We start from the raw sequence: 106,380 nt of genomic DNA, 5'->3' as shown, positions 1-106,380 counted from the left end.
TGTTTCTGTACTAGAAGTATAGACTTTCCCTGCTCGGGTGTTGTTACCACATCACCCCACCCCCAAGACATGCATAGTTCTCCACCTTAGTCTATTGTGCTCTCTCTTAGCCTTGCTCTTGCCTCTCCCTTTCTCCCCATCTGATACCCTTAGTTCTTTGGGTAGATACCTACCCAAAGCTGTGTAGGGTTAGTTCTTAATTTAGCTCTATCTGATCCTCTGTTTTATTTCCCTGAATTTTACATGTAAGTGACAGTATCTAGTATTTGTCTTTCTCCTTCTGACATTTCTCTTAGCATTATCTCCTCCAGTTCTACTCACGTTGCTGCAAATGGCAAGAGTTTATTGTTTTGAGCTCAGCAGTATTCCATTGTGTGTATATATACCGCACTTTCCTGATGCATTTATCTGTACTGGAGACTTAGTTTGTTTCCAAAGCCTTGCAATTGTAAATAGTGCTCCTGCAAACATAAGAGTCCATGTTTCCCTTCAAATTAGTGTATTTGTATTCTTTGAGTAGATACCTAGGAGTGGAATTGCTGGGTTGTATGGCAGATGCATTTTTAATCTTTTGAGAACCCTCCATAATGTTTTCTGTAAGGGCTGGGCTAGTCTACATTCCCACCAACAATGTAAGAGGATTCTTTTTCCTTTGCACCCTTACCAGTACTTTTTTTTCTGGTCTTTTCAAAATTCTCATAGGAATAAGGTGGTATTTCATTGTGTTTTTGATTTGTACTTCTCTGATGATAAGTGAAGATAAACATATTTTCACATGGCTGTTGGCCATCTGTAGATCTTCTTTGAAGAAGTTCCTATTTAGTTTTTTTGCCCACTTTTAGATTGGGCTATTTGTTTTCTTTTTTTGAGTTGTATGAGTTCTTTTTAGATCTTTGACATCAGTCCTATGTCAGATGTATGGTGTACAAATATCTTCTCCCATTCAGTAGAGTGTCTTTTTGTTGTGGTGACAGTTTCTTTTACTGTGTGTAAACTTTTTGGTTTGATGTAGTCCCAATTACTTACATTGTTTTCCTTGCTGCTAGAGACAAAATCCACAGAGATATTTCTGAAGCTTATGTCCTGAAGAGGTTTTTCTCACTATAGTGTGTACTTTTGTCTAATTTGTCGTAGGTTAACTTCCATATAGGTGTAGGTTTATTTGTGGGTTCTTGATTTTATTCCAATGACCTGTGTGTTTGTTTTTGTTCCAGTACCATGATGTTTTGATTATTATAAATTTATAGTATAGTTTGAAGTCTGGAAGTGAGATGCTGCCATTCTTTCTCCTTTTTTGTCAGGATTGCTTTGGCTATTCAGAGTCTTTTGTGGTTCCACATGGATTTCAGTATTTTTTTTATTCTATTTCGTTGAAGAATGCTATTGAAATTTTGATTGGGATGGTGTTGAATCTGTACATTGCTTTGGGTAAGATTGCCATTTGATAATGTTTATTCTCCCAGTCCATGAGCAGAGGACATTTTCCATTTTTTTGTGTGTCTTCTATTTCTTTTAACAATGTTTTCTTTGTATAGGTCCTCCTTTGTTAACAACCCCACCATTTTAGTAGCCTCAGTTACCAATTGTGAAAGATGAAAATATTTCAGGCAAATTATTTTCAAATTTCCTTTCCACACTTTTCAGGAATGAGGAAAAACATGAGCCACCCTTAAGGAATTAGAGGTTAAAGTGTTGGTAAAAGTTAGGGAATGGCCTATTGTCATGGGCTATGATGACAGCCTGAGTAGATTTCTAGAACCTGAAACTAGCATGCTTAGCTATCCTCTGGAAAGTCTCATGCTGAGGTCATGATGTCATCATTAGTCGGATGAGGTGTGTTCATGAAATCATTGCTGGAAAAACCTGGGGGGGGGGGGTAAAAAATACGGAAACAAAAAGTTGTCAACTCTAGTCTCACACTGATGATCCAGGTTTATTTTACTAGCAAAGTTTCAATGATAAATTGTATGGAGAGGGAGGCCACAGAACAGCTCATTATGTGTCATTCACTAATAAAGTGGAGCACAGGACTAATACGTAGAGTATAAGGCATGTACTGTCTGAAATTACTTTTAAAGTTCAATATGTGTTCAATATTATAGTAAGTTTGGCTCCATGCATAATGCTATTAGAATGGTACATGTTTTTAAGAACTGAAATGGTGTGAATGTCATGGTTAGGTTTTCAAACAGGTTTCACCAACAACTCTGAGACAAACCAAGTGAAGTGGAACAGGTACATTTCTCCTTTGTGGTCAGACTTCCATGGTTTAAGTCGGTAATTGAAAAGAGGGCTAGAAGAATGAGTCAGAATGCCCTGTCATTGCTTTCTGAAGTGCTGAAAGCATACCACTTTCATATTTTAATCTTCCAGTTTGAGTGCTGCAATAAATCATCTAATTTAAGCACACTTCAAATCCAAAGGTAAATTTTATCCCATTCTTTTTCATTTCCCACCACAAACTCTGGTTTTGGGGACTAAGAAAGGAAGAGTGACATTCTCAGTAGATGTCCAAGAATTCAGTTCAGAAAATCAGTTATAAAAAAAGTCATGGTGGGCTAGAACTGTGACAGGGGAGGGCTTGGAGAACATCAGTAGCCCCCATTTAGCCAACTTCCTGTGGCTTCTGAGGTAATTTACCCTTGATTTTGTTTTAGTTCTGTAGTATGGATTCGCTTTTTATTTATTTATTTAGCTTAGTGATTTTCTTGTGTCATGGACATACTGGGCAAGAAAAAGGTACACACAAAATAAAAACCAAAGATCTCAAAGAAAGGTGTGCCCCAGATGGAATTCCTGTCTGAACCGCCCTTGGATATCTGCAGTAAATTCACTCCAGGAAAGAGTGTGGGAAATGTGCAAACTCCCCAGAGTCAGTCTTCTAACTGGTGGGCCTGAGGCGACTGTGACAAGAAGTCCATTTCTCCTACTCCTGTGCAGTCCAGGCGGCTCAGGCCTGACCCCCGGGGCAGGGCCCACCGCGGGCCAAGAGGTCAGAGCACAGGGCGGAGCGGAGCCTCCTGCGGCGGCGCGCTCGCTCCAGGGAATGAGTCTTTGTACAGTCAGGGCTTCTGCTGGGCAGGGCCAGCTGCTAATCCTCCAGGCGGACACCGGGGCGGGGGGAGATGGGGTGCAGAGGTGGAGTCCGCCACTGACAAACACCCTGCTCAGGTAAAAGGGTGGTGGCCAGAGGGAGTTCCCACCTGCAGCGTTCCGAAAGAAATGAACACTTAAGAAAATAGGAAGGAGGGGCCGCTCAGAGTTTTTCGGACGCGCCTGGGGCCCCACCCTCGGCCGGAGGAAAAGCCCCTTGGGTGAGAGGCAGACAGTTCAGAGAAACCGGGAAGAAAAGAGACTCTCCCCGCGCTCGCTTCCTCGCCTCGCACTCTCCGCGCGCCAGGCCCAGCCCAGGTCGCGGCCCTTCGCCCCGACTAGCGCTCCTGCCCCGGCCTCCGGGTGCCTCGGCCGGCGACCGCCCCCGAGTCCTCCCATGGCTGCAGCCCGACACACGCGCTCCTGGAGCGGAGCCCTCGGCCGGCAGCTGCTGCTGACCCTCGCGGTGAGTGACGGCCGGGCCGCCGGCCCCGGGAGCAGGTCCGGCCCGCTGGGGTTAAGGGGACAACTCTGGGAGCAGGGGCGCATGGGGTTGGCGGCCAGAGTGGGGGTTGCTGGGCTTCTGAATGCGTGGAAAGAGTGAAGTGGGTTGGCGCGCGGTGGGCGCACGGAAAGGATCGCGCTCCGGGTGCCGCGATCCCCCAGGGAGAAGGGTGGCTCCGCAGCTGGTAGATTTAATGGGCGCCGGTAGACGGAGACCGAGGCCACCGTTGCAAACGCCCTTCTAAAATCGTGGCCTCTGGGTACGAGCGGGGAGGTGCTGCTCCTCAGCGCCTGCTGAAATTCCTGGGGAGGGGTCCGACTGCTTCTGCTGCGGAAACGTCGTAGGGGCAGATCCCCTGCTGGGTCAGGCCAGGGACTTTGAGCTTTTAGGGGAATTGTTCTTTGTGTGTGTGAGTGTGTGAAGAGGCGTGGTGAACCTTGGCATAATTTCCATTGCTTGTCACCTTGCTTTCTGCTTTCTCTGGAATGTTTGGGGAAATGAGGTTTTAATATCTTGTTCTCAAAGGTGTCGGGATTTTTCTGCCCTCTCCACCCCCCACCCCCCAACCCCACCCCCCAACCCCAATCTCCAGCCCTCTGACTTTACAGAAGACAATAGCATAACTCTATCCACCCAGAGCTGGGAGGGGAAGGAGGTGACCTTATTTGGGGCTGGACTGTCCTCTCCACCTCCCACTGGCAGAAAAGACTGGGATAACATTGGGGGACCAGAAAACACAGGAATCCCAAGCGAGGGAGCAGCCCTTGGGAGAATTCGTGGGTTCCTGGAAGCAGAAAAGTTAAATAAACCAGAGGTGAAAAGCAGGTTCAGCTCCGTAGTTCTCCTTCACGTTAAACCTCAGGCTTTGGGAATCTAGTAAGCCCTGAAGGACAAGGTGACAAACCGGAAGACAGACAGCTAGAAGATTCCTTCTCGATGGGATGGAACTGGGGAGTTGAAGTATTTGGATAATTTTCCCTTCTCTGTTGCTATTATTTTACAGCAAATTCCTTAAATTAAAAAAAAAAAGAAATTGTCGTTGTTAGTATTACTAGAATGTCTTTCCTAAGGAACTCAATCGATGTCAAACCCTTAGCTGAATTCCTGGGGCATTCCTGGTTAACATTTTACAATTGAGGAAACCAAGAATGGAATAAATAACGGTTATGAGATATGTAGTAAATGACAAAAGAATAAATTTTGTTTAGATTTCCTATAAAATGGCCGCTTCTTTTTAATACCATTAGTCATTGTTCTTTGAAAGAAAGGACCTGATTAGGCCCCTGGAAATAATAGGTGTGGGCAATAAATAGCAATTCTCTACAATCTATACACAACTTTCTGTGTCATCTCAGATTCTTTATATAAGAGAACAGATCTAAGTGAATAAGATTCCTTGGCATTTCTTAATTTCAGAGCTTAAAAGTTCACAGGTTGGGTAGAGAAAACTAGTGCTAGCTTTGTCAGCATGTGTCACTCTGCTAAATTCTACCTGGAAGGTTCGAGTCGGTTTGATGCTTGTGTGCCTATCAATGCAAAACCCTGCCTGCCTCAAATGGATGTTGTGGTTGTGAGCTTTATGTGTGATAAGAGATATAAAGACTATTTGAGCAGAATATATTAAATAAGAATGACTTGGGCAATACCCTATGTGTTTCTTCCTCCCGAGACACCCAAGTCATCTGCCATTCCATGAATCAGCCTCTCCAAACTTCCTATTATTGCATCACCGCACAAGTTGTCTAAACCACTGTACTCTGTTTTTTGCCTAAACTGCTAATCAAACTCTGAGATCATCAGGGATTCTCATTGCTAAATTCAAATCTTTCCTTATACAATTCCACCTTGCAGACTGTGACTTTATTCTTATAAATCACTCCTTTTTTCTTTTGACCTTCCTAACCACTCAAATTCATACTTCCCATTCCATGTTCTGCCCCTAAAATACTATGTAGGTGCTAAATTTATATTGCTAGTAATTTTATACACATGCTAATTTTTTTATTGCTACTTAGGATGTCTTCATTGAACAATAGGTCTTTATATCTCTCTACCTGTTGTGACATGTGACAAAGCATTTATTATCTTCCTAAACAATGTTGCTTTTCTTTTAGTGCCTTACATTTCAATAAATGATACTACCATGTACTTTATTCCAGCAGACAGGAAATCTGAAAGCTGTTTTTCCTTCCTCATCACTCTCCTTTAATCCTTCGTTAAGTCCAATTAAATCTACACTTACAAATATTTCATAGATATCTTCTGTCATGTCTGCTATTTTTGCTATTACAAAAAATAGACACACACACATATATAATTTCATATATGGGTAGGTGAATCAATAAAACAGAAGTATTGATAAAATGTAAATAACTATAATTTTGGTAAATATTATACCAAAATATCTACCCTATTTTATTATTGATGGCATATCATATCATTGAGGATGTGTGTGTGTATACGTGTGTGTATGTGTATGTATAGTGAAACTAATTGATCTAGGCAGTCATTGGGAAAATATAGTTAAATCCATATCACATTCAAGACACCACAAAAAACTCCATAAAGATAAAAGTTTGAAATATATTGTATGATAGCATACAGAGTAGAAAAACACATGATGAATTCTTATTTAAATTTGGAACCAGGAGGCTCATTAATAGCTCAGATTTCAAAAGTTATTATGATTGAGAAAATCATTTATATTAAAATACACATACTTCTCCATGTCAAAAAAAGTAAATCAAACTAAGTAAAAATATGATTAGCAAAGTAAAAAAGGTAACTGATAAAGTAGAAAAGAATATTTGCAGGTCATATTTTAAAAGGCCAGTGTACAAATATGTAAAGAGCTCTTATAAATCAGGAAGAAAAAAATCCAACATGAACATGGACATGAAACGTATCTTTCTGTCTATTCATTTACTGGTCCTGCATTGTTTATTGAGACTTCATAGAATCTCTTAAGACTAACTCTTAAGGCTGATTTCTTGTTTACAGTTTTTCTGTCTATTCTGTTTTCTGTTTTTCTTTTTAACTTGGTATGATGAAAGTTTATGTCTTATCCATGTTTTAATATATTTTGCTCCTTTTGATCATACAGTGACTCAATTCTTCAGTCTAATGGCTCAGCAATCCAAATATAAGGTGATACAGGATGCTGAGAATTGTGTAGGTCTTCTTATTTATTCTTCCTTTTGACTATTTAGATAAGCTTATCTAATTCCACCCAAAACACTGCTAAAATCTGTATTGGAATTATAATATTTATAATTTAATTTAGTGAGAATTGATATATTTATGTTCTTGAATTTTCTTTTTATAAAAGTGAAACACCTTTGTTTTCGTACAAGTCTACTTTTGAGTCTTTCAGAAATTTTGTTTAGGTTTTCTATACATGTTTCTTGTTAGTTTACTCCTTGACATTCTAACTTTGTATTACTTTGGAAAATAATCTCTTCCATGATATTATTAATTTATGTGTATGAAGTTTTACTTTATGTGCATAAAGATGAATTTTGTGTGCATGTGTTTATGTTTGTGAAGACTAAATAATTTCTGTTTCTTAATAGTTATTTTTGCTCTTTTACTGAAATTTTCTTACTGTTTTACAATAATGTACTTGTTTATTTTGCTTGGGTTTTCAATCATATCAAATGCAAATAGAGATTTTTTTATCCTCTTCCTTTCTAATTCATATGTCATCTAATATCTTCCTCTTGCCAAGTGTACCTGAGTGTAATGTTTACTATAAGAGATGACCTTGAAAAATCTAGATTGCTTCTGAATTTAGGGGTGTTGCCTCTACCACCTTCCCATTGATACTGTGATTATAATATAAAAATCATATTTTTTTTAATAGAGGCATGCTTTATTTATTTGTTTTCTGGTTTGTTTGTTTGTTTTGTTTATACATGCAGTGGGTACAGTCAGAAGTGTGGGAAGGTGAGAGAATTCACCATAGCCAGAGCGGGGAGCAGAGCAGGCAGAAGGACCGAAGTATACTGCTGAGGGGAGCAGCGGGCGGCAGGAGAGGTCTGCACGCCATGTGGGACCCTCCTCCGGTGGCCGGGGAGCAGCTGGGGATCGAACCGGCGCCGCAGAGGCCGCGCGCAGTTTCGCAACCCAGCGCTCAACCGCTGCGCCACCCGGGAGGCCCTAAAAATCATATTGAAGAAGGACATTTCAGTTCCTATTTTTGAGGCTTTTAAAAATATATATGAATTGTTGCTTGATTTAGTCAAATGTCTTTGAGCATCTATGATGGTATCTAATGCCAAGCATTCTTAGACTAATGACTCCAAGACAAAACCTGTAATGTGAATGTGCCTTACATGAATTTTGCATTTGGGATCCTTAATTAATGTAGGGGACTCTTCTCTCAGAACTTAATCAAAGCATTTCTTAATCTCCCTCTATTGAGACAAAAAAAATCTTTTCATTTTGGAAGATGTTTCTGGTCTCTCTTCTAGTTTTATCCTTTTTTATCCTAGCAATTATGTGCTAGGTGCTTTAGGATCATTAAAAAAAGCAAACAAGATGTACAAATGTTGATTATCTACATGGATTCTACAGATGTTTACTCATCTATATATTTTTTTAAAGATTTATTTATTTATTTATTTATATAAGCACTGGGTACAGTCAGAAGCACAGGAGGGTGAGAGAATTAACCAGAGCCAGAGCAGTGAACAGAACAGGCAGACTGACGAAATACATTGCTGAGGGGAGCAGTGGGCAAGGCAGGAGAGGTCTGTCGCACCATGTGGGACCCTCACTGGTGGCTGGGGATCGAACCGGTGCTGCAGAGGCTGCGGACAGCTTTGCAGCCCAGTGCTCAACTGCTGCGCCACCAGGGGAGGCCCCATCTATATATTTTAAAGAAAGATTCTTCAACACTGACTATCAAGTAAACAGGAAAACAAATTGGAGCAGTAATAAAATCTTAACGCCCCTCCCCAAAAGCAAACAAACAAACAAACAAAACAAACAAAAAAAACCTTTTCATCATTATTGGTTTTGCCAAGGAGATTTGTCTGTATGACCTACCCACCATTATTAGAAATAAAAATTGTTTTTCTCTAATCCGTTCTTCAGGCTAGTGAGAATTACCTTCTTCAAATATAAAACTTCTTCTAAATGTATCTACTAAAGACAAATTTTTGGGTTCTCATTGTTTTTAGGGTTAAAGTCCATGGACATTGTTAATGCTGTTCAGAATCTGTCTCACACTCACTTTTCTAAATCCATGTTAATCTCTTCACTCTTGCATTATGTCCATCAGTCATTCCACATTTCATTTTCAGGTCTGTATCATCTCTGGTCCTTTCCATCTGTTCTTCCTATGTTTGGAATATATAAGCTCCACCACCTCTTGACATGGTAAACTTGTAGCCACTCTTCAGTTGACATCACCTGCCTCTTAGTTGAGCCTAGTAGCAAGTGCTCTGTTCTCCTCTATCATAGCTTTTATCCCACGTTACTGAACTTACAAATATGACTTGCCATTGAATTGAATATTTCAGAAAGAACTTGTTCTTTACTTTGTGTCTGGTATATAGTAGAGATTCAGTGACTATTTGTTAAATGAATGAATGAATGAATGAATGTCCAGAATAGAATTATGCAAATTATTTTCTTAATTCTGCTCTTTCTCACTTTCTCTATCATTACCTTAGTCCAAGTCACTAACCTTCTCTTAGATCTTTGCTGTAACCTCCCTTCTTGCTTCCATTCTTGTTTTGCTACAGTCTGTTCTTACATAGTCACCAGAATGGTTCTGTGTAAGTGCTGGCCACATTCTATTCTTTAGCTTGTAAGCCTCTTTTTTCATTCAGAATATAGTCTGCACTCCTTAGTGTGGCCTTTTACAGCCTATGTGCTGTGCCCTGATTGGACTTTGCTATCATCTGGTTTTACTCTTCCCTCACTGCGCTCTACTATTATGACCTTATTTTTGTTCCTCCAGTTCACCAAGAGAAGTCCTCTTCCAGGCCCCTTGTTCAGGTTTTTGCTCCATCAGAAGGTCCTTCCTGAGTTACTGAGCTGTTTACATCCTCATTTCCTCCAACCTTTAGATCTTCCCTCTTTCATCCACTCTCCCTGCTGTAATTTTGTCATAATGTTTATATCCCTCTCTGCCTTAGCATTGTGTCCTTTGTCCATGTGTGTATTCATTTATCTCTCCTTATAATACAATCTTCGTAAAGTCAAGGGCTTCGGTTTTTTCACTGCTGTAGCATTTAAAGACTACCTAGCACCTAGCAAGCAGTCAGTTAATATTGGTTGAATGAATAAGTGGACATATGACTTTAATCACCTGGAGCTGGAATTCTCAGTCATCTGATTCTACTCCTACTCTCTCTTGATTACACAATTAGTGAGAATTCTTCTCATCTTTTAATTTATAATTAGTTTCTACATTTGTGTTCATCCCCTATTTCTGAATTAAATATAATTTCTGCTTTACCTGATCATTTGCGATAGTTTAAATTACAGAATTAAAAGTTCTCTAATGTGTATGTAAAAAAAAAAATCCAAATTTTAATTTTTTTAATTTGTGTTTATTGACTTTGTAAATAATAGCATAAGTTATAATTATCTTGTTTTTAGATAACTACAGGGAATAGTTATAAATCTTTTAGAAACATCCACTGTAAAGTTTTAGAGAGAAAAGAAATTAAATTTCAATATATTCAAATATATATTGTACTGGAATAAGTTCATCATAAGTCACTAACACATTTTAAGAAATTCAAGTGAAATATTTTCTAAAATGACTTCAGTTTTCATTTATGAGGAGGTGTACCTTCACAAAAAGTTCATGTTTCAGAACTATGTGTTTTCAGTGGATGGTGGTAGGTGTACTGTGGTGACTATAGCTGAAGAGGGAGAGCCTTTATCTCCCAAATACTAACCAATGCAAACCAATGGTACATCAATAAAAATTTAAGTGTTTGTGTGGTGGCATTCATCAACTGATACTCTTCAGATCATTCCATGCCAGTGAGTTAATGCTTTTTAAAAGCATTGGGATTTTGTTTTGGATATTATAGCTCATAGGCAAATGAAAATTAATTCAAACAATTTGCTGCTCATTAAATTTGCTTTTGTTTCTCTTTGCATACCTTTGCTGCCGTCTTCCTAACCATGAACACTTTTAATGCTTGCTCTCTTACAAAGTTTGTCCTTGGTTCCTCAATCTTCTATTAACTATATTTTACAAAATAGGAAACAATGTGCAAGAGGGTAAGGAATTTTGAGTTCACATGCTTTGTGAAAAGTGAGTCGTGACTCATTAGTTTACTGCTATATTCTTGCCCTCAATACAATTTTTTTCTTATTTTTTCACTTCAGTATATATATATTTTTTATTTTGCTAATTATGAAAGTGATGTATGAATACACAAATTTTTAACTTTTGTAAACTATATATACATTTGAAGGATTTTTATGCATAATATTGATTTTATATTTTAGATCTTAACATTTGCCTGTGATGCCTGCAAAAGAGTGACACTACATATTCCATCTGAGCTAGGTGCTGAGAAATTTGTTGGTAGAGGTAAGAATCTTCCCAAATATATAATAAAACCTAATTTTGGGTGATCTTTTAAAATTAATGTAGTTTTTAGAAGAATAATGGTATTATCTAATAGTTAAAACTATCATCGTTTGTAATATATATGGTGTATGAAGCAAATAGTGTTTACTGAAAAACATGATTGCATGAAGTATATAAAAAGATTTAGTTTGAATAATAAAATAATCATTAGTACTTATATTAGATGAAGTATATGGTATATATTTCTGTGAAAAAAAGAAGAATATTAAAACTATTCCTTGAATGTAAGATGTTTTTGGATTTTTTTACCTTATTGACATTTTCTCCCACATATTAATTTTTATCAATTTTTTTCACAGAACTCAGATGTATAAGAAAAGATCAAACCAATGAGAACACAGAATAAAACTATTTAACAATAGATATAAAAAGCTCAATAATATTATAATAACTGCCTATATTAATCATCTAGATTCTGTTTAACTTCAAGTGATCTCTTGTACTACTCTATAGCTAATTTCAGTCAATAAGTAAAAATTTTTGCTGGCAGTTTAAATACCCAAAACACTTGAGTTAACATACCTTTATTTCAGGATAGATATCTCTTCTTTAAAAGATGTAAGGAATGTATGAGAAGTGATGTATGTGTTTAATTATAACTTAAGTAACAATACTGTTTCATATGTCCTTCTAAAAATGGAAAATTGATAAGTATCAGTGTAATTATTAATTTTTGGCTCCCCCTCTAAATGCATACTTTACTGTTAAAGCTATATATTGTTATGCTTTATGTTACAAATGATTGCCATGTATATTTTCTACAGTTAACCTGAAGGAGTGCTTTAAATCTGCAAATGTAATTCATTCAAGTGATCCTGATTTCCAAATCTTTGATGATGGTTCAGTGTATACAACAAAAACTATTCTGGCCTCAGAGAAGAGAGATTTTAACATACTGCTTTCCAACACCGAGAACCAAGAAGAGAGGGAAATACTTGTCCTGTTAGAGCATCAAACAGAGGTACACTGCACTATAAAAATCAAGTATAATGAAATATTTTCTTCAGGTGTAACTACAATTATCATAGAAGGTCCAGATTTTATGATTCTTGGTAGTGGAATCAGAAAGTATATGACATAGTTTAACTTGAAGAAGAAAGAAAAGACACAGCTCAACATTGTTCAGTCAGAAAAGGGTTATGCAACATAGGTTGCAGGTTGTTATTCCTTTCATTTGGGACATAAAATGAGAAATTAGGATCTGCTGCAACACGACAGCTTGAGAGTAAACACCAAGAACCAATACTTGATCTTGACTGCCGATTAGATTACCAAAAAGAAGTTTTGAAGCTCTATCTCTGCAGGTCTTAGCAGAATTTGTATTCCTAGTTTGAGACTATTTTAGGTTGAGGTTTGGACTCACACATGCTTATTATATTGTGACACTCAAAATAGAAAGGACTTCTACTCAGACACTGGCCACTACTCACTGCAGCAATGTGAGAGTTGTCACCATGTTTCTCTCTTCGTTCTGACACAGATCTCTCTGTTGGTCCCCTGACTCTTCCTAGTTGCTGGTGAGTTGAAGATACTTAAGCCAAATTTAGAAGGGCACATACTCTAGATATTTTCTTTGTATATCTCTCCTCCCATGTTTTTGCATGGCTATATGGAAATATTTTTTTTTTAACATTTTGCTTCCAGATTTCCATTTCCATTTTTCTTTCTTTGATTTTTCCATCAAGTTATTTTTTAAGAGGGTAACTGTGACAATGAGCAGCTATTTATTTATCTTTTGTAGAGTTCACATTTATTTTGGTTTTCAAGTACTACTTCTCCATTTAATCCTCATGAGAGAAGAAAGTTGTATCAAAGTCCTAATATTTGATAATAAAATAGTCATTAACTTTATTTTTTTTTAATTTCTTTCAATTGTGGTGCTGAAGATAAGTCATCCTAAAGAAAAAGTGCTAAGACGTGCCAAGAGAAGATGGGCTCCTATTCCCTGTTCAATACTGGAAAACTCCTTGGGTCCCTTCCCATTCTTTCTTCAACAGGTACAATTTACTTTCTTTCCAAAGAAAATCTATGGTTTCCATTCTTTTTAAATTTGGGTACTGGTATGCAAATATTTTTAAAACACTAGTATTAATATGCAAGTAATGTGTATTTTGTTTCAGTGGGTGGGTATATATATTTTTTATAACTGCATATATTTTTTCCAGTTTTAGTTATAAAAATACCATTTATAAAGCTGTTCAACCCTTTTAGTATTCTCAAACTCATGATTCCTTAATGAATTTTCATCTCAGTAAGTGTATCACATAGCATGGGCATCATCTAGAAAATTCCAAAACTACATCCAAATGAAGGATGAAGGGCAAAGACACAAATGTCATACCATCAAGTCCACTGTTTAATTCACACTGGGCCCATATTTTCTCTTTTAATATTTAGTGGGAATCACAGCAAATGTTCTTGACTTCTACTATCAGTGGTCACTGACACTTACTTTATGACCTGGGTTTCTTATAGCTTATCAATAAATCTAATGCAACTGAGAGAAGAACAGAGTGAAGACAAGAACGAAATTGTTAGAAAATAATCGTGGTTTTCATGCTAATATATAGTCAAGATCTTATTAAAAGGATGAAAACAACTAGGGAAAATTTTGCTTTTTGAATCAAGTACCAGAAAATCACACTTTCCAAGATATCATGCCACTTTCATTCTCACTCATTTCTTCCACTCAATTCCTATAATAAAGAAGATGCTGACAAATAACAAGAACTAATTAAAGAAAGCTGTTTCCCAGTTTCTGTTCTGTAGATACTACACTTTAACCCAGTTTCTCAAATACTATTTTTTTTTAAATCAGATAGTTAAAAATTTGACAAAGAATAATTTTGCATACTGAGAATGATTTGTTTACTAAGACAAGGAAGTCTTAGGGCCTCCCCTGTGGCACAGCAGTTGAGTGCTGGGTTGTGAAGCTGCCTGCAGCCTCTGCAGCTCCTGTTCAATCCCTGGCCACTGGGGGAGGGTCCCACATGGAGCGCAGACCTCTCCTGCCACCCGCTGCTCCCCTCAGCAGTGTACTTAGTCAGTCTGCCCATTCTGCTCACTGCTCTGGCTCTGGTGAATTCTCTCACCAGAGAAAAAAAAAAAAGAAAGTCTTAAATATTTTTCCATATTGATACCAGTTAGCCCTTAAAGTTAGTTATTTTGGAAACTGAGACACTACTACATTATTTTCCTCATCGCTTACCCTTGAAATTTCTTAATTATAAGCTTCTTTATTCTGTTGCTGCTTTTTATTTGTACATAATAATAATTATAGAGAGTATATACTGTAAGAAAAATGGAAAATTTCATAATTATATATATAAAAGTTTTGCTGAAATAAAAATTTGTCTATTAAGTATATAATATCTACTTTTTAGATTCAGTCTGATACAGCACAAAACTACACTATATACTATTCCATAAGTGGACCTGGAGTTGACCGAGAACCTAAAAACTTATTTTATGTAGAGAAACATACTGGAAACCTGTTTTGTACTGGTCGTGTAGATCGTGAGCAGTATGAGTCTTTTGAGGTAATGTCTAAAATTTATGCATTTTATTAATAATTATTAAGCTTGGATATTTTACTTCTCATCCTTTGTTCATTCACCCTTTTCTGTTTTCTAAGTTTGCTATCTAGGTTCTAGCTATATACGATAGCATATACTTGACTTGAAGGACAAATAATTCTCAGAATAAATGACAGTAGATCTGATTAAATGGCTTTTGATATTGTAGTTTCACTATTTCTTCAAAAGTAAAATGAGTACCACTGAGAAGAGCAGTTATTTCATTGGCAGAAAAGATACTGAGGAAACTGAAAATATCTATAATTGGATTAGATAATTTTAAACATAAAATGCTACTGTACACCATGAATTTGACCCTGTCTTTGGCATTAGGTTACAGTAAGAACAACAAAAACAATACCAAGTGAAGATCCTCCTACCTCACTGTTGAATAATCTCCAAATTAAAACCAAAGCAATTTTGAACCATCTCTTAATAGATTATTTCTGCTTCTGTCTTTATTTTGCTTTCTTTATAGATAACTGCCTTTGCAGTAACTCCTGATGGGTATACTCCAGAACGTCCATTGCCCCTACTAATCAAAGTTGAGGATGAAAATGATAACCCCCCAATTTTTACAGAAACATTGTATACTTTTTCAATTTGTGAAAGCTGCAAAGTTGGTAAGTACCTACCTTAATATGTAGAATCTTAATATTTCAGTTTATAAATAGAGTTTCACAGTGGCCATTGGGAGGCAGCATATTCCACTGGCAGGAACTCCAGACTTGTCAGTCAGGCTGCTCTGCATGGAATTTTACTCTGCCCTTCGCTAGCTGTGTGCTGTATCCTTGGGCAAGTTTCCTAATTTTGACAAGTCTCAGCTTCCTTATTTGTAAAATGGGATACTTACATGAAAGATTGTTGTAGAGATTAAGTGAGACATAATCCACGTGAAATACCAAGTACATTACCTGAAAAATAGGCATTACTCAATGAATGTTACTTTGCCTTCTTAAGTGAATACTTTAAAGATAATATACTCCAAAAAGAGAAAGTCTTTCACAACTGAAGTCTTAGCTTTAAGAGATATTTTGATGTTCTGCAATGATTAAATGGTTGACAAAATGTCAGGCACAATCATAAAGGTCATTGAGAATAAGAGATGTTCTCTCAACCTTGTGAAAAAGGACCATGTTATCTGTGAGTCAGAATGTAGTATTTGAGTCTTGTAGAGTGACCCAACTAAGGCAAGGATTTTCAGAGAAAACTGACTCATACGATCAATTTAACTGTAGACTTACAATTAGAAAAAATGTTAAAGAAAATTAGAATTCCTTGGCTATGGAGCTATATTAACAACACTTATAAAATTATCCATTATATAGAGTAACCATGGATATGGTCACGAAATTTCAAAGTAGAACATTGGGATACTTGAAAGGAAGCAAAATTTGCGAACATATAACACTTTTTACTGTGATATCTATTGGAGTCATTCAAAGCATTTTTGAATAGAGAAATAAAGTGAAGATGTAAACATTTTGAAAATTAAAGAGGAGTTTTCACTGTATAGGATCCGTCGTGGGACAAGTACAAGCAACTGACAGAGATGAACCTGACACGATGCATACACGTCTAAAATACACTATTATTGAGCAGATTCCAGCATCACCCACCCTGTTTTCTATGCATCCATCTACAGGTGTGATCACCTTGTCATCATCCCAGCTAGACAGAGAGGTAACATAAATGTATATATTTTTTAATTAAAAAATTTCTTTTTATTTATATATTTTGTACATCATTGTTCATTTTTAAACAATGTTTGCTTCCCCCTCCCCCAACCCCCTCATGTATAGTCTCCACAGAATTTCCTTCACCAATGCAACCATGCACCTTTTTAAAGATTCATTTATGCATACAAGAACTGGTGTACAGGCCAGAGATGTGGGGGGTGAGAGCATTCACCAGAGACAGAGTGGGGAACAGAAATGGCAAATTGACTGAAAATACACTGCTGAGGGGAGTAGAGGGCAACACAGGAGAGGTCTGCTGTGCCATGTGCGTAGCTCCCTGGCCAGCTCGGGATTGAACTCATGCTGCAGAGGCTGCAGATAGCTTCACAGTGCTGTACTTAACCCCTACTCCACCAGGGAGGCCTGTAACATAAATATTAATTAATAAACTTGGTTATCATATGACTATTTTATAGTACCTGTATATCTCCATATATCACCTGTACATGTGCTTTTGAAAAACATTTTGTGAATCAACTTTTCAGAAAAAATATTATTTTAAATATGTTAAGAAAGATCATTAAACATGCCTGTGCTTATTTTGAAAAACTAGTTCATTGTCTCTTGAATAGTATGTTTATAAAATTAGATTTTATAATATAAGCATATTTATAATATTAAAAACAAGAAATGTCAAGTATGAAAAGTGAAACTTTTGGAATTATACAGTCATTTTTTAATATGCAGATAACAATGCTTTTTCCCCCTTGTGTACATCATCATCTTTCTCAATAATCTCATGTACATTCTTGCCCTTAGATAGGTTAAATAAGTTTATGTATCTCTGATCACTGGTTTACCATTTTCAATTGATTTATAGAAATCTTTATTGAAATATTTCACAGGTATCTAAGATGCAGTGCTTATAAAATGGAATACTCTTTTCTTCTAGACATGCTTTCCTTTTCATGTTTCCCATGATTCCTATTACTAATTTTTCTGTCACCTTGGATTAATATTCCAAAAATTGTATATAATGTCTCCTCTTGCCCCCTAGATGAAATCACTTTCCAGAAAGCATGTTGAAATTACCTCCAAAATTGTCTTACATAGAAATATTGGCTACTAATCATCATAGACACTGACATTTAGTAGTTATTCTATCAGTTCCACTACCGCTATCTTAGGTTAGTAGTTCTACATATTATATAGATTCTTCATGGAGTTCATGTGCCCAGGAAAAGCAGATTATAAACCTAATCCTCTTTTATCAGCAACACTTGTATAGATCCTTCTATAAATCAGATGAAAACATTTGACTAGTGAAGGAATCTCGGGGTGCTTTGATTCAAGTGCTCTGCAGCCACTTTTTTTTTAAGATTGAGGTATTTTTTTTTAAGATTTATTTATTTTTATACAAGAGTTGGGGTACAGGCCAGGTGAGAGGATTCACCAGAGACAGAGCAGGGGGCAGAACAGGCAGATGACAGAAGTACACTGCTGAGGGGAGCAGCGGGTGCGACAGGGGAGGTCTGCCGCACCATGAGGGATTCTCTCTGGCCTGCCAGGATTGAACCCACACTGCTGAGGCTGCGGACAGCTTCACAGCGCAGTGCTCAACCCACTGCGCCAACAGGGAGGCCCAGCCACTTTTTTTTTTTTTTAAAGATTTATTTATTTATGCATACAAGAGCTGGGGTATAGGCCAGAGGTGTGGGGATCGGGTGAGAGGATTCACCAGAGACAGAGTGGGGAAAGAACAGGCAGATTGAGCAAAGTACACTGCTGAGGGGAGCAGCAGGCAAGTCAGGAGAGATCTGTTGGGCCATGTGGGTTGCTCCCTGGCTGGCCGGGGATCGAACTGGTGCTGCAGAGCCTGAGGACAGCTTCATGCGTTGTGTCTTAACCCCTTATGCTACCAGGGAGGCCTGCAGCCACTTGCTGATTACAAGATTCCGGGGTTTTTGTTGTTGTTGTTGTTGCCTTCAATCCCTGAAATACTTTCAATTCTAGAAGTAATCTTCTATTTGAAGATACAAGTTAATATTGAGAGCTATTAAACATCATTTCCTTGTTTCATCAGCCAGTTGATTATTTCCAATAAATCATAGTTCACTATAGTTCCTCTAGTATAGAAGGATGAGGTTTTAAAATTTTTTAAATAAAATAAGGTCAATATTTTTCAACTCTACATTTGTGATTGATTATGAGGGAAGAGTAAATTAGGAAAATTATGTTGCTAAAAACCTGAGAGATTGAGGGAAATTTCAGTTTTATTGAGGTAATACATGAGAACAAGAGAGTTTAAGAGGTGATGGAATAAAGGGAGAAGGTAACTTTGTAAAAGAATGGTGAACATCATAGGTAGAAATTTGGGATATTTTTTCATGTACTTTGTCTTATGATAAAAGGTGAATTATACTGAAAGATATTATTATCATTTTATAAAAAGGAAAGAGAATTTCCAAGCACTTGAGATTATATTTGTTAATTTGCAATTGGAAAAAGAACCCATCTCTATTAGTCCAGAAGGCACTATCATTAGGGTTGTTTTTAATTCTTCTATAATTGCTTTTGGCAAATAAAGCCATTATGAGAAGAATTGCATTGTTTTAGCTAGTGATGAGTCTTTTGTAATGTCTGATGAATGCAAAGCCCGAAGAGTCAGATTCTGCTTTACATGGAGAGAAAAATTACATAGCCCCAGCCTTTGTTTTCATGCTAATTTAATGATTTTCTTTTTTAGTAAATAAGAAGTAAATATTTAAGCCCTGTTACTTTACAGGAGGATATTTCATTTTATTGTTTCATTACAATACTGATGTCTTTTTTTTTTTTTTTTAGAGCATAAAGATGTGTTTTGGATAGGAGAAAGAACTTTTAATCAAAATTAATTACTCAGTAATTTTAAATCTACTATGGTTATAGCTTTTCTTTCTGTGAGTAAAGTTAAATTCAATCAATTCCATATTCTGTGATTGGCACTTTAAATTTTAGAAACTACTCTGTTTTTACATATCAATTGAAAATTGCTAATGTAAGTACTTTTAACCCACTACCTGAAATTTCACTGAAAGTTGTGAAATTTAATACTGTACCTCTTAAATTGTTAATGCAGGAAAAAATAAGGTGTAAATTAACTTTTCTTTTATAATGCTGCTTTCACTTATTAAATTCTTACTTTAATTTCAGTTAATTGATCGATACCAATTGAAAATAAAAGTACAAGACATGGATGGTCAGTATTTTGGTTTGTTTACCACTTCAAGCTGCGTCATTCAAATTGACGATGTGAATGACAACTTGCCAGTATTTACCCAGACTTCTGTAAGTACATGATATTAATAAAGAAAAATATACAACCTTCTGTTAACTGTTGAAGATGTACATGATTTCATATGAAATATTCTAGATCACGTGACAGTAGTTTGTATTTAAGATTTCAAATCATGTAAACATAGTACTTTGGAAACTAGATGAATCATGTTACTTCTTCCAGTGCATTTTTATGAAAGTTACTAATTAAACTCTTCTTTTTATTATTTTAGTATGTGACATCAGTGGAAGAAAATGCAGTTAATATAGAAATTTTACGTGTTACTGTTGAGGATAAGGATTTGATTAATACTGCTAATTGGAGAGCTAATTATACCATCTTAAAGGGTAATGAAAATGGAAATTTTAAAATTGTAACTGATCCCAACACTAATGAAGGAGTTCTGTGTGTGGTTAAGGTAAGCATAAATTAGTAAATTAGTTGTTTGTAGTTTATAATATTATAGATTGATATACTGAAGTTAGTGAAAAGGTCATTCTGGTAAAAGTAGATACAAAACATATATATAGGTAAATGTAAATATATATGCTATGTATGTATATATATATATAATGGGATGGGTACATTTATTTGAGGAGCCTTTTATAAAGACAGGACTTAAAAAATATCATGTATGTGTTTAGTTAATATGATACAGTATGCCTTTTGCAACCAACATCTCTTAATAGTTCAGAAACTAACACAACTTTGCTGCCAATGGAACAGTGCCAGTCATTCCTAACCTGTTCTTCCTGTAGCTGGGTCAAGAGTTCCCACTTATTTACTGATTATCCCAAATGATGGTCTTTTGGGTTAGACCCATAGGCACACTGTTACAGATCTGCTCATCTGTATCTAGTATACAGTATATCCTTAGCTTCTTGGTTCAGTATGGGAATCTCAACCACTCAACAATGTAAATATTTCTCAAACCTCTTTCTAATAGTATTCTGTAGCATCTTAGAACAACTCCCTGCCAATTCAGGAACCAACATCAGCCCATAAAATCATCTGAGCTTCTTTGATTTTGGACAAAGTCAGTCTTATTTCTGCTGCATATCTTACTACAACATGGTTCTGCCATGGGTGCATGGACTGTCCCTTTTGTACATATTCATTAGGAGCATGAATCAAAAATGGCAAATTCTTTTTTTTCATAAAGTGATGAAAATTAGCGCAGTTTGTAAGTTTAATCTCTGTTCCAAAATAGCAAAGAAATGTCCTTTAAATCCTATCTCTTCCCTTCACCGGCTTCTGCCCTAATCCTTGGTATTCTAAGTAGGACATTTATCTTTGGGAAGTCTAAAACCTGACCCAATTTCTGCTTTTAGAAAATAAATTCACCCATTCTTATTACAACTAATTATTGGAAAAAATAAAAAAAAAAAAGGTTCATTAAACTTGGTTCTAACCACTTTCCCAGAAAGTAGTGGGGATTAAAGAGTTTAAAAAGGAAGTGTAATGTTCACAAACTCTGTTCTTTTCCCCCCTTTTAAAAACATTTCATAAAGTTGAACTCATATTGTGTAACCCAAAGTAGATATAAATAATAATTTCATTCATTGCAAAAGGACAGGATACACTGTCCCCAAGTTAAAGTGGTAAATAACTGTTAGTTAGGGTATGAACCCCCTAAAGTAATAATTCAAGTGTTAACCTTGAAGGACTTTCATCAAATATTCTCTGAAATCTTATTAGAATCTATATTACTTATATTAAATTTGGAGTTGAGGAACAGTTTTTGTTTATTGCTGACTCCAGTCAAATATGGAACCAATTGAATGATTCCTAACAACCTTGTGTTTCTGGGTGTATGGTTAATATGCTCATGACTATTTCCAATGTAGCACTTACATAATTCCAAATTTAACTAGTTATATATGCTAATTAACAGTGCCAAATATTAAATATTTTGATCTGATTTTCGACATACTTGTTTTTGTAGCCACTGAATTATGAAGAAAAACAACAATTGACCCTGCAAATAGGTGTAGTTAATGAAGCTCCGTATTTTAAAGACCCTACCTCCAGATCAGCCATGAGCACAGTGACAGTTACTGTTAATGTAAAAAATGTGGATGAGGGCCCTGAGTGTAGTCCTTCAGTTCAAACCATTCGAATTAATGAAAATGTACCCGTGGGAACCCAGAGCAATGGGTATAAAGCATTTGACCCAGAAACAAAAAGTAGTAGTGGCATAAGGTATGTATAATTCTCATTTATTTAACTCCATATTTGCCATGTTTTTAAAATTTATAACTTATTTTGAAGCCAGTATGATAACTTGACTGGTGATGCATGTCACTTTTTTAATTCATCATTATTTACAGTTACAAGAAATTAACTGATCCAAAAGGATGGGTCACAGTTGATGAAAACACAGGGACAATCAGAGTTTTCAGAAGCCTGGATAGAGAGGCAGAGACTGTCAAAAATGGTATCTATAATGTTACAATCCTTGCATCAGACAAAGGTAAGAACTTTTTTTTTAAACCACTACATATGTCCACTATATACATCTTCAGTTCTTGAATCAGCAATATCCATTTTTTTAAAGATTTATTTATTTATGCATACAAGAGCTGGGGTACAGATCAGAGATGGGGTGGAGTGTGTGTGAGAGGATTCACCAGAGACAGAGTGGGGAACAGAATAGGCAGACTGACTGAAACACACTGCTGAAGGGAGCAGTGGGCAAGGCAGGAGAGGTCTGCTGCACCATGTGTGTACCTCCCTAGCTGGCTGGGGACTGAACTCGTACTGCAGAGGCTGCAGTAGCTTCATAGGGCATTGCTTAACCCCTTGCGCCACCAGGGAGGCCCTAGCAATATCCATTTTTAAACTAATTATATTCTCAGCTTTTATTTCTCTCCCAGAATGACACAATTGAGAGGTTTGCTATGGTTTCTTATGTCTGCTTCATTACATAACCCTCAGTTTGAGATGAAATTGTAAAATAATTTGGACATAGAAGTGTTTTAAGTCATGATTTATTGAGGTTAAAAAATTGGTCAGAACAGGGGAGGGCAGAACACAAGGGAATATGGTGACAGTTCACAGGTGATGTGGCATGAGAACTGTAAAGACTACACCTGAGGGGAGAAACCAGTTACTGTACAAAAATGACCAATGATGTAAGAACAATTAAAAAAATAATACAGAAAATGGAGAAAATTGTTTTAATAAAATTACCTTCAGTTTGTCTAGTCATGTCTCCAAATACTTAATTTTGGCAGGAAAATTGATTACAGAGGAAAATGATTAGTACCCTTAGCTTGTTCCTAGAAAACAAGTCTTTCTTTTCATAGGAAACTATATAAACTTGGAGATTAGATTTCTGATTAAGGACATTGAATAAAAATAAATCATTATACATTACACAATTAGAAAGACTAACTGAATTATAAAATTATGTAAGATGCAAAATTATGTTCCGTAAGCCCTATAAAATTGAGAGAAATATGAGAGTGAGAGCCATTTGGTGTAGAAAACATAATCTTTCCATAACATATATTTGTGTCTGTAAAAGAGACATGTAGCATTAGTACATATAAAATATTAATCTGTAGCTTGCAATATTAGAATTTAGAAGTACTTTTGGAAAATGTGTTAGATATTCTGATTCTCTAAATTATAGAAAAATTATTCATTATTTGAATTCATAAAGTTGTAATCATTGTTAATTTAACTCCAACCAATTAAAGATTGTCCTTCATGTCTTCAGTTTATCTTGTCGCTTAGTCAAAGCATGTTTTTTGGCCAAAGGCAAATGAAACGAAGAAAAATAATAGGAAAAATCCATTATTTTCACATTTTTAACAATACTTGGCAAGTGGTTTCTTGATAGATGAGATTAAAGTTACTGCCTGAAATTAGAGATTTCAGGCATAATTTTATCCTACATTCTCCTCTTTGTGGAGTTAAGTGACAGGCTCTGTTAATCATCATTGTGCTGCAGAATAGATGTGCAATGTGGCCTTCCCCACTCATTTCTTTTGATATCAGTAGTGGGTAAATAATTTCACATGTTCTGTTTCATGAACTGAGATCACACAAAAATGTGTTTTTTTGTTTATTTTTACTTTTTCCTTTTTTAGAAAACCTATACTGTGTCTAATTTCATTACATAGATTTCCTTAGACTATTCACCAGTCTGCAAGTGATTTCCCACTTCTGGAATCTTTCGTCTTTCAAACATTCCTGTGTTCTAATATTCTAGGTACATATCTGCCACTTTAAAATTTCCATACTCCAAACCCCTATGTATTTTCCATATATATATTAAACTCTAGGCTCTTTAGTATGGCTTTCAGAGACCCTTGGTTGGCTTTTCTGTATACTGTCAACATTCACCAATTTCTTTTCCCCTTCATTATGATCAGAAGATGAGTGTACACACTGTACTTTACCACTTCCATGAATTTCCTTGTGCTTTTGAATATGCAAGAATGTCCTCATTGACACTCTTTTCTCTTCTCCTTTTAAAAATCAGTCAGCACTCACCTCTATAAAGTTTCCATGTCATGTTGCAGATACTTAGTAATAAATGACATATCTAAATGGTAGTTATGGTCTGTACAATGGATATGAAAATTATGTTTTCCTTTTAACATCTCCAAAGGATAATAGCCTGTGACTGTTCTTGTCACTGTCATATATATGTTTCAAATGTTTAATAAATATTTAAAAATATTTTCAATGTATGATTGTCTAATGATTACTCAAAACATCAAATATTATATTTTTCCATCTATTTTTCTAGTCGGGAGATCATGTACTGGGACATTGGGAATTATACTTAAAGACGTGAATGATAATGGCCCATTCATACCTAAAAAGACAGTGGTGATCTGCAAACCCGTCATGTCCTCTGTGGAGATTGTTGCCTTTGACCCAGATGATCCTATAAATGGTCCACCTTTTGATTTCAACTTTGAGAGTTCTGCTAATTCAGAGGGCTCAAGAATGTGGAGACTGCAAAAAATTAATGGTATGTATTTCTAAACATTATTTTTTGTCCCTTCCAGCATCATTGTGTCTAAAATATATTTTTTTTCCCCTGAAGAATAATTTACTTAATGGGAACCACAAATGAAGGAAGGCAAGTTTCTCAGTTTTGATGTGGCAGGAAGTAGTTCTGTCTACTGCTTATCTCTAATCAATCCTGTGCCAGGATTCTTTTAAGTGTTGTATGGATTTTCATCATGCTTACCACCCCCCCCCCACATACACACACACACCTACCTGCTCAGACTAGGTCTAATACAATCACTTCCTGACTTATTTACCTCCCACCTACATAATTTTTTCCCATACAAATGGTTTCCTAGGCCATAAAGGAATATCCATTTGTCATAAGTCTCTTTCCCAGGATGCAGACAATTTCTTGGGCCAAATGTATAATAAAGAGTTTGCTTAGTGTCAATAACTGTGAAAGGATAAGAAATGAGTTGGCAAAAAAGAGAAGACAAGGTGCAACTCAGGCCAAAGAACAGCCAGCTAATCCAATGGGAGCCTGAGTTATATGGACCTTCATCGTTGCCCAGGATCAGCCATTGCTCAGTCAATAGAATAGGCTGCCTGAGGGGAGTAACCTTTGGCAGGAAGGTCCAATCCCAGAAGGTGCTGATAATCCTCTAAGCAGCCAGCTAAAGAGACATTGATTACAGAGTGATCTGGGTGTGCATCATAGTGTCCACCATACCATCCTTTCTTTCTATCAGCACATTAGATTCTCATGATTTATTGTCAGTTATTTTCTTGACATTCTCATGAGCTTACCCAGGATGAGATCTATGGTGACAAGAATAGCAAGAGAAAGAGATCTATCTCCATACCAGTGCCACATCACTCCCTGCAGCAGCACTTAGCTTTTCAGCATGTTCTGTGCTCCTGAACATACTAGTCTGAGTCTCCCTGTACTCCTGCTGTCATGACTCAAGATCCATAGTAAACACAATGGAGTTTACCTTTAAAGTACCCTTGATTAGTTTTCAACCCCAATTTCCTACTATGGCAAATTAAAAAAACAAAGGTTGTAAAAGAAGGGAAAGGGAGAAAGGAAAGGGGAAGAAAAGCAGGGACTTACAGATGTTATGGCAGCTAAGGCACAGTGTCCTGAATCCTGCTTTGTGAACTGAGAAAAATTCTCATTATTAAAAAAAAAATATTCCAGAATGTTGGGGTGTGTGTGTAGATGTGTGTAAGGTTTATCAACCATTATTTCTTGGCAAGAGCTGACCTTATTTTCTTAGAGTTTGTCCTTTTTAGTTATTTGATATTACTACATTTCTTTTTAAATAATCCTATTTTCCTAAATAGAAAAATAAAACATGGGCAGGACTATTCTATCAAAAAATTGTTATTTTAAAGGTTTACTATTCTGTGAAATAAGTCAAAATCCTCGGAAACATGAAATTAAGAAGAATGTATCCCAAAGAGCCTTTGAAATCAGATAGACTCAGTGATTTTAAGTTATGTAAATCTGATCATTCTATTTATACATTTTGGACATCATATTACTTGTATAAAATGGGATTCTTTGGGAAAGTAAAGGCAATAATGAAAGCAGTATACCATGGCACAGTATCAGTCATAAATTTTATTTTATAAGTCTGATTATTATCTTATATAATAGACTTAGAAATTTAACCATGTTTTCTTTTAAAATTAATTTAATTCAATGATTTTTTTTTACCCAGATATTTAAATTTATAGTTAAGAGTTTCAGATACTATAAAAAAAGAGCACATAACATCAGATCAGTTAAATAAGGAAGGATTTTTCTTGAGCATGGGCAAGCAGGCCTTATATTCAGAGTAGAATTATATCTTTGATTCTGAATCCAAGACTATGTTGGATTTTGGCTTAGATATGTTTTCACCCTTGATCAAATAAAGTATGTGAAAACTGAAAAATATAAAGTTAGTCTCAGTATCTTGTAGGACCATGTGATGAAGTTCTGGCATCATGACTAGGGTTATAATATGTTGAAGGTCAATGATGTTGTCAGGATTATTATCTGACGATAACCACAAGTATTTCTGTTGCTTTGGCACAAAAATGAAAATAAAGGGAAACATCTAGAATTTCTATCTATTAAACTCTGATGCTAATCATGATGTAATGTGTATAAAAATATATACACTGTATATTAAAAATTAAAGATGTGATAAAAATGAGTTATTGTTAATGGGAAGATAAATTATTACAAATATCAAAATACCTTCAATATAAAGGCAGCATAGACAAACTTCTATTTGCAATAGGTTTGCAAATACTTCTAGATTAGAGCTACTCAGTCCTTTCACATTTACTATCTTGTAGCAGTCATGAATTCCATTAACAAAGTGAATGGAGGCAGAATATGAGAAGTAGCCTACCAATAGTTTAATGCTCAGGTGAAATCAATGACATTCTATAATGCTTGGTTTAATTTTCTTTCAGATACAGCAGCACGTCTTTCCTGCCTGAGTGACCTTCCATTTGGAACATATGCAGTACCTATCAGAGTCACAGACAGACATGGCCTGTCACATGTCACTCCTGTAAATGTTATATTATGTGACTGTGTTACGGAAAATGACTGCATATCCCGAGTAGATCCAAGGACTGGCAATGGAGAAATAAAACTTGGAAAGTGGGCCATCCTTGCCATATTGTTGGGCATAGCATTGCTATTTTGTAAGTCATTTCATGAATTCAAATAATGGCCCTAAGAATAACTTTTAAGATATTCCTAGAATTAACACTTATCCATAGCTGTTCATTTGCATGTTCTATATTTATAATTTCACACAAATTCATTTGTCTATAGTTCTTGTAATGTCTCAGCATAAAGCTGAAAAGCAATGTAGAATTATAGCACCGAGCATGTGTCTGTGGCAACCCTGGCCAGGGCAGATTTTATGCCCTTCACTACTTTGACACAAACTATCATGTTTACCTTTTCTGGAGGCTGTCTTTGTGTTAATTATTTTAAGGTGATAACTTCACATTGCATTGTGATAAACTGAGTTAATCTTTCTCATCCTCCAGGTGTACTATTTACCATAGTTTGTGGGGTTACTAGGGCATCCGAAAAGCCAAAAGTATTTCCTGATGATATAGCTCAGCAGAACCTCATTGTGTCAAACACCGAAGCTCCTGGTGATGACAAAGTTGTAAGTAGTTTGTCTTTGTAAAATAAATAGAAAGACTAAATTGGCTTATCCAATGATGAATATCTTTTTCAGATAATTCTGAGTTCAGGTGACTTATGTATTAATATGTTTTCAGTCCTATGGAACAGATGACATGACATTGGTTCCCATGGCGATGCATAAAAATGTGCCCAAAATTTGGCCACATAGTGTAATTTAATAGTAAAAATCCTTCAACAGGTCATTGTTATTTTCTATTTCAAATATATCATGGTTTTAACTTTAGATACAGTCCTTTTTATACATTGAAACTGCTCTTTGTGCTACAAAAATGTTTCATTTAATTATTCACAGATCATCAGCATAATTGTTTTAAATATTTTCTGGCAACAGCAATAAAATGACTACAAGCTTTGATGAGTGTGGGAAGAACTTTAATGGAGTCTTTCTGGCTCATATATGGGTTAGAAAGAAGCCTGAGGTCAAATATATGGAATAGTAATGCTAACAAGTGACTTCATTTCCCTAACTTTGATTTCTGGCCCATGCGTAGATGAGGAACAGGTGAATACCCTATAAAAAGCATAATCGATGATCAGGGCAGCAAAGATTTAGAAAAACAAAAGGATGTTGGCATCTAAGAAGGAACTAGAAAACATAAAAACTAGTTTCCCTTAAAACTACAGCATAGAAAACTAGTGGTTAAAGTCTTGGTGTTCATATTTTCCCTACTTGATTTACTTTTATTTATTATATTGCAAGGATTTATTATTTCAGCTTAAGTTTTTATGCAATGCTATTTCTGCTGTTTTTTGTTTTTTATTTAGCTTTATTTACTTAGACACTGAATAAAACTACCAGTCTAATTCTATTCCTGCACTAGTCAAGTGAAGGGAATGAATTTAAACCAAGCAGAGTAAATATATGTGAGACAATGGTACTCAGATTCTGATTTTGAGATATCAGATGCTAGAAGAATTTAACAAATAAAATTGTTCAATATTCTAAGAAAGTTTTAAAGCTTAGTAATTTTAAATTAAGTTCTGATTTGATACAGACCACTTGATACACAATTTGTTTCTTACATTGGACTTCTCAACTTTAATAAGTATCACAGTTACATAGTTACTCATGATTGCCAAAATGCATTTAGTTCCTGCCCTCAGAGAGCTTACCACCTAGTCAGACAATTCACAGCACTAAATGCTTGGTGTTGTTCATTTTCTAATTTTTTTTTCATTCCTCTCTCATTGTCTCCAATGCAAACCGTTTCATTTCAGTATTCCACAAATGGCTTCACATGTGCAACCCACGGGGCTGGTGGTGGCTCTACTCACACAATTTGTGGCACTGTGGGAGCAGGAGTGAAAAATGGAGGGCAGGAAAGCATTGAAATGGTCGGAGGACACCAGACTTTGGAATGCCGCTACGTAGGCGGGCATCACCACACCTTGGATTCCTGCAGGGGAGGTGGACAGCAGACCTTGGATCCCTGCAGGGGGGTTGGACAGCAGACCCTGGATCCCTGCAGGGGAGGACACGTGGAGATGGACCACTGCAGACACACTTATTCCGAGTGGCAAACATATACTCAGCCCCGTCTCGGTGAAGTGAGTTTCCCTATGTGTCTTAAAGCTGTATTTGATTTTTTTCTCAACTTTCTAAATGATTACAAATTATTGAACTTATCTTTATTTTCAATTTTTATAAATTTACTCATTGGAAGCTTGCTTTGTCTTAATTTTGATTCAGTTATGTTCAAATATTAAGTAGGTGTTTACTTCTCATATTTTAATTGTTTTTAATTCTTATTGTAATGTGTGACATGTTTAAATATTTTTCATGACTTTGTATTGATATTTCCCATCTGACAAGTCATGTCTTAGAAGCCAAAAGGGTGGAACCAGGCAATTCCAGCCTGCACAATTACATTGCCTATCTGGAAAGATCTGAATCCCTATCAATTTGGGTTCAGTTTACTGGCTTCATCTCACTTTAGCCATAACTTGGAAAGGGAAAAGAATGATTACTTAAACACTTGTATACTTGCTGCCACATATGTGACTTTTAGAAACATGCTAAATAATTAATTTATAGTGTGATTTGTGATATAGACCAATCATGTACCATTTTTTATATGTAGGAATCCATTAGAGGACACACTCTGATTAAAAATTAAACAATGAAAGGTAAATCAAAGCCATTATTTTTATGTTGGTAAGTTCTGGTGCTTAAAATAGTAAGAATAAGCTATGTTGTATCTTTGCTTTCCACAGAAGGTGAAGCTTTGCAACCAGGATGTCAATCACCAACTCGCTCAAGACTACGTCCTTACCTATAACTATGAAGGGAGAGGATCGCAGGCTGGTTCCATAGGTTGCTGCAGTGAACGGCAGGAAGAAGATGGGCTTGAATTTTTGGATAATTTGGAACCTAAATTTAGGCCACTAGCAGAAACATGCATAAGGAGATGAGTGTGTTCCAATAAGCTACAAAAAACGGTGGCTTTTCCAACTTTTATTTTAATTATAAGCCAGGATTTTTAAAGTCTAGAAGATGCTATGTTTGGGGCTTCGTAGCCTTTCTTTTGATGGGGTCTCTTTTGCCAAATACACATTTACAGAGAGTGGCAGAATACATGCCCAAATTTCCTAAGTTTTACATAGTTTCCACTTGTCTTCTTCTTGAGAAGACCGACACATAAAAAATAGACGAAGTTTGCATTATTGTTTACATTTGGGAATATGACAATAGCCAATTATAGTGCAATAAACTATTGATATAATTAATTTAAGTTTAAATCACTACTTGAAGCACAACCTAATAGAACATTGTAGACACCTTGTGTTCACATTATCTCGAGTTACCTAATTGATTGATTGTGTGGTGCTTGAAATCTGTTCTCTTAATCTTTCTAAAGTTTATGTATTTTTTCATGTTGTTTTATTCTTATAACGTGACCTTTCTTCATCATAGAAAGGAAGAGTCCCAGCCAGCACTGACTATATTACAATTTTGGTAGAATTTATTTTGGTAGAGTTTATTTGGTAGATTTTATTTTCTAGTGTGTATTTTTTACGAAGTCCTGCACTGAATCTCCGTATCCTCTGTTACCTACTTTATCAGTGAAAGTTAAGGTTAAAAAATGCTTTGAGAATGTAATTTTTCCCTGAAAGGTTTTTGTTTTCAGCATCTCTCTCATCCTCTCTCTCTGCTTTTGTCCCTCCTCCCCTCCCCTTTGCATGTCCCTCTCCCTCTCTCTATTTCTATCCTCTTCATTCTTAACATTCCTATTTGGATTGAAAATCTAAATGTCTTCAGATTATCTTAGATTATAGAAATTAGAACTAGATATTTTAGATAATATTTAGTTGCCTCTCTTTTTTTCTCCCATAAATTGAGTTATTCTTCTTCTGTCTTATGTAAGTGTATGTATAGTTGGCTTTCCTTAAAATCCATATAATGTTCACTTTATTGCTTTAAATGTCTGGATGATGTTCATTATTGTCTCAACAAAGAACCTTAACATTTGCAATGGAAACTATAGAAATAAGTCATGCTTTTATTAGATACCATAGTCTATGTTAACAAAGGGAATAATAGTGTGATTAAAATTGGGATATAGACATTGAATACATTTAAAGACTATGTCTTTAAATGCAAGGATGCAGTTTATAAATGCAAAATAATGGTGGTTTTTGAAATAAGCTTCAAAATACAGGGATTATGGAAACTCACTGGGGAAAAAGTAATTTATAACTATCTAGGTGAGATGGCTAGTTATGTCTTTATTTGTGTTTTGAAGTTATTTTTTGATAGGTAACTGTTTTTTAAGATTGTAGTTTTTTAAGAAATGTAGAAGTGAGTCAAATTCTTTAAAATTTGAAATAATAAAAGATGAAATTAAACTTAATAGTAAACCCAATTCCAGATCATGTTTCACAACTTAATTCAATGAATGCTCTATGCTATGTATGCTAACCAGATGGACATTAAAATGTATTTCTCCATTTATGGTTGTCAAGTGTGCCTACCTTGAATTCATAGGTTGACTTTAAACAATTATTTTTAAGGATTAACATTAGGTTATTATTTAATAAACAGTTTTTTTATTAGTTTCATTACTGCTCAGTCAAAAATAGTATTTCTCAAAGTTCTTTGTCATTATGTGCAGATTTATTTTTTTAACAAGTTGTGATAAATCAAGTAATTTTAGAAGGATGATATTTGTAAATCATGTGCCTGATATGAACATTTGAGTTTGCATTTTTCTAGAGAAGTGAATCTCTTCTTTAGGTTCTTATTCTGCATTTTTTAGAATTTTAGAGCTTGATTTGGGGAGTATGTTGTTCCATTTGTTATCACAATTATATAATTTTACTATTCTACAGACTGATGCTATGAGATATTCATTAAATCACAGAATTTCTGTGTCTGTTTTTCCCCCTTAAAATGGGGGATATTAATAGAACATCTTTCCTAAGATGGCTCTAAGATGTTGAATAAAAAATGGTTTTTAAGCATAAAAGACATATAACGTAGTCCACATAAAATATAGTTCTAATTATATTGTGATTTTAATTAAATCACTTGTACAAACCCCCTTGATCCTGATGAAAATTACTTCAGAAAATAAGATATAGGAAGGTCGTGGTTGTTTGACTTTAGAATGTGTGTCAATTGAGAATAACGATGAGGTCTTCATAATGATGGGGTCTTCTATAATCAAGGTTGAAGAGCTTACATTGCAATGATTGCTGAAGCATTTACTGGCATTGCCTATGAAATGATATGAAAATTCTTGGTTCAAAGAAAATGGAAAGCAGGATAGCCACATCTTAAATGGGCACAGGTCCTAAAGTCCTATAAAAATATATGCTTATGATTCCTCCCTTCCTAAGCTTCTCTCTTACCTGTTTTGCTAGAGATTGCAGTCTTAGAAGCAAGCTGTCACTTGCCTGAAAGTTTAAGGCTTTTGCCCATCACCATGGTGACCCTAAATCCAGACTCCAGAGAGAGAGTGCCTTGATGTAAATCCCAGCTCCACCCATACTTTCAGGGGGTTGAGAAGTCACTTAAATGTTGAGTCTAGTTTCCTCACTCACATAACCTGTGTTTAGGGGATTGGAGGAGTATATTCATAGTTTTTATTGTCAGTTAAAATAGTTAATTCATGAAAAGAGTTGGCACTTAATATACATTAGTTGCTACTATTATCATATGAGAAGAGAATGCCTGAGTTGGAAATAATCACAGCTTCAGTCTTCATTCTGCTTTACAACTAACATCTCTCCATTCGTTTCCCCCAAAAGTCTTCCCTATGTTTTTACCTGGGATGACCTTTGGGAATTTCATGATTCAAAATAGTTTTCAGGTGGCTCTTTCTTGGTATTCAGGAGTTAGCCACAGCCCCCAAATCAGTGTGATAAATCTTGCAACTTAAGTGAAAGGCAGATAAATTTCTTCAGCCATTATCTTAGGGATTTCCTCTAAGAAATGGGAGGCACTTCAACAGGAGGTCAGTAATAGGGACCTGCTATTAGTTTAGTACATTTTGTATTTGGGATTTCTCTGTAACCATTTTCTGCTTTAACTTTTTTTACCCCCATCTAAAGACTGATTTTTCTCTTTGTTCCAAAATCTGTTGCACAAAATCTCACTTAAACTTCATTTTCTTCTTTAGTTTCTCCATCTCCAGCCTTTTCCTGGGCTCCAGATTGAAGTCTTTGACCCTAGATTTTGCCTTGGTTGGTATCTTAGGCATTTGCATTTCGAGAATAAAGTGACTTTCCTTCTTTGTTCTCAGAAGCAGCATATTTTCACCTTCTTAAATAAATAAAGCTCCAAAAGGTAAAAATAAATCTATGTAGAGCTATAGCTTTTATTGACTTTTCTGCAAAACTTCTGTTTTAGGAATTTAAGAAATGGTTTTTATGGCTTTCCCAAAGCCAAACTAATTATTTATGAATGGTTGAATAGCAAGTCTTCACTCAAGATATATACTGAGAAACCAGAGGAAAGGAAGATGATGCAGAGCTGAGAGCCTCCTTTGAGTTAGACTAGGAGAACATTTTCTGTAACAGGACACCACGAAGCTCAAGTGTGCACTGAGACCACAGAAAAGGAAAAGAAACGTACAGCTGTGAGTCCAGGAGGTGATGGCTATATTGTACTGTGAACAGAAAATTTCTCAGGAAGAGAACATATAAAATAAAATGGTCTCTGATCAACTTGCAAGGAAAAGATCTATCTAGGTAATGGAGGGGAAGGCTGAGTAAGTAAGAGGACACTGTGGTTCAGGTTTTTAATTTTTTATTTTTAAATCATTTGTATGTTTTCCTTTCCCCAAGGAAGAGGGTTTAAAGTCTGGGGATTTAAATCTTAAAAGGTAAGATTTTGATCTTTCTTCCTAGGGAGTGCTTCTCTCCCACCTTCATCCTGGCCTTTATTCCACCAATAGCTAAGAAGCAACTTAAATCACTTTTGCTCAGCATTTTTTAAATTAAGCATAGACATTACTTAGTTGCATTTTATATTAAACATGCAACCTGGGGTCTTCATGTAAAGCAAAAAACACAATGCTAAAAAACAGAACATAAAAAAATAATGGTATAGTATTGCTATTTAATGGTGTAAAGAGAGAATATTGATCTTATTTTTTAAAACCACTTCTTATTCTAGAGAGCAATGTTCCTGTGCTATGGCATTGGTGCTTGCTGAAATATTTGCTTGCATTATATTTAAGTATTTGGTTCAGAGATGATCTGCATGGAACCAACTATTGATAAGGATTAGTAATTGGGTTGATGTCATGATTTAAAATACATGGTCATGCATTTTAAGTTCCTTTTTTCATAGAAGGTACATTAATCAAATGTTAGAAATATATCAAAGAATTTAAACACATTGATAAGTAGAATTGCACAATTTCAGTAAATTAGTCATTTCAGAATATCAGCTGTACTCCATCGTTCCCACTTACCGGATAGAGTTGAACTGGGGACATAATCTTAAAATACGATCATGGGACTTGAACACTTAGTAAACACTCAAAAAAAAAAAAAATCACCTAACTTTGCCACATAAGTGCTACTAGCTAATAAGATGCATACAAATTATGTTGCGTATATTCCCAAAACAGATCAGGATTGTCTCCAGAGACAAATAAGATTAGGAAGGTCACCACCAGGTGCAATAAGTATCCATGTCCAGTGTTTAGCAACACCGTGTAGTTGGTAGAAGCCATGTTGGGTAGGGTGACAGGCATTGCTCTTTGGGTGACGATAGAGACCAAGCGTTTCAGAGGCGCTCATGGAACAGGGAAGGGAACTGGGGGAAGAATCAAAACTTTACAACTTAATTAGTTCCCTTGGGGAGGGAACCAACTGGGAAATTTATAGGAATAAAAGACATGAGAGGAACCCATAGGGAATGAGAAGTTTACAAAGTTGGAATTGAGAGCAGTGAAGGTAAGTACTAGAGGAGGGTTTTCAACATGCAGAGATTTAATACAGAATTGCCAATCAAATCAGTACAAGGAATTTATCACAAGGAGATAAGATAATGCTTACAAATTCCACACACATGGACTGTTTAACTCAGTGGCATTAAATATGGTGATAGTTGGAAATAAACTAAAATGCCCCATGACAGGAAAGCAATGAAATTATTTATAATACACAAGGTGATACAAGGTACCATAAATGAGGATAATAAATGTAATGATTGTGGGCCCTGACTTTGTAGTCTCAAAGACCTGAATACCAATTGCAGCTTTGTTCTTTTAGCAAATAAACTTGCTAAGTCATGGAAACCTCAGATTTCTTACATACAAAATAAGGACCAAATGGGAATAATGACATAATGCGTATAAAGATCTTAACTTAGTGCTTGACTCAGTAAATGGCAGCTGCTGCTATTGTGAGAATGATAATTCTCTAGTACTATTCAGTATTTTATTTTGAAGACTTTTTGTGAAGTAAGATTAATGAAAAAGTAAAATAATTTGCCAGATAAGTATAACCATAATTTACCTAAGTCTTATGAAATATACTAAAAAATAATGAATGACAATCTCTGGATGATAGAAATCTTTATTATTTCTGAGTTTCTATTCACTTTTATTATTATAAAATCTAGGGAAATTAACAAAGTGAAGTAAAGAGCAAGAAAACACTCAAAGGGTGTCACAGTTTTGTTATCAGTTAATTTTCTTGTCTAGATGAAGAATAATCAATTTACTGGAAATACCAAATGAAATGTTTCAAACAATATTTGCATGAGTGTAATGGTGAAGCAACTAAATTATTAGTTTTACTGTTCTTTGTTTCTTGTGTTATAGAAACAATCAAAGTTAATCTTTGCATTATGGGTATCATGCTGAGACTCCATTAGTTTCCACTTTAATCTTTGGAACATTGTGGTCTGTTTGGGAGCCTGTGCTATTTTTTTTAAAGAGAAAAAATGGCTGTCACTTTCTAATTGACTGTTTCCATTAGCTCATGAAGTTTTTATGTAAATATAAGTAAATTTAAATTATTTTTTGGCATAGTATGTAGGAATCTTATGAGAATAGGTATAATTTAAAAACCCTTCCACAAAATAAAAGTATTTCTAAAATTGTCTATGTGGTTCGTTGATTACTCACAATGAAAAAACTTGGATAGGATAATGAAAGAATTTGGATACTTACCTAGAAAACAGAACAGGATTTAACTTGCAGATGGCTTTGTTTTCTATGATTATAATTGGATGTGCTATTTCTTCCAATAATAATAATAATTTAAACCCTGCCAATAGATTTGAGGTTTAAGCAAGAAAGAAAACAACACTATTGGTTTCAATCATTTTGGTTTTGATTAACAGATTAATTTATAACACAATTTTTTTTAAAGGAAAGGAAAAAGGGGTGTAAATTATGTGGTTTTATCTCAGTCTTCTTAGGACTTATCTCTGGGTCTTTAGATAAATTGCAACCTCCTTTTCGAATATACATTTGTTTAAGAAAATGAGCAGTTTGGCCAGATTACAAAAATAGTTGCTTTCACTTATTATTTTGTGATTCCATTTTGCTTAAATTACAAATGAAATGGTGATTCAGGACTAGTAAACACTGACTTCCAATCTTTCTAAGTCAGAGAATATAGGTCAAAGTCTGCAGTGTGTGGGCTTCTGTAGCAAGGACCGGGCAAGGGTAGGTGGATTGGTTTGGTGTTAGCACTGAACGTGCAGGAAGTGCCCAACTTGTCCTGATAACATGCCTTGAAAAGAGGAAGGACAAAGAGCCTCAAAGACAGCACTTTTCTGGTGTTTCAATTTGTATCATTTGTCTAGATATTCACCTGAAACTTGATTACTTTGTAAGTTCCCTTTTTATATAGCTTATTTAAATTAAGGTAGAGTTGGTATACAACACTATATATAATTTAGAAATATAGAATCCCACTTCTTCAGATACATGGTATCATACCATACCCGCCACCCAGGCACCCATAATCCTCCACCTGAGTCCATTGTGCTCTCTCTACACTTATAGAGTTGACTGTGCTCAAAAAGAAGGAATAATTGGCTTTCCCAGCAGATCTCCTGATGTAATCCTGGAGCCCCTGAGATAAAAAATAGAACTACAGGGAAGAATGACCCACATTCAAGGCATACTTCAGACAGAGACGAGATTACCACGAATGCCTTAAATAAACAAAAATTCTTATCTAGCCTCTTTTATTCTGCTAACATCAACCAGCAAAGAGAAAAGAGCAACTATAATTCTAATACATGTCTATGAAACTTTCAATATGTTAAGACAAATCAATATTCAAATTGCTTACTATGTAGAGTAAGAAATGTATGAGATTACTAAACCACAGGTGGAAATGAAACCTACAGAATTGCCTCCCATAAAATACTGTGTGGATTTAAGGAAACACTTCACTACTTCAGAGTTGCCTAAGAGGCTGATCCAAGAAGGAATAACAACATATTACCCTAAACTTTCTAGGAGATCTTCAGCATAATCATGTGATGCTTTGCACTACCAAAGTCTAAACTTCCCAAAATAGCCATCATCTCTCCGGTAGAGTGATTATATAATTTTATCTTCCAAGGTAGAACATTTTTGAGAATAAAACAGGACCCTGCTTGGAAATAAACAACTTGAGAAAACGTTAACTAACCAGGTTTGTCCAGGATAAACTGAGAATGGGTCCAAATCTCTCCCACTCTTAGAGCCTCTTTTGGTGCCTGGAATTCATAGTCTGAATTAAAATATTACCAAGATCCTTAATCTCTTTTCTGAATATTTCACCAGGTTACTCTTGAGAAATAGACCCTCAGGCCATGCTCTGAATATTACTGCTCCCCAACACTGACAAGTTCTGGCTGATTTTTCTTTTTCTCTCACTTTAATATTAGTAGAAAGTGGCAACAAAATAGCCTTTCTTATACATTCCTTCATGCCTACTAGAAATATTACCTTCTCTGTTGGCTTGTTTTGAATGTTTGGGGAAGACATTTGTATTAGGGTATATAAATGTCTGCAAATTGACAATTAAGAGTTTATCAATTAGGAAAGTGTGTAGTTTATTATAACACTGAAAGGCAAGTACAAGCATGAAGCTTGAAACAATGCAGAAAAAGAACAAGGTATTGTTATGGTATCTGTACTTTCAATTGGTGTAAAGCCATTTCTCATCTAGGGTGAGAAAATGCAGAGGGGTGTGGGAAACTGGAGAGGCTGTAAACAAAAGATAAATCAAGATGAATAAATCTTGAGAAAATTAAATTCATGAGTAGCTCATTAATAACCAATACAATAATAAATCAACAATAAATTAAATGTTGAATTAAAAATTTACTGCCCCTGGCGAACTGGGAGGAAAAGTCATTCCTCTAGTCTTGAATTAGTTGATAGTCATTTGAGCTGAGGGATAGGCCACTTCCCCAACATGACACTGAAAGATGGTTCTTCTAAATTTCTGGGAAACAAGGTGGTTGATGGGGTGGTGAATCAGAGAATGACACTGGCTAAATGACACAGAACCTGGAAGCCAGCCCACTCACCCCTGTAACCTTCACCTTGAGCAATGCCTTTTGAACACACAGATGCACACAATGAGCTCCTGGGAACATGAGAACGTCCAGGAGAAACTATCACCTCGCTCAGTGGGAGGAAATAGAAGTGAAGGATTGTGGGAGGATTCCACAATTGTGGGACTAAAAGTACACTCTGTATCAGGGCTTTCTTACACTGCTTTTGTTACTGTAAGAAGTTATTGCTCACACCATGGGGTTTAGTTTTCCATGTGGAAATTACTATTCCTCCCAATTCTATATAAAGATAACGGGAGACCAATCTTCTATTCTTTAAAGGCCATTTTGCAAAAGGGATTTTCAAGGGCATCTGAAGATTTTAGTGAAGGAAAAGTAAGAGCATTGCAACAGTCCTTGAATCTTTAACAAAGAGACTGAAAAGCATCTTTCCTGAGAATATCATGGCCCATCTGGATCGGACTATTATCATGGCATTACTAAAACTGGATAATTCTGAATCTGAAAAATGCACACACATCCAAATTTTGTTTGGTTGTTGCCAAGGTAACAGAGAAAGGCAACGTGTCTGTGAACAGGGATGAAGGAAATGGATAGTCCTGCTATCAGTTATTCTGTGCAGAAATTAATAATAGGGTGAGAACAGAGTACTTGAGAGGCCCAGCACAGGATGGGTGGAGGGGAAATTTCTCTTCCTGGGAGGCCAGGTGTCATCTTGATCTAGACTTGAGGTTCTCTTTGTTGCCTGGAGCATTTCCATGAGAGTGGAAGGAGAGCTGGGAGTGGTGCTTGCCATGGAAGACTGGTGAGATGGGAGGCAGACAGAGATTCTGGAAATGATCTAGTCCTGGGCAGCAATAACATACTTCAGATTACTCTTGGATTCAATTGTTGATTGCTTCTGAATCTCCAGTAGTCTTTTTAAATAACCAAAAATCAAGTCTGTTCTGTGGGTGCTCTGGGAAATCAGAGGAGGAAAAGACAAGACAGGAGGGACAATGTCTCTCCTGGAGGCCTGCCGGGCAGAGACACAGTTGGTTACTCATGGAGAAAATGGCAGTTGGGGTAAGAAAATCCAGTCCCCTGTTCCCAAACAGGAGAGAAAAATCTCCAAAAGAACAAGTAGATACGTAAAGGGCAGCTAATTTCTAAAATTAAAGTCTTCAAGGGCTCCTGGTATTTTTGAATATAATTGTATGTAGTCCTCTCTGTTGCTTCAAGAAGTAATATATTCTATTATATCTATTACTGCCACTGTTTATCCTATATAATATTCTGAAAATGATTTTGAGCTAACATCTCATGGTAGAACTCACTTTGTGTCACAAGAAGGACTGCTTAAGTCTTATCTTTCACTTGGTTTTAATTTAAGCTTCTTTTCAGAAGAGTCTCTTTCCTTGCTAGCCTATTTGGCCCAAATGTCATGTAAGTACTCTAGGAGAATTTTATATGGATGTTTGTGGGGCCCACACTTGTCATCTCACTGCCCATATAAGCCACTGAGGTGTGCAAGACCAGCACCTGTTGGCTGAGTTGAGCAAGGCTGTCTTCTCAGTGGACAATGAGTCAGCTCCTGCCTCCGAGGTGATTCATTATTCCTTTTTGGCCAGAGTTTCCACCTAGGTATAGAGGGTACTCTTCTCAGTGATCTTAAATCTGTTTCCTACTGAAAATAAGGTGAATGATCTGGATTTCTGAAGTTTTGTACTTTAGTTTAAAATCACTTCTTATTTTGATCTTTTATTATTGCTATTCTCACCTTTCAAATTAAGAAAATGACAAGGGAAAATAATGTTTCATTCTCATTTTTGTATATTGTCTTTTTATTTGTGACATTTTAGTTGTGAATTTGCAGTATGGAAGAAAGGGTATTAAAATAAAAGGTAATAGTATTAAATAAAAGATAGGGTATTAAAATAAGAACAGTCCAATACATTTCTATGCTTTTTGATATCTTATAATTATTTAAAATTAATTTTATTATAGAAGGCATCCAATAATAACTATATTCAAACTGAAGCTCATATTTTAAATAAATAATTTACATAGGAAAAATAACAGCAATTTTAACTTATCTCCAAGCATATTATAATTATAACTACCTATGAAGATTCTCTAGATTATAAAAATGTATTGCTCTTTGTTAAGACATAAACTACCACACTCATAGTGGACAAGTATATGCTATAGCAAAACAGGAAATTCCAAGATAATTACTACATCTAATTATTATTCAGCATTCATATTACACTTAGAATTTAACAGTACAGACACAAAATATCCTAAATATGTTTTCTTACAGTGTTTCTGGAATGGATTCCTATAACTTTTGTGTTGTAGAAAATGAAGAATAGAAACATAGAGTAACTATCATACAATCATATAGTCAGTAAGATTAACAGTCTCCTCGTCTTCACAGCACAGCTGAAACAAGCAGAAGATGGTTATCTTGTAGTTTTAGTCACTAGGAAGACTATAATAATCAGGTTAGACAAAGCTGAAGTCATTGAAAACTGGGACTATGAGAAAAAAAGAAAAACACTTCAAAGATTTTTAATCCTTAAGTATTAAGGAAAGCTATATCAAGGTATAAACAGTTTGATTAATGAAGTTAATGAGCTTACTAAATCACAAAAGGTGATAATTTTGAAACTGTAGTTAGTAATCCTTTTTAAAAAATTGAGTGGGGCCTCCCTGGTGGCACAAGGGGTTAAGTACTGCACTCTGAAGCAATCCACAGCTTCTGCAGCAGGAGTTCGATCCCTGGCCGACCAGGGAGCAACCCACATGGTGAAGCAGACCTCTCCTGACTCACCCGCTGCTCCCCTCAGGAGTGTATTTCAGTCCATCTGCCTGTTCTGTTTCCCACTCTGTCTCTGGTGAATCTTCTCACCCCCCTACATCTCTGGCCTGTGCCCCAGCTCTTGTATGCATAAATAAATAAATCTTTAGAAAAAAAAAAATTGAGTGGATGGTTCTCCATTTTTTCCAGAATGAAAGTCAACTCCTCAGCCTAGTATGACATGAGACTATCTGGCTAACTTAATTTCCAGCCATGGGGTTTCTTCCATCCAGGGATTTGAAATAACGTCTTTGTGTTTCCTTGACTGGGGTTGCTCTCACAAGACTCTCAGTGCTGAACTAGTGCTGCTGTTATTGACTTTGCCTGGGACACACTCATCCTTATCCCCTTTGTCTGTTGGTTCTTTTTGCTCATAGTTCTAGAGGCTGAGGGTCCAAAGTCAAAGATCCTGGCTGATTTGGCTTCCTGCTTTTTTGACAGGAGACTTCTTCCTGTGTCTACACATGGGGGTTGAACTCTGGTGCCACTTCTCATAAGGACAATAATCTCATCAAGTCTGAGCCCCAATCTCCTCATTTAACCTTAATTATTTCATAATAGACTCTACCTTTCAAATATCGTCATGTTGGGGTTAGAGCTTCAACTACAAACGTTGAAGGGACACAATTCAGTCAGAAACAGAAGCTAAATGGCTAAATTGATCACAGACCAAAAAGAAAAAAAACTTCACTGAGACTTGATTTTACAGGCTTGGTAAAGGCTGGTGAAACTTGGAGTTGCGCTCCGAAGCCAGATGGGGACTGAAGAGGAAGAAATCTCCCAGAGGAGGAGACACACCAAAAGAAATTGAAAACTCCAGTTTTCTGAAGAAAAACTGTTTCATACTTCATGTATGACATACCCTGTGACTACAAATGAACTTCAGCCAAGCCCACATTTCTTTGCTCCTACCTGTTTTTCAGATAGTAAAATTTAACTACTTTGTTCTCAACTCTGGTTCCCCAAACTTTAATTACCTCATCTCCTTTTTTAATAGGGGAGGTAGATTTGAGTTACCTCCTTGCCAATGGATTCTCAAAGTTGATTTTTCAAATACCTGATATCATTTCTTGCTCTATACACAAGTAGAGGACTTCACTGCTCAGTAACAAGTCCACAACATCAGCTATATTACAGAAAAACCATGATTCACTTGTGCTTCTAGAGCCTGACTGGGTCCAGAGAATATGAGAGACTTTCCTTAAGGTAGAGGCTTAGGTTTGCAAAATGGGAAGGGAAAAGTGTTGGAGTAATGAACATTTGGAGAATTTTCTGTAATGTCAGAGCGACTCTTGTATTAAGAGGCCTCCAGGGGTGAGAGAGGTCTCTGGTACCTTGGATGCCTCAAAGAAGGAACAGAGTAACTGAATTTAGTGTTCGAGTCCTAAGAACTGAAGCCTGCAGGTTTGATGGAAGCCCCTGTATAAATTTAGGCAAACACATGACTTTGACAAAAAGCTGTTGGGTTTTGTAGAGAAGGGAGGTGAGTGAAGGCCAAAGCCCTGTTTAATCTGGATTGCCTGAGTATTTTGACATTGGAACTTGCACATTGACTTTGAGGATCAGAGACATATATATAAAGGAGTCCCTCTTGAATTTAGCCTAGGGGACACAGAACTCAACCTAGAGAGAAATAGAAGAATATATGCTTGGTATAGCAAGCTACCTATTAAAAAACATTAATGTACTGGTCTATGTTGATTGCCTTATTTCCTCTTAGACTTTGGGCCGGGAAGTGGGTTTGGTCTGTCTTCTTTCCTCCAACCCCTCACACATGCCTGGTAAACTCTGGACTCTGACATGACACTCCTTTGTTGAATGGTACTAAATTTCTAAGCCTCATTACAGAGTAGAGGTGTGGTAGGTTTTCCTTTTCACACAAATTAAAAAATTGCACTTTAGTATAATTACCGTGTAATTACTTAAGCAATAATAAGAACAACAAATTCTTAGAAGGGTCATATAAGGCAACAAAACTGCCAGTAAAGACTACTCAGTGTTAATCATTCATATTTTGAATATCTAAAAATAGTCAGGTATCAGAATTTCTTCTATTTTATTTTTTGGTATACCAAATGCCAGCTTATTCATGCCACTTGGGATCATTTTCCTTCCCTCGTTTATCTTATCAAGTAAGTCAAATATGGACAGAATACATGCGTTTTGTACTGACAGAAGACATTGCCCAGCATCTGATCAGAAGTGGAAGGGAGGCTCTTCTGATCTATTCACCAGTGTTCCTGGCAACCAGGAACCCGTGACCCGACCGGGACAGGGATCCCTGAAGGCGGATTTGCGTTCCCTAGTGGCAATACAGGCACAATTTCCGAAAAGGGGACGCCCGGGGAAGATGTGGCATTGAGCGCAGCTTTGAGGGCTGGGTTTGCCCCGGGGCAAACAAGGGGCGTGGGAAAGCGGGCAGAGGGTGGATCTGCGACCGCTTTCCAGCAAGCAACAGCCCCGAGCCGGCGCCTGGAAGCGGGGGGCAGGCTCGGGCAGCTCCCCAGCTTCTCCCGCAGTGATAAAACTTGAGAAATAACTAGGAGGGGCCGCTCGGCATCCCTGGGTCCAATCCCGTCTCAGGAACGAACAGGATCCGGAGCAGGCAAGCCTGAGAGTGTCTAAGGTGTCTTAAAAAACGCCTGCGAGAAACAGCTCCCGCGCGCAGCTGCACCTCCCGCGCGCCTCTCCGTGCCCTGCACCCCCGGGATGGCTGCCGCCCGGCTGCGCCGAGCCCTCTGTGGGCAGCTGCTGCTAACCCTCCTGGTAAGGGGGAGAACGGGCGGGTCGGGGGCAGGCAGCCACCCAGAGCCGGGATGGGGAAGGATGGATTTGCCCTGATCCTGTGTAGGGAGCCTTGGGGAGAAGAGAACCGAAAGGTGACGTCCCGGGCGCAGTTCATAACCACCGGGCTGGGAGGACCGCACCTGGGCCAGCCGGGGTGAGGCCAGGGCGTGAGTCTAGGAGGAACCGACCCAGGACTGCGCTTTTTGTTAGTGACGCCACGTTCGCTTATTTGAATTACGGTCGAGCTCCTCCTTGCTGTCAGGACTAGTGAGGGCTGTTGGGGCGCATTTGGGGGACAGATTTGGTCAGTATTGCAGGATCCCTGAGTGAGCAAAACAGACATGTGAGATGCGGTTCAAGGGACTCTCCTCTAAGCGCCCGCATCCCTTTTGACCTCGGATGGGGACCTCAGTGAGCCGAGGGGTGGGAGCGGTGCCCCTGGGTTCCTGGCTGGAGTTTTCTCTGAAAAAGGGCTTCCAGGCTTTCGCTTCTCTATAGTTTATCCAGCGGGTCACCCAAGCCAGTCAACCCCGGGAGCCACTTGGTGGCAGGCACAGGGTGCCCGGGGTGCGGGGGCAGGAAGGCTGGCTGAGGGCTGAATTGGGGTCGGTGGTGCGAATGGGAGGGGGTTGGCTGAGAATAGTCAGCATGGCTTGGGGGCAGGAGGGGGGGTCTCCAGTGACCAGGAAACTTGTGACAGATCTGCCTGCAGAGGAAGTTAGGAAAATTCTCTGAGAACTCGGGAGGCATAAAAGGATTTGGTGGCATGATTACTCGTGGGGCTTTATACTAAGACCAGACCAGCTTTCGCGGCGATTCGGTATGGAAAGGACCCGCAGACTCGCGACTTCTTGGCATCCAAGGATGAGCTTGGGATGTATCACTAGAGAACCTGCTTTATTTGTAAATGGGTGAACTTGGACTATGTGGATTCTTGTGTCTTCTCTACTCCCAGGTGGGATAGTGGCTCCAAGCTTTGTCCTCTTTTTTAATCTGTGAGTTGTAAATATTGGATTGTATTATGATCTAAGATATATGGGCAAGGAATTGTACCAATGAGCTGGCTGAACAGCCAGACAACTGTTCCAACAAAATGTCTCAGGTGATGAAATAACCCTTTATAAAAGGGATCTTTTCTAAAATGTGTGTGTGGGGTTTTTTTTTTTTTTTTGTATTTAAAAGTTTGTGTATTTCCAAGCATACATCTAGTGATTTGTGTTTCCTCTGTGGAAAAGATTTCAGAGTGAGGAGAAGGATGTGCAGAGGTGCTGTGTTCCCATGATTTCCCATATTTGCTGGAGGGGAGGGTGTGGAAGCTGTAGAGCTGTCTTGGCATTGGCTTTGAGCTGTGTATCTGAGTGGTGTGTTGGGGGGCATTTTGTGTTGGGGTGTGGCCAGGCAAGAACCTGCATGTAAGTCTAAATAGAGATGGCATCAGCTCTGGTCTATGATGAGCTCATTGAGGATATTTTTGAAAAAGAATCTTAACGTTTAGATTAAATGGTATATCCAGAAATTTGAAAACTAGAAAGTGTATATAGAATATTTTTTTTCATCTGTAATCACCAGTCTACATGTGCACACTTTCAATTTCTGTACAGATAGATAAATTCAGAGCTCTGTTGTTTATCCCATGTTTTCTTTTGATTCATATGACTCTTTTTATAATATTATAATAGTATAATATTAATGCCAAAACATGTTAAAAACATAGTGTTGAACTAGCTTATTTTAAAATCAAGATTCTAAATAAGTCAAAGTTTCAGTATGTTTTTAGCTCTGTGCATTAGCAGATACCTTAAAAAAAGGAGACTGTTGATCATATTGCAGCACAGCTAGATCTACAGCACTGTCTGAATCACTAAATACATATAAACCCATACAAGCACACTTTTGGTCCTGTTGTAATCCTCTTGACAGCTGACATTCTATATATGGTGTTTGTGGCGATCTGTGATTAATCATGCTTTCCATTTGTATTTAACTTTCTGTTCTCCATTTCATTTGAGTACATACAGGCATACATTCCAGGTTACAGAATTTTGTTTGAACAAACTTTAGTAGACTCATCAAAATACTAAGAATACAAGAGCTAAATCACATGATTTGCCATCAAGTGACAAGAATTTACAAGCTAATATTTCCATCTTGCAGAAGGAAATGTCCATAGGAGAAATGACAATTTAAATATTCTGCAACTATTATGTCCTTTCATTCTTGCCTTTTTAAAAAAAAGACATTTCAAATTTCTGTTCTTTAGTTTCCTTTACCTCTATCCAAAAAGGTATTTTAGAAAGACTACCTTGTGTATTCGTAGTAAGATTAAATAACAGCACAAAAGTGAAACAATTTGAGATAACTCCTTTAATTTTCACTCTCCTTTTAGCAGTAGATCTTTGTATCAGCATTGATGATTTGTATGATAAGTTTTTTGTCATATAATTGATAAATTGTATGATAAATAATTGATAAATTGTATGATAAATAATTGTATGATAAATAATAATTGTATGATAAATTTGGATAGCGCTATAAAATGAAACAAAGCAATTTATTTTTCCAAGACTACAGTAGACAAATTATTATCTTTAGAGAAACCTTAACTTTTTATATTTTTATTTAACCTTGAAACTCCAGGGCTTTATAAATCAGATTGTTAAAATTATCCTGGAGTGTTTTCTTTTATAATTCAAATAGCTATAATTTATTAATCTTAAAATAATATTTTGGATGTATCATTTTATGGATATATAAGAGTTATTTTAAAAGTAACTTTAAAAGTGATTAATTTTTCATTGCTAATCAAATACTGCCTTTACAGTTTTCATTTATTTTATTAAAAAAGTCCAATTCACACTTAGTATCAAATTATAATTTCAAGAAGTATAATATATCTGAAATCTATTTATGACTATCATTCCCTTAAAATTATATAACTGAATTAATTTGATGTCCTGTATGCAATAATTGTGAATGGACTTCTGTTATGTACTCAGCATGGATAAATTTCACAAAAATAATTTTAACAAAGAAATCAAAATGCATACAAATGACCACATATATTTAAAAGTTAAAATTTGGCAAAATAAACCTGTATCTTTTTAGGGTTACATAAACACAGGATAAAATCAAGCAGAGTGAGGAAAAACTAAGATTAACACAGAAATCTTTCATTAGTATTATCTGAATTTTTTAGATGGAGGGAGGAAATACAATCAAGGAGAGGAATATAAGGACTTAGAAAAGAATAATAATGGTCTATTTCTTAACTTTGAAGAAAAGTGTTTTATATTTCTTAAAACACATATTTGCTATGTATAGTTTTCAGTAATTAGCATATATTTTGCAAAGGACATTTAAAATAAAATAAATAAGCAGTAGAGAGGATTAACAAAACCAAAGCTATTCTTTAAAGCTCTAGAAAAACCCTGCTATGATTGAGCAAATGTAAAATAGAAAAAGCGCACATAGAGAAATATTTGGAATAAAAAGTGGTACAGTTATGAAGTGGACAGATGTTTTAAAAAACAGACTATAATAGTAATATATTATAATTAATTTGAAAGGACAGACAAAATGGACAATTTCCTACAAAATACAAATTACTAACATTGTCTAAATAGACTTACAATCTTTAAAAACTGATTACAAGACACATTTCCACACTAACACATGCCTCACATCTTTCAAGATCAGACTTGGGTTAGGTAAATTCTTCTGTAATTATATGAAACATACAAAATCTCCCTAATAGGAATAGTTTCAAAGAACAGAAAAAATGTGGAACTCCTCTTAATTCATTTTATGAGGATTGCTATAAGTTGAAAAGCAATATCATAATGTCAGTTATAGGTATATATTTGAAATGCCAAAGTAAATAACAACAAATCAAACCAATAATTATTATATCCTTGCAGATTTTTCCCAGGATGGCAAGATGATTTCACACTAGAAAAATCTATTATTGTATTTTAATATAGTTACTTTATAGCTATATATTTAGAACTAGATACTGAAAAGTTTTACTACAATAAAAAAGTTAATGAAGCTAGGAATACATGTATATATATATGAATATATATATTCACTTCAAAATAAATAAGAAATCATATTTACTATTATAAAAAAAATCTTAGCATACTATTCCCCTGTTCTTCCCAGAGAGGGAGCTAGGGATCACAATATTTAGGCTAAAGGTTAAATTGGGGAACCCCCTAGACCAAGGACATGCTGTCAGTCTGATTACATCATTAGCTACCCACTGCCTATGGAGCAGCTGCCTGCTGATTTGTGAAAGTGAAGACAATAAGTCTAATGGCTAAATGCCAACCATGTGGGCAGTGTCTCCACTTTGGGACACCACGTTGGCACCTAGGTAGTTGCCAGTGAGGGTGCAAGTCTGCCCAGGAAGCATTTCTCCTAGTGTCTAAAATACATCAACAAACAAAAACAACAAACAAACAAACAAACAAAAAACTTAGCAAACTTAATATATGGAAATGAACTTTCTTAACATATAAGTGTGTCTAATAAAAATGAATGAATGCATGAATGAATGTAAGAAAGAAAGAAATGGAATTAATGGTGAAAAGGTAAAAGGATTCTTTTTTTAAAGTTCGAAACAAATTCATGTTGGTAGCTATTGCTGCTTCTAGTCAGCATTATGCTGAAGGTCCTGACAAACACATGAACAAGATAAGAGTAATTATGAAAGAAGTTAAGGATTTAAAGGAAAGACATCTAATTGCCATTTTGCCTACTCATGGGAGATCCCATACTATCTTGCCAAAGTACTGGAACTAATAAAAACTAATAAAAGTAAACAAACTTCCTAGATTAAATGCTTGAAAGAAGTTGTCGTGGAATTGGTCAGTTTATTACCAAAAAAAAAAAAAAAACCAAAAAACAAAAAAACGAATCAAGAAGGCTAAAAGAAGCAAAATCTTTAAAGGAATATAATAGGGACTGGGGTCATCAAAACAAACAAACAAACAAGCAAACAAGCAAAACTAACAAACCAAGATTGAAGGTAAAGTTATATTAATTAAAGCTGTAGAGTACTGATGTAGAGATAAACACATCTACTGATGAAATAGTCCAGAGAGCCCTGAAATAGCTGTTATATATGTGTGGTTATGTATATGACAGATGGGTATTATCTTTAAGAAAGGAAGAGTTATTCAGTGATGTTTCTAGATCAGCTGGCTATTGACAAGGCATTTTGGACAAGGCAATAGTTCATGAAGGTAGAGAGGCTCATGTTTTTATTAAAGGGGTATATCTTGATGTCTTGCACCAATCAGGGTCATTACAATATCATTTGTAACAGAAAAAATGAAAACCAAAAAAGAAAACACTGTAAAAGAATAATTAGAATAAAATAGTATATTTATGGAAAAATCTTAAACATACTGAGTGGAGAAAGAAAGCTGAAAGGGCTACACATAAACACACTAACCACACTATCAACTTGTATTTTTTAATCATGTAATAAAAATATAAAAATATAAATATCAACTTAAAAGAAACTTCTCTGATAAGAGAAATGGAAATGGAATTGGGCATAAAATTCTAGCTACTGGGGCCTCCCCGGTGGCACAGCGGTTGAACGCTGGGTTGCGAAGCTGCCCGCAGCCTCAGCTGCGCTGGTTTGATCCCCGGCTGCTCCCCGGCCACCAGAGGAGGGTCCCACATGGCGCGCAGACCTCTCCTGCCGCCCGCTGCTCCCCTCAGCAGTGTACTTCGGTCCTTCTGCCTGCTCTGCTCCCCGCTCTGGCTCTGGTGAATTCTTTCACCCTCCCGCGCTTCTGACTGTACCCAGTGCTTGTATGTATGTATGTATGTATGTATGTATGTATCAATCAATCAATCAATCAATAAAAATAAATCTTTAAAAAAAATTCTAGCTACAACTGTAAATTTTAGTTAAAAAAAGTAGCAAACATTACAAAATTTTAATATTTTGAATATTGACATAAGCATTTATTATGTTCTCATTGATATATTGATATATAAATATTTCATAGTTAACATATTTTGAAAAGAGTTGTGATTAAAATACATTGACCATATTTTAAATGTGTCTTTATTTTGATAATTAAAAATAGCAGATAGCATGAAGATATTGAATTATTAAATTATTACTAAACTTTCTGGGAGTCTTGTCAAAAATCAGCTAACCATAAATGTAAGGGTTTATTTCTGAGATTTCAGTTTTATTCCATTCATCCTTACTTATCCTGTATTGTAGTCCACTCAGTCTTTATTGTATCTCTGTGGTGAATTTTGAAACTGGGAGGTCTAAGTCTCTAACTGTGTTTTCCTTTTTCAAGTTTAAGTCTTTGGATCCTTTTAATTTCTGCAATGATTGTCAACTTCTGCTAAAAAGTTGTTTGGGATTATGGTAGGGTTTACTTTCAATCTGTCGATAGATTTCAGGAATATGTCTGCTAATCCTTGAGCATGGAATATCTATTGTGAATGAAATTGTTGGCTTAATTTCAGTTTTATAGCTCTTATTGCTTGTGTACTGGAAGGCATTTGATTTTTTATGTTGATCTTGCATTCTCAAATCCTGCTGAACTCACTTATTATTTTTGATAGTTCTTTAGTGGATTCCTTTGGATTTTCTATGTGTAAGATCTTGTCATTGGTAAAGGTAAAGATATTTTTTTTTTCTTCCTTCCCACTTGGATGACTTTAATTGCCTTGGTTAGAAACCCAGTGCAGAGTTGAATAGAAGTAGAGAAAGTAGGCATCATTTTCTTCTTCCTCATGTAAGAGGAGAGCTGTCCTTCCCCATTAACTATAATGCTTGTTGTAAGTTTTTCATAGATGACCATGATCATGTTGAACATGTTTCCTTGTATTTATACTCTGTTGAGGATTTTTTAAAGTGTAAGTAGGTCTTGGATATTGTCACTTGCTTGTTCTATATCTATTAAGATGATCATATGGCTGTTCTTTAAAAAAAAAGCAAATCTTGTTGAGGTTTGATTGACATATAGAAAGCTGTGTGTATTTTGTATATACAACTTGGTCAGTTTGGAGATAGGTATATATTTGTGAAATCATCACTACAATCTATGCCATATATCCATCACCTCCAAAAAGTTTTCTCCCACCCTCATTATTATTATTTTCTCATGACAGGAATAATTGTGACTAACTCTTTCAGTAAAAAATCAAATATACAATACAGTGTCATTAACTGTAGGTACTATGTTTTATAGTAGGTGTCTAGAATTTATTCATTTTGCATAACTGAATCTTTGTCCTTTAGACTACATTCCATTAATGTGAACTTTCTTTAATTATAGGTCTTCAGGTTTTCTTGTGATGCCTGCAAAAACGTGATATTTAAATTACCTTCCAAACTAGAGGCAGACAGAATGGTTGGCAGAGGTGAGAATTTCAAAACAGTGTTTTTTTAAAATAGACATTTTAAATAGACACTGCAAAGATGTTATCCAATGTTTACCTTTTGTAATTAGTCTGAATCTATTTGTTATTAGATACAACATGAAATAATTTAAAATACATGGTTCTGTTTTTTTAAATTGAATTCTATAGCTGATTCTAGTGCAAATGCTCTAATTCATGTTTTGTGGATATTTATGTTTAAACACTAAATATTACAGAAAGAATTATATGTAGAACATGGCCTTTTCACTCTAGGATTCCAAGCACTAGGACTACAGATAAGCTGCTGAGAGAATCAGAGCATTTTTTTGGTCAGAGTTGACTGCATCCAGGAACATCACACAGTGAGCCATTCATTCGAAACTGAAGTCAGTTGGCTATTTGTACACTGAGAAGTTGGGGGAAAATTAAACTTTCCCAACACCTGGAAAGATCTGCCTAAGTGTACTTTCTGTGTGGTACAGGGGAAGGCATAGGACCTTTTTTTGTTCAATAATTTTATTGAACAAATATTACTTTTTTCCTAGGGAAAAAAAGAAAGGAAAGGTTATAAAGAGAGATTAGGGGTGTTTTCTCTATGGTACCAGACCAGGTGTTATCTGCTAAACAGATATTTTATGTTTACTGTATTAAATGTCTATCACTCTGCTAAAAGTGTGAAGAGCAAAGCATATCATCACTTCTAAGTAAGTCCACTCCTCCTTGACTAAATGTTTCCAAGTGTGACAGATTTGGATTAAAGTGAAAAGATTAAACATGGGTAGTATATGAATTTTATGGGACATTATTTCTTAAGCATCTATTTATCAGTTTGGTTTTTGTTAAGACAGTTTAAGAATAGAATGGATTTGATGCTTTTGAGGTAAGTATCAAAATACTTAGATGGATACTTATATTTTAGTAGTTTACTAGACAGCAAAATTTCCCAGGGAGAGAAGACTATATAGAGTTTCAGAGGAGAGCCCTGGAAAACTAGGAACATATAAGGAATTGCAGGCTCCTGGGGTTCGGTTTGGGGGGTGTATAAGGGAAAATCGCCATTGTGAAGAATTTAGATTTCTTACTTGACCATATGCCTAACTCATATACTTTCTCTTTCTTAAGACTTATGTTCCTTCTGGCTGACGGCAGGTTTATTTTATAAGACTCAGATGATATTACTAAGGAAAACTTTTCTGTTTATTCAGGCTTTGAGGAGGGTGCATATAACTCAGCCTTATCATGATTGAAACATGCACATTTCTTTGTTTTTTTAAAGACTTATTTTTATTTATGCATGCATGCAGAAGCTGGAGTGTAGGCCAGAGGTGTCTAGGGGGGAGGTGAGGGGCTTTAAGGATTCACCGGAGACAGGGTGGAGAGCAGAACAGGCAAATCTACTGAAATACACTGCTGAGGGGAGCAGTGGGTGAGACAGGAGAGGTCTGCTACACCATGTGGGTTAGCTCCTGGCTGGGGATTGAAACTCATGGTACAGTGGCTGCCTATAGCTTCATAGCGCTGAACTTAACCCCTTGTGCCACGAGAGAGGCCCTTGCACATTTCTTTTTTAGCAAGATCATTTCCATAAGCCTTTTAGAAGCATAGAAAGGTTTAAAATACCATTTAATACAAGTATAGGACCAAAAATTTTATTTCTTAACTAAAAAAAAATACCATTAAAAAATACATATAAAGAGACTGGTTAAGATACTTGGTAAATGCAAAATGATTTTGTTAAATTCATTCCACTCTTCTGGTGATTGTATAAATGATTTTTCACAGTTGTTTTCTTTTTAAACACAGTTGTGTTTCTACTTTAAAACATTTCTACTTTAAAACATTGGACATTTTTATTTGCAGTTAATTTGAAAGAGTGCCTGAGCTCTGCAGACCTTCTCCAGTCCAGTGACCCTGATTTCAGAGTTCTAGATAATGGGTCAGTTTACACAGCCAATGCTGTCGTGTTGTCTGACCAGAAAAGGTCCTTCACCATATGGCTTTCTGACACGAAGAATCAGAAACAGAAAGAGATAATTGTGTTCCTGGAACATCAGAAGAAGGTAATTAAAATACATTGATATTTTCAGGCACTTTTTTTTCTATTTATTTAAATACCTTCATTAAAAATTGCAAAGACAACTGAAGGATGAATATAGCCTTTCTCTCCTCTTGCAACCCCCCCCACCGCTCTTCTTAATACTAACTTGGGGTTCAATTTAAATGACACGTCCTCCTTGAAGGATGTTTCCACCTCTGAAGTCTAACTGCTTTTGTGTCTCAGTATAAGTTTGATTACCCCTCTATTAGCATTGGGAACTTTTTATTAGTGTGAATAATTTGCAATTGCTTGATAGCATAAATCATTCCCTTCTGACCCATAGTAAATGTATGTGTTCACGTTAATAGCAGTGATTCTGATGTTAAAATAGGATTGAAATTCCTGAGTGGGCATAAGAGTATGGACGGCAGGATATTGACCTTTATTCAGGAGATTATTAGCTACAGTTCTAGATAATGCACCCTGGAGAATACTACTATGACAGTAGTCACAAAGATGATTAAAGGCTTAACTGGATTACACTAATCCGTGTTAAGTGTATTAGTGATAAGTTAATTTAAATGACTGTTTAGCATTTTAATAAGTATTTAATAAAGTCATTTATTACTTATCAGGAAATGGTCATTCTTGGAAAACCATGAAATGAAAAGTATATCACTGCAGAGCTAATAGAATATTTTGCAGTGATGAAATTGCTCTATAATCTGCAGTGTCTGATATGGTATTAATATCAATATTAATGACTCCTGAGCTAGTAGCATATGGCTAGTGCAAAATATTATATTTTATTTATTTCAATTTAATTAAATTTAAATAGTCACATGTAGCTAGTGGCTACTATATTGGACAGTTCACATACAGTGTTAAGGCATTGAGGGGCATATGTTTTCTTTATCAGGTTCACATTAAGAGTATAAGGTTTGAGCAGAAACAAATTACTCCCTAGAAATTGTTCTGGAGAGGATGAGTTATCTATCTCCATTTGGAACTGAACAAGAACTAAGAATATAAGATTTTCTTAACCTGAACATATAGTCAGTGTTAGAAAAGTATACAAAACAAAATTTTCTGCTTGATAAAACCTTTCAGATCTGGGTGTGTTCTTTCTTACTTTTTGATGCAAAAGGACCTAATTGTTTGGTCCTAATTATTTGGACCTAATTATTTGGAATCTCCATGATTCCTGAAGCTGAACTTCCAGGAAGGTATTAGGATTCTAGGCTACCCAATAGTTTATAGCAAAGTAGGCTTGGATAGTATTGTTTATTTATTTTTTCTCTCTTTAAAATCAGGTACTCAAGAAAAGACATACTAAAGAAACTGTTCTCAGGCGTGCCAAGAGGAGATGGGCTCCCATTCCCTGTTCCATGCAAGAGAATTCCCTGGGTCCTTTCCCTTTATTTCTCCAGCAAGTAAGTTTTACATCCCTTCTGATGAGGAGTGCTTTCTTTTCAGGCATCTGTTCTGTTCAGGTTTAATAACTCTTTGAACTTTTATAAATAAATGGACTTGATCAAAGACTTTTTTAAAGAAAGATTTATTTATACGAGAACTAGGGTATAGGCCAGAGGTGTGGGAGGGTGAGAGAATTCACCAGAGACAGAACGGGGAGCAGAACAGGCAGACTGATGAAATACACTGCTGAGGGGAGCAGCAGGCGAGACAGGAGAGGTCTGCCGTGCCATGTGGGTAGCTCCCTGGCCAGTCAGGGATTGAACCTGCACTGCAGAGGCTGTGGACAGCTTCATAGAGCTGTGCTCAACCCACTGCACCACTGGGGAGGCCCAATTGAAGACATTTAGACATATAACCAGAGTAAAATAAGAAAAAGAAAATCGCTAAAAATCTAGTAATATGAGGAAGACTTGAATCCATTAATATTCTTTATTAATTTATCCATTCTATCAGCAGCTAGTTTTTTAGCACCTACTGTATTCTGTGGAAAGCACTGCTCTAAGTTCTAAAGATAGAAATGAATTTAGTTATAGCCTTTGCTTTCATGAAGTTTATGAATCTAGTGAGGAGACAAGTAGCAGATACTTGCAATCCTGAGTGATGAGCATTCTGATAAAGGTAAGCTGGGCTGATCTGAGGATTCATGGGATGAACAGTAAGTCCTGAGATGAAATATGGAAGAACAACAACAAAAGACTTGGAGGAGGAAACATCTGGGCTATGTCCTGAAGGATGGAGAAGTGTTGTGGAGATAAACATGGAAGAGGGGGGCGGGGCACAGAGGTGAAAGCCAGCATGACTCCTTGGAAGGGCTCCTGGCAGCCTAGTCTTCTTAGGAAGAACACTAGACCATAGTGAGTGCTGTGTGTTCTGCTAGGAAGTTTAATTTTCCAAAAAACCAGTAAGTTTATAAGTAGGGTCATTACTTTTAATAAAGATAAAAATGGGATATATACAATGAAAACAACTGCTGGAGTGAGGCTATCATGCTTGCCTATCTCTCCTTAAGTTTCCCCCTTAAGTTTCTTTTTTTTTTTTAAAGATTTATTTATTTATACAAGGACTGGGGTACAGGCCAGATGTCTGGGAGGGTGAGAGGATTCACCAGAGATAGAGCAGGGAACAGAACAGGCAGACTGACTGAAATACACTGCTGAGGGAAGCAGCAGGAGAGGTCTGCCGCACCTTGTGGGTATCTCACAGGCTGGCCGGGATTGAATCCGCCTTGCAGAGGCTGCAGATAGCTTCACAGCTCTGTGCTCAACTGCCTGCACCACCAGGGAGGCCCTCCCCCTTAAGTTTCTATTACTATGGTTGATGTCAACTATCAGTGGTGTCACCTACAAGCTACTTTTTAATGTTTTTAACTAACCTGCCCATTCCTTTCACTTCCTTTCTGTTTTATACAGTCCGAGGCTCTGGATTCTTCTTTCTCCCCATAGCTCTCTGCTCCGACCCCAGTGGTCTTCTTTCTTTCTTTTTTTTTGAAAAGATTTATTTATTTATGCATACAAGAATTGGCATACAGGCCAGAGGTGTGGGGGGTGAGAGGATTCACCAGAGAGTGGGGAACAGAACAGGCAACTGACTGAAATACACTGCTAAGGGGAGCAATGGGTGAGTCAGGAGGGTCTGCCATGCCATGTGGGTAGCTCCCTGGCAGGAGGTCGAATTTGTGCTGCAGTGTCTCAAATAGCTTCATAAGTTGCCTCTTAACCCCTTGAGCTACCAGGGAGGCCCCTCAGTGGCCTTCTTGTTGCCACTTGAACACTCCAAGCTCACCCTTCTCTTGGTCCCCTTACACGTTCTGCTCCTTCTACCAGGAGACTTATACCAGTTTATTCTCATAGCTCATTCCTTAAATTCTTGTCAGCTTCCCACCAAAGAAACACACCAATTGGGGGCCTCCCCAGGTGGCGCAGGCAGTTGAACGCCGCGCTGTGAAACTGTCCACAGCCTCTGCAGCACCAGTTCAATCCTGGCCAGCTGGCAAGGGTCCCACATGGCGAGGCAGACTTCTTCTGTCTCGCCTGCTGCTCCCCTCAGCAATGTATTTCAGTCACTCTGCCTGTTCTGTTCCCCACTCTGTCTCTGGTGGATCCTCTCACCCTCCCATGCATCTAGCCTGTACCCCAGTTCTTGTATTCTTGTATAAATAAATAAATAAATCTTTAAAAAAAAAAAAGAAACACACCAATTTGGCATTCCCTTCGCAAGTGTATGTGAGGCCCTCTTTGCCTCGCCCCTGCCAATAATAAGCTTTTTTTCTAGCTCTACAAATCACCAGATGGAAAATTATGCCTTATTGTTACAGTAAGATTTTCTTTGGCTACCATTTGTATTGAACATTGTTTTCATTAAATTTGAACATTTGAAAAAATATTTTGCCAAATAGTCCTTGCTGTTTATTGATGAAGGGCCAAATGTGATTATTATCTTATTAAAGTCTTCTCTTTAAAATAGAAAACTGTGAACACATAAACTGCATTTATAGAAATAGCATTTTAGTTAAAAAAATATTTACCTGCATTTTTCTATTTAGGTTCAATCTGATGCAGCACAGAACTATACCATCTTCTATTCATTAAGTGGGCGTGGAGTTGACCAAGAACCTTTAAATTTGTTTTTCATTGAAAGAGACACTGGAAATCTATATTGCACTCGGCCTGTGGATCGTGAAGAATATGATGTTTTTGATGTAGGAGTTTTATTGATATAATGACTTCAAATTATTAAACTATGTTTCTTTTGATACTTCATCTGGTCTTTCCTGTCTTCTTGCATTCTCCTCCTAAAGTCAAAGGAAATAGTATTTTGAAATATTTGGTCAGCTCTTTAATCTCAATTTCTGTTAGGTAAGTCTGAAATGAAACCAAGAGGTTGAATTGTATTTGAATGTAAATTCCAGTAAGCCTTTGGGAGGTTGGTTTTATTTATGTGATGCTCTTTCTTACTTTCTCTCTCTCTTTCTCTCTCTCTTTCTCTCTCTCTTTCTCTCTCTCTTTCTCTCTCTTTTCTTTTCTTTTCTTTTCTTTTCTTTTCTTTTCTTTTCTTTTCTTTTCTTTTCTTTTCTTTTCTTTTCTTTTCTTTTCTTTTCTTTTCTTTTCTTTTCTTTTCTTTTCTTTTCTTTTCTTTTCTTTTCTTTTCTTTTCTTTTCTTTTCTTTTCTTTTCTTTTCTTTTATCACGGTGCTTTCCCTTAGCAGGCCATGTCCTGCTTCCTCTGCCAGAAGGGGTCCTCTTTCCTCTTCTGCTATAACTTCTTTTTTTTTTAACTTTTTTTTTTTTTAACTTTTTAACGCTGTAATAATTTCTGAGAACTAGATAAGAAACCAAGTTGGGAGACCAAACAAGGGTTACTATGCCAACATTCTGATATGAATTAATTTACAGTCAATAGGGAGTAAATCAGACAATTTTTAGTGTAATATAGTAAATGCTATAGCGGTCAAGTGGTCATTCCTGTGGTTTATATAGAACCCCTTAGGCAAGCAAGGTTTTTTCCTAAAAAAAGGGAAGAGAATCAATCTAAGCAAATGTGATTGACATCTGCCACATGACATTGCTTTTAGCTAGAAAATTTTCAACTCATTATTGTAATCACTTGCTAAATAGCAATATATTCTACTTAACATTACATTGCTTTTGGTTAATTGGCAATGTGAAAATTGGTAAATGTGTTTTGTTAGAAAAAATTCTTAACAATATGTGATTGTGAAGTAAAACAATAAAAAGGATAAAAGGATTGGCAGTGACAAGAATGGGAAATGTTATTTAGATGATACAGTAGGGTTTTCCCCCACTGCAGTGAGTTTGTTTTCTCCAATAGAATATTCTAATTAAGGAGAGAATTGGGACTGTAATGCAAGTCTCTATATTTACATTTAATTCTTCAGTCAAATGGACAGAATGGTCTCTGCCTGTGATGTAATATGACATAGGTTTTATTTTATTGCTACCGAATACTAGATGCTCTTCATAGTACTTAAAATGTTTTCTCCATTTGATCATCGATGATTAAAATTATATTGAACTGAAATTTTTGAAGTAGTGTATTATAGAAAAGATTTGCAAAGAGGGTACTAGATAAAGCATAATATTCTCTCTAGTTAGAACTTTTGGTTTATGGATTTTTAAAACTTTTTTTCTTGTTTTGCAGTTGATTGCCTATGCATTAACTGCAGATGGCTATTCAGCAGACTTACCTCTTCCACTGCCCATCAGAGTGGAGGATGAAAATGACAATCGTCCTATTTTCACAGAAGCAGTTTATAATTTTGAAGTTCCAGAAAGTAGCAGACTTGGTAAGACAACTTTTAAGGGTAAAATGTATTGTGTTAAGAATATGGGCCTCCCCGGTGGCGCAGTGGGTTGAGCGCAATGCTGTAAAGCTGTCCCCAGCCTCTGCAGTGTGGGTTCAATTCCCAGCCGGCCAGGTAGATTTCCACATGGCGTGGCAGACCTCTCCTGTCCTGATGAATTCTCTCACCCTCCCGCGCCTCTGGCCTGTACCCCAGTGCTTGTATAAATAAATAAATCTTAAAATAATTCAAAGAAAAAAAGGAATATTTGTGTACATTTTGGAGACACTGAACTTTTTATACTCAATGTTAGATAATTCTGAAATGACACTGGGCCAGTATCTACTTACTAGGATACATTTAATTTCATCAAAATCCAATAATTGTGCAACTTACAGGATATATCAAGAGTTTGTAGGGTGGTCAATATTCAGGATAGAATATACAATAAAACTAAAATAAATATAGGCATTTTAGTAGACTTTATTGATGAAGGAGTTTAATGACAATTGGACATACAATTTTAACTCTTCTCTTAAAACTAGTACTTTTCTACTTCTGATTTAGAATAAATACTGATGTAACTTTAGAGAAATTTACTATCACATATTCTGCATCCTAAGCACTTGCTCTCAAGTGTGGAAAGGTGCTATAGCTTAGTTGGTCCTTCATGTGGTATTCACTATGTCTTGTGAGACTTGCAATATGGAAAATAACCACGCGCAATAAAGTTGAAAGAACATAGACTCACTTGCCTATCAACGTTCCTACTCAGATCTTCACTGCACTATTATATCTGCTATTTCCCTTAATATTTTACTTTGATAATTTGATGTCATCGATGTTAACCTCTATTACTCACATGGTACAATTAAAAAAATGAAAATCACTGTTTTGGAGTTTAGGAAACCTAGGTTTTGTTTCAGGGTCTGTTATTAATTTACTGTGGGAACTCATGGAAGTCCCTTTGAGTTCTCTGACCTGTAAAATGACTTAATTGCATTAGATGACCTATAATGTTTCTGTTTCACAAGTCTATGACTCTGTTACAGTTTTTTTTTTTTTTCAAAGAGGGGTGGGTGGTTTCAAACTCTTTCTTGAGGATTCTATTATCTTTGGCAGTAACAGAAGAATCAAGACAAACACTTTGATGCCCAGGTCAACCCAATGTACTTTAAACATCTCACATCAGTAGGTTCAGTTTTTAAGACTGTGATATTCTGAACTAATTGGTGTGCATTGGGTTTGTCTAAACTCACAAACAGGGTTTGGACAAAGGATATCCAATATTTGCCTCTATATTCTTTCTCAGGCCAGCCTTACATAAAGGGCCATAGGAAAAGTGGATCACATTGTCATGGGAATTAGAACACCATCCTTACACTATAAAAATACCACCTGTGTACTCTGATACAGGAAACACTTTGTATTTTATTAGGGCAGTATTCTTACATTCCATATGTATAACAAATACTAATAGCACTAACTGAAGAAACAGGTGTCTTAAATTCTCCCCAAGTGGTAAGTAGTATGAATACCCTTCTAGAGAAATTAATGGGGCTGACACTGTAGGATAGGAATCCAAAGATGGTCAGAACATACCATAGAAGGGAAGATTGGGCTGTTGAAAGTTAAACTTTACCATCTATATAATTATACCCCAAATTGGTCATCATTAATCTATTAATCAAAAGTTTATTTTAAAGAATCTGATGCTTGTAGACATGATTTTATCTCTCCAGTAAGGCTGGTTATTGAAATACATGGAAATGAGTGTTGAAATTATTCTTGAGTGACACTTAAATAAATTTTTAGTAATTTATTTCCAGCAAAGTTAAAGTATACCTTGATTCCTAGCTTCGAAGTGTTTTACATGATAAATTTCAAATCATCTTCATCAGTACTATCTAAAGATGGAATTCTTCTGGTAAGAAATATATTTTAAATTAGGTTTCCATCATGGTTAAAATTTCAAAAATGTAGATACTTCTAAACGCATTTTCTAATTCTGGAAGCTAAAATTTTTTTTAAACATGTAGGTACAACAGTGGGCATGGTTTGTGCCACAGACAGAGATGAACCAGACACCATGCACACACGACTGAAGTATAGCATTCTGGAGCAAACACCAAGATCGCCTGGACTCTTTTCTGTGCATCCCAGCACAGGTGTAATCACAACCGTCTCTCATAATATGGACAGAGAGGTAACTTTCACACTCTGCAGATTATTCATTTACTGAGGGTTGAGCCCCCTCCCTCCCACCCATTAACTGGAATTTACTATCCTGTGAATTAGGAGCTTCTCATTTTATTTTATTTAGTCATAAGACAATAAGAATACCTGGTCATGTCACTTATTTTTAATATTACTTTTGTTTCCTTATGTAAAAGAAGTTATAAGGTATAAAAGTACCGATCCACTAGTGTTTAGGAGGAATGGGGACAAAAGATATTTCTAATGAAAGTTGTCAATATTGAATATTGTTTTATTTTTTGTGTGCAACTGGTTGGTTCCAGCTCAGTAAAAGCTCTACTTCTCCTGTAGACAATTAATGTTTTGTTCCATGAGTATAGATCATACCCTAATTCTTATCCAGTTATTCCAGATGTATGTTTTTTATCAGGAAAGAATGAGTTGAGATAAAGTTGATCGATTATTAAAAATCTATAATACCATTTGAATGATAATAATAGCATATTTCATGTAAATAACACTTCAAACTTTGTGTATAAAGTTATCTTCATAATTTCCTTGTTTGTCTAGAGAGTTGTTATATCCAATCAATGAGGGGCAAACATGACTGTCAGAAAGATTGGTTTACTCGTGTCAAATTATTGTACTGAATATTGTAATTTTTGTTGTTATTTGTGCATTTTGTCAACCTATATTCAACCTATATATGCATTGAGTGAGATAGATTAATCAATTTTATATGTACAAAATAACTTTGTTAGAACATCTCTGGTTCCCATTACAAATAAAATAAGTAGAAGGAACAGTGTGACCGGAGAGAGAATATAAAGAAGAGATCAATGGGGTTTGATGCTTAAAGCAAAAAGAGTGAAGGTGAAATCGCATGAAAAGGAATCAAAAATAGAACAAAGGCTTTAACATCATTTTTATGGGGTTACAACATCTTATGTGATAAAACACATAATGGTAATAATATAGGGGAAATTTGGGAAGGACAGAGTGAATGTGTTTTTGTGTCTGTTGAATAGCAGAGATATATGTGTGAATCCAGCAATCAAATGCAATTTCCTCACTTTTCACATACTGAAAAATTAGACGTAGAAAATTTAGACAATTTGAGGTAGACAGCTTGTAAGATACAGATCGGGGTTAAAAGCAGGTCTGTTTGCTTGTTCAAAAAAATTGAATGGGATTTTGTGGGGAACAACCACAAAGTATGCTGTGAGAACAAAAAACCAATGAAAAAATATGAACAAGTGAGATAAAGAGTCAATTTAGCAAAAGAGAAAACAGTAGCAGAGGGTTGTGGGACAGTTTGTGGAGAACCATTTCAGGGTGAGAATGGTTTCCAGTATGGAAGGGAGATAAGGAAAATGAAGACAGCCGAAGAGGGAGAAGGAAACCAAAAAGGAAGAAAGGTGAAAGACTATAGGGGTGGCTAAAGAATAGCAAGCTAGGGTAGAAATGCAACACAGGTGATTGTCATAAACTGATGGCAATCACATCGCCAAAGGGACTGTATTTGCATAAGTCAACAGTAGCTTTCTATTTGCCAATTCAACAACTGATAAACAATAACTATTCTCCTATTTATTGTTGGTGTGTACTATAACTCCCCCTTGCATTTCTAGTTTTTCTCTCACGTCTCTGATTATTTTTTCTTTCTTTAGTATTCTTTGCTTTGTCTTTTTATCTCCCATGCTTGTTTGCTGCTGTCCTTTTATCTTCCACTTTTCTTTTAAACTCTCCTAGATAATCAGATTGCTATCGTAATTTCAACTACCATCTTGTAGGGGGCAGGACAGGACACAGTGCAGTTTTTCTGATCCCATGCAGACAGGGTAAAGGAGGAGTCAGAGTCCTCAGTGGGTTTTTGGAGGTCTTTTATTGGGGTTCACCAGGCATATGCAGGCAGGGGTGCTGCGGGGCCGGGAGGCTGGCAGTCCTCCCAGCCCCCAGCAAGTCTTCACTCTATCTGGGCTCTCTGGTGATCTCTCACGGCTTCTCTTTTGGCTTCTTCTGCTTCTGCTGGCGTCTCCGTGACACCGCCCTTAAAAAAGCACAGTCTTAGCGCAGGTGTACCCACTTCAGGTGCCCGCCATCAGGCATGCATTCAGGATCACAGGGTTCCCTCATCTATCCTGATGGCGGGAGGGCAGAAAAGCCTGATTTTTTACCTTACCCTACATATCTACATACTGATCACTCCCTGACACTCCCTGATTGGTTTTTTCTGGCTATGATCTCTCTTATAAATATGAGACCTTGTATCCACATGGCTTTTGGTCCTTAGTTCTTAGATTTCCCATAGACTCATATAATTCAATATATGTCAAATAAAACTTATTCTTTTTTTTAAATAATAAATTTTATTTTTATATTCCCCCATACAATTGCAAACGCCCCATTCTGACCCCAATCCTTCCCCTCCCGCCCCGCACCCCCCAAAAAGTGTCTCTGGTTCATAGTTTTCTGTTGATTTTGATTTTCACTTTCTTATATTCATTTTCCTGGTCCCTTATTTAAGTTCTCTAGATTCCTGCTATGAGTGAGACCATCCGGTATTTTTCTTTTTCTTTTTGGCTTATTTCGCTGAGCATGATCCCTTCCAGCGCCATCCATGTTGCTGCAAATTGCATGTGTTTATCTTTTTTGAATGCTGAGTAATATTCCATGGTATATATGTACCACATCTTCTTGATCCAGTCATCTATTTTTGGGCATTTGGGTTGTTTCCAAAGCTTAGCTATTGTAAACAGTGCTGCTATAAACATAGGGGTGCAGGTGTTCTTTGGAATTGATGTTTCTGTGTCCTTTGGGTAAATACCTAGGAGTGGAATTGCTGGATCATATGGAAGCTCTATGTTTAGTAGGTCCAGAAATCTCCACACAGCTCTCCATAGTGGTTGGACCAGTTTGCACTTATTCTTTTCACCCCTCCTTTACAACCTTGAGGAAATGTTAACTTCTTCAGAGAACTGTCTTTCCATCTGTATTTGTTGTTGATTCACCTATTTACTTATCCATTCACTGAAGACACCTGAGCATCATTCTTAACGCTCTCTTTTTTTTAAAACATTATTAAGTTCAACTAAATTCTGACTCTCAAATGACTTTTCTGTCATCCTTACTCTCTGTCTTAATTACTCAGCCTCAGATTTTTATGCACCACCTTAGACTATTTCAGAAACTCTTCAACTGATTTCTTTGACTCCAGTTCAGTTTGCTCTAAATTATACCAGACTTTTTTTAAATGAATATTATTTCTAATAAAGTCAGTTTCTATCAACACCCAAAGAGAAACTAAAATAGAAAATTGGTAATTATGTTAACTGAAATAATTCAGAATCAGATAAAACTTCAAGATGCCAATTGCACATTTGGGGACAAAAATTCCTTGAAGTTTCTTCACTACTCTTACTAAAAAAAAAAACTAGTCTTTCTAAAACTCAAGTGTTCTCAATTTGTCCTCCTCTATGCTTCCCACAAAGCTTTTTCCTGTTACTGCTATTTAAAGCATACATCTAAATTCTTACTGCTGCTCTTTGTAATGTAGCCTCTGTCTACCTTTTCAATTCTATTCCTATCTACCAAATGCAAATATAAAATCAAATAAATGCATGGCTATGCAAAGACAGAATAATGTACAATTGAGGTTTCATTTATAAATCTAAAAAAAGATTTCAAAACTAAATATTTTCTTTGTTTTCAGGTTGCAGACAAATACGTACTGATAATGAAAGTGCAAGACATGGATGGTCAATTTTTTGGACTGATGAGTACATCGACTTGCTTCATAACAATCAAAGATTCAAATGACAATCCACCCACTTTCAGACAAAATGCTGTGAGTCTGTTTTATTACAATCTCTCTATACTTGGTCAATAGTCATTTGTTATTTAATTGGAATGGATAGAATATGTAGCATACTTTGAAGCATATGTGTTTATTTTATGAATACAATTAGCTGACATATAAGCCTCTTGTTATTCCGAGTAATTTTCATATTACTTTTTACTTGTTAAAGATTAGTAACATTAATCTTCATTTATAATGAAGTTTTTCTTTCATTAAAAGATAACCTTTATTAAAGAATATTATTTATCACTTAGGTTTTTTTAATTCAAGTAAAAAGGTCTAAGAACAAGTATTTTTGTAGTGCAAGAAATTTTTAACTTTCTTTGCAAAAGTTCTTTTCATAAAATAAATTTTTAATGAGTTCTTTCTGTTTCAGTATGAAGTGTCAGTAGAAGAAAATTCATATAATGTGGAAATCTTACGAATACCTATAGACGATAAGGATTTAATTAACACTGCCAACTGGAGAGCCAATTTTACCATTTTAAAGGGCAATGAAAATGGACATTTCAAAATCAATACAGACCAAAAAACTAATGAAGGTGTTCTGTGTGTTGTGAAGGTACAGTAATAATGAATAATTGACAAATAGGCAAGTTTACAGGTTTAAGTAGCAGTGGGCACTAGGAATTAGAGTCTTATGGTGAGGTTTTTGGGACCAATACAACATAATCTCTAGCAAACTTTTTCAAAAGAATACATTCTTAAATAAAAAAGCGTAATCAGTATGTCTATATCCGCACAACCAGCTTTTTTTCATATTCAGTATTCAAGGTTTTTTTTTTTTTCTCCAAGAAGTTAATTATAAAGATATTAGGAAAAAATTTTCCAAATATCTTTGCACTAAAGCATTATTCTGCGAAAGTCTCAGAAAGTCACCTAAAGTAACTGGAAGGCTGTAGAAAGTGACTCTGGATTAACTGTACTTGCTACAGAGCGGCAGCTCTTTCCAGAATCCCCATGCATTTCTCATTGCCAGCATTGGCCCTGACGCTGCATGACCACAACAACATATGGAATTTGTGAGCTTGTGTTCATGAACAACAAATAAACAGATATTTATCTTTTACCTCTCTTAACTCTCCAGTTTCTGAGATATGCATAAAAAATAAAGTTTTCATACATTTTGTAGATTCTAAGATTTGCAAGTTTTCTTGACCTCTTATTGAAGTAATGATACTAACATCTCAGCCTGCTGATACCTACCTGTGGGGAAAGGTTTTAAACAAAAACTTGAGAATTCAATTTTGATTTTGTTCTGTATTTAGCCAGTACTTGTTTTGACTAATAGAGAGAAAATCAAAGAAAAATTGCTTCAACTTTTCAGTAGAGTGTAAAATAGGATAGTAAGTGTTTCAGCTGATTTGCTGTTTAAAAATCTCTATCAAAGGATTGATTTTAAAACTTTTAGAGACTGGTGAACCAATGAAATAGTTCATAGCAAAGGGACTATGATCTGGGCATTAAATGAAATCAAGCCACACTACTCCAAACTCCAACTCAGAGGCGTATCTTTGAGCTCTGGGAAAAATCTGTTTATCTTCTCTTATCACTGCCTTCCTGGCTGTGTGAAATGGGGTGATGATGATAATAGTTTCATTAAGCATATAAGTTTCATTAAGCATATAGTTCTCTAACTCCTCTGCACTTTCACTTTGAGTCTCATTGTTTGAACAACTGAAGATAGCAAAGAATAATCCTTAAATTGTCAATTTATAATTTTCATAAAAATAGTGAGCACAGGTAAAAGTTTTATTGAACTCACTAATGAAGGAGCTAGCAAAAAGGCAAAGCAGATTCCTGAGAAGAAATGAGAATCTGGATGGATTTTGATAAAATTAGACTACTCAGTAATAGGACAATTGAAATATGCATTTGGAATAGCTTTCCTAATAGAGAGAAAATAAAGTCATAGCTTCTTTTCAGTTCTGTTTAAATCAATAGCTAATTTTATATGAGCTGTGAAATGTCTGTGCTCTCATACAAGCAACAAATCAAACATACTCACCTTCCCCTACAGAGTCATATGGCTGTTCCATTACAGATAATGCTCTAAGTAAGGCCCTAAGAACACTGTTATCCTTTTGCTTTACCTCCAGTTCAGGATAACTTTTCTTAGTAGGAATGAACTATGAAATTACTTCAGGCATTGCTTTTCCATAATTCTATAAAACCACTTGCAGGGCGTCCCCTGGTGGCTCAGGCGGTGGAGTGCAGCGCTGTAAAGCTGTCCACAGCCTCTGCAGTGCCGGTTCGATACCTGCCGGCCTGCAAGGGTCCCACATAGTGCGGCAGACCTCTCCTGTCACGCCTGCTGCACCCCTCAGCAGTGTATTTCAGTCAATCTGCCTGTTCTGTTCCCCACTCTGTCTCTGGTGAATCCTCTCATCCTCCTGCGCATCTGGCCTGTACCCCGGTTCTTGAATAAGTAAATCTTAAAAAAAATAAAATAAAACCACTTGCAGATACTTTTGAACCAATTGTTAAAGGTTTAGCGATTACTCACCTCTTTTTTTAATAAAGGCTGAAAGACAATATTGATGAACACAATATATATGCAGAACTGTTCATATTGACAAAAATCCACTTGCTGTTTGAAATACCAAATATATTTTACTTTCAGTCTGATATACATGTACTTTATTTTACAGCCACTGAATTACGAAGAAAATCGTAAAGTGATGTTGGAAATTGGAGTAACCAATGAAGCTCCATTTACTAGAGATGTTGTGCTCAGAACAGCAACCATGGGCAGAGCCCTGGTCACAGTTCATGTGAAGGATCAAGATGAAGGTCCTGAGTGCAGCCCTGCGATCCAGTATGTTCGGATTAAAGAAAACTCAGAAATGGGGGCAAAAATCAACGGCTATAAGGCATATGACCCTGAAACTAAAAACAGCAATGGCTTAAGGTACAAGGGAAAATAAATCACATGCTAATGATGGACTTGTAATAATTGAGACAGTAGCTATTCAAATACATTTTTGTATTATTAAAGACTTTTTATTTTTTACTAACAGATACAAAAAATTGCATGATCCTAAGGGATGGATCAGCGTTGATGAAATTTCGGGGAAAATCATAACTTCCAAAATCCTGGACAGGGAGGCTGTATCTCCCAGAAGTGACTTATATAATATTACAGTCCTTGCAATAGACAAAGGTAAAGGAAAAGTTTTAATCTGCTATTTTGTAAGGGAATTGGAGGCCAAAGTACAATTATTCCTGTGCAGAATTATTACCTTTGTAAGTAAACGGAACTTTTGAAATTTCATTTTTTTCCTTATTAAGTTGTATTGTTTTTATTGAGGTAACATTGGTTTACAACACTGGATATGATTCAGAGGTACAGTATCACACATCTTCAGATGTTTGCTACATACTGCATCCACTTTTAAAGCACCTATATTTTCCACTATAGTTCATTGGACTCCTCTTCCCTTTGTTCTCTACCCCAACCTCCCTCTCTGGTAACCTCAGTTCTGCAGTCAGATTTTTAGGGTTTATTTTGGCTTAGTTTTATGTTACTATTTTATTTTTTTAAAAGATTTATTTATTTATGCCTACAAGAACTTGGGTACAGGCCAGAGGTACGGGGTGTGAGAGGATTCATCAGAGACAGAGTTGGGAACAGAACAGGCAGATTGCCTGAAATACACTGCTGAGGGGAACAGCGGGTGAGACAGGAGAGGTCTGCTGCACCATGTGGGTAGCTCCCTCACTGGGGCTTGAACTTGTTCTGCAGTGGCTGTGGATAGCTTCATAGTGTTATGCTTACTCCCTTGCCCCACTAGGGAGTCTCATGTTACTATTTTATTTCTTAATATTCCATATATGAGTGAAATTACAGAGATTCTTTCTTTTTCTTAGTCATCTAACAAGGTGAAACTTCTTGGCCACAAGCTGTCTTCTTAACTTTATATTCCTAGCATGGAGTGACCTCAAATGCTTAAATATCTCTATGTCAGAGGACAATGATGAAACTTAAGTCTAATAGTAGATGAAATGCTCTCATCAGATTCTTCTGGCTCTGTTTATGTCACTTTAAATTGAGACTTTATTTTATGTTATTTTTTTAATATTGAAAGGACATGTTTATTAGGAAAAGGAGAAAGAAAAAGAGAGATAGCTGCATAGTTACAGGCAGGCAGGCGTTTTGTCTAAATTGAGACTTTAAATGACATAACTGATGATTAGGTCAATATGATCCTATTCATGTGTTCTATTCTTTACAGTAATAAGAATTTCTCAATCTTAACTATAGTTTTGAGGCATTTTAAAAAATATCAAGGTGTGGACACTACTTCTGTAGACTAACTAAACCAGAATTCCAGGTTGAGAAATCTGGAATCATATGTTTTAAACATTCTCCCTAAGTGTTTAAAATGTATACCAAGATTAGATGACATTACTGTAGTTACTTTTCTGCTCTTTATTTATTTATTTTTAAGATAAAGGATTTTTATTTTTATTTTTTTTTCTTTATTTTTTTTTATAAATTTTATTGTTATATTCCCCATACAATTGCAGCCCCCCCATTCTGACCCCAATCCCTCCCCTCCCGCCCCCGCCCCTCTAAAAGTGTCTCTGGTTCATAGTTTTTTGTTGATTTTGATTTTCACTTTCTTATAGTTATTCATTTTCCTGGTCCCTTATTTAAGTTTTCTAGATTCCTGCTATGAGTGAGACCATCCGGTATTTTTCTTTTTCTTTTTGGCTTATTTCGCTGAGCATGATCCCTTCCAGCACCATCCATGTTGCTGCAAATTGCACCCCTATGTTTATAGCAGCACTGTTTACAATAGCTAAGCTTTGGAAACAACCCAAATGCCCAAAAATAGATGACTGGATCAAGAAGATGTGGTACATATATACCATGGAATATTACTTTTCTGCTCTTTAATATCTACCCCAGAAGAAACTCAAGGAAATAAAGTTTGAAATTCAGACATTTATTTTTATTGTTTGGTAATAAATCTGGAAAAAGTTTTATTAGCAGTTGTATCTGATGTGATCAACAGCAATGTTCATTTTAGATCATCTGCAGCTTTCATTTATTTGTTTTCATTTACAATTTCCTCTAGGTCTCAGTTTATTTTAAAAGAACTCCATATATCATAGGTATAATCCAGTTGATTATTTTTTCTTAAGAAACTACAAACGACTTTGTAAATGACACTAAATATTTTTTTCTTTCTTTCTAGATAATAGATCATGTACTGGAACACTTGCAGTGAACATTGAAGATGTGAATGATAATGCACCAGAAATACTTCAAAATGATCTAATAGTTTGCAAGCCAAAGATGGGGTATATTGACATTTCAGCTGTTGATGCTGATGAGCCTGTTCACGGTGCTCCATTCTATTTCAGCTTGGCAAATTCTCCAGAAATCAACAAAATATGGGCTCTCACCAAAGTTAATGGTACTTAATCAAAAATAATGATTTACATGCTTTGAGAGAACTGACAATAGATTGACTTGTTTATTCACATGAACTGTAATGCAAAATAGATTCTCATTAACTATTTTGAGAAGATTAACTTAAATGTATATAAATATAATATGGGGCCTATGTTATATATTGTGGTTAAGAAAGATGATGAAGGGCCTCCCCTGGTGGCACAGTGGTTGAGCGCTGGGCTGCGAGGCTCCCTGCAGCATCTGCAGCACCTGTTTTTCCCCAGCGAGGGTCCCACAAAAAAAAAAAAAATAATGATGAAAGAAATCATAATTTTCATGAAGGCAAAAGGTACATTTACTACAAAGAAAAAAGTCTTTGTTAAAATAATAGACAACTTATTATTAAGACAAGGTGTTTTTACTATGTTTTTTAACTCCAGCTAGGTGAGAGAGAACATAGGATAGGCAGTTTAAATTTTATTGTAAGCAAACTCTCGAAATGAAGAATCGGTCTATGCAATTAGCACTCTGTGGCATTCTGGAAGGAAATGGTGGTGAGGTATGAACAGAGGAGTGGCTCTGGAGCCTTCTGGGAAATCGCCTATGATAGTGGTTTCTGGAAGGCTGAGGTATAATAGTATCTATATAAGCCATAGTTGCTCCTGCTTTGTTACTATGTCATACTTTTTCATACAAATGGACTTTTGTGTAATATTTCCCTTCTGCTGAAAACACCTCTCTCCATTCCTTAGTTTTGTATTAATTGATGATATTTCTAGAGCACTTACTACCAGGCACTATTGCAGAGCCTGGGGGGTACATATAGAGGTTAACTAGATAGACAGGACTCCAGCTTCAGTGCTACTGTCCATGAAGTCTTTCTTGAAGTAGGAGTAGCACCATAACCTTTTGCTACCTTTATTAGAACTCCTTTCATATTATATTATCATCTGTTTTTACCTTTCCTCTCTAATGCATGGATTTCTCAGGATGTTTGTAATCCACTTCTGTATTTCCAGTATTTAGCGCAGTACTTAGTAGATATTTAGTACTTAGTGCTAAGTAGTACTTAGCACTAATTGCTTAATAAATACTTAATAAATAAGTGCTAAGTACATAGTTGTCTTACTTAGTACTAATTGCTTAATAAATAATTGTTTAAATAATGATTTATTAATTAATATGCATAAAAGAAGGAAATATTGGAGGAATAAGTAAATCAGTGTGGAATTTAGAAGATCTTTGTAGGAACACCAAGAGACTGTTGGATAGGAGGAAAGGTGGAATCTAATGCTGAAGAGCTTATGCTGAGGAGACTGACCTTTGTATAGTAGGTGACAGTGGGTGTGACAAGGCAATGTCATACCCTGATTTATATCTTAAAAAGATGATGTTGGTAACAGGAGAACACTTTCAAGAGGACAGAATTGAGTGGCAAGGAAAATCACAGGCTGCTGTGTATGAATGAATGAGACATGATTATGTCTCAACTGTGGTCTTGAGGGAAGTGAGGGATTGGAAGGATTTTTTTTTTTTAAGATTTATTTATTTATACAAGCACTGGGTACAGCCAGAAGTGCAGAAGCGTGAGAGAACTCACCAGAGCCAGAATGGAGAGCAGAACAGGCAGACTGACAAAGTACACTGCTGAGGGGAGCAGTGGGCAGCAGGAGAGGTCTGTGCGCCATGTGGGACCCTTGCCCGGGGGCAGGGGATGGGATTGTGCTGTCTGCGGGCAGCTGGGGATCAAACCGGCACTGCAGAGGCTGCGGGCAGCTTTGCAACCCAGCACTCAACCGCTGCGCCACCTGGGAGGCCCTGGAAGGATCTTAACCTTAGACACAATATGGTCCTCAAGGGTTTCAAATAAATCCAAGCAGTAATTCTACATCTCTCTGGGGGAACTTTAGGTACCGGTGCAACACACCTAAAGTTCTTTGAATTTCTTACAGCTATCACAACACATTTAGACAAGACAGAAATTACAGGTGATTTCTGGGTGGTGCATTATGTTACTTCATCATTTTACTTGGTGCACTGCAAAAATTCCAGAAGTCTGTGATTGCCATTGAAAGTGTGTGACAGTTTTGGCCAGTTGATAATAACATCATTAAGTAAGGCATAAGATTTGGGAAATATCACAGTTGAAAACATCTATTGGTATAATATAGATTGGTCTGTTTTTGTATATTGCTTATACCTAACTTACGTGACATTTATTGACTTTCTGGTACTGAGATTACTTTGAGATGCAAGCCATCAATCTCAAAGGGTCTGTTGTGCTTTGAAGAATTACCTTATCAGTAAAAACAATGGACAGGTACCAGAAAGTAAATGGATAAAAAAATATGAATTTTAGTCTCCTTTGTGTGAAACTGTTATTGCTAATCTGTTGAATGTCATAAACTAGTTCTCTGGAAGTGTAAATTTGTGTATGTTATGTGCATGTTAAGTGTTAATCTAGCATCTTCAGTTTGTAGTTAAGGAAAGACATAAAAGAATATTAAATACTGCTGAAATGCTACTGGGTTACTCCAATGCCAATTTTTTTCTTCCAGTCTCTCTTCCGGTATTACTGACACAGTAATATCAGTGCTTAAAAGGTAGAAGATAATCATCATCCATTTTTATTCACTTTCATGTGTCAGGAGGTTTACTGAAACAAATATCTTTAACAAAAAGTGTGCTAAGGAAGGAATAAATGACGATCAAACATATATTTTATTTTCTTTTAGATACTGCTGCTCGTCTTACGTACCAGAAAAATGCTAAATTTCAAGAATATAATGTTCCTATTACTGTGAAAGATAGAGAAGGTCAATCTGCAACCAAAACTGTGAGAGTCCATTTGTGTGATTGCACTCACCCTAGTCAATGTAAGATGGCCGCGAGGAGCTCGGCGGTTGTCCTTGGAAAGTGGGCTATCCTCGCCATCCTGCTGGGCATAGCCTTGCTCTCTAGTAAGTCTATTCACTTACATGAAGCTCAAGTGTTTAATAACTATCTGAGTGAAGAAAAAAATTTTTAAAAACAATCGTGCCTAACCATCCATCAGGCATGAGTCCCCTTTTGCATTATTGTCTGAGTTCTGATGGAAGGTGTTTTTATGAGAAGGAGTGCAATTGTTTTGAGATAAAAGATTGGACTAGCTATTGAAAATTCCTTAGATTGCACCAAATCTGTCAAAATAAAGCTTTTATTTCTTGGTCTTCATCCTTTTAGGACTAAATAATGCTATCTAAAACTTCTGCCAGATGAAAGGACCCCCCCCAGGTCACTTTCATTTCATGTCTTCTTACCATTTCAGCCCCATGGAGATGTTTATGGAATTGTTTAGATCACAGTGCCCTCTCTTCATGGGTGTGTCTTCCCAGTTTTGATTTCTGTTCACTTTCTTCCTGCCACTTGTATATTTCTGGATCCCGCCATATTGTTTTCCTCTCTTTATTTCCATCCAGTCCTCCAAGCTAGATTAGCTGTTTTTCCTTTGTTCTGTGATAGGAGTAGTAGTTAAGATCAAGACTTTGTAACCAGACTGTCTAGGTTTATTCCCTGCTCTGTCATTTACACAACATGTGGTTTAGGGCAAGTAACTTAACTGAGCTTCAGTTTCCTCATCTGTAAAAGGAAATAATTGTAGTGGCCTACTTTATGAAGTAACACTAAGGATTGATTGAGTTAATGCATGTTAACAGCTTAGAACAATGCATGTAATTTCAAATATGTGTTCACTCTTTTTAGTCAATTCAACACAATATATATTGAACCCCTTGTATGATGATACGTATTAAACTGTGTCTGGTGCTTGAAATTCATCAATGAACAAAATAGACAAAAGCAAGGAAAAACCCAATCTGTATTGTAAAAGTAAAATAACAAATAGTGTAAATGTTGCAGAAAAGAAGAGTGAAAGATTTAGGAACTGTAGTGTTGTAGGGGTGTGTTTGTGTGGGGGAATTCTTGCTGGTGAGCACCATTTCTAATAGATGGTTAGATTATCTCTAACTCTCAACAAGGTAAAAGAAGAGGTGAAAGAATCAGCAAGTGGAATACCCATTGAAAGAACTTTTAGTTAGATGTGAAAGCCAGCGCAAAGGTCCTAAGAAATTATGGTGTGGCAGGGAAACTACTGTAGCTAGAGACTACTGTGACTAGTGGATGAGGGAAGAGGATTCTGAATCAAAATTAATAAAGGGTCAATAGCATAGGGCTTGGCACACTTTTTCTATAAAGAACCAGAGAATATAAATTTTAAATTTTGCAGGCCATATGGTTTTGGTTGTAACCACACAAATAATATGTTTAAATATTTTTAAATTTAGCAGAAAAGCAGCTATAGAAAATATTTAAAGTATTTAAAATAAATATTTAAAAATGATTTAAGTATGGCTATGTTCCCGTAGAGTTTTATTGATGGACACTAAAATTTGAATTTCATGTAATTTTCATAGATAATGAACTATTATTCTTTTGTTTTTTTCCACCAACCATTAAAAAAATATAAAAACCATAGCCCTGAGGCCATATGTTAACCTGTAGGTAGCTGGATTTGAGGCTAAAAGTTGCCAATCTGTAACATAGTGGTTTAATCATTGTCATGACTACTTATTTTATTATCACATATTTCAAACTTCCACAATTATGATGTAGAGTGAAAATTCTGAATAGACAAAATAAAAAGTAGGTTTAAGGAATACACTTGCAGAAAATCAATTCTGGGAAAAAAGTTTGATTCATCATGTTTTCATTATAAACAAACCATCCTTTAGAGATTAGTAAATCTCTTTAGAATTTTTGTCTTAAATATATATCATTAACTTTAAAAAATTAATTAAAAATAATTTACCTTTTTACTCAAAATACTGAATACTTTAATGTGGGTTGCATTCAAATTTTTCAAGATTATGCTCTGGAAGAACATAAGCAAAATAAACATTAAATCACTTTAAATCTTAAAATCTAAGCTAAGTCATTGCCTGTAACTTAGAAAGGCCAAGGTAATTCTTGGACACCATGCTCAGTGGGTTTATTTTCCTCCTGTGTATTTTAGATAATAAGAAGTAAAAGATGAGCATTTTATTTTGTAGATATTAAACTTTTTTTTTCTTTTGTAAATCAGCTGTGCTGCTAACTTTAGTGTGTGGAGTTGTTGGTGCAAGAAACAGAAAAGGTTTTCCTGAAGATTTAGCACAGCAAAACTTAATTATATCAAACACAGAAGCACCTGGAGATGATAAGGTGGTAAGTAATATTTTTAAATGAATATATTTATCTCAATATTTCTAAAGATTTATTTTTATTTATTTTATGCATACAAGAGCATACAAGAGCACTCTGGGTGTAGGCCAGAGTGGGGGGCGCGGGTTAGAGGATTCACCAGAGTGGGGAACAGAACAGGCTGATCTACTGAAATATGTTAATGAGAACAGTGGGCAAGACAGGAGAGGTCTGCTGTGCCATGTGGGTAGCTCCCTGGCTGGCCGGGGGAACGAACTCATGCTGCAGAGGCTGAGGATTGCTTCATAGTGTGGTGCTTAACCCCTTGCGCCACCAGGGAGGCCAGATTTTAGTTTACTTTCAATTCTCCTTTCATTTGCTTAGACTTATGTCTAAGCACAAATTTCTTGTGTGTTGTGTGTGTGTGTGTGTGTGTGTGTGTATATAAAACACTATATATAATATATATTATATATAACACACTATATATATAACACATAATAGTATAACACAAAGTTATATCATTAAGGAGATTTGATAATCTAAAATTTATTTTTTGATAGTACAAATTTACTGTAGCAAGAACATAATCAAAAATGAGGTAGCAGCGCCACCTAATGGCTACTTTTAGCTTTCGTCTCCGATATTTTTTTCCCCTTAAGGCAATGTGATTGATTGATTGATTGATTGTGACTTTTATGAATATATTAGCTATTCAATAAATCATCTGAACTCCAGTTAGTTAGCAACTCTGAATATTAAATAGAAAAAAACCCCATAAATTGGTAAGAAGATGGCACGGTGAAACCATAATGGCGACTTATTCTGAAAGTATCCTTCCTGCTAGAACTGACCTACTGAGGTTTTTGCTGTTAATTAAACTTCTCACTCACCTGTAGCCCAGAGAGTTGGTGTAAAACTTCTGTATTAAGTTAATGTTTAATAAAGTCTTTATCTTTTTTTAAACTTGAATTCTTTTAAGTCTTTTTCATTTTGAACATTCCTTTGACTCTTTTTTCCCCTCTAGTTCCCTTTATGTTTTGTTTTGGTTTTTAACTGAACTTTCGGAAAAAAGAAATATACTCCATATCTCTATGACATTACTTTGTGTGCATTCGACACTATCTGGAAATGATTGACAACGATCACAAATGGCCAGTTTTTTACTGAGTCCAGTGGCTGCTTACATAATTTGAACCAGTTCTCCTATTTTGCGGTGTTTTTTTTTTTACATCACTGACCACTGTAGCCTTCTCTTTGCTTGCCTTTAGAGCACTTTCTTCTTGGGTTTGTCAGCAATGTCAGTAGTTATTACAGATCAAGTCTGTGATACATTAATTCATTTATCTACCTCTTAAAACATGACCATGACTTTTCTTATGGTCCTCTTATTAACCTTTTTTTCTTTTAACCTTCAATTTTCTCTGGGTCATCTCTTATTTCCACGACTTCAACTACTACCTATTGGCTGGTGACTCCTAGAATTCTATCTCCTGCTCAGATCTCCCATCTGTGTTCCAGATCCACATATTTACACACTCATCTTGACATCCCACAAGCTGTTTCAGTTCCCCATGCCAGTAATTGAATTGTTCACTTTCCTCTTGTCCACAAGCATGTCCTCTTCCCCGTATCAGTGAGTTGTATCATCTATATAGTTGCACAAGCAGCACACACAGCAGTATTCCTGACCTTGCACTTTGTTGCCTCATACATCTAACCACCAGTAAGCTCTCAATGAAGTCTTTCCACTTTTAATTATCAGTATTCTACTTTGACGTATGTCCTTATCATTCATCACCTAGAGTAATTCAGTGACCTCTGGATCTTGTGACTCTAAACTTGTCTCCTTATTGTGTTTTACATTATTGTCTAGAAAAGCTTTTAATAATGTGTTCCTCCCTATTATTAAAACCCTCTTTGAATCCCCCTGACATTCACTATAGCCTGAATTTTTAGCCTAGTGTTTAGATCTTTATATCATGTGGCCTTTTAGAACCTTCCAGTTTCCTCTTTCTCTGAACTCTGTGGTAGTCATTCAAAACGGGATAAATTGAGAACCACAAAAGCCTCTGGCTGTCCTTGTCTCTAGATCCTCATCTGGTAGTGTATTCTCCCCACTTTTCATGAAGAATTCCTCAATTCAGCGTTTCCCAGTCTACTCTACCTACTCTCCCTGGATTTGAGTTTTAATGCTTTTCCTCTGTAGCATTTTCTATTTACCTATTTTTCACAGTAATCACATTCTTTAAGTAATTACCTTAGAGTAATTTTTCTTTCTCACTGGAATAAGAACTTTTTGGAGCCACTGAGAGACTATCTATCTTTGCATCCCTACACTGGGCTTATAATTGGAAACTGATAAATGTCTGTTGAATGAATGAGTGAATGAATGAATAAAAGATTAAACAAATGTTTTCTCTCGACTGCCTTCCTGTGGCTTTACTTAGAATCCATTTCCTCCCAAATTGAATTGTTTTATTTTATTTCAGTGTTCTGCCAATGGGTTTATGACCCAGACAGCCAACAACTCTTGCCAAGGCTTTTGTGGTACTCTGGGATCAGGAGTGAAAAATGGAGGGCCGGATACCATTGAGATGGTCAGAGGCCACCAGACCTTGGAATCCTGCCGGGGGGTCTGTCACCATCACACCCTGGATTCCTGCAGGGGAGGACACGTGGATATGGACTCCTGCAGACATGCTTATTCCGAATGGCATAATTTCACTCAGCCTCGACTTGGTGAAGTGAGTTTCCCTAAGTGATCTGACTCTGTAATTTAAATGTCCTGGTGGACAGCAATGGGACATAGACATTAACATATACTTTTCACCTGCTTTTCCATATTCTTCAGTGTGTCCTCTTTTTCTCTCACTCTGGTCATTTTTATCCCCTGTTCTTTACATTTTAATAATGGAAATGTACATGATAATAAATAAATAATGTTATATTGTTTATTATACAAGGGATTTTATTTCACCTGTCATATTCTTCTTTCTAAAATTTCATGAAACTTCAAAGTTTCTAATATTTCTCCCTAAAGTTACATTTCATTTTTAGATGTGGCCAGCAATAGGACATAGAAATTAACAAACATTTTCACTTGCTTTTCCATACTCTTCAGTGTGCCAAATTTTCAATATAGGAGAATATAAAAAAATCTCATTACACACAATCACAGTGCTCCCCAAATCACATGTGCTTTTCTCTGTGGAAACCAAGCAACTTTATTCAATTCTAAGGTGAACATAAAAATAATATGATCTATATGAATTATTTTTAATATAACAGCACCAAAAATACAAAGTATTTTTATTCAAAGGAAACCAAGAATGTGGAAGAAAGGAGGGATTAAATATGGGATTTTCTGTGCTGGCAGTACATCAAAATTCTCTGGGGAGCCTTTAAAAGCATTGAAAGACTCAGGTATAATTGATTTGACATATTTTGCCTTTAAAGCTTTTAGGTGATTCAAGGTGGAGAATCACTGGATTAAATACTCCTTCTGGTACTCACTGTTCACTTCTTTAGGCAGAGGGTGCCAGTATCATCGTAACACAAACATAGGACCAGAAGTCTGTGTTTCTGGTCCTTTGAGGGACTGCAATGGCAATATTCTGTGACCTGGCTGTGGCTTTATATATGGTATTAATGTAAGATCAGGTTGAGAAGGGGCACTTCAGCACTTTTAGGAATATTTTTCCATGTGTACAGTAGGTAAGGTAAGGCTACCTGGGTTATGAAGGAAGACATTTTATGATTAAGTCAGAGATGAGGTCTGGGTTACAGAGGGAAAGGGTTAGGGAAGGAGAAGGCAAAGGAGTTAGACAAGGTGGAAGATGGTCCAGTAACAGAAAGTAAGGGGGGAATCTGGCTATATACTGGGACTCAGCATTCCAAAGACCTGGTTTTTGCAGTGTGGGGTATGAGGATTAATAACAATTTCATTGAAATGTTTTTGTGCTTCTCTTTGTCATGTTTTGGCTATCTTGGAAACATTCTGTAAAGTTGATATGGTAATTTTTATATTTTACATAACTACATATTATAGCTGTTTTAGTTAACATTTGTTGCGTATTTACTATGTGCTGGGCCTAATGGGGGTGTTTTTCATGTACTGTTCTTTCACCATTTGATAATGATCTTGTGAGATAGTCTGTATTCTCATTTCAAACACAGGGAGGGTAAGACTTCATAATGTTTAGTAACTTGTTCAAGGTCATATAGCTAATTGAGCAAGCCCTCTCACTCAAAATTATGAATATTTGACTATCCAAGGTCAAATTCTTATCCTCTATGCATATTGTCACCATTGTGGACTAACTTGACCTCTAGATATAAAATTTAAGGAAAATCCTTTAGTGATAACTAAAATGTACTTAAATATAGTATATGTATATATGATTTTGTATTCATATGGAGTAATAGAAATGTAAAATATATTGACTTTATGGTACGGTTGTGATATCGACCAATCATGTGCATTTTTTATATGTAGGACTCCATTAGAGGACACACTGATTAAAAATTAAACATGAAAGGTAAATAAAAATAAATTTTATGTTTATATGTTTAAATGTGTTTAAAACAATAATACAATCCTTATTTAATTTTACAGAAGTTGCATCTGTGTAATCAGAATGAACACCACACCCCATGTCAAGATTATGTCCTTACATATAACTATGAAGGAAGAGGATCTCCAACTGGTTCTGTAGGTTGCTGCAGTGAAAAACAGGAAGACGATGGCCTTGACTTTTTAAATAATTTGGAAGCCAAATTTACTCCATTAGCAGAAACGTGCACAAAGAGATAATTTTAAAATGTTCCAATTAGACATGTCTTTTCTAGACGTTCTGGAGATTAGCAAAGGGGTTATTATAAAAGCCATTCTCAATGTTTAACATGCATAATGTGTATAGGAATTTTTCAAACATTTTAATTCTGTTATTTCCAATTTGTATTTTTATAGAAATTTGTTGCTTATCTTTTCTAAGAAGTTTAAAATGTTAAAACATATTTTGCCCTTTTTACTCCTGAGTAAATAGACAACTAGCAAATCTCATACAGTAATACTAACATTCAAATTAAGGTCTGTAATAAGCCTTCTTTCCTTTACAGTTCAACAATAGCTAATCTGTACTCGATTGAATATGGTAGAATAATTACCTGGGATAGAAATTCTGTTCTTGATCTAGATTTAATTTAAGTATAATAGGATTATATCAAACACTGTGGCAAATTGTGTTGAATATTTTAGCTCTAAAAAAGTTGGTAGTGCTTAGTACCTCCTATGAATACTAGAATTTTCTTTCCATACTGGTTAGAAACAAGATCATAAAGAGACATCTTATCTATTTGATTGCCCTAATAAGGTCTCAAAAATTTATATAGACATAACTTAAAGCACACCAGGAAAGGGTAGATCAAAAAATTGTGTTGTTTTTATGCTTTTGAAAATGTGCTTTATAATTGACAAAAGGATTATTATGAGGAATATATTTGTTTCCTTATTCTCAAGAAACAAAACTGTATACACCATACAGAGAGTTATTGCCAGTATTTTAATGAAAAATACTAAAAATCTTCTCCTGAGGTTGTAATCACCGTCTTAACATTTTTTTCCCCCTGAGATTCAGGACTACTGTTGATAATTTGCTAGTAAAGCAAATAATGCTGAGAAAAAAATTGTTTTCTTCTCTGGAGTATTGTACATTCATATTTTCATTTGCAAGTTTAGCACATGTGACTTTTTATTTTTTTCTCTATAGTCATTTGCAATTAGAATGTTATCCATACGTGAATTGTGATTATGCCATATGGTTTGAAGAAACAGATTCCCAAATTAGTTGAGTAGCAACAAGAGATAAATATGCATTTTCAAATAAAATACTTCAAATAAAATATTTCAAATAGAACACTCCTCATTAAATGTTACAAAATGCTATAAAAATAAAAAGAATACATTGAAACTTTAATCCTTGGTGCAATTTATAACATATTCTAAGTATGGCTTCAGTTTAGTGCTCCTCAAATTTGTTCACAAGATAGATCCTCTGAAAGGCTTTGCAAAATACCCCAAAACAATGGTGTTTAAACTTAAAATAATTAATACCTAATCTTATGATAAATCTAAATGCACAATATTGTATGTTCACTTTAAGTGACCGTTTAAATAATAGACAACAAATATTAGGTTCCACTAGTTGAAGACAATTTTGGACAAGAATAATTAAGATTATATTAATTTAAGAATTTTGCAACTCTTAAGAACTGGGACCTATTCCTCCCCCTCTTCCTACACACCTGCAATTTTTTCATAACTTTGGAGGCATAATTTTTTGAAATAACCCATGAAGTGGCAATGTTCTATATGAATATATAGATTGAACTGAGGTTACATACACACACAAATGTATATATGTATATATACACACATACGTATGTACTCACGTTTACACACATATACATATATATTGATATAAACACATACTCATATACCAATGCAACATTTAATATTAAATGAAAAAGGGATGATGATGGTAATTTAAAAAAGAATGAGATATGTCTTATAAGAATGCAGCTTTTAACAAGAGAGAGGTTCTTATGTCTAGCTCTTATGTGCTACATGATAACCAAGTTCATGTACTTTTGTGCAGTTTTTTTATTTGTATACAGCTAATTCAACTTTTCTGGTTTCAGTGGAAGTGAGAAAGGGAACCAGGTAGAAAAGTACATTTGCTATGTAGTCTATTTCTGTATGTACAATTTAGGAGCAAGTTGGTTAATGGGTATCACAGCTAGGGTCCCTTGATTTCCAGTAGCGAGATTCCAGAAATGAAATGGTTTTCTTGGAACTAATAATGAAAACTTTTTCAAACTTAATTCTGGTGAAAATAAATCCTTTATCACCATTTTTTTCCCCTCTCTCCTATCAATTGACATTTAAACAATAACCACGTCTACTTGGTCAGATTTGAGAGATAGAGTGAGCTGAAGGGTTTGAGTGGGACATGATTGTCTTAAGATCAAAGACCGACAGATTTGTACTGTGTTCTAATCAAAACCTGGAAACTATTAACTGTCATTTCCCTAGTCATCACCCTGTTTTCAAGCGGTATTGATGTGATTCAGGGAAATACAGCCCTCCCATCAAACACATCAAACTCTTACTTTAAATCTCTCTTCCAGTGTTGTCAATGACATTTAAGTGGCAAGTACTCCAGGCTGTCAATCACCCTGCAGTTGGAGTTATTTATGAGTTTGCTTTCTTCAGCAGATTTTCAAAATACAGGAAGAAATAGGAATTTTGAAAAAGACTAAGTAAGATCATCTGGGGACATGGAATTGTGGAGAAGGCAAGCCCTGTGAGGTATCTGGAGGGTCAGAGAGAAACATGAAAATCCAGGCCTTCAAGGGCAAGGAGAGGCCGATATAGGACATGAGTGGTAGCAAAGGCAACATAGTTTGCTTCATCATTGTTTTCAGGCCAGGCCCTTCCTGTCTCTCTTTTCTCTGGTCCCTGCAATTACATTTTTAGACTTAGACTCTGCAAAGGGTTATTTTCTTTTTAAAGTCTTATCTTTAAACCTTTTTCAACATGCAGTATTCTTCTTTCCTGATATGTATAAGCTTAAAATTGTGCAAATTCATTGTGAAAGAAAATATCGTTTTAAAGTTTTCATTTTTTTTCAGTGAATGTTCTTATTTTTTAATGTAAATAACCACATTGTTCTTTCTTATTTTTACAAGGAAGCAGTTAACTATCTAAAATGCAATGAAGCTTGTTTTAAAAAGTTCTTAACAAATCTTTGATTTTGCTATTAATAGAAGTTACTTTTAAAGAAAATGGTAGGTTAAAATAAGCAAAAATTGGATGTGTAAAATCATATTTACAGATACAGGATGTAATAAAACAATGCAACTTGATTTCTTGACTTTGATATATTTAGAGATTAAATCATTCTATACTGGTCATGTTGTAAGATTGTGCTTAAAACTGGCATGGAAATAGAGATTCTCAATAATGTTTTTGTTTGGAAATATTTTAGAGAAATGGTGATTTTGAAATTATCAACATCATTAATATATACCTTGCTATCTGGGGGGAGATTACTATCTGGGGCACAGCTTTATAGATAATATTTATCTGTGTCCATCAATCATCTGATTTTGATTGATAAAGGAGCATTAGAAGGTGGTTGTAACTGCAGATGTTCTAGAAATAAAACACCTATAGTTTCCTTTTTTATTTCATTTTTCTTCTCTATGTTTGTTTATTTTTAACTGAGGTGATATCAGGTACCCCATCAAGTACCCCACCATAGTGTACCCACTACCAACTCACTCATATTCCACCACCATAGACCATTATGTTTCCTCCCCTCTTTCTACTCCCCCCTTCCCCCTTAGTATTTCAGTTCTGTAGGTTTCTTACTTGGATGAACAGTCCAGTCCAGGGGAAACAGGATTGATAAATTCAAAATTGTATAGCAAAAGTTTTAAATTTTAATATAATTTGAACCACAATTTCACTTTTAAGGAACACTTACTGTAATCATGTTTTGTGTATTTGCCTCCAGAAATGTGTATTTTTGAATTTGTTTGTGGAAAAAAAAAACACAATGGAAAAATTGTAAGTGTCCAGCATAACTGATTTGGTTAAATATTGGGTCATAGTGTCTGGGAATTGTGGACTCTTGTGTCTGACTTTGAATTTGAATCCTGGTTCTGCCACTTACTATCTGTGAGATTTCAGAAATGCTGCTTACGCCCTAAGTCTCAGTTTTCTTGTCTTTAAGATCAGAGTGATTTCTGTGTAACACCCTTGAATATCTCCAGTAAGTTCCTCTCTAGATTTCTTACGTTCATGACTGAGAAGGGTCCATGCAAAAATACTGCTTCCTGCTTGAAAATATATTAACTAGAAAAGGGGCATCATCTCTACTGAAAAACTACTGAGATTATCAAAGGAAAGCTAAGAAGCATACTTCTTATAAGTATATAAATCACATTTTCATTATCCATTTCTTTTTTTTTTAACTTTTTTTTTTTTAAAGATTTACTTATTTATTTACTTATACAAGCACTGGGTACAGTGAGAAGCACGGGAGGGTGAGAGAATTCACCAGAGCCAGAGCAGGGAGCAGAACAGGCAGAGGGACCGAAGTACACTGCTGAGGGGAGCAGCAGGAGGCAGGAGAGGTCTACGTGCCATGTGGGACCCTCACCCAGCAGCCAGCAGCCAGCAGCCAGCAGCCAGGGATCAAACTGGCGCTGCAGAGGCTGCTGGCAGCTTCGCAGCCCAGCGTGCAACCTCTGCGCCACCTGGGAGGCCCCATTATCCATTTCTTGATGGACCTTTAGATGTTTCTGTTTTCCCATTAATATGAATGAACTTGGGAGTTCAGATACCTCTTTGAGTTCCTGATTTTAATTCTCTTGGATAAGTACCAAGAAATGGGATTTCTGGATCATATGGTAGTTCTATTTTTAATTTTTTGGGGGGCCCACCACACTATTTGTCATAGTACCTACGCTCCATCTAGAAAGTTGAAATAAACTAGTCAAGGACAAATATTCATGATTCTATGTATATGAGGTCTTAAAAAGTAGACAAATTCAAAAAACAAAAACAAAAAAACAGAAAGTGGAATGGTGGTTAGCAGGGGCTGGAGGGAAGGGGAAATAGAGTGTCAAGCAAGATGAAAATGTTCTCAAGACCTGCTATATCACATTTTGATTATAGTTAGCTATACCGTTACCATACTTGGAAACATTTGCTGAGGCTAGAACTCCTGCTCTTTGTTTCTCATCAAAATTTTTTATTTTATTTTTTTATTGAGAGAAGATTGGCTTATAAAACTGTAAATGACTTAGGGGAATAAGTTCACACCTTTTTAGATGTATGTTACCACACCACACTCCACCACAGACCACTCAGCCCCCTCCTCCATTGTCCTCCTCTCCCTCATCCTTCCCTCCCCTTCTAGTAGTCTCAATTCTGCAGTCAGATTTCTAGGGTTTGTATTGGTTTGATTTTGTCTGTTCCTTTATTTTGTTTCTTTGTAGTCCACATATGAGAGAAATCATCAGGCATTTGTTTTCCTCCTTCTGACATAGTTCACATAGGATAATCCCATCATTAATCGTCATTAACTTTTTAAAAGAAAACATTCTTGGAAACAACCCAGATGCCCAAAAAATAGATGACTGGATGAAAAAGATGCGGTATATATACACAATGGAATACTATTCAGCAAACAAAAAGATAAACTCATGCCATTCACAGCAACATGGATGGAGCTAGAAGGGATTATGCTCAGTGAAATAAGTCAAAAGGAAAAAGAAAAATATAGGATGGTTTCACTTATAGCAGGAATATAGGGGAACCAAACAAGGAATCAGGGGAAAAATAATAACAATAAAAAACACAAGACAACAAAACAAAAATAAGCAGACAACTATAAATCAGAGACATTCTGCAGGGGAGGGGGAGAGAGAGGGATCAAAATGGGAGGGAAGAGCAGAAGGGAATGTGGTGATGGTGCACGGGTGAATTGGTGGTGAAAATTCTGTGGGGACTACACCTGAGAAAAGAAAGCAAACACTGTAAAAAAAAATGAACGATGAAGTAAAAGATATCTAAATAAATAAATTATTAAAAACATAGAACACAACATTTTTTCCCTTAAAGAGAAGCTGGTTTACTGTGTTCTTTGGATGACGTAGGTTCTAGAGACTTCAAGGAGGAGAGCGTTGGTGTTCCGCCTTTGCCTCTGGCTTCTTTTCCTGTGTCTACAGGAGAGTGAGGGCACGCCCTGCAGTCACTCAGCTCTCTCCTGTGCTTGAGCACAAATGGGAGACACCTGTGGCTGTGTAAATACGTGGGCCGTGCCAGGAAAGCACTGTTGTTATTGCATATGACTTCAAAGCCGAAGTATCTTTGGAAACCAATTTGAAAAAAGCTAAACATTGGCAGAAACACCTGCAACCTATTGCTTCTGTAATTGCTCTCTATCTCCTGTGCACAACGCAATCATAGTGGGAGGAAAACCTGTGCTTTGTGTATTATAAGCCAGTACTTTATACTGGGACAAGCTAATAGCTGCAATAAGATTCCAGAAGAAACCTGGATGTTTGTTATGATGTTCCCACAGATTCTTTATTGGTTTTATTGTTTTCTTTTCAAAATACATTAGGTAAACATATGCTGTGAGATATAACTGTTCATGCATATATTTTATTAAAAGATAAAGTTCCATGTTAACCTTAATGGAGTCAACAGAAACACTACTGAGTGTGAAATTAGATTTTGTTACTGTTAAAGAGTTGTGCTGAGCCATTGGCATTCTGGTTCACGGATGATGCAGGTTTTTCTGACATGAGGTGACCGGTTCCATACTAAAGTGCAATTTTACAGATGTTCTTAATAGATTAAATGTCTGCTTTTTTCTTAATATGAATCATTAGCGACAAGTTAAAGCAGATATATAGAATTCTATGGTTATTAGGGGAATGTGAGAAAATGACTTACCTATTTCAGGCACAGAAAAAAGTCGAACAGAGAAAAAGAAACTGATGTGAATTTTATTAGAATCAAATTGGTTAAATCACATTTTTTGTTCTGTGATTCTGCGTCGGAGAGGCTGAATACATCTGATCTACTATGAGAATGTGTCTCAGACTTAAATATAAATATTTTCCTCAGTTCAGTTCTCAATACACCATTTTCTTCCATTGGAAGTGTTAACTTTCTTGATTCAGAAAGATCATATGTAATTTTAAAGAAAATTTATGTGTATAGTGTTAACCTAGAACATAAATAAGTTTTAAGATAAAAAATTCAGAAGTAGAAAATATAAATTTTAAATAACTTCATTTGCTTTTATTATGACACTCCCCTCCCCCTATTTAGTTTTGTGGCAAAAAGAAAATGAACACATAAATTTTATCAATGAGGTTGAAATTAAGACTCCTCACTTTTCTATTCAATGATTTTTTTCCAAGTTTCAGAAATAATTCAGTTTATTTCTCATTTATGCCACTTCACACAATTGTGGATCCAAATGGAAATTTATTTTCCTGAGATCCTCAGATCCAGGAACCCGCTCTCCTTCTTCTTCTTTTTTTTTTAATCCATTATATTTACAGATACTTGGAAAAGTAAGCTCCTCTAGCTATTATTTTGACCAGACTTGCTTGGTAATCTAATTAAGCAAATTATTCTCTCAGGCAATCAATTAAACTAATTGTCTATCTCCAATCTGCACATCAACATGCATACCAATTATGTAACAATAGAATAACTTTATTATTTTGATAGATGAGGATAAGACAACATTAGGATAAAGAAATGAAATAAAAACACATGGATAAACAAATAAAACAAATTTCAAATGTGATTGTAATTTATCTTCTAAATAGTTACAAAAATTGTTTGGCTCAGCACAGGAAAAATATTTAACTTGCCAAGTAACCTGGATAAACTACTTAAATCTCACTGTGTTCAATTTTTTGTCTAGAACAAGGCACAATCTTTCATTCACTCCTTCAGTCAACAACTTACTTCTTGGTCAACTACCATATATCAAGCACAGTTCTAGATGCTACAGATATAGCAGTGAATTTAATAGCCAGACTGTATTCTTGTGACGATTAAGATCTAAGAAGGAAGGGAAGACAGATAATAAACAAGTGTAAAAATACCTGTATAATATGACATGTCGCCATAAATGAAATAAAGAAAAAATAATGCAGAACAAGGGGCATAGAGAATTATGGGAGGCTTTTGTTTTATTTCATGATTACAGAAGGCCATTTAATTAGGTGACATTTCAGCAAAAACCTGAAGGAAGTTAAGTGAGCAAGACATGGATGGGGTGGGGAAAGAATGTTTTGGGGAAAGGAAAGACAGCACAAATGCTTTGGGGAAGGATTTTACTTGATATGTCCCATAAAACTAATGCAACTGAACTTGAGAGGACAGCAGGAAGAGTGGGCAGGAGTAGGGAGGGGAATCCCAGAGGGAAGCCAGATCTACTGGGGTTCTATAACTATAATAATGGTTTAGGAACTTTCTTTGAATAAAATAAGAGCCTACTGGAGAGTTTTGAGCGGAGGAGAGGTATAACAGTACCTACATCATAGGTGAAAGAGTATATATAAAATATTTTCTCTTTGGACCTCCCCTTGTGGCGCAAGGGGTTGAGTCTCAGCTCTGTGAAGCTATCGCCAGCCATTGAAGAATGAGTTCAATCCGTGGATAGGGAGGTGACCCACACATCACAGCAGACCTCTCCTGTCTCTCTCCATGTCCCCTCGGCAGTGTATTTCTGCCTGTTCTGCTCCCCACTCTGTGACTGGTGAAGCCTCTCACCCTGTACCTCTGGCCTACACCCCAGCTCTTATATGCATAAATGAATAAAATAAATCTTTTGAAAATCATTTACTTCCTCTTTTTTCTTCTTTTTCTTTTTTAAAATTTTCTTCTCAGTTTATTTCTCATCCTCATTCCTCTTCCTTTCTCCTCCCCTCTTCCCCTCCTGCTCTCTTTTCTCTTCATCTCCATCTTCTATTTACTGTTTCCCCAAATTTGAACTGAGTTTTCACCTAGCCTTGGCCTGCCATATTCCCTCATTTGCATGTGACTTTGGTGGCCCCACATTAGTGACTTGGAAATATCACAAGGGATACATGAAAGTTCTGAACAAGCAATTGTTTTTGAGAACCTGACCTGCTAATATGGGCACTTGGCAACTTGTAGCTCTTCTAACAATGGAAATCTAATTTGTTTTCTAACAAGTCTTTGCAGCCGTGAGCCTGATCTAACCGCAGATCTGATGTTTTCCTTCTGGCTAGCTGACGTCACCATTGAATGTTTTGTCCCCACCCAAAGCTGATCCATTCTTGCTACAATGCTTGAAAAAATACCCCCTTTAAACAGAATCTGTATGTCTTAACTAATAATAAAGTCATGTTTTGGCTCTCTGTCTTCCACAGTCCAAATTTTCTGTTAATTTCTGCATCAATAGCTCTATAAATGTACATGGTAAGAAAGGTAAAGGACACAAATATTTAAGCTCCAAGGAACCTATCAAATAGTAATGCAGAAAAATCTTAATGAATAGACTGTTTAAAGGAAATTTCTCAAAGAGATTAAATAGGGCAATTTATCTGACTCTCACTCTAAGTTAAAAATCATCTCTATTGCATTTATTGACATTCACTATAATGAGATGAGGATATTTGTCAAATTGCTTTACTACCGAGTTAATTTTACCTTTGAGTTTATTTATGTGTCCAAATAATATGTTTCAGATAATTTTAGAAAGGCCTCAAGTAACATCATGATACAGATACAGTATGATGCAGTGACTATTAACTCATTGTATCTATTCTTAATTACATCATCTTTACTTAAACTCACAGTTAATTCACTGTTTTGTTTTCTTACCCTTTCACTGTTAAAAACCAAATGCTTTATTTCACATACTATAAAAGCTCAGTATAATTAAAGGGTGGTGGATAGTTATTTTAAGTATTTTTTTGCTATTGATGTTTATATCAAACACAAATCAAATCAAATCAGTGTACTCAAATGATTATACTTGTGGTATAATCAAATGATTATACTTGTGGTATTTTTTATGGAAAAAGTTATTTTTTATACCTGCCCACTTCAAGCGAAAACTCTAGTTCTGGACTATGGTTTATTTTTTAAAATTCCATTTTTAATTTAATGAGATTAAGACTTCAGGAAGAGAATAATCTAGTGTTTTTTTTTCTTCCCCTTTACTTTTTACCTAAAATATTACTTGCTAAATATGCAGATATTTTTGACACTCATTTATTATTTCTGTTGGTGAGATGAGTTATCTTTCTTTCAAATCTGGGAGTTCATTTTGGAGAGTTAATGGGACTGTTTTAAGTACGACATACTCCACAGGCTATAGATGATGTCTACAGTGATCCTTGCTCCAGTTTCATTTATTAGCCTAAAATATCCCTCTCTTCTTTTGCAATTAATGGCATTTTTTTCCCTCTAGGTAGTGCAAATCCATTGTCATAAGGTGAAATGGATTTTATTCAATTAGCTCATTGAGAAGGTTCCTAGTGATGAGAAGGAGGGCACAACCAACCCCCGAAATGAAGAACTTCTTTCTTTTTAGCTTCTTACAGTTATGGTGTTCCTGTGCTATTCTTTCTATAATTCTGCATTCTTTTTTATCAACGAACTAACTTAGATCCTTAATAGTAATTGTCTAATCCAAGATCTCATACAATTTTTGAAAATAAGTTCTTTAGGATGAATTCTCAATTTCATGGGACGTGTTTTTATTAGCATTTTCTGAGGTTTCCCCACTGGCCCTTTCAACTTAATAATGCGTCTTTCTTCCTTGAAGGGAACATTCCAGATTCTTCAGTAGCCCTTGTTTTGCTGTCTGAGGATCATATCTGTATGTTCATTTTCCACTGGTCTGTAACAAATTACCACAACATTATTACCATAAACAGAACATATCTGCCCTATTTTCTCATAGCTTTTTCAGGATATTTAAAACTGAATTAAAGTCTTTGGTAAGTTTGATTTATAGGCTTCCTCAGGGAAAATTTCTGTTGATTTATTTTGTTCCTTTTTTGTTTTGGTTTGTTTTATTTTCTTTTGTCTAGTTCATTTTTTATTTGGTTGAAATTTGGGTATTCGATTATTATCATGTAATAATTCTGCAAATCATATTTTCCCTTTTCTCCAGCATTTGCTGTTTGTTTGTTTGTTTTTATTGTTAAAAACTGTAATGGTCTGTTTTGAGACTTCTAACTATGCAACAATTATTCCTTGTCATATATACTCATCGAAGTTTCTGTTCCTTTAGCTTCTTGTGTCTTAGACAGGCTACCCAAGATGCAACAAGTTAGCATATTGATTATTTTGAATTAAAAAATAATGGGAATGATACCCTAAGCCTTTCTTAGAAAGCAGGAATGTTCTCTGATCTTCCTTATCTCTGTTCCCCCTCAAGTCAGTAAATAATCCTCCATGTGAAAGATGCTCTCCCTGCACAGAGCTGGAGAGACACCCTTGTCCTCAGAGATAGAGACAGGGAGCAGAGTAAGCAAGCTCTGCTCACCTCACTAATTCAGTTGTCCAAACCAATACTTTAAAGAATACTTTTGTCCTCTGTCTGTTCTTCATAGATTTATTGTTTCTTTGTCTGAAAACAATATGAACTGGCTCATTTAGTCATTCACCAGTTTCCATATTTTATGAAACTTTGTGCACATGAAATTAAATGATTTTTCTCTTGCTAATCTCTTTGGTGTCAATTTATTATATAGCCAGCCAAGGAAGTCAAAGGAGGTAAAAGGGAAAGCCCTGAAAATTTCCCCTACAATATCATATTTAGAAAATTTTTTGATTAAGTTTATCTTGGATGCCAGGAGCTCAATATGACAACACACACTTACACGCACACACACACACACATGCACGCACACACACACAGAGCAAAGCAGAGAACAACTGAAAACTATCTGTTCCTCCAAAAAAGATTTGCTCTGAGCATTGGGTGAAAATCTAAAATCTCTCCAGAACTTCTCTGAGCATTCACTTTGCCTGCACAAGGACAAGACCCTAAAATTCCCTAGATAAGCAGCTGCTTTTGAATGTTCTATTTCCAAGAGTTTCAACACCAGATTCCCTACCAGTCTTTAGTTAAAATCCTTTTGTCCCCTGATTTTGGAGATTTTTTTTTTTTTTACATTTTTGTATTTAATGGAATGCCATTTTTTCTTCTGAAAAATCGTAATATGTGGACAAAGCGATTGTCTTTGCAGAAGTAATTTCTAACATTGTATTGATTTAATCAACCTAATTAATGTTGTAATTATAAAATATCCTCACAAGTAGGCTTCTGAGTTGTTTTTTTTTATTTCAATTACCTTTTCAATTAGCTAAGAAGTGCTTCATGGATAAAAATGTGTCCAAACAAGACCTTTGGGAATAAAGGGGTCATTTTGAGAAAATGACTGACTGGTACTTTTAAAGGATGAGTTTAATAAGAAACAAGGATAAACATTAGAGAGAGATGAGCTCTCCCTGGTGTTGATGACCTGTGAGAACAATGTCCAAGTCAATCATCATTCAACATGACAAACTTCCTCGGCATATATTTTATAAATAGCTCTGATTACCCCATTAAAACTTTGCATGCTCCTGTTTTTTTTTTAATATTATAATAAAAATGACACATGATTATTAATGAAAAGTACAAACATTGAATGCAAGTATAAATAACAAAGCACCATTATCCCCAAATGTACCAATATATACTATCCTACTTAGGGATGTTTCCCAATCTTATGGCTTCTATTCTTAAAGTTTCATCTTCCTTTTAGTCTAGTGCCTTGGAAGATGAAAAGCTGTGTGTGATCCTCCTGCCTAAGCCGAGGTCTCAAGGTGAACCACAGGAGCTGCTACTCAAAGTGGTTTTCTCCAGGGTTTTTCCTTTGTAATTTCCAAGTCTGCTCACTCCAAGTGTTAGCCAACTTATCTCAGAACTGAGAGCTATTAGTAGAAATACTCAGGATTTCTTTTTAATAATTTATATTCTTTTCTCAGTATGTTCTCTTTGGGAGTGGGGTAAGGGTTGGAAGCTGTGCTACATGGAAAACTCACAAATTTTTTCTTTCCTTACATTGGTGTTACTTTCAAGGTTTCTGATATAAGATTAAACTTCATTCTTGTCTCGTAACTGAGGAGATTATTGTAACTGGTTTTATACTATATTATAATAAATTCAGTTTGAAGAGAAAACATTATATATTTAGTTAGCTGCATACACTGTAAGATGTCATATTCTAGCATATTTATCAATATCAATACACATGCATTATATTCATATTGTGTCAAGAATCCAAGTGCTTTCACTAATTGACATAATAGATTATATGTCCTTGGTCCATGAAAATAATGGTAGTATTTGTACAAAATATTCCCCCAGTCAGCTTTTCAAATAAAAAAGAACAAAGGACCCAATCAAAAAATGGGGAGAGGAACTAAACAGACACTTTTTCAAAAAGGCAAATGACCTACTAGAACATGAAAAGCAAATTCAACATCACTTGTCATCAAAGAAATGCAAATCAAAACCACAGTGAGAGACCACCTCACTCCAGTGAGAATGGCCTATATGAAAAGAAACAGAAACAACAAAAATTGGTGAGGGAAAGAGAAATAGAAACTCTTATGCACTGTTGGTGGGAATGCGGACTGGTCTGATCCCAATAGAAAATAGTATGGCGGTCGCTCAAAATATTAAAAATAGATTTATTATATGATCCAGCAATTCTGTTCCTAGGCATTCTACCTGAATTACTCAAAAACAGTAATTCAAAGGGATATTTGCACTTCTATGTTCATTACAGCACTATTTATAGTAGCTAAGTTATGGAAACAACCTAAGTGCCCAATGACAGATGACTGGAGTAGGAGGATGTGGTACATACAGATGATGGGATCTTATTCAGCTATAAAAAAGATGAAATACTGCCATTTGCCACAACCTTGATGGAATTAGAAGGGATTGTGCTAAGTGAAATAAGCCAGAGGGAAAATCATCACTGGATGATTTCACTCATCTGAAGTACATAGAGAAATGAAACAAAAATCTGACAGAACTAAACCAAAACAAAGCCTAAAATAACTGCAGAATAGAGGCCACTAGAGGGAGGAGGGCTGGGAACAAAGAGGGGAAGAAGCCCAATGGTATAAAATAAAGGGGCTCAAGCACTCTGGGGTGAGTGGAGTGCAGTGATGAACACCTGGGGAGAAGTGACCCTCTTCTTCTGGATCATACAGTGATGTCAACCAATGTCACCTCAGATAGATGAATAGAGTAATTAAAAAAGAAAACCTTTTAAAAATATATCAAAAAATAGTTTACACCCAAGAGCTTAGTTGAATATCAACAACTATTTAGTCATTTAGTTTATTTTTATTCTTACTTGTTGTCTGTTGACTTTTTATACAGATGTTATAGCTGGAAAAAAATACTGAAATATCTCAATAGCATTTTCATATAACACTTATTTTCTCCCAAAATATATTGTAAATTTTGGACATGGTTTCTTTCCATTGGAGATGGTGCCAGAGGAAATATTTTTAAAATATAAATATTTATAAATATTTAAGAATGTATTTTAAACTACCTTGTGCAATGTGGGAGTTTCCTTTTCCATGACGGAATGGATTTATAATCTTTGTGTGAGCATAGTGAGGAGGGGAATAATGCCCAACCGGAGAGGAGCAGTGAGTCTTAACAGGACACAGACAGGGCCTTCCTGGTGGCGCAAGGGGCTGAGTGCAGCACTGTGACGCTATCTGCAGCCTCTGCAGCATGGGTTTGATTCCAGGCCAACCAGGGAACAACCCACATGGTGCAGACCTCTTCTGCCTAGCCTGCTGCTCCCCTCAGCAGTGTATTTCAGTCAGTCTGCCTGTTCTGTTCCCCACTCTGTCTCTAGTGAATCTTCTCATCCCCTGCAGCTCTGGCTTGTACCCCAGTTCTTGTATGTATAAATAAATAAATTTTTTTTTTAAAAAAAGGATACAGATATTTCTGATGCTTGTTAATAAGTGAGAATGTGAAGTTGGTAAGTTGAGAGGTGCTTGATGAAAAATAGAAATATCTACCAGGTCATAAAAGGCAACATTCGAGGGTATGGCCAGAGTTTCAGAAGAAAACAATTAGCAAGAGAAATGGTAGACAAAAATCCTAATTCTGTAATTCAAAACCACATTTAGAAAGTTATTATATAAGCTAGCACAGAGAGAAGTAAAAACAAAATAACCAAGATTTTTATTTAGAAGATTTGACTCTAAGACAGTTTATGGAAAGTAAATTGGAAGCAAAAAAACATTCAAGGGGATGGAATTCCCACGGAGGGTTTGGTTATTTTATATCACAGCAGAATCTACAGGAATCCCTGAGGATTTTACTGAGGTCCAACAGAAAAGGAATATTTATAAGAAAGGTAAAAGGAAAAAAAAAAATGGTGCTGGGGAGGAAAGGGAAATTTTCAGCTATAATTAAAAATAGGAAGACCAGTCAGATAATGTGAAATCATGAAAGTTAGTGCTTACATACTGCAGTGTTTGCATACTTAAAATAACAGTGCTTGCAGAATCATAGCATGCAAAGTGGGAAGAAGTAGGTGCAACTGTTTTAAAGTAAAAATATGGAAAAAGTCTAGCAAGCTCCTAGGCAATGTTGGATAAGAAAGGAAACTGAAGTTAATCTAGTCAACAAGTCAGGTCAGGGTGCAGCCTATGCACCCTGTCATGTGACATTGATGAACAGATTGTGAATCCTTCAATTTATGCCTCAGCTGCTAAAGGAAAATATCCATATCTTTATATGTATCAATTGGCTTTTTTCTAAGTCACATGGATTTTTTTTTTCTTCAAGCAAGTTTTCTGAAAGCAAAAGAAATAGCTGAAACCAAACTTTAACAAATATTTGATATTTAAAAAAACTCTTAAACTAAAACCTACTTGTTGCTGTAGGAATACTGTGTGCATTAAACTGTGATGTATCTTGATGTGGTGTCACAATCCCATATTACACTCTTCTTTCTTACCATGCTGTGTAGATGTTGATCGTGCAGCATCTGTTCCAGAATGCAACCAGGGAAGGGAGGTCAGAAGCTGGTAAAAGATGGTGAAGGGAATCTGGCTACATGGTCTTTCATCTGATATCAAGATTCATTTGAATCAAATTCAGAGGCCTGAGAAGACGTCACTCATATATACCCAGAGTCTCTCAAAACATTCATTCCCTCTTCTTTCTGCTGTACCTTCATGTAGAATATAAACTACAGGGACCAAAGATACATCTCTCATATTCACTTGCATTTAGGGCTTTGGCTGTAATTTAGGTTCCATTCAATAAAAGCCCTCACAGGGGTGTTAAAAGGTGGAAGGAAGAGAAGCAGAGGACTGGTCTCTATTTCATCTGTATTTTTCTGAAAACAAGACTTTTGGCGGTGTCTTATTTTCCTGCTTTAGCTGCTTGAAAATTGAAGCTTCTTTACTATAGCCTTGTCCTGATGGTGGCAATTTTCTGAATGTGGCGGTGGTGATTTGTTTCTACAGTCGTTCACTGTAAAAGCAGCTCCTATGGTGACTTTGTCCTTTACTGTGACTCTATATAACTTATATATTCAACTTGTCCCGGCCCATCCCATCCCATCCCTTTAGGCCTCACAAGTCTGTATGCACTTACTTTCCTAAGTAAATCCCTTTGTTAAAACCACATGAAATAAGTAAGTTGTTCTCTAGAACTCTGACCCATCCTGCATTCAAGTCAATGATTAATCCAAATGTCTAATATTATTGCTGCTCCAATCAATTCAGTTAAATATCGGTGAAGTTAAATATTGCCTAGACTCTAGGTGGTGCTGACAGTTTTGAGACTGGCTACTGAAATGTACATTGCTGTGTAGCACTAGTTGCTGGGCGGAGCCACTTGCCCACTATTCCTATGGATTGAGACTTAAGACATTTTCTCAAGTCTCAAAACATGACTGACATATTGTTCAATATCAGTTAGACGCCATTCATATATCTAGAATCAGATTCAAAGCTATTCTGTGTGTGAATGTGTGTGGTACATAGTTAAAAATAGGTCCTTAGGATGATCAAAAATTTCATCAAGAAACCTTCTCTCTTTTGTGGTAGGAAGACTCCTAGTGTGGTTACCAATTATACTGTATCCTGGTAGTCATGCTCTTAGGCAAGCTTCTCTTGACTACAGGTTTGGCATAGTGAATTGATTTTAACCAATAGAGTAAAAAAATCAATGAGATGTATCTTCTGTAATTTGGTCATAAAATATCACAGTTTCCATCTTGCTTGAAGTCTTTATGGCTGTCTTACATTTCACTCTTTGATGAGCAATCCTCCGTCCTTGTTCATACAGCAAGGATCTTAGGCCTTTAGTCAGAAAGGAACTACAGTTCTCATGCAACAGCCTATGGGGAACTGAGTTCTGCCTTCAGCCATGCACTCCTGGGGCAGATCTGTGCCCACTTGAGTCTCACGGTTTTTATAGTCCAGCTGGTACCATGATTGTGACTGTGGGAAACACTAAAGCAGAGCAGCCAACTAAGCTGTGCTGGATTTCTGACCTGAAGAAACTGTGAGATAATAAATACATGTTCTTTAAAGTTACCAAATTTTGTGATAATTTGTTATTCAGTATTATTTTAGCTTTGACATACATGTGTATTTAGTTTTTCTGAGTATTAGCATGCTCACTGATAAAATACCTGATTTCTATGTTGGAAACCAAGAAGACTGAGAGTTTGCAAGCACCCTAATTTAAATGTCTGGAACAATCACAGCAAAAGAAATAGTCAACTGGGTTAAAAGGGATCTGTAGAATGGAGGAAAATATTTGCAAGCTATCCCTCTATAAGTGTTGATCTCCAAAATATTTGAGGAAATGCAACTGAAAAATAACAACAAAAACAACAAAAGCTAACAACTTGATTTAAAAATAAGCTAAGCATTTGAATAGATATTTATCCAAAGAAGATATACAAATGACCCATAGGGAAATGAAAAATTGCTCAAAATCACCAGTTATCAGTGAAATGCAAATCTAAACCCCCATGAAATATCACCACACATTTATAATTATGGTATTATTTAAAAAGCAAAAGACAACAATGTACAGTATGGAGAAGCCAGAACCCGTGTACTCTGAAACTAAGAATGCAAAATTGCACAGTAAGAAAGAAAACAGTGGAAAACAGTAAGAAGGGTCCTCAAAAAATTAAAAATAAACCTACCATATGATCTAACAATCTTGCTTCTGGGTACTTAAAAGAATTGAAGTTAGGATCTTAAAGTGATATTAACACTCTCATGTTCATTGCAGCTCTATTAACAATAGCCAAGATATGGAAACACCAAGTTTTCATGTGTGAATAGATAAAGAAAATGTAGTATATGCATTTAATAGAATAGTACTTACATTTACAAAAACTTCAGCCAGTGGTGATGTTAAGATTATTTCTTTTCATAATTTTGTTAGATATTTAACTCCAGCCCTTTCACTTAGTAATTAATATTTATATTTTCCCCAGGTACTTTTGAACTTCTTTCCAAGTCAGCATACTAGGAAAACTCCTCTCCCTTTCTCTCCACTCCCTCCTACTCTCGTTACAGTGAAGGAAGATATTTATTAATCTTGAAAGAGAACAGTTACTCTCTAGGAAAGGTGAATGCATCCATAGTGGGTAAGCACACAAATTTTGTCTGCCTCATGAAGACTTCAAATCCATAATGACCCCAGCACTTGAATGTCCAAGAAGATTACTGGACACCTGCTGGGATGGGTAAGTGTTTCAGTATAGACTATCATTCTGCAGTTTTGGGGATAATTTATGCTTAGTCTGGGGGAAAATGAAATGGGAAGTAGATGCCATTGGGATTTAACCAAGTCTGAATTTCACTAATATCTATACATAGCATAGTTAACACAATTCACTGGAAAAAAATACATATCACCCTGAAACTTTGAGTAGGAGTAGTCATAATTGACTGCTAAAGAATGGTGATATGTATTTATATACATTTATTACTGATTTTTAAGAGAGCAATATCCCTTCTACACTGAAGCTTTGAATATGATTTTAGTCTACTTGAAATTCTTCTTATTTTCTTGCAAGCCAAATCCCCTTATTCATGCTAATTTTTGTTACTCATTCAGAAATGATTCTAAATGTCATAGTCTTTTAAGCTTTTAATACTGGATTAGATTTCCAATTTAGCACCTGTTCTAGCTGTGCGATTGGAGGGTATTCTCCCACCATTACCTTCCATATCACCATTACTACCAAGCAATCACCTCCAGGCACAACCTCCAGTTGTTGCTTGGGTAGCAGAATAGGTAGAAGATTTTAATATTTTTATTTCCTTTTATTCAAAGAACTGCTCAGAAGATGCCTCATTCCTAACCTGACCAGGGATATATAGGGGGAAAAAATCATTATAATTTTACTTTCAAAATATCTTCCTTGTTTATGTATTTTTTTTTTAGTTATTTATTCAAGGGTATAGTTTCTTTACTGAATTTAATTTATTATTATTATTTTTTGTTATGTGCAAGGAGAAATCCTAGAAATTAGGCTTAAAAAAAGGAAAGAAAAATTATTGCCTATACTGTGGGCAAGAATGAAGCACCTTTGAATACCCTATTGGTGGACAGTTTTCAAAAGGAACTGGTTTGAAGGACCAACACCTGTTCTGAAGTTTTAGACTCTATTATTGGAGAGTTAAGTTTCCTGCATGGGTTGCTAGAGGGTCTAGTAAGATCAGCATTTAAGGTAGAATGTGGAGTTTCCTTAAAGGGAATATAAGTTTATGCAAAAGTTTTGAAAAGTCAACAATTAATTGAGAAGAACATGGACCTGGGGATAGTGTGGCACTGTTAGGAATTTGGAAGCTTCTGGAGGGGCCTGTTCTAAAGCGTGTGTGTGTGTGTGTGTGTGTGTGTGTGTGTATTTTACTATGGTAAGGATCATGGTTAATGTCCAGTTTTCTATTCTAGCTATAATTCTTCAAGTTAATACTCAACAATTATGGGGGCACTGGTGGTGGGTAGTATCAAAGAATACATTTGTAGCAATTTGCACCTATACTCCTCAAAGCAGGTACAACATTGTAAACCAACTTTACCTCTATCAACATAATTGGAAAAAGGGGAAAATTAGTCCTTAACATATAGTACTGTTTTTTTTTAATCCTTATAGTGGTTTTTTTTTTTGGTATTTTGAGACACAAAGGAGAAATCCAGTAAAGAAAATTGTGTTCTCGCATGTTGAGTGAGTCTTGAGTGGATATAACAATACTGTAACCAGCAGGGAATAGAGAAGAAGCTGCTGAGTGTATGAATGTGTGGACATGTGAAATACATGAAAGATGGGTAAGACACCTCCTTAGGTTAAACTCCAATGAAGTAATTTTTGTATTTGACTTGGTTAACATTTGTTTTCTCCCCAAAACTGGGACAGAGATTGGTTGTATCATATTTGCTGTCTATTTCTACTTACCAGCACGTAAGTGCTTAAGAAGTATTTGTTAAATAAATTAAAAGATAACTATATTAAGGGCTTAAAGAAGGCACATCCCATCATTTGGAAATCTGACCACAAGTGTTTTGGTTACTTGCATTAGCTGATGTATTTATGACTATTATTTCTACTATTTCTTCTGAAAGACAATATGACTATCACTAACTTGACATGGTTAGAAAAATTCTCAATTAGATACATATAAACACCTAGGTAGAAAGAAGAATAAGTGAGCAGGTCAAAACCAGACTATCAGCCACCACACCAGAAATAAATTATTGTTTATACTTAGATGTACTGTCAATTTAGAAAAAAATGGGTAATTAAATGAAATTTAAATGGAAGTTTTACTGAATATAATATTCATTGCAAATAAATTTACAGACGTATATATTGATTTTAGTACAGTGACGATGCTCTCCAAAATTTTATTCCTGGTTGGCGCCTTTCAGACAAAAGTCCACTCCATTTTGAGGCCAAGTTGTAATTTTCTAAATGGTCACTAGATGGCAACATATATCAGTAAGTTAGATTTCAGAGTTAGGTGGAAGTTGCATGCTGCACAATTTTCACACAGAAAAATCATTTTAGGTAACTGAATGATTTGTATTATTTAAGATATATGAAAAAATTTAAAAGGGGTTAAATATGGGTTAAATATGTTGCCTCAGGAATTCAGGAATGTTGCCTCAGGAATTTAGGAATTGATCGATGGGATTTTTAATATTAAACATTTTGCATTGACTACTACGTGGACTGGATATTTGATGTTTTGTGATAACAAAATGAGAGTTTTGTAGGTAAAAGATGTCAGCTTTAAAGTGTAATTTTATTGCTTTCATCTATATGTTCTAAATCCACATTTTTAAATGCATGTAAGTAACAAGGCTTAAACAGCTGGATTTATGAATGACAAAATAGTTCTTATTTGTAGGATTTTTCAGAATTTTTATGTTACTGCATATTCCGCCTTTTCAAAGGAAGAGTATGTAAAATTCTTCAAATGGGTCTCCTTTTATGAAATGTGTCCTTAGGGAGTAGCACTCCACAACATTCTAGGGAAAGTGCTATTCTAAGTGAGGATTTGTGGGCATGACAAATACCATTTGAAGTAATGGTGTGCATATGAGAAAATAGAAACTATGTGTAAAGTAACAAAATATAGAATATGGGTACTGTAACAATTTAGTCTTCATAGAAAGGGGAGGCTTCAGGTTCTCTGCCCCACCCAAGGAAGAGCTAAAAAGGACTTAGAGAGGACACTGAAAAAAGAACAAAAGAAGTCTGGGAAAGACCTGGAGGAGGCACATGGAGGGCAGGCATGTGAAGAGAAGCCACGCTTGCTTTGCAGCCTTCAGCTTGTATGAGGGACTTGGCAAACGTGGCAGAGACACTGGAGACAGACATGTGGGGAGGCTGACAATGGCAGCCTTTATCTTGACTTGTATCTTGAGTTTGTTTTTTTCTTCCTTTCAGACCTGCCTGGCCTCTTCTTCCCCTTTCCTATAGGTCCCCACCAGAAGGTGCCTTGGACATTTGGCCAGCTTTTGGGCCAACACTATTTGGCTGGGCATTTACCCATGAGGGGATGGGTAACTTTGGGGGTTTCATGGGGAAACTATTTTAATTATATTCTTTCTCTTCTCTTTATTGCACACTAATTGTATTAAATTTCTTTTCTACTGATGGCCTGACATGCTAAGAGTGTGCTCTATCTTTTTTCAATAAAAGGTTTATTTATGCATAAAAGAACCGGGGTACAGGTCATAGGTGTGGGGGGAGGGTGAGAGGATTCACCAGAGAGAGTGGAGAACAGAATAGGCAGATTGAATGAAGTACACTGCTGAGGGGAGCAGGGGGCTAGTCAGGAGAGGTCTGCCATGCCATGTGGGTATCTCTCTGGCTGGGAATCAAAATCATGCTGCAGTGACTGCGGACAGCTTCATAGGTTGTGTCTTAACCCCTTGCACCACCAGGGAGGCCCAAGTATGCTCCATCTTTATGCGGTGAATAGCAGAACCCATTTAAAGTATGCAGGTTTAGGGGTCCTGTGGTGGGTGCCTTCATTCTGCCTGCTAAAGTACTAAATCTAAACTAATTTTTAAAAATTAGTTTAAACTTTAAGATGTAGCTAAAAGTGCCTTGAAAGTTCATAAGAAGTACCTATTAAGAACTTTGAAAGTCATAAGAAAAAATTGCACATTTGTGTGTTGATGAATGTTAGCCAGACTTATTGTGGTGTACACTTTGCTGTATACGTGGCTAGCAAATCATTTTGTTGTATGTGCGAAACAATTATAATGTTGTATGTTAATTATGTCTCCAGCAAAAATATATGGTGTGAACTCTCAAATAGCAGGAACATAGCTAGCTTGGGTGGGTAGGAAAGGAAGTCTCTGGAGGCCACCTGGGTGGTTGGTGCTCAAAGGGAAAAAACCAGTGGTGTTTCTTTGATAAACAAAGGAATCCTCCATGAAGAGTCAAAGATAATGGCTCCTAGAAGGAGAACAAAAACAATGTGGGTGTAGGCAACATCCTCTGAGGCATTCTGCAAAACAAAACAAACTGAAAAATGTGCCTAAAATTTGTGACACCTTCATCCAATTCTGCAGGGGATATCTAAAATCCTTCGTTAATAAACCTAAGTAACTTGTGTATTAGAATGGATTTTGGTACATTTTATTTTCTTTATGAGGAAGAATTCGAGCCAGAGATGGAAAACCTGGTATTGATTTCTAAAATGCAAACGCTAAGGCTGTCATGGACAGTTCTTTTGCATTTTCTTGAAGCGCTAACCTTTCTCCGTCAAAATTCTTCTTCACATTGATAACACCCTGCAATACACTATAGCATGGAAGACGGATTCTGTTATGGTTACTACCGGACTAAATTGAGAAATTACTTGGTGAGGTGTCATCGCAACCACACAGCTAGGAGCTAAAGAGCACACACATTTTCCTCATGAATGAATTTGCTACCAGCTCCTTGTGTTAGGCATGAAAGGATTCGAGTCTGATTAATAACTTCTGGTGGATGATTTTGAATTAAGGGATCAATTTTGATTTATCATTCTATGCTGCCATCCTGTGGTTACTTGAGAAATGAATCAAGTGGAGAAATCCAATGTTAAAAAGTTGGTTTGAGCTGCTTCTGTGGAAGAATAGAAATAAGGAAGACAAGCAGACACAAGCCTTCTCTCTCCAGAAAGAGTGATACTTGGTGACATTTTTTGGTTTATTTTCTCTCTCTTTCATCCCTCTGAGATAGGCTGAGTTTAAAATGGTTGCTGCATAATGTATGAAGGAGAAAAATCCAGAGAGGACTTAACAGTTCTGAGAAATAATTGTCTCTTAAATATTTCCACGGGGGGAGGGAGAAAGGACATCAATTTTCACCTTAATTTTCATTTGATCAGGAGAACTCATTCCTTTCTGAACAGTTTGTCTAAACTAGCTTTTGAAAAATATCCATCATATCCACATAGTAATGAAAAGTGGAAGCTGATCCTCGGAGCTGGGCTGATTTATTTTGGTATGCGACTACTTGAGGTCTTATCTCATTTTTTTTTAATCTTAATGAAACATGGTGCTATTATGCAAGTGGTTTTGCCATTACCTGCAAAATAATCTACCCTGTAATGGAATGAAAATCTTTTGGAGGAGATTCTATGTAACAACACTTTCATTTATTCACAGCAGATCATGAATCATCTAAGAGTGGCTTTTGATCACCTCTTTATAATTTAAAGATTTTTTTTTTTTTTATAGAGGCATGCTTTATTTATTTGTTTGCTGGTTTGTTTGTTTGTTTTTGTTTATACATGCACTGGGTACAGTCAGAAGCGCGGGAGGGTGAGAGAATTCACCAGAGCCAGAGCGGGGAGCAGAGCAGGCAGAAGGACCGAAGTACACTGCTGAGGGGAGCAGTGGGCGGCAGGAGAGGTCTGCACGCCATGTGGGACCCTCCTCTGGTGGCCGGGGAGCAGCCGGGGATCCAACCGGCGCCGCAGAGGCCGCGCGCAGTTTCGCAACCCAGCGCTCAACCGCTGCGCCACCGGGGAGGCCCACCTCTTTATAATTTAAAGCAAATTACTACCCCTTGAATATTTGATCTAATTAAAATTAATTTAATGAACATTATTTTAAAGATTGATGTTAAAGAAACACTTAACATTGTATTAATACTTAAAATTGTATTAATTCTCAAACCAGTTAAAGACATTACTCAATATATACTGTCAAGAATTATTCTGTTAACATTTTTATTTTACCGAAATAGATATGACGTAGGACAAAATCATCAAAGAGATAAAGTTGAAAGAAAACCAGGATCCTTAATTCTTGTTTTAGCTTTATGTTTACTCATTTGTATTCTTCTTGATACTGCATTTCAGAAAATATTAAATATTATAATTTCCTTATTAAATATTTAATCCTGATTATTTTATGCTAAAATATTAACAAACCACAGCTTTTTTTAATCAAAAGAAAAACCATGTTGCTAAATTGCTGAAGTTCATTTTATCCCATATCTGCCTCAAGTTACCTAACAAATAATAACATTACTTGCCAGATCATACTATGTGGAAAATACTAGACTATTACCACTAAGTAACATTTTTTCTTTGTAATGCATGTTGAATTTAGTAAACACCATATTAAATGCAGTCACTTTATCAATTATAAGTACATAGTTATCATCATCATTTTAAATTATGTTTAATTTCCTTCTGTAGTAGA

The 106,380-nt window shown here is 36.0% G+C and overlaps 1 protein-coding gene across 4 annotated transcripts; it reads left to right on the top strand.

The window, feature by feature from the left end:
- Positions 1-3,490: 3,490 nt before the first annotated feature.
- Positions 3,491-81,317, top strand: LOC311183159 (desmocollin-3-like; the record flags this gene model as incomplete). 4 transcript variants are annotated; one of them, XM_084252447.1, is made up of 16 exons in its annotated part: positions 3,491-3,559; positions 51,928-52,012; positions 53,873-54,072; positions 55,364-55,483; positions 58,069-58,224; positions 59,684-59,828; positions 61,865-62,031; positions 65,734-65,868; positions 66,257-66,442; positions 68,532-68,791; positions 68,901-69,043; positions 71,085-71,306; positions 74,020-74,244; positions 76,404-76,525; positions 78,994-79,248; positions 81,120-81,317. In XM_084252447.1, 16 exons carry the CDS (start codon positions 3,491-3,493, stop codon positions 81,315-81,317), a joined length of 2,688 nt encoding a protein of 895 aa, XP_084108573.1. The 4 variants fall into 4 exon arrangements, with proteins under 4 accessions (XP_084108573.1, XP_084108572.1, XP_084108571.1 ...); XM_084252446.1 differs by lacking the exons at positions 51,928-52,012; positions 53,873-54,072; positions 55,364-55,483; ... (10 more) ...; positions 78,994-79,248; positions 81,120-81,317 and adding exons at positions 11,078-11,162; positions 11,987-12,183; positions 13,109-13,219; ... (10 more) ...; positions 29,214-29,543; positions 30,210-30,407; XM_084252445.1 differs by lacking the exons at positions 51,928-52,012; positions 53,873-54,072; positions 55,364-55,483; ... (10 more) ...; positions 78,994-79,248; positions 81,120-81,317 and adding exons at positions 11,078-11,162; positions 11,987-12,206; positions 13,114-13,219; ... (10 more) ...; positions 29,214-29,543; positions 30,210-30,407.
- Between the last annotated feature and the right edge of the window lie 25,063 nt (positions 81,318-106,380).

This window comes from Talpa europaea, assembly GCF_964194135.1.
Source record: "Talpa europaea genome assembly, chromosome: 13".
In the NCBI taxonomy this organism is placed as follows: domain Eukaryota; kingdom Metazoa; phylum Chordata; class Mammalia; order Eulipotyphla; family Talpidae; genus Talpa; species Talpa europaea.
This window is presented reverse-complemented; position numbering and strand designations above follow the sequence as displayed.